This window comes from Lygodium microphyllum, chromosome 25, assembly GCF_053477565.2.
Source record: "Lygodium microphyllum isolate KBCC chromosome 25, Lygodium_microphyllum_v1.1.10, whole genome shotgun sequence".
Taxonomy (NCBI): domain Eukaryota; kingdom Viridiplantae; phylum Streptophyta; class Polypodiopsida; order Schizaeales; family Lygodiaceae; genus Lygodium; species Lygodium microphyllum.
In genome coordinates this window covers 131,679,683-131,823,861 of record NC_141159.1, presented here as the reverse complement: position 1 = coordinate 131,823,861, position 144,179 = coordinate 131,679,683, and positions in this window count along the sequence as shown.

The following is a 144,179-nucleotide window of genomic DNA, read 5'->3' as shown; positions in this document are numbered from 1 at the left end:
TTCATTGCTATAATTAGATGACACCAGACACATAGGACATGTATTCATGATGGAAAGGGTTTATTTTAGTTGTAAGTTAATACTTTTGAAGCATGTGGACATGTGTAATGAATGACATGTTCATTTTCAATTAAAAAAAGTAAGTGGATCATGTGTAAAGTGCCTCTCTAATAACGAGGTTCATTTTAGAATCCTTAAAAGTAAGGTGGTTTTACTTAAACATTATTAATGTGCATAGTATTGATTTTTTTGTGTAACAACAAGCCTAGTTAATTTTATTGAAAATTAGTAGTGTAACATGGTGGACATGGAGGAGGGAATAGGAAAAAAATGTGGATATATATGGGCATACTCATAAGGTTTGAAGATGCAAAAAGATATGTGGAAGCAAGTCACTAACCAAAGCGCAATATACCACAAATAAAAGGAACAATTGATCAACTACCACATAGATGCCCACCTCTGTATAAAAAGACAAAAACTGTGATAAGACATAAACAATGATGAAAGGAGACAAAGAAAAGGGAATTCATATGGGGTTGAGAGATTAAATATTGGGGTGTGTTTGGTTGGCTATTTGATAGCTAACTTGGTTTTTTGCATTTTTTCTATTCTAGAGGTAAGATAAATGAAATAACAAGAGATTGTGAATGGTATTTTATCTTATTTTGGTTTTTTTGTGTTTTTTTCTTTATTTTAAAAATGTTATAGAGTAAAATATGAAATGGAAAGAAAGTTGTGATTCTATTTGTGTGATGTTAATAAGCAGATGGATAAGTCTATTTGGGTTTTTTAGATTGTGCTTTTCATAAAAAAATAGAATCAATTTTCTTAGAGGAAGGAGTTTTTGAATTTTGCATTTAAGAATACATAACCTAAAATAAGATGAAACACATAAGAAATTTGAAAGGTTTCACATAGGAAGTATTTTTTGGAAAGTAAAACTAAGCTAGTTCATCCAAAAATCCCAAATGTTATATTGTTGAGTAATGGTCACAATATTTATTAAAAAGAAAAAAAAATTCACATACTCACAGCATTAAAAGGATCAAAGGAAAAATAGGAATTGTAGGGAAACAAATAATTTGTTGGAATTTTCTATAGTTTGGACCATGTTTGGAAGTTTTTGTTTTTAAAGATTATGTAAATTTGACTATAATGCAATATGAGAAGTTGACTCAAAAAATGAGCAACAAAGCCAACCAGGTCTTGGCATACTAGATTGAGTGCGGGTTGAGTTCCAAGGGTACTCGAGTTTAATTCTTCTGCATCCCTTAAGACACATTACAAAATCTATGTGCATCCAAAAAATGACAAGTAAAACATATGTTCAAATATATTTTTTCTTTAAAAGTTTTAAATATATTAAAGATTAGAAAAAATAGATAAAACATACAAAGGGTGCTCAACCAATTGTTTGAGGCTTATGCATATGCAAACACATTGAGCAAACAACTTATAGTATGAGTTTACATGGGCTTAGAGTAGGTTCACAAGGTCAGAAGTGGGGGGCATAGGATGCTTCTATTTTGGTTGTCACCCCCCTCCCCCAATAGCTACTTCCATATTTCCTCGTATTTCATCCAGTTGGAGTGCGCATTTGGAGGGTTTATGTGCCTTGGAGTGGTGTCAGCTATCCCTGGTTCAGGAGGGCACACATTTTTAGCTTGAAGGTGGTCCTACTAGGCAGCACCATATCTGACGAGACATGGATGGTATAGTTCCAATTGGTAACTGAAGCAATGATGGACTTGGATACTTCAACAATTTTTTTCTTGATCATCTCTTCTTTTTCTTCCTTGGAGACCCTATTCCTTCTCTTTTTGATCATGGAGCGTGCTTCCATTATGGTGAGAGTTCGGGATTTTCTTGCCACCTACAAGAGGCAATCAATTTTAAGATAGTGCAGAAGGTCAACATGTTTATTATTAAATACTTGTTCATTTTGAGTACACTAGATCATCCACAAGTATAGGCCTCAGAGCAGAGTTCAAAGAGATGAGGGGAGGCCATTGGCCTCTCCCAAGAAGAGTTCCTTCTAGGTTATCTTATAGATGTGACTCAAGAGAATGAAGTGTTGAAGCCAGTGGAGATATTTCTATTACAAGGGTGGTTGATGAATATACGTGTTAATGTTTCCTTGTCTTTGAAACATCTAGAGTAGAGCCCATTTCCTAGTCCTATTTTTTTTGGTCATTCATGTGTCCAGACAGCCTTTTGCAAGATTAGCCACAGTGGAATCAAGATTTTGGGGGGGGGATGTAGCAGGTCTGTGTCTATTGAAATCGATATTCCCATTGACACTAGTTTGAGTTAAGCAACCATCGTCGGTTTATATTAGCAATTAGATAGGTGTTATCTTTCGGAGAGAAGGAAATGAAATGATGGAGGGTTTGTTTTCCCACCCATAGTCTTTGTATTAGACCTACCCATCAAGTTGAATCATAAGAGGATTAGCATTAGACCATGCATTTTTCCTTTCTTGAATCAACCATAAATCAACTTAGTTGAGTCTAAAGATAGTTTTCAATTCATCAATGTTCCTCCATTCTTTCCTGGCCACCCTATCCGACAAGTTTGTCCATAGTTTGATTCCTTTTTGGTTGAAATTGTTTACATTTTTGGGTCTTATCAATGGGTAGAAGAGAGCTACTTAGCCAAATTGAGTCTTTGCTACTCCAATAGAAGGGTTCATTTGGGTTTTTGTAGGGAGACAAGGGGTTTGTACTTTTGCCAGGATTCCCATATTCACATTAGGATCGGGGAGGCTTGTTTTGGTTTAACTTGGTCTCCAAGAGAATTATGGTGTGGAAGGGGAGTTTCTCAAAGCCTGCATGACCTTCTACTGTGAAAGCCCTAATTTGTGTGAGAATGAGGATGGTCCAATCTTCTTCCTCATTCGACAAGAACCTAATGATCCATTTTGCAATAAGATTGTTCACCATAGCACTCAAATCAATAATTTCGAGCCTGCATTTATCTCTTGGGAGTGTGCAAGTATCCCAAGCTACCTTGGGGGTTTTAAATTTGTTAGAATCCACTCCCCATAGGAAGTTCCTATACATGGCTATACGTTCAAGTATTATAAATGAAAGACTTACATTTACAAGGGACATTAAGTTTTCTTTTCAAAGTAATTTTGTAAATAAAATATATATGAAAACTAGTGCATGTGTTGATGAGATGTGTCCCCACAATACAAAGTGCACTCTCAGCAAAGGTGAGTAAGTAGGACTATTCGCCTCTTGCTCAATAATTTCTTCCATTTTCCCATCCCAAAAAAAGTACCCCGTACTCCCAAGACATATTGATCTTGTAGCCTTTGAATGAACAAGGTTTTCAAAGGTATTTTAATTAGAGCTTTTCAAAAAAGGTTTGAAGATGATAGATAATTATCTTATCTCTTGGTCAAGACTCAACAAGTACAACAATGGCCATCATGTTGATGGGGGTGTGGAAGAAAATGATGGCACTGAGGCTAAGAAATAGAGGATAACAATCGGGATGATCAAGAAGAGTTGAATGGAGGTGATGATGATCATGATCATGATGTGGAACGAGTAATAAGAGGAAGACAATGATGATGATGATGTGGATAAGAAAGAAGAGATAGATGGTGATAATTTTGGCAATGACTAGTTTGATGATGGTGACAATACTCAAGTGCATGGCGATTGGGAAATCTCTCTTGGTCTCTCTCTTCCTTCCATGCATTGTTGACTAGCTACTCTTCCCTTCTCCATATAAGCATGAAGAGATGATTGTTATACAAATTCTTATTCCTTATTTTTTCATGGCACACAAATTCTTTTTTACGTAATGCTATTCTTTGAAATTCCACTAAGTCCATTTGTGTTGAGGTCTTAGCATCTCTTCTATTCTGTTTGATGAAACCCATTATGAGAGCTTATAATCTATTGCACATTTGCATGGTACCGCATTGAGACTTTATCCTCCTCAGAGGCAAGTAAAAGATCTGAGCTATCAGTAAAGAAAGAATTTCACCATTGTTGCTCCTACTAGTTTTATATAGTGATATGAGCTTACCTAATTTTATAAAAGGTCATACATGGGGTGGTATGCTATCAGATGTATAGAAATGAACTATTTGTATTTTACGTGATGTATTGTCACATGTAGTAATGCGGTGTCACATGTTTTTGCATAAACTGAAAACCCGTGGTAAAACATCTGGTAGGTAGGATTTTTTGTGTTTACTTCTTTACGTGATTCTTTTTCTTATTGTATTTTAGTTAGAACTTTGTGTTTGATTAGACTAGAAATTTTATTTTTCATTTTTTTGGATTTGTTATGCATGAAAACTTGATTGTCTTGATCAAGATTGGTGTTATTTTGGATAGCTTTGAGTTGGATTTTGATTGTAGCTACTTGAAATCTTGAATGGGGTATACTTTCTTGCCAATATGTTTACATATGACATGGATTATGGATGCATGAGCACTTCACATTGCACTTGTTCGATACACTACACTTAAGGGTCATCTCCTAAATTTTTCAATTTCTTCCATGACATGGGTTGGGTTAATGCACTCTTTGCACCATCATTGAGTACTAGCACAACATGATGTTCATTGTAGCTAGATGCACATGCACTTGAGAGAGAGCACCTTTTATTGTGCACGCATTATTTCTTGCATGTAGTAGAGTTTGGATGCTCATCATTGAATTAGGGTTAGAGGAAGAGGTGGTTGTGTAATATTTCCTGCTGAAAAATATTACGTACAACGAGTCTCACGCAATGACGATGCCGGCATTGAATATACGGACAGTGCAATTGTACAATCTCCATTGGCATAAACAGACCAAAGAAAAAGAAACTGAATATCCTCGTATGAACCTCCTCTTGGGAAGAGGTCATGAGGATAATATTGGAATTATGGCAAATTTTTTTAAAATTATTCCCTCTTTCCCCTAGCCAAAGGTCGTGCTGGAGGAGAGGGAGAAAGGCCCTTATGACTAAGCATCTTGCTGGAGGACACAAGGGAGGGAATGGCCATGCAATCAGGCCACGTGGAGGGGGGGAGGTACTTCTCCCTACCATATAAAAAACCCCTGTGGGGGGGGAGTAAGAAAAAAAGGAAGCCCGGGATGCTGCCAGGCCAAGGGAGTGGTGGAGAAGCTAAAGGAGAGAGTCGAGAGCTGAATTGTGACACTGCCGTGTGAGAGAGAGAGTAGAACCACCAGTCTGCGCTAGCTGCCGTCAAAGGAAGAGACGTGGGGAGGAGTCGTGAAGTCTATGCCGCTGAAGCAGGACGTCGCTAGCCTTCCTCTCGTCCACGTGGGTTTTTCCACGACCCCCCTAGAAGTTCCTAGAAGCTTCTTGGGAAGCTTCCAAAGGCCCTTAGGAAGCCCCCCTTCCTGTGGCTTTTATAAGCCCCTTCTAAAGTTGTTTTTATATACCCCCCTGCGGGATTTAAGAACCCCTTCCCGTGGGGATCCCCCAAGTCTATTTTACCCTTCCCATGGTCCATTCAAACCCCTTCCCGTGGGGTTCCACTAAAGCCCTATAAGCTCACCTTGCCTTGGGGTTTAAAGCAACCCTTCCCGTGGAAATCCTCACTCCTGGGTTTCAAAACCCCTTTTTCATCGGCCCTACAAAGCGGGTTTTTCAAAAACCGGAGTTTAAGCCCCTTGCATTCCACAAAATCCATTTAAAGCTCCCTTCCTTGGATTTTCATGAGCCTTCCCAATCGGTCCTTATAACCCCGGAATTTAAGCACTCTTTTCCCCCTTGCATCCCCCATAAAGCTCACAATAGCCAGGTTTTTCAGGCCCCTTTTCATAGCATCCCTACAAAGGTTTTTAAACCCCGTTTCCTTTCAAAGCGTTCCTTACAAGCCTTTTAAATCCATTGTATCCCTTTTCGTGAAGGCCCTATTATATCTCGAATTTCCAATTCCCTTTTCCCTTACATTCCCCAAAGTCATTTTTGATGATTGTACAGTCCTGATCGTGAAATCACTACTTCGAGGAGGAAGCCCAGAAAGCCTTCTAAAGCTCGATTCCGAAAGACGGTGCAATCGATCAAGGAAGCCGAATCACAAAGGGAGTTTCACGTGAGAAGGAGACGGGCCAAGAACATAAGTCTATGGCCAAGGCAAGAAGGTCAAAGTCTTGATGGCTCCTAAGAAGGCACAAGACGCAACTGCAGGAGGATCATCTCCTAACATCCATGTGGACATTTCACCACAAGTCCAGGTTTTCTTCTTATTTTTGATTCACGTTGTAATATTAAAATTGTGCATGGATCATTTATGGAATTAGGATGTGCTTTTTTAATTGAAATACTTTGGCTAAATTAAAGGAAATAGCTTACAATCAAAGAATCGGTCATTTGTATTTTTCAAATAAACGAATGAAAAAAGAGCATAAGATCTCTATGCATTCCTAGCAAGTGGTTTTTCATGCATTACAAAGTAACGAATTTAGATCAACTAAAGATCATCTTTATAAAGTCAAAATTATTATTGTACACTTCGATTATGCATGGAAAGAATAAATCGCATGTCGCATTATTAGGCATCTTTCCTTCAAATGATTCGTTAAAAGAAGGTTGCTAATAATCGTAGGAATTTGCAAGGCATGAAAATGGTTGTTGAGCTACATGAAGTAGATTAATCTCTAGGAAATTGACATAAATCTCAATCAATTACGTAAGTAGTTACGAAAGGTTGTTTCAATTTAGCATGCGAATAATTCATTCGGAAATGAAACTAGGAAAAGGCTGCATGGTTTGTTTTAAACATAAAACCCTAAAGCTTAGTAGCATGAAACTTGATTGCATGTTATAGAAGGATCAATAGGAATTATGCCATAAATCAACATACGCTTTGATCCTAACCATGAAAGTTAGGGATTGTAAATCTAAACATACATAGGCAATAAATTGTGTGCTTACGAGAATGGTATGGTAATGCAACTAGCTTTTCCCCTATTTGATCAAGACAATATCTTCATGAATAGACAAGTAAATTGGTTTACCCTAAACACCTAAAACCGTGAAGGAATCGCTTAGGAAGGGTTAAATTGATGCAACATATCCCAAAGTGCTAACTAGGGTTTAGCACGTTGAGGGCGTGACCTAGTCACACTTATTGCCAAGACGAAACTCTCGTATCCCTAAAGACCTGCCCACATTCATGAAATGTAGGGACAATAGGACATGCAAGAAACGATCTAGGGTTTCTACCCTAAGGATCACTCGATCGCTAAAAAGAGGAAACTCGATTTGAATTTGGAACCCTAGGACCGACAATGTCCGCCTAGTGCAATCAGGAACGCATTGTTATGAAGACACCCTAACCCTGCTTCCTATCTAATCATGATTCCGTGATTAGAAGACATCGTTTGATGGGTAAAATAGTCCCATGGATTAGATGTGACACTGGTGCAACATGTTGCAAAGTCGCATGATCTTGTGATTTGATCACAAGGGAATAGCCAAATCCTCGGAATGAGATTGGCATATTCTTGCGCAAGTTTATCTTGCAAGAAAATGAGTAGTCATTGTGACATAGCACCTTTCTTGGGAAAAGAACCAAGGTAGGGGATTAAATAATTGCTTGGAAGCAAACGACCAATCAGTAAATTGAAATAACATATTTACTGCTAACAGAGCTTAAGGTATTGGTTAAGTTGGGTTAATGGGTACGACCCTAACCCAAGGACATAAGGATTAACAAATAGACCCTTGGGAATCTTTCCAAGTCCCAATTGATGCCGGATCGAGTGCTGGATGCATTCGGAAAGAATGATTCACTCCTTAGCAGTTGGCCAAAATAATGACCACTAGAAATGATTGTGCTTGTCACAGTTTAGAGAGCACTTTTTTGCTTTGTTTGCTCAAAGAATTAAATGATGAAAAGATATCTAATGCTTCAGGTTGAAGGCCTGAAGGGAGAGGAAGCCTCAATTACCCCCGATTGTCTGCCTAACCCTAACCAAGGGGGTTGTTAACCGTGCCGAGAAGGTGGATCGAACCTGCCGCGTGAGGTCTCTCCGTTGAACGCTACTTGGAGCAGGAGGATGCTTGGGTGCCAGGGGGGCTCTGGCCGTAAATCCCTCGCCTTTTAGGCCCTGCACAAGAGGCCAACATGACTCGGGATTGGATCTCAAGGCCCGCATACTCGTCTACGGGAAGAATCTTGGATTAGTAATCCTTGTGGATTGCTGGATAGCCTTCAGGCGGATTATGGATAAGCCTATGGGCTGGACTTTATAAATGTATTTCAAAGATAAATATGATAACCTATTGAAAAGAAACTTGTTTGACATTACTTTTCTATATCAAGTGCTATGATTATGTGAAGGAACCGGTGCCTAATGGGCTAATTAAGGAAGCTGTTTGATGCATGTCCAACTAAATGTGGTAGGTAATTAGATAACTAAAACAACTTGAGGAAAGTGCGGTGGATGTGGCCATGGGTCCGTCCTACGGATGGGTGGTCCCGGTTGACCGAAAACTTTTCTCAATCATGATGGACAGCAAGAAGATCGTTTCAAAGGACACGAATAGCAAGGGCACTGACCTAGATTCTAAGTTATAATAATCCCGATTTACGCTGTTTTAGGGGAACAGAATGGGACTATGCCTTATGGCATAGAGGTCGAGCCTTGCATCCCTCTCGTTTCCCATTCTCCTTGAACCAAGTGTAGCGTGAATCCGCTTTGGCCCTGGTGTTTCTGCGTAAAGTAGTTCACTCGGGTTTGACGCTAATTGCCATTTAGGAAATGACTATTAGGGAAAACCCTGATTCAGGTCGGTCCTAAGTGTGAACGGCCATAATACTTCCGCTACATGACAGACGCGGAAAGTTCTAGATCGCAAACCCCATGACATTCCATGGGAAAGCCGAGCGGAGCTTTCTAGACCTCCTTTGCGATGGACTGCTAAAACGTGTCCTAAAGGGAATAGGTGGACATGTTACAGGTTGGGCGAGTTTAATGGTTGTGAATGATTCCTTCAGTTGTTGTAAGATGTGTTTTCTACTTGGTCAATATCATGAGGACCACTATTGTCCTTAGTGATTGAAAGATTTGCATGGGTGGAGTAGAGTGTAACAAATTTTCCTTCCACTAAGTGATGAGAGGTAAGGTTAAGGAACTAATGAATCAGCTTCCTTCAACTCATCTAACAGGTCATCCACCCTAGGAATAGGGTATCTATTTTTGATAGTGATCTTATTCAGATCTCTGTAATCAATGCACATCCTGAAAGTGCCATCTTTCTTTTTGACCAACAAGACAGGTGATGCAAAAGGGGATGAGCTAGGCTCAATGAATCCCATATCTACTAAATCTTTGACCTGCTTGGCCACTTCTTCTCTTTCACATTTGGATAGCCTGTAAGGGGGTTTATTGACCGGCTTGGAATGGGGCTCCGAATCAATGGGATGATCAACCGCTCTCTTGGGAGGTAATGCTGTAGGTAGCTGAAACAAGGCACCATACTCCGCAAGTAGAGCCTTAAGGGCTGAATTATCCTACATTTTTCGGGACTGATCTGTGTTTTCCTTGTTTAATTGCAACACAAAAATCTGGGAGCATTTCTTGAACTCTTTCTTGAGCTGCTTCGCTGTAATAAGCTAAAATTCACTGATGTTTTTAATTCCCTGCAGGTGAACAAGCTGTCCAGCCCTGAAAAACTGCATGTACAGCAATGAAAAATCTATGGAAATGGTGCCCAAAGTTTTCAACCAATCACAGCCTAACACAATGTCTATTGGTCCCATATTGAGTGCAATCAAATCCACTTTTTGCTTATAATTTTTAGCAAGCTTAATAGGTACAATTGGACATATATGAGTACTAATTTCCTCACTCCCATTGGCCACTTGCACCCTCATTAGTTGCTATAAATCAGAGACAAAACATTTCAGCGTGTCCATGACTGCTCTATTTATGAAATTGTGTGTGCTACCACTATCTACCAAGACAAATACATCTTTCTCATGAATCTTGCCTTGAAGACAAAGAGTGTTGGGGCTCTTAGATCTTGTCTAAGCATCCAGGGAGATAGTACAAATAGTGGCAGCAACATGTGAATCATTCTTATCACCCATATTCACATCCACATGACCGTTGGGGTCAAATGGGAAGGTGTCAACCGGGTAAAGAATTCTTATTGCCCACATTCCTCTTCAACCTCAAAGTTGGTGTCATACCTCAAGGTGCATGCATCCCTTATTTGTTGTTGAACATCTTCATTTGCTTTGTTTTTTCCCCTGTTACCCGCCATGTCTAGGTGCAGTCCCGTGAGACCACCTATCACTATTTTGGCTATAACTAGAGCTAGAAAACTATGATTGACTTACTTTTTTGTTCAAAAGGGAGGCAGCGATGCCCTCTTTGAGATGAGCATATGCATGCATTCCCACGTTTTATATAGAAATTTTTGTAATAAAAAATGTGGGACCGTTCTGTGCAGTCCAGCACCCTGTCCACACTTAGGAAAGGCATGTTGTGGGCTATAGGTACTTTGTATGCTCCAAGTGGGTATCCAAAATTGAACAAAGTTCTTGGAAAGGCCTGAAGGTACTCTCCAAGGTCAGCACCTCAATTCTTGGGAGTGGCAATACCTCTTCAAATGCAAGCCATTTCTCCAGCACTCTGAAACAGTCTCACAAGAGGCTTGAAATTGGGTTCTCCTTCTATTGCACTGTGGGATACACTATTTGCTTGGCATCATGCATCACTTGAGCACCCTTTAGCATGTTTGGCATCACTTTAGCATTACTGAGCACAAGAATAAGCATTTCCATGATCGTATCAACAAGGTAGGCTCTCATACATGCATAATCATTGCCATTAGTGCATACATGACTGCATAGGTGTATCCAATAATACATACATCCATCTTCAACCCAAGTAAGGCAATGCATTCCCATATATCACTGCATACATGGTTGCATGCATATCTAAGGGTACATTTGATGATGTACATCCGTACATCCCATGCACACAAGAGTGTGTCATGTCATAGTCATCAAAATTCCATCATGCCAAGTCCATTTCTCAATTTTCCCAAGAAGTACCTGCACCTGCAAACGAGTTTTGGGCTCTGGATCACCGGGAGGTGGGCAAAGTTCCCCTCGGTCCGGGTTTTGCACCCCTTCAAGGTCTTTGATGGCAAGGGGGGGTCACCGCTCTTTTGTCTTGCCACCTCGCCTGGCATCGGGCTTTTCCTCACCATGAATATACATGGCAAACATTTATTGATTAAACACCTAGCATAAGATGCATTTTAGGAATCAAAATTTTGGGCTTTTCAAGAAGTGCATGGAATTGGAATGTGGAATAGGGATAGAGAGCTTACCGGCAGTGACTCACTGCCTACTCACCCTTATACAATGGATTTCTTAATCAATTCTTGGCTCAGCCAATTCACAAGAAGCCAAAAGGGTTATGGGTAAGCAAAAATATGATCTCAATGAAGCTTCAGCATGAGTAAAATCCATTCCAATGCCATAAGATCAAAGGGAAATGACTGAGATTAATATTCAGCATGCATATAATGTCTAGGACTTACCTACTTGGACTCATACATTCTCTCAAACAAGTGGATAGGATTAAACAAGAGGTTTAAATGGAGAGAATGAGAGCCAAGAATCGGTTACCTTGAGTCTTTTGAAGAAGAAGACAGCCACTAATGCCACTTCAAGCCTTCATGAGAGCTCCAATTTGATCCTGCATGCTCCATAGCTCCAAAATGGTTGTGCTCCGTCAAGAATGGATGAAGTCAAGCTTGGGGAAGAAGGATTCTTCCATGGGGAAAGGGTATTGCTTGCATAGATTGATCAAGGGGGTGATTCCTTCCAAATGAGCACTCCATAATGCCTTCTTGCTTCCAAGAAGCCTTCAAATCTTGAGAATGAGCTCCAATGTGGCTGTAGCTTGGGGGTAGGATGGCTCAGGACCTTCCCATGAAGAGTTGTTGCTGAAATTGAAGCTCTACTTCCATAGCCATGGCTGCCCACAAGTGCATGTCTTCAAATCTTACTTCTAATCTTCTTCCCGTACTTCTTGATGGCTGAAATCTTGAGCTAGGCTTGAAGAGGGACTCACGGGACCAAGAAAAGACCAAAATCTTCAAGATTTTTGAGCTTGATGCCAAGCTTCCATGGCTGCCATGGACTGCACAAGATTAGGGTTTCTTAAAGTGGGAAGAGGAGTCCAAGAAGCTTAGAAGGAAACCTTCAATGTTGACCAAGGGACTTGCCAAGAGCCAGGACTGAGATCCAGGGAGGAGAGGAGGGCTAGGGTGCTGTCCAGCAGGCTAGGAAGTAGCCCGTTTTTTGCGTCGCAAATTACGGGGCTACTCTTGGAGGGTTGGGGATGACCACCCAGCTCAGCCCTACTTGATCTGTGGCTCTTGAGCTTCAGAGCTGGAAGGGGAAGGGCTGATGCTTCATGGAAGAAGAGGGAGAGCAAGATTTGGGGCTGGTTTCCTCCATGGGAGATTGTAGGAAGCTTGTGGAAGGAGGAGAGAGAAGAGACCCCAGCTAGACTTTCTTCTACTCCTGTGACCACGGTTATTAAGAGTTTACCTTCAAAATGGGCCAAAAATGACCCATGAGCTGCCAAAGTCGGTCTTCTCCCCTCCAAACTTGGTTCAAGCTGCCATTAATGCTCCTGCTATTGGAAACTGCGAGAAAGACGAGAGACGAAAGGAAGAGAGGAGAGGAGAGATATGAGACACCAGAAGTGGAACCCCAAAAGTGTGTCAACTGAGCACACATGATAGGAATATATAGAGGGGACCTGGGGCACTATATATAGACAGACTATATATAGCTAACACCCCCGCTCAAATAAAGGTCCCTTACTATGGATGAAAAAACCCTTGGGGGCTCAAGGGAAAAACCCACAGCTCTATATAGGCCTACTGTTATATTAATATTCAAAATATAAAATTACAAAATTGAACTTACAAGAGCCTATTCATAGGCGTCAAAGGAGCTACATTACTCGTGAATTACAACATCAACAGAGAAGGAGCTACATCACTCCTGAATTACAACAGCCTATTCAGAGGCATTATCACTCCTAAATATACAACATGTAAAATAAGGATAAACGACATAACTGTAAAAGATAAAATCTCCAAGAAATTCCTTCAACTGAACTTGGGATGTAAGCAATATATCTGTCACATCAAAACTTAAAGAAAAAACGTTACAGTGACATTAGAACAACACAAGGTCTATAGAGACGGTTCGCAACCCCGCTCTATAGACAACATAACACATGTGGGGCCCCATGAATAGAATATAAATAAAACAATTTGTCATCAACTAGAATATAGATGCTCATCAGCTGGAAAGAATATAAATGAAATAATGTGTCATCAGCTGGAATTTAGATGCTCATTAGGAAAGAATATAAATGAAACAATTTGTCATCAACTGGAATATAGAACCTCATCAGCTGGAAAGAATATAAACGAAACAATGTATCATCAGCTAGAATATAGATGCTCATCAATGGAATAACGAATGAGGACGATCATCATGAAGCATGGCAATATCAACATCTAAAAGTAGGGAATGAAGCATCAATAGGGCAAGCATCATGAAGCATTGAAATACCAACATACCAAAGCATTTAATGAAATAGTAATTGAATAACATTGATTGAATGAAAAATATAAAATATAAGCTATGAAACTTATGAAACAATGACATGACAAAGAATCCATAACATAAGACATGACATTGCTATTGTTGGTTCTTTTCGTAATGTCAATGCTATTGATACTGAAGCTTATTAACTATAGCCTGGATATAATAACATTATCGCCTGACAAGGAGTATCCTAACGAGTCTAGGTAATTTATACCTAGAAAGAAAAAACCATAATTATAATCACTTTGGTGATGCGCTGATGTAAAGCTTTGGATAAAACTTTTGAGAATAAAGATTTTGAATAATAAGAAGACGAAAAAGATGGATGATGGATGATCTGTTAGCGACACAAGCAGCACATATAGATCGAGGTGGAAATGCCCAAGACTCCCAGGGCTTCATACACATATATGGAAGCCAAGCAAAGTGATTTCGAGTTGGTGGGATGACGAAATTAGAGGAGTTAAAGGCAGAGGCCTGGATAGAAGTCTCCATCACCACAGTCAGCCGGTCGAACTGCCTGAAGAAAGGGCGGGCATGTGCGGCCATGGAAGAAGCACTGGGCCCTTCTCCTTCTCCCTCGCCTTCGCTTGCTGCTCCTCTTCCACACGTCACGATGGAACTAAGCCGAGCGGCTGACTCACTTAAGCTCGAGAATCGGCTGGAGGTTGAGGGCGCGCGTTTTGTAGGCACGCGCCTGAGGCATCGAGTCCCTGGCCATGACGTGATTCAAGGCGACGCTAGAGAAGCCAAGCTGTAGCGTGGTCATCAGAGTGGCCCTGCGATCCCCGAGCGATAAGGCATCCGTCTGAAGGTTAAGGTCGTAAAAGGAGTAGTAGCGCAGAGAAGCCGTAAGGGGGACTTTCCCAGGCCATGACGTGATTCAAGGCGACGCTAGAGAAGCCGAGCTGCAGCGCGGTCGTCAGAGTGGCCGTGCGATCCCCGAGCGATAAGGCGTTCGTCTAAAGGTTAAGGTCATAAAAGGAGCAGTAGCGCAGAGAATCTGTGAGGGGGACTTTGTTCCTTTCGCTGGCGAAATAGGAGCAGCAGCGCAAAGAAGCCGTGAGGGGGACTTTGTTCCTTTCGCTGGTGAAACTGTCCAGTTTGCTCATCGATTTAGCCATAGGAGCAGAAGTGAGCACATTAATAAGGCTCCACGCCTGATAAGCACGGATCAATCAAGGAAGCGAAGCTCTAGAAAGTTCAAAAAGTACATTGAAAGAGGAGAAGAGGCAAAAATAGGAGCAGGATTAAAGCTGTGCCTCGCAATAGGCTAAAATCGGCATAAGATGTGAAAATAGAGACACTTTTCAAACTATCGTGCCATGCAAGCAAATTAGTCATCATCCTGAAAAGTCCTCCAGAGTGAAGACAGGGCTCCAGCTCGAGAAACCAGGGCAGATACCAAGGTTTTCTTACAGAGCACCGATCATCCAGCCCAGCCGAGCAAAGTCATCCTGAAAAGTCCTCCGAGGCGAAACAAGACGAGCCTACCCAGAACTTGAATGCTAGTGATGAGCAGGACCGAGCCTATCGGTAGGGAAACTGGGTGCACACAGAAATCCTATTCCTCCTTGAAGCCAAATGCAAGGAGCAGGAAATGTTCTCCGATTCCAGGAGATCATTTCCTCGTCCTCTCTCTCTCTTCCATGAATGTCCTCTCTCTCACTTCTAGGAATCAAAGCATGAGGCATAAAACATCTTAACAATCTCTCGCTCTTCCACGATTCAAACCATGAGGCATAAAACATCTGAAGAATCAGATGATGTGGGTAGAGAAAGCCTTTTAATAGCTTGACAAGCAATATGCACCTCAGCTTGAAAAACAATTACCATGATAAGCTTGAAAACAATTACCATGATCGAAAGTGGCACGACCCATCAATGAAATTGACAAAATGTCATGAAACAGAGGTCTGCTAATGAGCAAAGAAATAAAACAATAAAGAAAACTTATTTTTGTGATGTTGTAGAACCTTGCTCTGATACCATGTTGGAAACTGCGAGAAAGACGAGAGACGAAAGGAAGAGAGGAGAGAAGAGAGATATGAGACACCAGAAGTGGAACCCCAAAAGTGTGTCAACTGAGCACACATGATAGGAATATATAGAGGGGACCTGGGGCACTATATATAGATAGACTATATATAGCTAACACTAAAGAGAGTACATTTGTACTGCAAACTAACTGGCCCTCTTGGCCTAAAGTAATCAATCAAACTAGCTCATATAGATCCCTTCTTGGAGGAAGGAAGATATATGAAAATACACTCTATTCCAAGGGGAAAAAGAGGGCTCTCAGCCCTAAACTAAATGCATGAAGTTGTGACCCATACCTCCTACATATATAGCAAGAGGCATATGCATAACATGTCGTCTGACCAACCTATGGGTCCAGGATAATAGTGGTAGATGGGTCTCGACTACTCATCGCATTACCCATATCAACCATCGCCTACCATATAACGCATGGTCTGATAACATTCTCCACAAACGAGTAGGTCCTGTCTCATTATCAAGAGCAACATCTGGACTAGGACCATAGTTAAAAAAGAGGTCCTCTTCATAGACAAAATTGGCCAGTGAGTCCACAAATTGATTCCAAGAATGTGAAATTAGCTAAAGAGATACACTCTCAAATTCATCAAGTAGGGTTATAGCAATGCGATGATACATACGAAGGATAGGATTCCGGATCGTATATGTCTCACTGAGTTGATTTAAGATCAGCTGGGAATCCCCTTTTACTAACAACTGCTAAATACCACCTTTCTTGGCAATATTCAATCCCATAATCAAGGCTTTATACTCCGCCATGTTGTTAGTGAATCCTACCCTAAGATAAGCAGCTAATTTCATTGTAACTATACGTCGGGGATCTCGAATAACTACTCTAACACTACCTTTTTTATTAGGGCCCATCGAAATATAATGTGTACGTCACAATGGGTTTACACAGCCACTCATCTGAAACTCCCCTATTCATAATTATGATAGTCAAAATTCAACATATTTAGAAGATGAACTGATGGCTCCATCCCACCTTCATCATTAAAGACTACAGGGACACTCGTCAAAATCTACAAATAGTGATGATAGAAGACCTTAATCTCCCAAAAGAATGTCCCGTCATCTTGCTCAGTCACTTTATAGCCTTTACTCCAACATATGAGCTTTCCTCGATAATATCGTTGCTCTAAGTATGGGTGCTCCAAATAAGGGATCAGTCAACCCATCAACCTCTATCGTTGTTTCGTTGCAGATATCTGATCAATCACGCATAGACTTGCAAGGCACTTATGTCATTAGTGTAATAAAAAATAATAAGGTTTAATCTTATTAAGATTAACCTTATTCTTAAACTCCACACCCTCGAGATCTGCCAATAATGCTGTGGATTTATTAATCCCGATCCTGACAATCCTATAAGGACCCTCCCATTTGGGCTCTATCTTTCCTTGAAATAATGCTCTACGCACATCATAGTATAACACTAGCTGTCCTTTCTTAAAAGTGTATTTCTTTGCTTTTAGGTCATGGAGCTGCTTCATCCAACGCTTTGTCACCGCCTGATGTAGCAAGCTCTGCAATTTAATCTCATCAAGGTGTGCCAAAGTCATAAAGTGCTCTAAGAGAGCATCCTCGTCCCCAAAGAATGATTGATTGCAAATCTTATGGTTGGCAACTCGATCTCTAGAGGTAGGATGCACTCCTCTCCATATATTAACTTGAATGGGGTGTGACCAGTGGCTCGTTTGAACGTCGTATTGTACACCCACACGGTCACCTACAACTTTTTGTCCCAACCTCTTTTCTTTTCTGATACTACCTTAGACAGAATGCATTGTTGGTACCCTCGACCTGCCCATTGGCTTGTGGGTTATAGGGGGTTGTTTTATTGTGCTTGATGTGCCAAGCCTCAATTAGGATTTTTATCACTTTGTTCCAAAAATGCGTCCCCCGGTCCGATACTATTTCTTTTGGTGAACCAAATCAACATACTATTTTCTCTAATTAAGAAACTCGCGGTTTCCTTTGCATCGTCTTTCCGTGTTGCACGTGCTTTCGACCACTTAGTAAAATAATCAATTGCTATGATAATATATCTTTTCTGTGCACTGGACGATGGAGCAATAGGGCCCACAAAGTCGATCCCCCACTTCTTGAACGGAAGGATCACCATAATAGGAGTGAGTGGTCGCTTCCTATTCTCTCAGCTATCATGTTGTTGACAGATGTCGCATCTTTTAACGTACTCAAATGCATCCTGGAAGATGGCTGGCCACCAATATCCCGCCTTCAAGGTTTTTTGCACAGTTAGCTGCCTAGCAAAATTATCTCCGCAAGCAGAGTCATGGCACTCTTCTAAGATGAAAGGGACCTCGTCAAGCATTATGCATCGGGGGTAGATATCATCTACCCCTTTCCGATACAATGTGCCTGCGATTATTATAAATTTTAAAGCATGTTGATTGATCTTTCACTTTTCTGACTTCAATAGACTAGCTCCCATCTCTCCAGTAGACAAATAATGTGTTATCACCGCATACTAGGAGGAAATAGACGTTGTGTCAATCTTGAACAATGAGTCGTAGTCACTACCTTCAGCCAGAGCTTCCTTTGGCTCCCCAAAGTCCACAAGGCACTCTACGATACCTTGCAACGTGGGTGGCTTGCTCTTAATCTCATAATCAAAATCTTGCAAAGTGATTAACCACTTTGCCAAATAGTCAGACAATTGTAACTTATTCATCAGTAGTCTTAGCCCTTTCGCATTCGTATAAAGAACAACCTTCTCATAAAGGATGTAGTGTGTGAACTTTTTAGTCACAAAGACCATCACAAGGCACAACTTTTCCATATAAATATAATTAATTTCGGATACACCCAGCTTTTGACTGGGCAAAAGCAATCAGGTGATACCACTTCTCTTCCCACATATGTGCTAAACAGCAGCTAATGCTATGCATGGTAGCTACTGAAAAGATATAAAAAATTTCACCCCTCTTCCATGCTTTCAACACAGGTGCTCTTACAAGTTCTTGCTTTACATCCTCAAAAGCCACCTTAAAAGGGTCACTCCACATAAATAAACAGTTGAAGGATAATAGATTTGTCAATGGCGATGTCCTTTCTACCAAAGCGTTTATAAACCATCGATAATATCCAACTAATGACAGAAAGATGTGGACTTCTTTGGGGGTACGTGGCGGACTCATGGCGACTATAGCTTTGATATTTTCAAGATCCGTTGCAATTCCTATCGAGCTAACTACATGGGCAAGCAAGAGTCCATAAGATACACCAAAAATGCACTTCCTGGGATTGAGAGCTATGCAAAATTTTCTGCGTCGCTCAAAACATTTTTGTAAAATAATCAACTGCTTTTCTCTCACAATGGTTGCCCCTAAATCCTCAATAAATACCTTTAGCTCCTCAGGGGAAATGTCACCAAAGGTTTTATTGGTAGTTCGTTTCCAAGAACCAAGCGCATTGCATAAACCAAATGCCATCACATGATACGCAAAGGTCCCAAATACTGTTATGAACATCGTCTTGAGCTTATCCTCTTCTGCGATCGCCATCTGATTATAGTTTGTAAAATAGTCCACAAATGAATATATCTCCCTACCCGCCAATTGATCCAGAATCTGGTTGATAAGGGGCAGCCAGTAGTAATCCTTAACTATTTGCTTGTTTAACTCTCAAAAGTCCACACATAGTCCGATTTGATTATTTTTCTTATTCCTGATCACAACTGGTGAACACCATTCAGTGTGCTACACAGGGAAGATCAAACCCGCTTTTTTGCAGTTTCTGTAACTCCTCGAACAGCCCATCCCGCAACTCAAATGGCATACGCTTGGCTTTCTATCGCACAAGATGGCTTCTTTCCTTCAACAAAATTGTATGGACAATGAGGCTGGAAGGAGTGCCCCTACATTCATGGTAACTCCAAGCAAAAATATCGCGAAACTCTTGGATCAGAGTGACATAATCCTCCCATTTCTCGGCACTAAGCATGGATCCTAGCTTTATGGGATGCTCATTGTCTGGCGTACCAAGATCTAGCTCGATAACATCTGTGTCCCTTATTCTATCTTGAGCTTTTAATGGCTCATTCAGTGTTACTTGATAGACGTATTCTATGGTTGATCCCTCTTTGGATTTGTTAGTTGACGACGTCTCAGTGAGAACCTTATCAAGCAGAGGGTTTTCTTGGCTTGGTTCAAGCAAGTCCTTGCCCCGAATGGCAGTCAACACTCGAAGGGAAGTTGGTGCCACATAGGTTGGGTCTCTTTGGGATCGCCATTTGGCCAATCTTTCCTCAGAGACTGTCATGATCTGAGCTTCTAGTTCGGCCATTGCAACGCGGTTTTCACACCAACGCTGTTCAAATCAACTCCGGCCTGCTGAGAGTCGCTTTAGCTGCTCTGTTTCTAAGAGATTCGGTTGGCAGAGCGCCTCATTGAATGTGACAATTAAGCACAGTTCATCGACTTCCTTGCCCAAGATGAGTGGCAAGCATTCATGCAGGAGCCTGCTATAGTGCTCGTCAAGGTGTTCCTACTCTTCCCAAGATAAAGGAAAGGGCAAGTAGTCTCCAAGCTGCTCTTTAGGGAATGTGCGCATGTCTGCCAGGACATAGACACGTCCGAACACCTTGAGCTTGGTGTCCAACTCAGCTAGGCATTTTGCGACACCTCTATGTTTGACGAGGGCTTGTTCGATTTCCATCTCATGCAAGGTTCTAGGAGTTTGCTTGGGCTTTAGCATAGTTGGGGGCTCAGGCCTAGAAGAGCAAGATTAATCAATGCTAGGAGTGCTCATGCGCTTGGGGTTTCCATGTTTCTCTTGCGGCTTCGTCATTGCGTCATGGTTCTCTTTGGACGTGACCGGTATGACTTTGTTGCCCTGTTGTGGCAGCGTTATCTCCACTCTTGATTGGTCGATGAGAGTTCTATTGTCGGTGGATTGAGTGTTGGAAGCAACTGTTGATGGCAACGGCTGCTTTAACTTTTCAGAGCACACAGATGTGTCTGAGGTTTCACCGCTATTAGGAGAGACATCAATGGGTTCATTGGTGGATGGACATGATGCTTTATTCCCCAGCTCTCTAGCGCTCTTAGTTTCAATGCTCTTGGGGTCCACGACCACTTGTAGCTACTGTTGTTTGCGCTATTTTCTCCTCTTTCTCTTGGTCAATGAAGGCATATCTCTCAATGGTTCAAGTCCTTGGACTAGGTCAACCATTGTTATGCTTGGTTGGGCCTTAGTGTTTCCTTTCTCTAGTGTGTCCTCATGGAACATAGCCACGGCCCGCTGAATAGCCTTGCTAAGTTGAGTGGTTTGGTGTGTCATCTCCTTGGCCACACCTTCGAGGGGTTTCTCCTCGAGCCTAGGCTTTAGGTGCTTGGGACGGATTGGAGTTGTCAAGGATACTGGTTGTTGCACCCCCTCCTCAGATGAAGTGTTAGGGACACGTTCTACAAGGGGTGTGGTCACAGCCGAGGGTTGTGACTGCTGCGATCCCTAATTGAGAGCAGTGGCGTTTAGTCCAGTGAGTTGGTTACTCTTAGTGGATCGCAGTGTGGAGTCCCTGGGGCGATCGGACATGGTCGTGTCTTTTGTTGTCCTCTGAACACTCAGCTGTGTAGATCAATCCTGAGTTGATCCATTCAAATTGGGTCGCACGGGAGTATCCTTGGGCCGAGAGCTATGGCCAGTGTCATGTTTCCCCTCTTGGGTCTTTGGAAGCTTTAATGGAGACAGAGATTGGGAGTGAGCCCCTGGCATTGACAGCTGACGTTGTGCCTCCTGGGTCCATTTGGGAAGAGAGGACGTAGGGGACCTAGGACACTTAGGCACACCTGGCACCGGCTAAATGATTTTCTTGTGATTGTTGGAGGATTCCGTCGTTAGCTTTCCTGAGAAATCAGCCCTATCATGAGTGACGTTGTGCGTGTGGTGCTCCTTGTCCCCTTGGGAAGTCAAAGGCTCCTTGGCCACTAGTGGACCTCGTGCACACTCGACGGATCCCTCTGATATCTACTTGCTAGGCATGCTAGGCTGAGGATCTAGTATTTGATGGGTCATGTTCGGTTTCTTGATTTCAATCGTGAGGGGTGCAATCACTCCAATATTTTTGGTCCGAGACTCGGATTTTCGTTTAGGGATCCTCCCATGTCTCGTATCCTTTTCCAAACATTGTAGGAATAGTTGCGATAACCTTCCATTGTGTATTTGCTCTCCCCCTTGGGATCTAAGTGATTCCAAGAAAAAATTACTTAACACTTCTTCCATTCGGTTAGGACATATATCGAAGTTTCAACATTGCTCAAGACATGACTTTTAATAATCCCTTACTTTAGTTGATATCCGAACCTTCTTCCTAATGAGTACAAAAGCATTGGTCTTTCCTTTAACTTAGGGTTTCCTAGCTCTGGAGCTCTTCATTTGCCTTTGAGTCCTAGAGTTGTTTGTATCTATTCCAGTCCCTAAATAGGATTGATAACATCCAAGCTATCGAACAGATCTCAAGGTGACTCACTTTTAGCCCTTATGATCGTCGTATGTGTTAACTACGCACAACATCAAGACTCCCAATCTATCAAACGTAAGCTATTAACAGGAGCTTGGACAACTGTCTAGAGCTTTAAGAACGATTCTTTTCTAGACTAAGATGTTTTCCATGCAATCCTTTAGGCATGTAGGTTGCAAGATATACCTTCAAAGCGAGGAAAATGCACCTACTATTGCAAGGACGAGAAGTTGACAATGCTTGAGTCTTTATATATTTATGAATTCATCATATATCATTCAAACACAATGGTCTTCTCTTGATACACGCATTCAGGGAATTCAGTCTTTTGAATACTTATGATGTAGTCTATCCTTTCTAATGTTCTATTCCCACATAGCATGATACAGGTCTAATACTCCTCATGCGGGAATTCAAAGTAGGCATCTATTAATTTTGGAAACACATTACTTACGACTAGTGTCGCATGCAGATTGGCTCTGATGTCCTTGTGCGAGCCTTCATTGCTCGTTGTGAGGTTTCCATCCATGCATGCCATGTTTTGCTTGGGGGCCATTCACAATTGTCGTGAGTCATGTAAGATTTTTGCACCTTGTGCTCGAGTAGTGAGGGTCGTTTCCGAGTGGTGGATATTCCTACGAGACAGGTATAGGTTTGTAGCCACAGGGAAAGGAGACGCGTGTGGCCACCCTCTTTGGAGGGGAAAGGAAAGAATCTCACTCCCTCTCTTACTCTCTCTTTTACCCTCTTCTTCTTTTCCTCTCTCTTCTCCCCACTCTCTCCCCCTCTCTCTTACCCTTCTCCTCCCTCTCTCTCCCTCTCTTCTTCCTCTTCTTCTCTTCTTCTTCTTCTCCTTCTTCTCCTTCTTCTCTTCTTCTCTCTCTCTCTCTCCCCCTCTCCTTCTTCTCCTCTCTCTCTCCCTCACTTCTTCCTCTTCTTCTCTCCTCTCTCTCTCCCTCTTCTTCTCCTTCTCTCCCCCTCTGTCTTACCCTCTCCCTCTCCCTTCAACATGCTATTCCACGAGTCAAGCCTCCCTCTTCCTCTCCCTTAGTGTATTTGGGTATCAAGGCTCTCTCTTTCTCTCCCATGGCAACAACAATGGAAAGAGGTGGTCTCTCGTTTTGATGGGGGGGGGGGGGGGTGGTTATAATGGGGGAAAGGGAGTATTAATGGGCTTCTCTTCACCTCCAGCTGGACGTCAGGAACGCCTTGCCGTCGTGCAGTTGGCAGTTTTGGGGGGGGGGGGGGGGAAGAAAAATATAATGGTGGGGGCATCAATGCCTCCATCTTCTTTGTCATTACCACCTCCTTTCTCCCCTCACGATCATCGCTAATGACTTCCTCCCCTCGCGATCATGTTGAGATGACTTCGTCCCCTAATGATCATCTTCCGCCGTCCTTCTCCTTTCTTTCCCCCCCTCGCTACCTGTCATCCAACGATAGGGGGGAGGAAGATTTAAAAATTTAAACTAAGGTTAATTATTAAGGGGGGAGGTCATTCTCATGCGGGTAGGACATTACACCCCCTAATTGCACCATATTGGGAAGTCCTATTTTATGTGATTTTTTATAGTTTTTAGAATTTTTTATCTTAAAATATTTTAGAAATAGGAAATGAGGTGAAAAATATTAAAAATATTTTCAATTTATTTTTCAAAGTATTTTAAGCATAATAAGACTTGAAAGTTTTTTGCCTATTCCTTTGTAATTTTTTCTATGTATCATTATATAATTTGGATCTAAAAGAGACTATCTTTTTGAATAGATATTGCATTAGAATATACTATAAATTATATATATTTTTAGGAGATTTAAAAATATATAAGAGATATTAAATAATTATATTCTTGAGATTATATATTCTTTTTATCATTTCTTTGCTAATCATTGATATATCAATTCACTAAATTAATTTTATTTTAGAGAGAGTATCTTTTTTAAGAGTTATGGAATATAGTTTATCTTTGTTAAATAATATATTCTATCCTTTTGAGCTATAGAAAAGGATTGAAGAGATACTGAATTATTATATCTATTATCAGGGGTTTCATATAAGACTTTGACTACTAATAACTTATTTATTCAACTTCATTGACTTATCAAAAGTTCATGTTATTTCATGTAGAGGACTTTGTATAACATCATATAATACTCTTTAAAAAAATTTTAAAAAATAAAAAATGGTGAATGGTATAGAGTCAAGGAGATCTATAATGACAAGGATTATTTCGATGGATATTTTTTGTGAAACATGAGATATATTACATTCGAAGATATACAAGGATAAGGCATCAATATTGTAGCGATGCTTTTAATCATAAAATCAATCTGCATTAGAATGAGCATTTTGAGAGGAAGAAAAAGAGTCAAGTCCTTTGTATTTCTTCCTACAAATCAAGGGGAGAGATCTTAAGAGATTGCTAAGGCTATGATAACATGAGTAGTATCATCCCATGACATCAAGCCACCATTTAGGAATTGAAATCTAATAGTGCTATTAAGAATCACAATCGAGGATATTGAAACTCAATAGTGCTATTACGAATCATAGTTGAGGGTATGATGAGAAAAAGACTCCCAAGAGCTAATATCAAGTATAAAGTTGCATCCTTCATATTCTTTGAAGTATCCAAATCCTATTAGTCCTAAATTAGTTGATATGATACACAATATCACTAATATTTTTGTATATTGCTAGGTTAATATTTTTATATTTTAATGGACTAAATATAATATTTTATAATTTTTAAAAATGAGAAGGTTTACCAGTAGTAGCAAGATTGTTTCAATTAATGCTTATGTCTCCTAGAAATCAAAGTACTTCATTTTTTCTAATTATAGTATATTACCCTTGTCTTATCCATTAGTGCTTGTTAAAAAGTTGATATTACTACACTGAGTCACGATCATAGCCTGTAAGAGAAATTTGGGCACTCCCTAAGGGGTGTGTCTGTCTCACGGTGTGGTGTAAGTGCATGTGTAGTGGAATTGGGGGCTAGGTCTAACCTTGGGTAAGCCCTTGGTAACGTCCCACACTTGAGGACCCAGTTCGTGTGTTGTTGGAGGTGCAATGCAAAACTTAGGGTGACAGGTCTGGAAGTCCTTCCCTTGATGTGCCCTAAGCGTGAAGTGGGGAGGGGCTAGGTGTAAACCCTAGGTGTAGTGAGTGAAGTGAGCCCTCATTCTTTTTTCTTTTCTTTTTTTATTTTTCTTCTCTTTTTTTTTGAAGAATTGCATACAAGGAAGTTGTCCTGGCTAATGCCTATCATCTTCAGGTAGATTAGGAGGCGGTCGTAAGTATTGGGATAGGAATGCACAACTTTGTAGATATTCCTTAATACCGGCCCGGGACTTTAGAGGTGTGTATGACAAGAAAGGATGATTGCACCTCGTGAAGCAGGTATCACTCATATCCTCTAAGATTTCTAGGCAAAAGAAGGGAAGCAGGGTTGCCCTCATCATTAGTCTAGTCATGGTTCTACTATGTATCCCTAGGTTGATGTCAAAAAAGAGTGGAGGGAGGTGGGCTTCCTCGGCTGTGGGTCTCTCCATTAGTAGGAACTTGATAAGCCTAAGATAATTACAGGTAGTTATGAAGGCTGGATCTAGGCAAGAAGAAAAATCTGCGAGGAAGCGGTTGATAGATGGGAGGAGATCCTCTAATCTAAAGACTAGGTATTCCTCGGGGCTTCGGGCATTAACATTATATATCTTAGGAAAGTCAAAATCCCCATGAATATTTCGATCATAGTCAAATCCATGCCTATGGGGATAGGGTATGTAGATGGGGTCGTTGCATTCTTCAGGGAGCGAGCTGCAGAAGGCGGTCCAGGCATCAAAATTGGTATCCCAAATCCTCCTTCACCACTTCGGCTATGCCTGGTAGCCTTGGACAGTTTTGGGAACCCTGTTTACCTTGTCTTGCCAGTAGTCTTTAGGCTCTTGCCTCCATCTGGTTATTATGAGGCTTCTTTTCTCTATCCACCTGTTTGCAAGATCATTAGCCAGATCCTTGATCTTGGCTAGAATACCTAGAGGCAAAGAACGGTCCAGAGAGCATGGATAAGCAAATGAAAGTTCAAATGGCCTCGTATGGAACTCCTGTTGACGCCATATGACCAATTCCTGAGGCCAATCGATAGGATGGGGATCCCCCCGTAGTGGCACATGCTCTTCAAGGAATTGTCTTGGCAGTGATCGTGCTCTGCATTGGGCTTCCTCTGCTAGTTCTTGTCTTCTTCTTCTGGCTACCACAATGCGCTCGGGCATATGGGCATCTTCGGGCTTTTCAGGCAGGAGGTCTAGTAGAGGCGGATTGGGCATTCTTTGTTGCACTTCTTTAGCATCCTGCTCAAAGTCCGAACCCTCTTCGACATTCTGCTCGACAACTGATGGAACCACTTATGGTGGTGGTGGTGGCTACTCATGCTCTTCAAACCCAAGTTCGTTAAGCTCAATAGTGGAGAGGCCGACACGGCGTAGGTAGTGAAATTGCTGCTCTTTTGTGATTCCTGTGCCTGTTGGAAGTTCCCATTCTTGAAGGCCATACTTTAGTGCTCGAGTGGTCAGTTCTAGCTTTCTTCTTACCTTCTCCACTGAATCATTGCCCTCTGCCTGGGTGACATATAGTACTGTGCTGAGGAAGGCTTGCCTTTGTGTGTTGGTACACACATCAGTAACTTCTGCCCAGGACACCGCAAGCACTCTCTCACACAGCCACCGCCAAACGTTCTGTTAAATACCTAACTCTTTCAAAATTGTTTCTTTCACTGGATCTCTTGTCCATCTTCTTTCTTCCCTCCTCTAGCTCATTTGTCAAGGTTGTCACAACTTACTGCTGCTCATTCGTTAAGAACCAAAGTTGGTTCCTTTCCCTAGATTTTCGAGCCAACTGTTCTTCACCAATTTCTTTTGCCTAATTTGCAATGCTGAATCTTTTTTCTGCCTTAGCAAATAGCTTTGAATATTCTTGCACAAGCTGCTCGTGACTTTGGATCTCTGCAAAGTGCAATCTTCTTTGGGTGAAGGCCATGGCCATGAGGGCCTCTATGTCACCCTTGGTAATCTCAAATGCATCTTGTAGTTGTTGTGCCTCATTCTGCAGCCTTTGTGCTTCTGCTACGGGAACTCCTGGCCTTTCTTGTTCTAGGAACTCTATTTCCCTCTCCAATCTATCTTGTTCTTCAAGTTCATACCATAGCCGAAAAGCTATGGCATCTGCTTGTTGCTCACTTGGTTCGCCCTCTTGAGCTTCTATCTGTCTCTACCTTTCCAGTTTGGTAATTCTCTGTTGCAAGTCAGCATATTGCTGCACTAGTAACTTCAAGCTTCGCTGTTATGCTATCAAGTTTTGCTCTTCATCTTCCAGCCTCTGTCTTAGGCAGCTCTCATTGTCTTGGGCTTCCTTGGTCTTTGCTTCCAATTGATCTTGTAGAGTTTTCACTTCCCTTCTTCGGTTGGCTCCTTGCTTTGAAACTTCTAGCCTTAAGGTTGCCGAAGTTTCCTTTTCTTTCTCTAACTCCACTAGGGCTATCTTCTTTTCTTCTTTTTCCTTGTCCAACTGTGCTAGAAGCTCAGCCACATAAGCATCATAGTCAGCACCAGATGGCATGGGAGTAGGGGCTGTAGTGGTTGATGCCTCTAGCTTCTGTCGTTTTGGATCTTGCCTAGACTCGGCATCTGCGGCGGCAGCGGGCCTTTTGCTCTGGCTTTTGGTACAATTTCAGCCACTTTACTGACAAGTATATGCATCATGTTCATCAATTGGGCCATGTCTAGAGAGAGCATGGGTTGTAGGGTGGTTGTGGTTGTGGTGTCAGTTGGTACTGGCACAAAGAAGGAAGGCAGGGGGTGCAGCAGGGACTTACACTTGCCTACAACTAGTGGGGCCGTTTCCACACTGCCACTTGCTTCAGCTTCATGGCAGGGACTCAAAGGATCGATCTCTCCTCCCCCATGGGTTTCTTGGATAGATCTATGAGTGGCCTCTGCCAACTCAACAAGTTCTTTCATTCTTAGTTCTTCGGCTTTCTCCTCTACCCTTCTTTACCTTTCTTCTTCTGCCCTCTTTGATTCTTCTCTAATTTTTTCGAGTTCTTTCTCTTCTTTTTTCCTTCGTTCCTCCTCTACCCTTCTTGACTCTCTTTGAGCCCTCTTCATCTCAGCTCACTCTTCTTTGCTCAGTCTTTCTTTCTTCTCCTTCTAGCTCTTGTCACTCTTCTTTTGCTCCCGTGGTTTAGCCGCTTGAGTAGGTGGTACCTTTGGCTCTCCTTTGTCGCTTATTGTCCTTTCACTGGAGCCTTCTTCCTCATGGTGAGGTGAGCTTTGATGCCCAACTTGCTCTTCATCTACACTAGCATCCTTGATAGCCGCATAGATGATTGCCGTTAGGACATCGCCATATCTGATTGTGGAGGCTTTTCAGGCAGGCTTTTTCCTTGCGGATCGTGCAGAGCCAGGAGCACAACTGAACTCTTGATAGTTTTCTATACAAAACCGTTCCAATCCACCTCCTCTAGAACTCCTATAGCGATGCTCTCTAGTAATGGCACCCCGATTTTGTTCATTAAAGCGTTGTATCTCTGTCCTGAGAAAAGGGTGTGGACCATTTTAGCTTGCATCTTTTTTTGTGGGTCTGGAATATCAACCAAACTGATTCCATCCAGTGTGTGCATGTCATCTTTTTTGACTCTCATCATGGTATATACATCTCTTCTTGGGCGCCTCTCCTTCTTGGACACAAGCTCCAGGGCTTTCTCTACGATAGCTACGTTAAGGGGGCACTTGCACCCTTCTTTCCTGGTCACCAATCCTTACTGTGACTGTGCCACAGCTCCTACCTTCATCAAAGCTCTTTAAAAAGTCAGTGCACATGCTGTAATCTATAGTTTGTCTGACCTTTTCCACATACTTTCAGAGGTTGCATTTATCCACCAACTCCTTCACTGCCAGCTCATCCAGGATAGCATTGTCTAAATTCAGGGTATGTTTGAACGTGAACTGGCTAAATCTACGTGTCTCAACACTGATCCCATACTTTGTTATCTCCTCTTCAGTGAATAGAAGTTTATGCCCCTTTTCTTGTCCTGCCATGGTAGGTGTCTATCATTACACCATGCCAATATTAGCGTTATGAATTGACTCATTACTAACAAAAACCCAAGAAAGAATGTGTATGACAATTTGTCGTGCTGCTTCAGAGGTATGAAACTTGGAAATAATTCAAAAGCAACATCTATTTCCTCCTTGCATTCTTTCCTATTTAAATCAGTTGATCATTTTCATCCATCACCACACCTTGCTACATCACTTGGCTCTCACTTTGCTCCCCCTCCCCCCTCCCCCTTCCTTGAGTTTTAAAGGAATCCTTCCTAGGATTAGCAAGGGAAGAAGGAGGACTCACATGGACTTTATGGGGCGAGTTACTTGGCCAACAGCCAAGTATAGAGGTTAGGGTTATATTCAAGCTGGGCATGACGATCAAGTTCACATGGTCGTATGGAAGCTTGGGTGATATAGGTCAAGACATCATGAAAGATATCCCCAGAGTTGAGGCAGCTAGCAACATGCAGTTCCTCTTCCGTAAGGAATTGGTCAATGCAAGGGTGGGCTAACACATGGTCGTCTAAGTGTATGTTGCGTGTAATGGCCAAAACCCTAAACAAAAGAGGTGCCACATAAGTAGGGTCGTGTTCAATTGTTTTGATTGCCCTTCTTTGCTTGGCATTGGTCATGATGCGGCAGCCTTTTTTCTCCCATTGGAGTCGCAAGGCATACCACACTTGTAAGAACAAAGAATCAGAGCTGGCAAGTTGTGTAAGCTCCTCCAGTTCTTATTCAAGTGCAGAGTGAGCAGGCTTGCGGTACGAGGTAGTTAGTCTTTTGAGAATGGCTTGCTCCTTTGAGATTTCTCCATTAGCGATTAATTCGGTGGCAATTATGGGGAATTTGATGGTCATAAATTTGTAGTCTTCCCAAGTGCATGGCAATGCAGGAACATCAGAAGCAAGGGGTTGATCGAGAAGTCCTAGGCCAAGCCTCTCATAGCTCCTAGCGAATGTGGTGAAGGTGTTATCTAACACCTTGATGCATGTCACTACGTCATCTCCTGAGGTCTCAGCAAGATCCTTGGCCACTGAGAGGAAATATCATCTTTCATACGAAGGCCTAAGACCTGCTGGTGGTGATGGTGCAATTGGGTTGGACAATAGTGACTCCATTGTGATGGTGTCACAGATGGGACTTTGCACTTAGAAGCACTTTGAGATGCTGCAGGGGGCTCTATGGCATAGGAGGTGTTCTGCATTCTATCTGAGCCGGCATGGGGGCGCTCAACTCCTCTAACTTGGATAATTTTGGGGAATCTAGATTTGGATGATAAATGAGTTGGGATTCATTAATCACAACCGGTGCTGGTCTAGCTTGCTTTGCAGCCTAGGCTCCGTATGTACAAGCCTCTCTAGCTGGAGTGAGGTTGCATAGAGTTGAGCCTCTTGAATGTCCACTCTTAGGCACCCATATCAAGGGGTTTCCCTCATAGCATCATAGTTCTTGCAAGAGATCTTTGGGGATCCATCGCGGCATGGTCGTGCGCCTACGTCGATAGCGTCTGAGCTGCCTCTTAGGCTGTGGCTGATAGTTTTTGCATTTAGAAGTACATTTCTGCGGTTTACAAGGAGGTGGCCCTTGTCGTTTTGGCACCCATATGAGTGTGGACTCCTTGGCCTTGTGAATGGCCTTGGTCGGCTTGGTTCTAGCAGTTTGAGCGTGGGGTGAGATATCACAGCCCTTCTCCCTAGGCTTGGTCATAGATGTGGTCGTATGGGTCTCTATTAGTGGCTTTGCAATTGTAGAAGGATCAAGATAACCTTTGTTGAAAGTAGTCACCATGCGCACATTGCCTATAGCAAGATTGATGCGATCTAGGTTATAGTCCATATTGCAGTTCGTCTGCTTTTTAAAAGTGTGACCTAGTAGTAACTTATTACCGGCCCCTTTAGTGATTGGCAACACATAAAAGAAGACTGGTATACTTTCAAACTCGATAGAGACAGCCACTTTGCATTTTCCTAAGAGTGAGTAAGTGTTGCCCCCAAATGGGCTGAGTTTAGCATTTGTGGGCTGTAATTTAGATTGACCAATGCATGTCCAATAGTTATGCGTCAAGATATTATAGTCGGCACCTTTGTTGATCAAGGCGTCAAAAGAATACGTTTGTTCTGCAATGACCGTGATTTGTAGGTAGACAGGTGCCATTGCTTCTTCATCTGGATCTGTCAGTTCGGTAATAGTGGCCACTTAGACGTTGACACGGGCTTCAAGCGTAGGTGCGCGAAACGGATGGGAAGGAGGATAGTACTTTTTCATGCGACTGCCATTGAAAAAGCCTATTCCTTCACCTTTGAGCGTCTCCATTTCAACATTGCCTGTTCTACTAATTGTACGTACTCGGAAAGCTCCTAGTCCTCGTAATTTCATTTTCGGTTTGTGACCCTTCACAGAGTATAGTAGAACGAGGTCCCCCTGATCAAAGTTTCATTGTTTGACATGCTTGTCAAACCACATCTTTCTTCGTGCCTTCTTGCGAATTAGAGCATGGGTGACTAAGAGTCACGTCTCCTGAGATGCTCTAACTCCACTAAGCGGTTGGTCCAAGCCTCTCTTCCCTCCCAATGCTCCTGGGCTGCTGTCCTTAAGCTAGGGACAAAGAACTCTAAGGGTAGAATGGCCTCCATTCCATAAGTCAGCCTAAAGTGCATCTATCCTACAGCCGTCTTATAAGTTGTACAATAGGCCCACAAGACCGTCATTAATTTGTTATCCCATTCACTTCGTGATGTGGATACCACCTTCATAAGCATGTTGACTAGGATTTTATTCTTGGATTTTGCTTGGCCATTTCCTTGAGGGTAGTAGGGTGAGGACCTTCTATGAATTATTAGGAAGGTCGAGAGCAGGTGGGATATCACTTCATTAATAAAAAGGACCTGCTCCCATAAGAACTTCACAGTGGTTCTAGCATCGTTCTTCCTAGTGGCTCTTGCCTCTGCCCACTTCGTAAAGTAATGAGTTGCCAAGGATGGAGCATGCCTGGGAGTACTGTGTTGCAGGACTGATAGGTCCAATGAAGTCAATGCCCCATTTTTCGAAGGGCTGTCATGCTATTACGGGGGTCAACTCCATCTTATCCTTGCACATAGGCACCTTAGTCCTCTAGCACTCATCGCAATGTTTTACAAATTTAACAACATCACGGAATAGGGTAGGCCACCATAGTTGGGATTATAGCACCTTACGGGTTGTTGTATCCCCTCTAAAGTGTCCTCCAGCTATTCCACCATGCGCTTCTCTCAATACATTGTGCATCTCATTCTCACACACACATCTATGCAACAAACTATCTTGTCCTAGCCTATACAGTTAGGGGCTGGATCTTTAAGATAAGTCTCCTTAGCCTGGCTTTCTCAATAGGTCTCTCAGGTAGACTATTCTCTAGCACCTGAACTACATCATCGGCCCAATATGGCGTCAGATCGGCTCTAAACAAGTCTCTTTTGCTAGATAGGCCAAAGAGATGAGCGTCCGATAGGTCCTCAGGTATTCCTTGTCCAATAGCTTCTCTTGTGGGTATGCGAGACATGTGATCAGCCATGTAGTGCTGATTTCCCTTACGTACAACCATAGAGAAATTGAATTATAACAAGTTAAGTAACCATCTAGCTATGCGACCTGTAGCGCACAGCTTTTTCATGAGATAAAGCAAGGCTTGATGGTCAATGAAAAAGACGAAGGGGGTGCCCAACAGATAATGCCTAAATTTCTTTACAGCAAAAACCATGGCTAACCCTTCCCTTTCTGTAGTGGAATAGTTCATCTACGTTTCAATGAGCTGCTTGTTGCTGGCAAAACTCACGGGGTAATCTATCAAACTTAGAGGCATCTATGTGTACATGAAATATTATGCTCCAGTTTGGGGCTCGTAAGATTGGTGTAGTGGTGAGAGCCTTCTTCAACTCTTCATATGCATGTTGGCATTCCTCAGTCCACTCGAATACCATTAGTAGCTTGTACAATGGTTTAGCAATCAGTGCATAATTCAGTACAAAGCGTTGATAGTATCTCGTATGGCCTAAGAAACACTGAACGCCCTTGTAGTTAATGAGTGGTGGTAGGTCGACAATGACCCTGACTTTTGAGAAGTCAGTGGCAATGCCGTTCCTTGACACTACGTGCCCTAGGATACATTCGTGCTTCACCCAGAGCTGGCACTTTAAGGGGTTCAACGAGAGGTTGTATAACTGAAACCGTTCAAAGATAGCTCTCAACTTTTCTAAGTGTTCGGCCAAACTAGAGTGTATGCATAAGTCGTCTACGAACACCTCTAGCTCGCGTCTAAGCATATCCTTGAAGATGGTGCACAGTAATCGTTGAAAGGTCGCAGGCGCCTTCATTAGCCTAAAGGGCATAAGGATGTAGGCAAATACACCTCACTCTGTGGCAAAGGCAGTATTGTACCTGTTGTCAGGGTGCACTTGCACTTGATTATAGCCAGAGAAGCCATCTAGGAAGTTGTAGGCTTCTTTGCCTGCTACCCTCTCTAGCATGTGCTCGGTATACGGTAAGGGGTAGTTGTCCCTCTTCGTAGCGGCATTAACTTTCTTGTGATTCACGCACACTCAAAATTTACCATTCTTTTTCATAACGATTACTATAGGTGATACCCAATCCGTGTGCTCAATCTCATATATAAATCCCACCTTCATGAGCTTATTGATTTCCTCCTTCTTTGCATAGGCATGTTTGGGATTCTTAGGTTAAGATCATTGCTTTGTTGGCACCGCATCTGGAACCATTGGGATATTATGGGTCACAACCCTAGGATCGACTCCTTTAAGTTCCTCCAAGGACCAGGCAAACATGTCGACAAACTCTTGTAGGAGAGCAATAAGTTTAGCCTCCTCATCCTTGGTCAAGTCGTCAGCAATGAACACAAGTTGAGGCTTCTCGCCTTCCCCTGCCAAGTTGACTTCCTTGACCTTGGCAGGTCCCTTAATTGGCTCATTGGTTTTCCCTTGTCTGCTCCTAGTAGAATCACCACTCTATCACCCTTCTTAAAATTTGTGAAGCATTGGGGGAGATCCTGCGACTTCTTTTGCCTCTCTGCTTCTGAGTCCTTAGTTCACTTCCTGGCCTCCTGCTTTAGCCATCTATGCCTTAGGTGGGCTCGCAAGTCCCCTTTGGTGCGTTTGACCTTAGAGGGTTGGGGTATTTCGAGATCACTCTCCGTATTGACTTCTAACTCCGAGTTAAACTCGCATCCCTCAGTTGAGAAAGGAGTTTTGCCAGGGGGTCGTAATTCAGTAGGTGTATCTGTCTTAAGCACTGGAACTACCAATGGTTGCACCACTCCTGCCTGCTCGTAATCCATGGCTCCTGTGTGCTCCAACGAGGATCTATCGCACTCCATCTGCATGACTGCTCTTTCATTCTAGTCTGCCCTTTCCCTTCTAGGCATAGAGTCTGCCTTGATCTGATCGATCGTTCTCCCTTCAGTGTCATATTCTATCATGTCTAACTCTTCTTCACTCTCATCTCTAATAGAGGGGCATCCCTCGTACTCCTCATCATCAGAGTCTTGCCCCTCTGACTGCTCATCATCCCCCAGGCTTTCCTCTCCAATCTCATTTTCGTTAGTGACTAAAGCCCAATTGTATAATAGGTTTACATCGTGAATTTTGGTCCATTTCCACTCAGGCTTAGCCAAAAGATCACTTAGGGGTTTCAAATTGGCAGCCATGTTGCCCTTCAGCTTATCAGTCAGGTACTCTATGATTTCCTGAAGCTTGAGCTTGTTGGTGGGGATATGGAACGAGACCGGTTTCCCTGGGTTACGTGAGCTTCCTGCCATCATGCAAAGTGGCACGATGGGCTCCCTTGCTAGCATGCTTGGGGATTTAGTAGCTTGCCTATATAGCTCTTCCTCATCTGAGAACGGTAGGTCAATGGTTGCCAAGACGTGCATCCAATCCCGCTCGTCCTTAGGGCAAGGAATGTACTTGATCAACGACCCATAGGGTTTGCTTTCCTCTGCATCACCTTTTAGCATGGTTGAGATAGCATCAAGGTTAGCTAGGGTAGTCTTCGAGGTATCCATCTCAACCCTTACCGCTTCTATTCTATTCCCCAAGAAGATGAGATTGTTACCCCAATCTTCAATAAGTTGAGCGTTCCTCATCCAGGGTCAGCCTAGCAGTATGTCATAGTCCACTCCCTTCATGACAATGAAGTTCACAGAAAATTGCACCCCTGCGACCTTCACTAGCCAGTTCTTTAGGACCCAAATGGTGTGACCTTCATTCCCTTGGCCAATGTGACATTGAACCTAGCCGTTTCTACGGGTGGGTTTTCGCAGGCCTATAGAACTGTGTGGCTTAAGACACTGACACCGGCGCTTGTGTCTATGATTCCTTTTCGTGTTACATCCCCCAAGGCTAAGATAGGTAAGAGTGCATGCATGTCAGTGCCTTCCCAGAAACCATTGACATGCAATGACCTTGGAACTGAGTGTAGCATTAGGCTTGGAATCTGCGTGATTGCGTCCTGCTCTTGCAAGTCAGCAGTAGTGTGCTCCTCTTTTCCCTCCACGGAGTGCTTTAATTCTTGCCATAAGGAAGGGTGCTACCGAAGCAGATCTCCTAGACTCAAGGTTACTGGCGTGGTTACTAAAGTGGTGAAGAGGTTGCTAGATGGTTGCCTTCCTCCTTGGTTAGCACTCTTTGGCCATATGTCTTAGTTAGCTTGCTGACATGCTTCTTCCTAGTCTTGCCTATGTGGCATCTCATGTGGTGTGGGTGCATTCCCCGATTGAGGTTCCGATGGTGAAACGGGTGTACTCACACTAGAGGGATCTTCAATTTGGTCTTCCAGTATGGATCTCTACTTCCTTAAGGTTTTCATGGGCATCCTTGACCCACTCCTTGATTTTGGCTATAGCCTCGAGTTGTTGTTTGACCTTTCTTATCACAATAAGAACAATGTTTGTTAGGATAAGCAAGACGAGAAGATTTACTACCTTGATTAGGGCGTCCACCCTGCTGAAAACGTGAATCGGGACGCTTGCGAGCAACAAAAGCAGCATCAAAATCCCTTTGTTCGCGAGTGACCAAAACAGCATCAGATTTTTCCAAAATGATGCTCATGATGTTGAGAATATTCAATAAGAGATATACATGCTTTGCCAAAGTGGATATCATCCTTGTTAGACAAAATAGTGATGATATTGTCATATAAAGGATCTTTGATGGTATGAAGAAGTTGAGTAACAATCTGATTTTTAGCAATAGGAGCGCCGGCAGCACCAAGCTAATTGATAATGCCTTTAAAAGCCTCGATATGAGAGTGCATAGAAGTACCAACCTTATATTGAAGATTCTTCAAACAAGTTTGGAGATATAAAATTTCGGTGACCGATTTCTTCTCAAACGTTGAGATAAGATACTCCCAAACAGCATGAGAGGTTTCCAGATGAAAGACATCCAACATAAGTGCGTCAGGAAGTGCAGAAAATATATAATGACGAGCCACTTTGTCACGACGAATCCAATCAGTATGATCAATTTTCCATCCTATGGGTAGGACAACCATGTGATGCCCCAAATCATGTGGACAGGGCAGAACACAGTTACGTGATGCCTCTCGGCTAGTCGATGGGTTACCACATCTGCATCAAGTTCTGGAAGGACCTCGGACGCTCCGTCGTGGCTTTCCTACGGCTCCGCGACCTCGGACGTATCTACAGCCGGGCTTGGCAGCATACTATGAGATTAGAAGATCTTGCCTGGAACCAATAGGGCTAGCATGCTCCTGGGCTTGGTCCCACCTTCCTCCCCTGTCGAGCCACCCTTCTTTGATTCTGACACCTCGGGCGAGGATCCTGATGAGTTGAAGGAGCAAGATATCTAAGCCCTGGAATCAAGATCCTGGAATAAGCCCGATGACATGCATCAATTGCCAGGCCTTGACAATTCGGCCCTCAGTAAAGGGGATTTGGTCTTTGGCAGGGAGGATGCAGCGTTTGGCTTCAGAGGAGGAGCATTGTTGAGGCTGCCTCGGTGGTACTGGGAAAATCAATTAAAAGTTGATTCGATTGGACCAATTGTGCCCCAGTACTGCACAAATCACATTCGTGTGCATCCTGAAATTCATTTTGAGGCTTCTACCTCCGTTAGCACTGTGCAAGCTGCTGTTGGTTGAGCTATCAACCTGATGCCATGGTTCTTGCTAATGAGATGGAGATTGCTGCTAAATCACGGTCAGAATCAGTACTCTAGAGATTGCAACGGCACAAGCATGTAGATGCCAAAGGGAAGAAAACACATCAGCTTGCCAAGTGCCTCTCTGTTTTGCAGCTCATCCCCATTGGTGTGGGATCAACGATTGGAGTTGGAGTGTATGTACTTATTGGTATCTGCAGGTCCTGTGGGTCTCTCAAGACTGTCAGAGATCTCACCTGGTCATAAAAAGATGACTTCGACAGCCTTGTGGGCATTCAGGGCCAACATATCGTACAATACAAGAAGGGACATAGGGCTATGGGCTGTGGCTGAGTCCAAGGATGTTGTTAGATTCGGGGCCAACATATCGTACGAACACAAGCTCTGTTATTACCCTACCTAATCCACTACAGAGGGATGCAGATCCATGCTTATTTTGACAGCATCCTCTGTCTTGCTTTTGGCCTTTTGCTAGGCCTCCGCAGAGAGATGTTACAGATGAAAGTGGACTGAGTAACTTGCTTTTGGCCATTTGCAGAGAGATGTTACAGATGAAAGTGGACTGAGCATCTTGTTTTTGGCCTTTTGATAGGCCTCCATAGAGAGATGTTACGGATGAAAGTGGATGGATTAGGGCTAGTTGTTTATCTATTGATTTCTTTGTCAATGCCTTCAACTTAACGGCCTTGGCATAGGACAGATTAGGGCTAGTTGTTTATCTACTGATTTCTTTTTCAATGCCTTCAACTTGACGGCCTTGGCATAGGACGGATTAGGGCTAGCTGTTTATCTACTGATTTCTTTGTCAATGCCTTGCATTCAGTCGTATTGGTCTTGCTAACTTGCAGTTGTTTTCACCATCTTGTATGATGTGCTTGGAGGATTGCATTAGTACTTCTTGACGCGACTGCCATTGAAGAAGCCTATCCCTTCACCGTTTAGGGTCTCAAGTTTGACATTGCCCATTTGGCTGATCACACGAACTTTGAAGGGTCCAAGACCTCTAAATTTCATTTTTTGCTTATACCCCTTAATTGAGTAGAGCATCACTAGGTCACCCTGCTCGAACTCGTGCTTCTTGACGTGTTGGTCAAACTAGCTCTTGCGTCGAGCTTTCTCACAGATCAGTGCATGGGTGGCGAGAAGACGAGTCTCCGAGAGGCGTTCGAGTTCAACTCGTCGTTGTGTCCATGCCTCCTTCCCTTCCCATCGCTCTTGAAGCGCTATTCTCAGGCTAGGAACAAAGAACTCTAATGGTAGAATCACTTCTGTTCCATATGTCAGTCTAAAGGGAGTTCGACCGACAGCCGTTTTATAAGTGGTTTGGTAAGCCCACAGAGCTGCCATCAACTTGTTGTCCTAGTCACTACATGAAGCAGAGACAACCTTGGTTAGGACATTGACAAGAATCTTATTCGTTGATTCAGCCTGCTATTTGCCTGAGGGTAGTATGGCGAGGATTTGCAATGGATGATGAGGAAGGTAGATAGGAGATGCGCCATCACTTCATTGATAAAGTGCATGCCTTGGTCACTGACCAGTTTGATGGGGCAGCCGAATCGTGAAATCACTTGCTCCCATAAGAACTTAGCCGTCGTTCTAGCGTCTTTTTTTCCTGTCACTCGCACTTCCACCCATTTAGTGAGGTAATCCGTGGCCACAATGATGTACTTGGCCTGCGAATACTGTGCCGCAGGACTAATGGGTCCAATGAAATAAATTCCCCATTTTTTGAAGGGTTGTCGAGCAATAACTGGGGTTAATTCCATTTGATCCTTGAGAATTGGGGCCTTCATCCACCACTGGTACTCATCACAGTGCTTGACTAATCGTGCTTCGTCATGGAAAAGTGTGGGCCACCACAGTTGAGACTGCAACACCTTCTGTGCCATCGTGTCTTTGCTAAAGTGCCCTCTAGCAATGTTGTCGTGTGCTTCTGAGAGCACATTGTGCATCTCATATTCGCATACTCATCTTCGCAACAATCAGTCTTGCCCCAGCCTATAGAGTTGACCTACAATCAGCTGATAGGGCTGGATCTTAAGGATTAATCGCCTAAGTCGGGCTTTTTCTATTGGTCAGTTAGGCAGTCCATGCTCAAGCACTTGGACTATGTCATCTATCTAATACGGCATTAGATCAACCTTAAATAAATCTCTGTCAGCTGGAAAGGTTCAATAGATGAGCGTCCGGCAGTTCATCAACAACACCTTATCCAGCGGCTTCTCCAGTGGGAATGCGTGACATGTGATCAGCCATGTAATGCTATTTTCCCTTTTGTACCGCTACGGAGAAGTCAAACTCTAGAAGCAGAAGGAGCCATCATGCTATGTGTCCTGTAGCGCAAGGTTCGTTTACAAGATAGAGCAAGGCTTGATGGTCCACAAAGAAGGTAAAGGGCGTGGCCAAAATATAATGCCAGAATTTCTTCACGGCGAACACCATGGCTAATCCCTCTCTTTCTGTCGTCGAGTAGTTCATTTCTGCCTCAGTGAGTTGTCTGCTAGCAAAGCTCATTGGATAGTCTAAATTGTGTTCGCCAGGTTGGCACAACACTGCCCCCACAGCAAACTTAGAAGCATCGATATGCACGTGGAAGGTGATAGTCTAATTTGGGGCTCGTAGGATTGGTGCTCTGGTTAGAGCCTTCTTCAACTCTTTGTATGCCCGTTGGCATGCTTCAGTCCATTCGAAGGCAATAAGCAGCTTGTACAATGGTTTGGCGATCGACGCATAATTTAGTACAAACCGTCGATAGTATCCCATATGGCCTAGGAAGCATTGGACTCCCTTGTAGTTGGTTGGGGGTGGAAGGTCAACAATGACCCTGACCGTCAAGAAGTCAGTGGCAATGCCATTCTTCGACACCACATGCCCTAGGATGCATCCATGCTTCACCCAAGTCTGGCACTTTAAGGGGTTCAAGGAGAGACGATATAAACAACACAATTTGAAGACTGATTGGAGTTTGTCTAGGTGTTCGATCTAGGTCGAGTGGACACAAAGGTCTTCGAAAAATACTTCTAACTCCTTGCGAAGCATGTCCTTAAAGATGGTGCACATGAGGTGTTGAAAAGTGGTAGGGGCATTAGTCAATCCGAAGGGCATGACTATGTAAGCAAAGATGCCCCACTCAGTGGTGAAGGAAGATGTCGGTCCGTAGGATGCACTTGCACCTGGTTGTACCCTGAGAAGCCGTCCAGAAAATTGTAGGCTTCCTTTCCTACCACTCTCTCAAGCATGTGCTCAATGTATGGCAATGGATAGTTGTCCCTCTTGATGGCAACATTTACCTTCTTGTAATTGATGCACACTCGAATTTTTCCATTCTTCTTCATCATGATGACTATGGGCGATACCCAGTCTGTGTGCTCAATTTCATAAATGAATCCTGCTCTCATCAGCTTATCAATATCTTACTTGACCACATGAGCATGTTTTGGATTAATAGGGTACAATTGCTGCTTGACTGGTGTTGCATCCGGCATCATGGGTATGTTGTGAGTCACGACACTCAGATCTACCCCCTTAAGTTATTCTAAGGACTAGGTGAACACATCTATATACTCTTGCAAGAGAGATACAAGACTCGTTTCTTCTTCATTAGTCAAGTCATCGGCAATGAAGACTGGTCAGGGTGTTTCCCCTTCCGGGGCTAGGTTCACCTCCTTGACCTTGGCTGGTCCCTCGATTGGTTAGCTTGTCTGTGCTTGACGTTTGGTACTTAACAGAACTACCACCCTATCCCCTTTCTTGAATTTCGTAAATCGTTTAGGGAGGTCCTACGGTTTTTGCTGTTCTTCCGTTCGAGTATCCCTAGTTTGTTTTGCCTTTTCCTGCCTTAAGCATCTGCGCCTGAGGTAGACAGGTAGGTCCCCCTTGGTGTGTCTGGTTGTGGGCGGCCTAGGGATCTCTAGATCACTATCCAAACTAACCTCCATTTCAGAGTTGAACCCTCTGTCTTCGCTAGAAGAGGTGGTCTCCCCTAGTGGGTGTAGTTCAGATGGTGATTCAGTCCTAAATACTGATGTCATTCTTGGTTGGGCTAGTCCTGCTTGCTCAAGGTCTATGGCCCCTACGTGTTCCAACTAGGTGCGATCACATTCCACCCGCATGACTCCTTGCTCCATCTTGAAGATACTCCTTTTCTGCGGCTTGGAGTCTGCTCGTATTTGCTTTATTTCTTGTCCTTTAGTTTTGTATTCCATGGTATCTACCTCACCCTCACTTTCATCACTGAAGGATTGGTAGTCTTCGTATTCATCATTGGAATTCTCATCATCAGAGTGCTCGTCGTCTCCTAGGGCTTGGTATCTCTCTAGTTGTTGGTCAAGAACTAGGGCCTAGTTACACATGAGGTTCAAGTCGTGCACTATGGTCCATTGCCATTTGGATTCATCCAAGAGATCCTGGAGTGGTTTGAAATTTGCAGCTGGATTGCCAGCTAGCTTGTCCGTAAGGTATTCCAGTATCTCCTGGAGTTCCCTTTTGTTGGTTGGGACTTGGGAGCTGACGGGCTTCGATTTCCCCCGAAGGCTTCCTGTCATCATGCAGACTGGTACGGAGGGTGTGTCGTTAGCCTTGCCGATTGTTTTAACGGCTTGCTCATGTGCCTTGTGATCAGAGAACGGCAGGTCAATTGTGGCAAGGACATGCATCCAATCCCGCTCGTCCTCTAGGCATGGGTATACTTGGTCAAGGGCCCATAGGATTTCTTGACCTGAGCATTACCTTAAGCATAGCAGAGATGGCATCTAAGTCGACCGGTGAGGTCTTCCAGGTGTCCATCTCTACTCTTATGGTGTCTGTCCTATTGCCAAGGAAGATCAAGCCGTTATCCCAATCTTTGATGACTCTAGCGTTGCGCATCCATGGGCGGCCTAATAAGATGTCGTAGTCCCCTCCCTACATGACTATAAAGTCAATGGAGAACTCGACACCTACGATCTTCATTAGCCAATTCTTAAGCATCCCAAATGGCTTGACTCTCATACCGTTTGCTATTGTGACATTAAACCTAGCAGTCTCAACAGGTGGGTTTCCCCAAGTCTGAAGCACTGCGTGGCTAAGCACACTAACCCCAGCCCCCATGTCCACGATTCCCTTCCTCGTTGTATTGCCTAGGGCTAAAATTGGTAAGACTGCATGCATCTCGGAGCTTCCTAGAAGGCATTGACGTGCAAGGATTTAGGCATAGAGTGCATCGTCAAACTCGGTATTTGAGTTTCTGTCTCATGGTCATGAGGGTCTATCGTGACCTACTCTTGTGACCCTTCAACCCACTGCTTAAGATCTTGCCATAGGGTGGGGTGCTGCCTAAGCAGATCTCCCAGGCTAAGTGTTACAAGGGTAGTCACCAACGTGGTTAGGAGATCATTGGGTGTTCGTCTCTCTCCTAACCTAGATTGTCTTGGCCAGTGGTCATGACTGAACCGCAGCCCTATAGCAGCGCCGAGGCTTGGCCTTAGTGGCACCACTTGTGGTGCAGTTGCTTCTCTTGACTTTGGTTGTGGAGGCGAGGTTGGCATACTTATGCTGGAGAGATCATCGATCCCGTCCTCTATGATGGGCTCAGCATCTTTTAGATGTTCTTGGGCTTCCTTCACCCATTCCTTCATCTTTTCTTTGGCCTCTAATTGTCGCTTCGGGTGCAGGTATTCCCCTATCTTAGTGCTTCCCTTTTCGGCCGTCTTAGGGACTGACATCTTTGTTTCTGCATCAGAGACCTTTTTCCAGTGGGCAGAGTTGTAGCACTCTCTGTTTTTAGTGCGATTTTAGCTCCCGACTTCCTCCTCTGCCATCTACGGCTCTTCTTCCCTATCGAGGCTGCATTGAGATTGCTAGGTCCTGGCAGAGAGATGCAGACCTGCTTTGTTTGGGCACCGGTCATGACCCGCACTAGGATAGGCATGGCCTCCCCGTTGTGGTTCTCAACACCAAATAGCCCCAATGGGAGAGATGGCTCATTGGCTGTCTTGGTTCGTTTTGATGGTTCTCCCCTTATCCAGGGATGATGGGGCTGATCGCTCACTCGAAGCTGACGCTCTCTTTGAGCTTTGCGAGTTGGTCTCTTCTAGGTTCACGCTTCTGGAGAATCGCTCCTTCAGCTAATCGTCAACTCGGATGGCCTCCTCAAAGACCCTAGCTAGCACGTCTTGCTATAGGGTCGAGTTGCCTGCCAAGACCTTGTATAGTTCCTCGTTCTAAATCGCGCTGATGAATACAGTTGATACTGCTCTTTCAGTAGGTCGCTCTCCAGTAGGGATTCTCTTGAAAAGACTCTGCACATGGGTCATGTAATCGCGAATGTCCTCCTTCTCTTTTTGCTTGACGTTCATCAAGCGTACTACTAGATTATTGGAGTATCCGGGCTCGGCAAATCTCTTAATGAAGAGATCCTTGAGTCCATCGATGTTGGCTCGCTTTTCATTATCTAAGCTCGTATACCACGTCCTACCCTTGTCGCCCAAGCAAAGCCCGAACGCTTGAGAGCATTGAGTCAGGTCGTTGAGGCTGTTGGCTTCGCAGACCTGCTCAAACTGCTCAAGAAAGCTGCATGGATCATCATGGGGTTGGTACTTATCGAGTTGCTTGGCAACAATAGGGATTTTAGCCTGGCTCTTTGAGCCTTGGTTTGCTGCTAATCCTGCGAGCAGCGATGTCACTAGAGTTGTGGCACTTTGCTCTGCAGCGGTGTTATCGAGCAGCCGCTTCATGAGAAGCTCACTCAGGGTTAAGTCTCCTTCTAGAGCTCTCTCATGGTCCGTTTGATTTCTGCCAGCCAAGTTTAGAACCCGCTGCAACTCCCGCAACTCCATGCTTTGCCTTTGACTCCTAGCCTGCTAATCCCTATTGTATTCAGCCATGCTTTTCAATGCCTTGTGGGCTAGCTTTCTCTACTCTTCTAGATCTGCGATGATAGCGTCTGTTGTTCTACCGCGGTGCTCATACCGAGCATGAGCGTCGTAACTACTGACCAACTGCTGGCTGAATAGTATCTGGAAAGGCTTCTAAGTCGAATGCCTCGTTAGATCTGCAGTCTAAACTTTCTTCTGCCATTGTCGAGTTGTCGTGCTCCACCAAGCTATCGATCAGGTTCAGTAGGCTGAATGTCAAATCCACTTCATCGGCGTCCTTTGCTTGGTCCTACTTTTGCGCGTTGATGGTTTGTCTATGTATTGGGTTCTCTCCTACCAGTGGGTTTCTTGAGTGGTTTTTTCTGGGTGAGTTCCTTCAGTTATTTAATACAGTCCTTAATTTATGGCCACTCAATGTGTCTTTCCCTGTGCACTTGTGCTCAATTAGGCTTTCAGTTTCCTTAAGTATACTTCAAGTGTGGAAATTCAAGGTGAGTGCAGCAACCAATTTCTAGACTTCTTACGCACTATCGCATTGTTTTGGGACGAATAAGCTTGTTGGTCAATTTTCTGGCCGTCTTTTCAGGGTTTGGGATTTCTCCAAGATGTTGCCGCATTCGTTTTTTTTCCAATCAGTGGTGTGGGTCTAAGCCTCTGGGTCTCGCAACTGCCCACTTCTAGCTACTAAGCGGTGGTGCCCAACGATTTTGCCTATTCCATGTGTGTGCCAGAATCAAGTTTTGAGTGCCCTAGGGCTTTCGACAGTTTGCGCTGCTGAGTTCTAGCCAGGTCAAGTCAAATTTCTGAAAATTTGGTAAAAATCTATACTCGGCCTAACTGGTCCAAATTGCAAGGTCGGAGTGGGTTACTCGAATGGGCCGAAGGCCGAATTTGGGACTTGGATAGGGTGGACTTGGATGAGGTCACTCGAATGGACTGGCTCAGACAAGTCGAGTGATAGACTCAGACGAGCCGAGTAGGTTTGGGCCGAGTGGGCCGATTAGGGTTTTGGCTAGATGGGCCGAATGGGAAGGGGCCGAGGGCCGATTCTGGGACTCGGCCCAGAACTGACCATTTGGACGGGCCGAGCGTGGCGCACGTAAACAACGCAAGTTTGAATTCGATCGTTTCTCGTGCTTCACTCAATCATACTAGGCACAAACCTCTAGATCCTACCTAAGGGGGTAAGAGAAGGGATTCATATACCTAGATAGAGTGGTGAGCTCCTCGTTGGTGCGATCAAATCGAATCGGGTGGTAGCTCTCTCTCTCTCTCTGTCTTTCACACTGAAATGGTTGCAAATGAGTCCTCCCTTGGCCTCTTGGCTTTTATACCCCTTCCCAGGTATGGCGTTGATACCCCCAATCACTCACTTGCCAATCTTAGGCATCACAAGCAAGCTTTTTGCCATTTTTGCGCGATTTTTATCCTGTTTTGCCCTGTTTTGCAACAGTAAACCCTACCCTTCTCCGGTGCGATTTCCTAATCTTATCCTACTCTAAATGAAACAAGAATCGAAAGCAAAATACTGAACAGATTTCTCCATGTTTTCTAATCATCAAACAAACAAAATAACCCAAAATACTTACTTGTTTTGAAGATCAAAAACACCCAAACTTCCTACCTATCTCAAGCTCCATTTCGGGGATGAATCCCTTACTTCGATGCTCGATATGAGGCACGCAAGTGCTCAAGGTTGAATCCGTTGGTCCCGGCAACAATAGAACCAAAATGTGGGAGCTTTCGCTCAACCGCCAAGACCCACGGACCGCTTATTGTTTCAAGTGTTCCAAGTGAGCTCTAATGGCTATCTCTCACATAGCTGACGCACCGTCGATCCTACGAGTGTAGTGAGCTTACCTTAGTGCCGATATGAGTTGCCTCCTGTCTCCCACACACCGGTAGCTCCACGATCCTAGATGCTAGCTCAAGCATCCTCAAGCTTCCCCCACCTCCAAGCTCCATCCTCCATAGCCATGCACGCAAGAAGAAAGAAGGGAAGAGAAGAAGAGAAGAGGAGATGGTGAAGATCTTCACCCTCTTGATCCCTCACTCTCACACACATTCACTCCCTCACACTCTCACACTCCCTCTCTCAAGAGCACGCACAAGCAAGAAGGTGAGAAGGAGAGAAGAAGAAGAAAACTCCTTTTGCTACACACCAAAGAATGATCTCTTATTCACTTTTTGAACTTTATATATACAAACCCTAAATTCCCATGGGCACCCACCCCCTTTTTTACATGACCGGCCATTGTGGCAAGGTCCTTTTTCTATTTCCCTCTTCTAGCCTTGTGCCGCTAGCCTACACCCATCTAATATTTTACAATTGGCATAGGAGGGAGCCTGGCACTCTTTTACAAGAGTTTTCCGCGTTTTTTGAGGCACCTTTTCATTTAAGGTTACACTTTTTGCCCCGGTTCATCTTTAGAGGCCGCCTACGAGTCTTTGCTCTTTCTCCATCTTCCTTTTGCTTTTTCCTCCATTTTTCCACCAACTCGATTTGGGGTTATCAATATGGATGAATGCTCTATCACTTTGACCACCAAAACAGGCGCTGATTTTCAGAGATGTTCATACTAAATTTTAGAGATGTTCACACTATTTGTTGCTTCTAATGCTGGTTATAATATACTCCATAACATGATCCAAATCAAGTTCTTCAACCCTTCCTTCAAACCTTGATGACCTCCTATCATTTGTATGCATACAGACATTGATACATATCTTCCATTTGTCTATGGCTTCATCTACAGGTCTATAGTTCCTTCTTCATTTCTAACTTCATTGCCTCTGCATTGCAAGTGGTTATGCCCATTCTCCCACAGCCTCATGGATGAGGCTGTGATACCAAGTTAAGATTGAGAGATAGACACAAGAGTGAAGAGTTGGATGCTCTCACTTGCTTCTTCCATTATCTCATAGACCACACACATAACATAAGTGTATACAATAGTACTAAGGTCCGTAGGACCATTCACAGTGGGATTAAGACCACCGACTTATTTAATGTCCCACACTTTGCTGATACAGCTGGACACAGCTAATGTCGGTCATGCATATTAATAGGAGAATAATGGGAGCTTGATATTCTAACATATCAAGTATGCTTCTATTGTTGTTAAAGCTATCATTTATGGTTTATAGCTCAAAAATGTTACAAAGAGGAATGCATCAAGAGAACACTTAACTAGCAAGAAGAATAAGATTTCATCTTATCCAATACATAAAACTAAAAAGTGAAAGTTTTTTTGGCATTAATTGAATCAGATAGGAAACTGCATTGGCAAAATAACTAACTGATCTTGTAGATTCTTTTTTCATGTATGCAAATATTCCTAAAGTGAAAATAGTAAAATTATTGTTGAACATATATGAAAATGAGATTATGGTAATAAGATAATATCAAAATGAGCACTCAAAGAAGGTGGAAATTCTGAATCTATTCCTCATGAAATATCTTTACCTAATGTGTCCATGGAACATGTATCAAAGGGAAAGAAGAAGGAATAAAGTAAAGCTAAAGACAAACATCCAACTTACCAATTGCAATCTAATATTGAAATAGCTACAGATTTGAATTTTTATTAGAAGAAATCATCTTAGTAGTAGAGTGAAATCTATTTTGGGTGAAATTCTTGGGATTTCTAAATAAGAATTTCATGAATAAATCATTAAAAATATTAAGAGGAAGCATCAAATTGTGGGTGAATCAATGCCACTTTGTAGGGGAAAGAATAACTATTTTCCCAAGGCATAAAAGGTATATAAGAATAAAAAATGCATAAGCTATAGAAGAAAGAAGAAGATGTTTAAAATGCAATAATTTGCACCAAACTTCTTGAGGGGTAAAACAACTTCACTTGATAGAGAAAGAAGTACCACGAGTTATTTTGAAAAGTCACTATACAAGGAACCATTTGGCTATCTCTCCTAAGGAGATTGGAATCAATGTGTGTAAACTTGAGGAGCCATTTATAGCATTGTTAGATCATGAATCTGAGATAAATGTTATGAGAAGAGTCTTTATAAAAGTGGAAAATGATGGATTGATATGAATCATGGTTTGAGAATGTAGGCTAGATACTCCAGGAAGTTACTATATGTATATCCTCTACATCACGTGCATTCAAGGCCTATTTATAAATATCCTTATTTGTGAATTTTTCTTGAGTAAAACATAACCCTTTTCTATTCAATCTGTAAATAACCCCTTTATATTACACCCTTCTATATGTAAAATTTTTATAAAAATGGTATTTTAAAAATACCTTATTTTGAACCCAGGTGATGCACACATATATTAATAAGTAACTTACTTAAGGCTACATATAATGCACTAGGAGACTTGTATGTTGCATGTCCAAATGTGCAAATCACCATTGGAGGTGTACAAGATGAGAAGCATTTCTTTGTATAGGATATATCTACTTACCATGTGATTCTTGGATGGCCATATATCACTTTAGTTTGTATGGAAGCTAAGATGTTGGATGATAGTACCATCTATAGTAGGATTAGAAGTTGTGATGGTAAGTATCCTATTCAATTTCTCATTGTATGTGTTAATCATGAAAAAAACTATGATACTCTTCATGAGTATCCTTTACCCCCAAATTTTAAAGAATTCAAAGAATCGCAACACAACATGGGCTTTCAGTATATGCCATTTTTAAAAGTGGGACTATGATGGTACTGAAATGAAAATGATATTGTTTTCTTTAGTAGGCGCAAATACTTTCTCTTTGGGATTTACAAACATTTTCTATAGACAGTTCAATTTCTATAGATGGTCTTGATCATTTCAACATTGGTGATAGGTGAATGTGGCCAAATAACTAGATATAAACCATTGTGAAGGTTGGCACATTGCAAGTGTTGCTACATGTGTAGTGTCATTGGTACATTAGGTCCTGGTTTGAAGACCTTATTGTAGTGAAAAATGGGTAGGTTGACACATTGTAAGTGTGGCTACACGTGTAGTGTCATTTCTACAATAGATCCTTGTTTAAAGACCTTATCCTAGTGTAGCTTTTCTCACCAACCATCTCAAGGGGAGCTAGGGAGAGGGATAGAGCCCCTCTTTGCAGATATTTTGGCTAAGTTATCCCTCTTAACCCTAGGTCCATTACACTAAATTTTGGTCTAATGCTCAAAAAAGCATGCATGCAATGCTCTATCTATCATATTTGTGTGTGGCATGTTTTTGTTGCTACATCCATGGTTGTTTGTATAAACAACATTTTCCCTCATCTATTTTTTGTATCCTATCAAAGCTTGTTAATAGAGGCATATAGTAAGGAATTATTAGCCATCTATTATTCTTGTTTATAATAACCAAGTAATAATCAAACTTCTTTATTCTCCGTAGTCGTGTCAAAGTTTTAGAGGGGGAGAGAAAGACATATACATTGAGAGAAACCCACACACAGAGAGGATTAATTCCCTAAGAATGAAGTTGAGGCAACTCCAAGTTCTAGCACAACAAAGTGAAGTGCTGATAATGCACTGCAATATGTTTAGACTTGTTATGTTGAACATAGTCTTTAGCAAGAATAATAGTACTTTGGTTATCACATCAAAGTGGTGTGCTCAAGAGAGGAGAATCGCAAATATTTGATAGAACTTGGTGAAGCCATACTAACTCTCAAGCCGCTAAAGATGCATCAACATATTCATCCTCTATAGTGGAAACAATAACATAACATTGTTTCTTGCTAGTCCAAGAAATAAGACAACCATTGATAAAGAAACAATTTCCACTTGTAGAATGCATAGATAAGTGAGAGCTTTCCCAATCTACATTTGTATAAGCCAAAAGTTGAAGTGAATGTAGAGAACCAGAGTTTTGTTGGCATTGATAAGAGTTTTGTTGGCATTGATAACTCAACCCAAAATCTTTAGTGTCTTTTAAATACTTCAAAACTTATTTAGCTACAGTCCAATGTTTAAGGCATGGAGAACTAGGATGTTTTCCAGGAAAATTTGCAACAAAAAGAATGTCAGGGTGAGAATTTAAGCCAAAATATTGAAGATATCCAACAAGACTAGCATAAGGTTGATGTAATGCTAATTATCCATCATTCTACAGAAAGTGAGAGCCTCTGTAGAGCTCACAAGACAAGAAGTACTAGTAGGATGTGTAGAACCCAAACCAAACTTCTGAATAATATCTTCAATGAACTTTGTTTGACACAATAATAAAACACCCTTTTGTTAATAGCATTGAATTTGAATACCAAGACAGTATGTCTCTAAGATCTACCATGTCAAAGGTAGAAGATAAAACCTTCTTTACTTGTTGAAGGAAGTTGAGATGTTAGAAACAAGTATGGTATCATCCACATATAGACCAAGAAAAACAAAACTATCATTGGAGCACTTGACATATACGCTCAAGTAAGTTGCTCATGAATATATGTGTCTATCACGTGGGTTCAAAATAAGGTATTTTTAAAATACCATTTTTATACATTTTTTACACATAGAAGGGTGTAATATAAGGGGGTTGTTTACAGATTGAATAGAAAAGGGTCATTTTTTATTCATGATAAATTCACAGATAAGGATAATTATAAAAAGGCCTTGAACACACGTGATGTAGAGGATATACATATAGTAACTTCCCTGAGCATATACATTAGGATCTGAAGAACAAGAGATAAAACCTTGTTTTGGAAGAAAGAGATTAATCTTTTAACACCAAGCTCGTGAAGATTGTTTGAGACCATAGAGTACCTGATGAAGTCTACAAGCAAGATTTTGACTACAAATCCCTCTGGTTCCTCCATGTAGATATTTTCCTTTAAATCACCATTAAGAAAAGTAGTTCTCACATCCATTTGGTGAATCTCCAAATCAAACTTAATAGCAAAAACTAACAAGACCCGAACATTGGTAATATGAACAATAGGTGAGAAAGTTTCTTGATAATCAACTCCTACAATTTGTGAGAAACCTTTAGAGACTAACCTTGCTTTGAATTTGTCAAATGTTCCATCAACTTTTTTTTTAGTCTTTTAAATCCACTTGCATTTAATAGCAGTACGTCTATGTGGTAACTCAGCTAGCACCCATGTACCTTTAGAGAGAAGAGATTCATACTCAGCTTCCTTGGCCTCCTGCCATTGTTCCTTTTGTGGGGATGACATGGCATCACTATAAGAGATAGGGCCTTCAAAAATATTGAAAGAATTCTCAAGAATATTAGCATCATAAACATGACAAGTACCATGTGTTACAACTATATATATCATCTCTCACTTGACTTGGGTCTCACCTATATATACTAACTCTACATCAATATGAATTATTCTTTGGGAGCATGTCTTGTGTATCTCTCTTGTACTCTCTCTCTCTCTCTCAACATGGTATCAGAGCTATGGATGCGTAGCAACAACAAGGAAGATAAGTTGTTTCCTTGTTTATACTTGATTGAATTCTTTGCACAAGTGATGATTTGATACATGAACTTGTTCAAATTAGAAGTATTAGTTAATTTTGTCTTTAAAAACCACTTGTCAATCGGAGTTCTGGATCAAAAGTTATGACAGTTCAGGATTCAAGACAACAATTTTGCTCGAAACTGTATTTCTAATTACCGTTCGTTAATCCCCGATTACAGTTTATTAATCTCTCATCTTCGTTAATGATGTTGATTATGACAAGAAAACATCTTGCTATTTTTAGCAATGTTTTATTATCGTTCACGTTCTTTGCTCGACCAAAATAGCACTTTTCTTATATGCGTCATCTCGTCTTGCACATTACGCCTCTCTATTTCGGGCTTTCTTTTTAGTCACTCAATACTTTTCGTCGTTCTTACGTGCATATCCCTATTTTGATTGTCATGCGTCTCAACTACGCTCATCTTGATCATGGTTTGCAGATTCTGCGATCTTCTACTTCATCACATTCCTTTGCTCTCTTGGATTTGGTTCATACCGATATTTGCGGTCCTTTTCCTGCCTCAAAGTCTCAATATCGATATTTTATAACTTTCATTGATGATTTCTCACGGTACACACATGTCTATCTTCTTCGACATAAGTCTGAGGCTTTACCTATATTTAAACAATACAAGATAAGTGTGGAGCTTCAAACTGGATTCTCAATAAAGACGCTTCGCAGTGACAATGGCGGTCAATATGTATCCAATCTATTTGATGACTTCTGTAAGGATCAAGGTATTCATCATGAGCTTACAGTTCCTTATTCTCCTCAGCAAAATGGTGTTGCTGAGTGCAAAAATCGCACGATTCTTAATGCTATACGTTGCATGCTTATACACTCTGGTTTGTCTCAAAAGTTTTGGACTGAAGCACTTCTAACAGCTGTTTTTATTCAAAATCATCTTCCAACTACTGCACCTGCTGGTAAAATTCCTATAACAATTTGGACAGGGAAGACACCTTCAGTCTCTCACTTTCGCACATTTGGCTGCATTGCTTATATTCATGTGCCCAAGGACACTCGACATAAGTTGGATCCTCCAGGTTTGAAGGTTATTTTTCTTAGTTATTCAGATCATTCCAAAGGTTACAAATTTTATGATCCTTCTTCTCAAAAGGTTATCATTAGTCGCGATGCTATATTTGATGAGAAGACTATGGGTGGCACATGGTTGTCAGATGTTTCAGATGATACACAATCTTTGCTTAGTGCATTTCCTTACTTGCTTTGTGATTCTACTAATTCTGATGATCATAAACCTCCTTCACCTCCAAAGAAGATTGATGAAAATTTGGAGATCTATGTCAATCTTCCTATTGAGATAGAGCATGGATTCTATTCTATTGAATATGATGTCTTTGATGATGCTATGTCTGTCCAAGAGGATCCAATATCGTATATGGAAGCTATCAATTCGTCTCAAAGGGATCAATGGCAAGAAGCTATGCAAGCTGAATACGATTCTTTAATCTCCAAAGGTACATGGATTCTTACTGAACTCCCCCCAAATCGTGTTCCTATCAAATGTAAATGGGTTTATAAAACCAAGACCAAAGCTGATGGCTCGTTTGATAAGTTCAAAGCACGACTTGTTGCAAAAGGTTACTCACAGGTTGCAGGAGTAGATTATCAAGAAACGTTTTCTCCCGTTGTGCGCTCCACAACTGTTCGTATGATTTTGGCTTTTGCAACACTATTTAATCTAGAAATTCACCAAATGGATGTTAAAATGGCTTTTCTCAATGGAGATCTTGAAGAAGAAATCTATATGGAGCAACCTGAAGGTTTTATGATTGCAGGAAAGGAGCATCTTGTATGCGAGCTTCATCGTACATTATATGGATTGAAGCAAGCCTCTCGTGCTTGGTATATTAAGATTGATCAATTCCTCACATCTAAAGGTTTTGTTACATGTTTTGCTGACCCAAATCTTTACATCAAAAGGGAGGACAAATATTTTATTATTCTTGCTCTATATGTTGATGATACTATTCTTGTGTCAAATAATATTGCTTTTTTGGATGCTATGAAGAAGCTTTTATCGACTGCATTTGAAATGGTGGATCTTGGTGAGATACATTCTTATTTGGGTATTCAAGTTCAACGACACCGACAACAAGACATTCTTCTTCTTCGCCAGACAAAGTTTATTAATGATATTGTTAAGAAGTTTGGGTTGACAAATGCGCACTCTGCCAACACTCCCATTCTTTCAAGCTCTACCAAGGGTACATCTACAACACGCAATGAAGAATCAGCCATTCATCAAACTTTTGCTAATCTTGTTGGTTGTCTTCAATTTATTGGTTTAAACACAAGACCAGATATTTTATTTGCAGCTAATTTTTTGGGACAGTATCTTTCTTCCCCTTGCACTATTCATTGGAGTGCTGCAAAACGTATTCTTAAGTACCTCAAGGGTACTAAGGAATTTGGTCTTATTTATCGTCATCGAGAGGATTCTTCTTTATCTTCTTCAACTTCTCTTGACCTTATTGGATTGATCCGAGAAAATCACAAAAAATATTTGTCTAACATTTTGTTGATTTTTTGTACATTTGGAGCTTTGAAATAAAGAAGAGGGTGGGAACAACCTCTTGGGAAATCCAAGAAATCACTGGATGAAAATATTTCATGGACCGGTTTACCAAGGGGGGGTGAAGAGTAAAGATCAATGGAGGAAGGTGAAGGGAAAATGTATAATGTGAAAAGGAAAGATATGAAATGGATTTGGATCCATCCAAAGGGCATGTGAGGCTCATAATGTCATGACTTTGGAGCCTTATGACAATTCAACCAAATGGGACCCTTCTTGGAAGCATTAGTGGAAGAAAAATCAGGCACATGATTTTGTAAGATTTTTTAAAAATACTTCCACTCCGATCCAAAAAAACTTTTCAACATGAAAGTTGTAGCGCGTGAGCTAACGTTTTGGCTGGTATTTTTTTATAATTTTTTGGAGCTACGAGTCGGGAGATATGGCCAAAATGGTGGATGCCAACTTTTTCCAACTGCAGTGGAGACCACCTCCCAATTTAATACACATCCATACTTTCTTCCCCACACTTAACACTTCCATAAAACATCATTCATTAGACCCCCAACCCTTTCCCCTCTCTTATCCTCTCTCTCAAGCTAATAAACCATTAGAATTCCCCTCCTAAATCACCCTCAAATCATCCTTAGTTGTAGTAGTAATGTATGAACTCTCATTACTCTCTCTCTATTATTGCTAGATATGATCTTATTTTATGAAGATTCTCTATATTTTTTTATAGGAGAGCTCTTGGACTCAAGCTATGGGGGGGAGAATGGAGACAACTCACCTATGATGGAGCTTAATTAAGTACAAATTGGTCAACAAAACATCTAGATGGAGCTTCCATATTGGTGGAACCGCCTTAATGCAGCTTTGGTGGTGTTAATTCCTATTACATCTTAACCTCCTCCCTAAACACCCTCAAGGCCTATATAAAGAGGCCTTCTCCTTTGTAATTTGTAAGAAGAAGAGGAGAGAGAGCAAAGAGGCCTCCTTCAGCCCTATTGAGCCTTCCCCATTCTCCTTCATGAGCTTATGGAATTCCTTCTCTTACTATAGCTTATGTATGCTCTACAATGTAATAAGCCCAGGATATTGGTGTCCATATTGTGTATATTGGTTATGTCCCGAGGGTTCTCCATCTCTTAAGTTTATTGATTCATCTATTTTTTCGTAGTTCTCTCATTCTCACTCACTCACTCTCTCTCTTCCTCTCTTAGTTTTCATCTCTTCTCCCTTACAATCTCCTCTCCCTCTTGCATAGCGTCCTAGTCTGCTCTTCCATGACTAGGTGGTGCCCTTATCCCATTCACTTTGTGGCAGAAGGGAGTTTGGCATAGTATAGAGGCTGCCATACCGAATTTCCTTCGTCATAAATTGGTGCCCCCGCTGAGGACATTCTCATCCATGCGGGACGATACAACACATGGTGGTGCATCCTCTAAAACAAGTACTCCAAGTGGCTCTTCTCCAACGCCTTCACCAACTCTTTTTGAAGCTGATCGAAGTCCACGACTCCCACAATGGTCTCCCAAGGAAGCCCAAGAAAGGAAGTATGCCTATCGGATGACGGCACATATGCGGGTAAAAGGTGTTCACCTCAGAAATTCCATTCTCTCACAATTGAAAAAATCATGTTGCCATCAATTGCTAGGTTGTCATAATTGTGGTGAGTGTTTTGCAAACAAAGTAAAGGCTCTTCCGGAAGGTCCTCGTCTCCAAATCATCAAATCCCTCTCTCTCTCTGGCCTAATCCACATCAAAGGAGGACAATTATGCATGAACGGTGTGGAGTTTTGTAGAAGTGCAAAGTATGAAGACTACCTTCAACTGTTGTTAGCTCGAAGGTTGGGTGTGGTTGAAAAGGTGGCCATCACACCTTATGAAATATATGTCGCCGAGGATGGACACACTAAGGCAAGAACAATCACTGGTGAGCAAATTCTCCGTATAGCAAAGTTGGTGGGATCCAAAAAGAAACACTCTGGGAAAAATCCTTCATAATTCAAGAAAGTGCATTCCCTCTACTCCCTTAAGTAGTTTCTACTCATGAATAATAATAATGGCCCGAATTTCTACACCTTCCACTCTGTACAAAACATCCAAGTTAATGTATGCATCAGTAGGAAGATTTTCTTCCAACAGCGTCTTGTCATGTACTTTGGAGCTGAAAGATTAAGGGAGATTCTTGTATCACCAGAACCTATAATCTTCCCAATGCTAGACTACAATGCATCCTTCAATGTACATGTCTTTATCCTATTATAATAGTTTCTCATGAATCACAACGAGTTGTATGGACCTATCCGTCCACTTGCTATGCAAACTGTGCATATTGTAGCTAGCACAAAGCTTAGATTCCAAGGCATTATTAGAAGCATATTGGGGCCTAGACGTCTTGCTGAAATCAATGCATCTGTAAACCCATTCATCCTTCCTCTCATAAAATACAACTTAAGTCTAGACCTGTTCATCTTTGTACTCTACTAAGGCAACATGGCATTTCCAAGCTTCTTTGGGCGCAATGGAGAAAATGCATTGGATTTTTTGGACAACCTTGAGATGGCCTTCCTTGTCTCTGGGAGGGATGATGAAGCATTAAAGTTGAGGGCTTTTCCTTTGGTGCTCAAGGAAGAAGCTAGAATGTGGTTCCAAACTCTAAATCCGGCCCAAAGAGCTGAATGGGAAGGATTGAAGGCAGCTTTCTTGCAGAGATTTTAACAAACTAACTCAGCTGAAGAGTTATGGCAACGGATTTTGGCCCTCCATCAAAGTGATCCTTATGGTTATGCAACTTATGAGGAAGGGTTTTTGAAGCTTTGGGGGCAGTGGTCAGACTCACTAAACCCTAGAGAGAGAGCTCCAAACTGCCTTCAAAAGGATCGATTTATTTCAGGTTTGTATCCCTTGCTTAGGGAGAAGGTAAAGGTGAAATTTCCAAACACTTTTGAAGATGCTTTGAGAATCACTAGGGAAAAGAATCGAAAGATTCTGTACCAAGCCCAAGCTAGCCAAACAGGTTTGGGAAACAACATCACACCTATGGAGGCCTCTCAAGTTTCCCCAAATGTATCTAATGCACCAGGCCTTGTTAGAGGTCAAGAAGACATGATCCAACAAATAAACAATCTTACTAATCAACTAGAGGGTTTGAGAGTGAATCTTGTGCAAGGTGCAAGAAGACCTATCGAGGGGAATGGTGGGAATCGACCACAAATGCGGCGACAAGCAAGGGAGATGTTGTGTTACAACTGTGGAAAAAATGGACATGGCATGTACAATTGTCCTCACCCTAGAAGATATGATCACCCTGCCAGAGGTCCTCGACAACAAGTAAGCCCTCCTCGTGCTAGGACTCAAGAGCAAGAGCAGTCACGACCTGCAATTTTACAACCACCTTATGTTCAAGCTGAAACCCCTGTTGTTCAACCAAATGTTAATGTCATAAAAATAGAGGAGGTGGTCAGGGATAGAAGGCTCCAAGAAGAAATAGCAAGAGGTAAGATGAAGGTAGATGTAGTAGAGACCATGCCTATCAAGCGGGTACGTGTCCAGACTGAGGCAAGTAAGGAAGCAACCAATGAGGCAAGTACATCACGGGCACCTGGAGATGAAGGGAAGAAGAGAAAGACTCGAACTAGGTCTAAAACTGATATCTCTGACTTCCCTTTGGGTTCTCGGACACAACCTTATGATCTGGTAGCAGACGTGAGCTCTCAAGGGCCAAAAATTACTTGGCCACAACTACTTCATGCCTCTCCAAAGCTACAACGACAATGGTCAAAAATGGTAAGCACAAGGGCAAGGCAAGGTAAAATGGTTAGTGCAATCAAGGCATATGGACTCAAAGATATAGTGCCTATAGTGGAGGCTCAAATTAAAGGTCAACGGATTCGAAAAACATACATTGATAGTGGAGCAGAGGTTTGTGTCATGACAGAAAAACTTATGCATCAATTAGGTTTAGAAGTAATGGAATCCTCAACCTTCAGGGCAAAGATGGCCAACAATGATGCGGTCACATGTGTGGGTGTAGTGAAAGCTTTGAGAGTATCTGTTTTTGGAATCACTGCAGCAGCGGATGTTTATGTGATGCCAGTAAAGGGGGAAGGATATCCCCTCATCCTAGGGAGACCTTGGCTTGAGGCCACGTAAGGTGGGTGGCCACGATCAAAAGGTGGTTTACAACTTGAAGAGTGGGCGTCAAGAGAACCTTGAACTAGAAACGTCTGCCGATGAGTGGAGCTCAAGTGGATGTTCCTCATCAGTAGAAGAGGAAGAGAGTTCAAGTGGAGAGAGTGATAGCACTCTCGAAGTTATGGGCGTCACCTTAAAGGAACCTACCTTATCAGAAGACAACCCAAGAATCCAAGGAGAAGATGTGTGGGATGCTAGCCTAGAGAAGATGATATCCAAGGATATAAAGGATGAAGAAAGGGAGGGTTATGTGAATGTTCTCAAGAAGCATGCATCATTGTTTATTTCTGATTATACTCACAATACAGGTGTCACTGCAGTGAAGCATCACATCCAACTCAAAGAAGGAAGCAAACCTATAGTACAAAGATTGAGAAGACTGGGAGTTGTGCAACAGGATGCACTGTTGATGGAGGTGAAGAGACTCTTGAATGCAGGATTCATATACCCAGTGGAAGATTCAGAATGGGTCTCCCCAGTAGTAGTGAGGCCAAAGAAAAATGGTAAGTGGCGAGTATGCATAGATTACAAGCCACTAAATGCTGCAACAAAGAGGGACCACTTCCCTCTCCCATTTCAGGATGAAATCTTGAATGAAGTAGCGGGACATGAGCGGTATACGGTGTGTGATGGCTACTCTGGCTACTTCCAGATTCGCATTGCAGAGGAGGATCAAAAGAAGACCATTTTCATCACACCATGGGGCTGTTTTGCCTTTCGGGTCATGCCCTTTGGTCTCACAAATGCCCCAGCAACCTTTCAACGATTCATGAATATGGTTTTCCAACCTTACTTTGGTAAGTCCATAAGGGTTTTCATAGATGACTTTTGTATTTACAGCTCAAGGAACATACATCTACGCAAGGTTGATGAAGGATTTACTCGCTTAGCTAGGTTGGGTGGACAACTAAATAAGGATAAATGTCACATTGGGGAAAGCAAGGTTACACTACTAGGGCATGAAGTGTCAATTGAAGGAATTGAGGTAGATCCAAATAAGGTAGAAACATTGCTAGCTCTACCTTCCCCAACCTCCATCAAACAATTGGTCTCCTTCTTACAAAAGCTAAGATATTTGGGTAGATTTATACACTTACTCTCTCAGGCCATATACCCCCTGTAGCAACTGACACGCCAAGAAACACTTGTATGGAGTGAACAAAGTGAAGGACATTTTAAGGAGATAAAGAAAATGTTGGGGTCACTTCCTATAATCCTCCAGCCTTGTTGGGAAGAAACATTCTTTGTAAACCCTAGTGTGGGAGAAGAGGCCATTGGTGCTGCTCTCCTACAAAAAGATCCAAAAACATCCTTCATGAGGCCTGTGTATTTTGCCAGCCGCCTCATGAAAGCCTCAGAGAAGGCTTACACCTCCATGGAACAACTAGTGTTGGCCCTCATGTTTGCAGTAACCAAATTTCGGCCATATTTACTTCCAAAGAGGTTTGTGATCATCACTATGGAGGATATGTTTCCCTATGCACTACAATATTGGAAATCTCTGACAAAATAGCAAAGTGGGTGGTCCGACTTCAAGAGTTTGACTATACAGTGCAGGTTGAAAAAACAACTCGGGCATGCTTGGCTGATATTTTGACAAATAGGTGCTATGAGAAAAATCTCGTGGTGAAAAGAAAGAACCTTCCACCACCCCCATCCATAAAAACTCTTGTAGATGCTTATAGCCTCTACTTTGATGGTGCATACAAGAGAACTAAGGATAAGGCAGCCGCAGGCATCGTTGTTTTCTCTCCTTTAGGAGAGAAAATCTATTGTGAAGGAATCATCTTGGAAGGTGTCCACTCTAACAATGAGGCAGAATATCAAGCTTTAATTCATGGTCTTTGTTGGTGTCTTAGTAATTCAATCGAGAGATTGAATGCTTTTGGAGACTCCATGCTATTGGTAAGGCAGATGCAAGGTACATGGGCATGCAAAAATACAAACCTCTCTAGTAAAATGAGAGAGGCCAAATCTCTTATGAGAAGATTTAGGGAGGCACAAGTACATCATGTGCCAAGAGACCAGAACAAAGATGCCGACCATCTAGCATCATCAAAGCTGAATGAGTCAATGGTGGGAGCAGTGGCTATCAAACCCCCACTTCGACAAGGCAAGGAAGACTTAGAAGATATTCTACATCTCTTAGAACAAGGAGAAGCTCCCAAACACCTGACTAAGGGAGAAAGACAGTGGCTAGCTCGGAAGGCTACAAGATATCGCATAGTAAATGACAGTTTGTATTGTCTTGGTAAGGATGGTGTGCTTAGGAAAGTGCCGTCAAAATGGAAAATTGAAGAAATCTTAAAAGCTTGCCATGATGATGTGTGTGGAGGCCACTTTGCACACGACATCACAAGTAGAAAGGTTCTACAAGCCGGCTTTACTTGGCCCAGTCTACACCGAGATGTCAAATATTGGTGTCAAACATGTGAAGAATGTCAGAAATTAGGACCACGACGGCTCATAGCAGAACCCCAAACCCCAATCAAGGTCTATGGACCCTTTGAGAAGTGGGGAATTGATGCCATAGGGCCTCTACCACGCACTCCATCAGGAAAAGAGTATATTATCATGGGGGTAGATTACATGACTAGATGGGCCGAGGCTATGCCAACTAGAAGAATCACTGCTAAGGAAGTGAGTAAATTCATATTTGATCACATTTGTTGTAGGTTTGGTACCCCTCTTGAAATACTATCAGATAGAGGACCAGGGTTTAGAGCTAATGTGGTGGGTGAACTCATGCAAAAGCTAAATATTCAACGACGACACTCTACCCCTTACTACCCTCAATGCAATGGATTGGTCGAAAAGGTAAATGGAATGATTTGTAAAATCATCAGCAAACAGGTACATTCAAGGCCCCGGGATTGGGACAAGCACCTTAGTGGAGCTCTATGGGCTTACAGAACCTCCTTCAAAACCATGTTAGGGTTCACACCTTTTCATCTAGTTTATGGACAAGAGGCTCTTTTGCCTATTGAGGTAAAATTAGCTAGCCTTCGAGTATTAGGTGGCACAGTAGGCTCTCAAAAGGAGAAGTTACATCAAAGATTACTGGACCTAGAGAGGCTACAATTGGATCGTGAAGAAGCCATCAACCACTACTCCCAGGAAGCTGAGAAGCGTAGAGAAAATTTCAACAAGAAGCTAACAGATAAAAACATCAAGGAGGGATCTTTAGTGCTTCGATATGACAATCGCTTTGATAAAAGAAAGGATGGCAAGTTTCTCTACCGGTGGGAGGGACCGTTTTGGGTCACAAAAAAATTCAACAATGGCTCCTACAAACTTCAAGACATTGAGGGAAAAGTTCACAAGACCAGTGTAAATGGATGGCGCTTAAAACCCTATCACATCAGGGTGGGGTTAGCTCAAGATACCAAAGAGTGTCTAGAGGCATAAATACCTCTAGCCAGGTTGGGGGGGGCTATATGATCCGAGAAAATCACAAAAAATATTTGTCTAACATTTTGTTGATTTTTTGTACATTTGGAGCTTTGAAATAAAGAAGAGGGTGGGAACAACCTCTTGGGAAATCCAAGAAATCACTGGATGAAAATATTTCATGGACCGGTTTACCAAGGGGGGGTGAAGAGTAAAGATCAATGGAGGAAGGTGAAGGGAAAATGTATAATGTGAAAAGGAAAGATATGAAATGGATTTGGATCCATCCAAAGGGCATGTGAGGCTCATAATGTCATGACTTTGGAGCCTTATGACAATTCAACCAAATGGGACCCTTCTTGGAAGCATTAGTGGAAGAAAAATCAGGCACATGATTTTGTAAGATTTTTTAAAAATACTTCCACTCCGATCCAAAAAAACTTTTCAACATGAAAGTTGTAGCGCGTGAGCTGAAGTTTTGGCTGGTATTTTTTTATAATTTTTTGGAGCTACGAGTCGGGAGATATGGCCAAAATGGTGGATGCCAACTTTTTCCAACTGCAGTGGAGACCACCTTCCAATTTAATACACATCCATACTTTCTTCCCCACACTTAACACTTCCATAAAACATCATTCATTAGACCCCCAACCCTTTCCCCTCTCTTATCCTCTCTCTCAAGCTAATAAACCATTAGAATTCCCCTCCTAAATCACCCTCAAATCATCCTTAGTTGTAGTAGTAATGTATGAACTCTCATTACTCTCTCTCTATTATTGCTAGATATGATCTTATTTTATGAAGATTCTCTATATTTTTTTATAGGAGAGCTCTTGGACTCAAGCTATGGGGGGGAGAATGGAGACAACTCACCTATGATGGAGCTTGATTAAGTACAAATTGGTCAACAAAACATCTAGATGGAGCTTCCATATTGGTGGAACCGCCTTAATGCAGCTTTGGTGGTGTTAATTCCTATTACATCTTAACCTCCTCCCTAAACACCCTCAAGGCCTATATAAAGAGGCCTTCTCCTTTGTAATTTGTAAGAAGAAGAGGAGAGAGAGCAAAGAGGCCTCCTTCAGCCCTATTGAGCCTTCCCCATTCTCCTTCATGAGCTTATGGAATTCCTTCTCTTACTATAGCTTATGTATGCTCTACAATGTAATAAGCCCAGGATATTGGTGTCCATATTGTGTATATTGGTTATGTCCCGAGGGTTCTCCATCTCTTAAGTTTATTGATTCATCTATTTTTTCGTAGTTCTCTCATTCTCACTCACTCACTCTCTCTCTTCCTCTCTTAGTTTTCATCTCTTCTCCCTTACAATCTCCTCTCCCTCTTGCATAGCGTCCTAGTCCGCTCTTCCATGACTAGGTGGTGCCCTTATCTCATTCACTTTGTGGCAGAAGGGAGTTTGGCATAGTATAGAGGCTGCCATACCGAATTTCCTTCGTCAGGATATACAGATGCTGATTGGGCAAGTTCACACTTATCCATGCGATCTACAAGTGGGAATTGTTTCTTTGTAAATGGATGTTTGGTTTCTTGGTCCAGTAAGAAACAACGATGTGTTGCGGTTTCTACAACTGAAGCCGAATATGTTGCTGCATCATTAGCAACTCGCGAGCTAGTTTGGCTTCGACAACTACTTGCAGATTTGGGACATCCTTCATCATCTAGTACGCCTCTTCGATGCGATAACCAAAGTGCTATTAGTCTTACCAAAGACTATATACAATATAGTAAATCAAAGCATATTGCTATTCATTATCATTATGTTCGACATGAAGTCAAGAAAGGTTCCATTATGGTGGATCATTGTCCCAGTGATCAAATGGTTGCAGACATCTTCACAAAAGCTCTTAGTGAAGCTCGCTTTAGCTCATTAAGACATGCACTTGGAATTGTTCCAAGTTTTTGTCTCACTGATTGAGGCATGTATCATTGTATTCAAGAAAACTTTATAGTAAATCATTTTTGTATCATAGGTATGTGTAGGGGCTCGGGTTTTTCCCTTATTCTCCCCAAGGGTTTTTTCACTCGCAGCCAGAGACCTTTGTTTGAGTGGGGATGTTACAACTATATATATCATCTCTCACTTGACTTGGGTCTCACCTTTATATACTAACTCTACATCAATATGAATTATTCTTTGGGAGCATGTCTTGTGTATCTCTCTCGTACTCTCTCTCTCTCTCAACATCCTTAACTTGTTAGAAGAGTAAGAGAGGAGATTTCTACTCAAACAAGTCAAGCTACCTAAGTTTAATAGAAATGGAACAAGAGTAGAAATAAGTGCAAACACTTTGATTGAGTAGATGAAGGATTATTTCTTTGTTGTGAGAACCAGTCAAGCAAATCGAGTAATGATTGCTCAACTAAGACTTACAAGAGATGCACATCTATGGTGGAAATAATGGAGTTGTGACAAGGTTGTCTCTAATCCAATGTGACATGGAGAAAAATCTAGGCAGGAGTTCAAAGCTAATATCTATCTCTTGCTTATTAGTCACTAAAATGAATGAGTTCTTTAGCTACAAGCATCAAGCATTGATGTTCGTCAAAGACTATTATTCTTAATTTTTGACTCTACAAAAGTTTGCACCTGAGATCTTCATGAGCCAATAGGTTGTGTGTTTCTATCAAGGCCTTAACCAACCTCTCAACAATAGGTAGTTGGAAGCTATGAGGCCCATGGACCTAGAAGATACTTTGATGAGAGCACACCCACTGGCAACTACTCTTCTAAGGTAGTATAATAGATTGAAAAGGTTTCCCTATGCCAAAACAACTAAAGTAAACTAGTAGGGAAAACTTAATCAAGGACACATAAAATTTTCTAACATTCCCTAGAACTATGGCAACAATAACAACAATAAAAAAATTTGGAATAATGTTCCACGTGCTTCAAATGCAACCAACCTAGCCAGTTACATGCTCAATTTCCCAACATGAGAATAAATGCCTATGCTAACACTCTTTGAAATCCTCACATAGAAGGAAACTATAACAATCAAGGACACAAGCATGGGGTCATGGAGCTTGGGTTGGACATGGCAAGGAATAGGACATGGAGCTAGAGTCCATATATGTGCAATCACAAGCTTAGAGGTTGTGGGCATTAAATTCAATCTTTCACACATTTAAAGAAAATAAATGTAGTGTAGCTCCACAATCCACCATCCAGATGATTCAAAAGCAAATACCTTGATATTTAGCTAGAATTTGGGTGATAGAACAGTACTTGTTTACTGCAACATAGAGGAGCAAGAAAATGGAAAAAGGAGATAACCGAAAGGGCACAGGACAAAGGAAGGAAAAGGGGCCAGGGATGGAAGTCAGACCATAAAAATTTTTAATGACAACCTCTCCATAAGGCCTCAATGTCGCCTCGAGAAAAGAAAAGAGTAAAAGTGCACCATTAATTGTGAAAGCGCTCCCGAATCCTTGTAAAAGAGTTCCAGGCTCACTCCTGTGCAAATTGTATGCACTAGTTGGGAATGGGATAAGTTAGAATGGTGGGAAATAGGAAAAGAGGGCCTAGGCTAATGGCCGGCCATGTAAAAAGTGGGGATGACCACCCAAAAAGTAGGGCATGTATATAAAGTTCAAAAGTGAATGAGAGGATCATTCTTGTTTGTGGCCAAAGCTTCTTCTTCTTCTTCTCTTGTTTCTTGCCTTCTTGCTTGTGCTTGAATGAGGGATTGAGGGAGTGTGAGGGATTGAGGGAGTGAGTGTGTGAGAGTGAGGGATTGTGGAGAAGAAGCTCCCCATCTTCTCTCTTCATCTTCTCTTCTTCTCTTCTCTTCTCTTTTCTCGCATGGCTATGGAGGATGAAGCTTGACGGAGAGGGCTTGAGGTTTCTTGAGCTTACCGTAAGGATCGTGGAGCTATCGGAGTGCAAGAGAGAGGAGGAAAATCGATCGAGCATCAAGGTAAGCTCACTACACCCGTAAGGTAGGCATTGCACGTCGACTATGTGAGAGGTAGACATGGCTGCTCGGCTTGAAACACTTGATCAATAAGCGGTCCGTAGGTCTCGGGTAGAGCTCTGTAGCTCCCCTTCATTTTGGTTCCATTGTGGGGATCGACAGAATCAAGCCTTGAGCGCCACGCGCATTGAATCGAGCATAGAAGTAGGGTTTGCAGCCTGAATCGGTGCTCAAGATAGTTAGGAGATTTAGGAGGTTTTAATCCTTGGAGCAAGTAAGTATTTTGATTTGTTGTTGAATATTAGAGTAGGACCATCCATCTCCATCTCTGTTTTCTATTTTTGTTGCATTAGGTTAAGATTAGGATAGGAAAAAGAAGGAAAATAGAAACGGTTCTGCTGCTGCTGGAAACAAGGAAATAGGGGCACAAATTCTAAAGTGCTGTTCGATTCGAGCACCACAGTGATTCCAGGTATGCCTGGCATTTCCGTGTAGTATTTTGCACCTATATGGAAGGCATTGGATGATTCCATGGAGTAGGCGCTGAGCTTGAGTCATCGTGTGCAACCCGCGGTCTGTCGTCTGCACAGTCGGACCAAGTTGTCTGGGTCCGATTCCCAGAATCGGACCATCCGATTTCTAGAGTCGGACCATGCGACTGCGAGAATGGGACCACCTTGACTGCGAGAATCGGACCACCTCGTCTGATCCAATTCCAAGAATCGGACCCAGTGCCAAAATTGAACCACGTGTCCTAGTCTCAAAATCGGACCAACTGCAAGGATCGGACCACTTTTCGTAGTGTGAGAATCAGACCATTGGTCCTAGTGCCACAATCGGACCACTCCTCCTATCGCACGAGTCAGACCCCCCTGTCCAACTAGGGAAATTAGACCAAAGTAGAAATCAGAGTGTTTGATTTTCACAATTGGACCACCCTATCCGAGTCTCAAAATCGGACCACCCTGTCCGATTCTCAGAATTGGACCACCCTGTCCGAGTCTCAAAATCGGACCAGCCCATCGTCCGATTCCCAGAATCAGACCACTTTACCAGAACTTAAAATAGAGAGTTTTTGAACCTGCTGACAATCCTAGCCATCCTGTTCACATCTCTGACACCCCCTGGTAACCCAATTTAGCCCTTAGAAGCCAGATACTAGACAAGATAACTGAGGATTCACCTCAAACAGCTAGACACTGAGCGGACCAAATTTAGAACTTGACTTTCGATAACCAACCCTGAAGCAGAATAGAGAACACAGCATGGACTTTTAGTAAGACCTTAGATCAGCCAGAACCTGTGCTTAGAGCCATATCAGGCTACAAATGTGAGGGGAAGATTGGAGTTTGCATTGAGCATTTCCTGCATATGCACCTCACTTTTGATTTTATCACCAAAGGTGCACTACAAGAAAAGAAAAAGCCTGTTTTCGCACTGAGCACTAGAAAGCACGAAGCACAACTTGTGAATAAGATTGACAACTGCTTTCAATAACAAGAAACTCATCAGGAGATATAATAACGTCAAGGAACCCACTATTAAGAGAAGATTCCAAAACATAGTTGGATGCCTGAGAGCCCGATCAGTAAGACCTTAAGAGGACACGAAGATCCAGAAGGCGACAACATAGAGGATCGGACGTTGCCGGAGCTACTCAAATTGATCGAGGACCTTGTGGAGCTGGAAGTGGGAGCAATGTCGGGATCACGAGGCGATTGGACTTGGGAGAATTCCCAGTCTTAGTGCAGGAGTTAGCCAATTAGTATGACTTGTTGACTAGGACGGTAGTTCAGGGCAGACCAGTAGAGGAAGTGGTAGCCAGCCTAGAAGAGGAAAGAAAGGCAATTAGAAAGGCGCTAGAGAGTATAATTGCCTATAATCATGAGCAGAAGGCTAGGAAACTCCAACAAGATGTAGACATGTACGAGGCTTGGCATGTGCTAGCCTTGGTTGATGCAGCCAAAGCAAGGCCAAATGCAGAGAGAGAACGAGTAGCAGAGGCTGACTTATCATTGAGTGAACTCGTAGCCAAGCGGCTCATGGACAATACATGCCCTAAGTAGAGTGCAATAGCCTTAGCCGCCACATTACTCTCGGGATTAGGGGTCACGCAAGGGGCAAAGGGGCAATCTAGAATCCCTATTGTAGCAAAGCAACTAGACAAGTATGAATCTAGCAATGACCCATATAGCTTTGTGGAGAAATTTGAACAAGTTTGCAAAGCAAACGGTCTCACGGACCTTGCACAACGCTCTCAAGCTTTCGATCTGTGCTTGGGTGATAAGGGGAGAATTTGGTACACTAGTCTAGATACAGTTGAGCACACAAACTTTGTCCGTCTTAAGGACCTCTTTATCAAGAGATTCTCTGAGACAGGATACTCTGACAATCTCATCGTCCGGTTGATGAATGTCAGTCAGAGGGAAAAGGAAGACATAAGGGACTATGTCACTCATGTGCGTATCCTCTTCAAGAGGATCCCTGCAAATGACTGACCTAACGAGAAGGCTCTGTCTACCATATTTATAAATGGAATTCAAAGCGAGGAGCTCTACAAAGCTTTGGCTAGTAACTCCACTCTACACCAAGACATGTTAGCTAGAGTCTTTGAAGAGGCAATAAGGGTGGACAATCAGCTTAGGGAGCAAAGCATGAGGAACACCAGTCGGGACAGTACAAGTCAGAGAGCTCCAGAGCGGTCAAGAGTTTCAGGAGAGAGAAAGAACTCTAGCATACAAGATAAGGGAAAGAGTGTTGACCAAGGCTAGGAGCTAGCTGAGGTGAGAATGGAGCTTGCACGATTGCAAGACCAAATGAGAAAACCTGTGCAGTCGCATGTGCAATGTAAACACTTTGGCGGTAACTACCTCCTAGTCGAGTTCCAAGATCCTAATTCTAGGCCGTGCTCGAACTGCGGTAGGTTTGGTCATGATACATTACATTGCAGACTGCCAAGGAGATTCCCATATTTTCAGCAATACAACTCTCTATACTTAGGCAACAGGACACCTAACCTCTTTGGCAGGGGAGTCCAGGTGGCATTTCCAGCGCCAAATGATGCAAGACCAGCCATTCCTAGACTAGAGATGAACCCAACAGGCATACCTAGACCACTAGGGCCCTATGTAACCCATCCACCAAGTGATGCTCCTGTTCACTATGTGGAAGAACCTAGTGAAGAGGAGATCTACATGAACCCATACATATCCTATGATGAGGAAGGCAATCCAGTCCTGATGGACTACTAACCAGTGCTGGTGATGGTGCTAGGTAGAGGAAGAGGTAGAGGCTTTGGAGGACCAAGCCAAGATCCAATCTCATGCTGGACTTGCGGTCATCCCGGCCATATTTCATCATGCTGCCCAGAAAGGGAACAGGCAAACAAGGACAAAGCTGACCTTCGATGCACCGAGTGTGGAATCACACACATATTTCTTGACTGTCCTAGAAGAAAGCCATCGACTAGTTTTGCCAATGTGCCCTCATTACCCTTGGGACTGTTCAGTGTGGAGACCTTTGATAGTGAGGATATGCCCATCCCACTACATGTCATGATGTGAGCACAGACAAAACAGGCAGGCATCTCATTGCCTTGGCCAAGTAACCTAGATGCAGCCTCATTGGGAAAGAAAAGTCAGAGGAGAAGGAGAAAGAGAATAGATGCAAAGATTACTCTTAAGTTTGAGGAAGCTACAATGCTAGTGACAGGAAAGAGGGTCACTAATGTAGAGGTAGAGACCTCAGCTCCTAAGACAGCAGAACTAGGGAGTGCCAAGGTAGGGGAATACCCCCACCCCAAACGGCAACTCGAGGCTATAGCCAAAGTGAAAGAGTGGGTCAAGGATGCCCATGAACACCTTAAGGACAGAGAGACCCATACTGGAAGACCAAATTGAAGATCTCTCTAGTGTGAGTGCACCCGTTTCACCATCATGACCTCAATCAGGGAACGTACCAACACCACATGAGATGCCACAGAGGCAAGACTAGGAAGAAGCATGTCAACAAGCTAACTAAGACATATGGCCAAAGAGTGCTAACCAAGGAGGAAGGCAACCACCCAGCAACCTCCTCACCACTTTAGTAACCATGCTAGTAACCTTGAGCCTAGGAGGTCTGCTTTGGCAGCACCCTTTCTTATGGCAAGAATTAAAGCACTGGGTGGAGGGAAAAGAGGAGCACACTGCTACTGACTTGCAAAAGCAGGACGCAGTCACGCAGATTCCAAGCCTAACGCTACACTCAGTTCTAAGGTCACTGCACGTCAATGGTTTCTGGGAAGGCACTGAGATACATGCACTCTTACCTATCTTAGCCTTGGGTGATGTAACACGAAAAGGAATCGTAGACACAAGCGCCAGTGTCAGTGTCTTGAGCCAGGCAGTTCTACACGCTTGCGGAAACCCACCCATAGAAACGGCTAGGTTCAATGTCACATTGGCCACCGGAATGAAGGTCACACCATTCGGGGTCCTAAAGAACTGGCTAGTGAAGGTCGCAGGGGTGCAATTTTCTGTGAACTTCATTTTCATGAAGGGAGTGTACTATGACATACTACTAGGCTGACCCTGGATGAGGAACGCTCGACTTATTGAAGATTGGGGTAACAATCTCATCTTCTTGGGGAATAGAATAGAAATGGTAAGGGTTGAGATGGATACCTGGAAGACTACCCCAACTGACCTTGATGCTATCTCAACCATGCTAAAAGGTGATACATAGGCAAGCAAGCCCTATGGGTCATTGACCAAGTACATTCCTTGCCCTGAGGACGAGCGAGATTGGATGCACGTCTTGGCAACCATTGACCTACCGTTCTCAGATGAGGAAGAGCTATATAGGCAAGCTGCTAAATCCCCAAGCATGCCAGCAAGGGAGCCCATTGTGCCACTTTGCATGATGGCAGGAAGCTCACGTAACCCACGGAAACTGGTCTCGTTCCATATCCCCAACAACAAGCTCGAGCTTCAGGAAATCATAAACATGACTGATAAACTTAAGGGCAACATGGCTACCAATCTGAGACCCCTAAGTGATCTTTTAGCTAAGCCTGAGTGGAAATGGACCAAAATTTACGATCTTGACCTATTATACAATTGGACTTTAGTCACTGACGAAAAGGAGATTGGAGAGGAAAGCCTAGGGGATGACGAGAAGTCAGAGGGGCAAGACTATGATGATGAGGAGTATGAGGGCTGCCGCTCTATTGGAGACGAGAGTGAAGACGAGTTAGACATGATAGAATATGACACTGAAGGGAGAATGATCGAGCAGATCAAGGCAGACTCTAGGCCTATAAGGGAAAGGGCAGGCTGGAATGAAAGAGGAGTCATGCAGATGGAGTGCGATAGATAGTGGTTGGAGCACATAGGAGCCATGGATTACGAGGAGGCAGGAGTGGTGCAACCATTGGTAGTTCCAATGCTTAAGACAGATACACCTACTGAATTACGACCCCCTGGTGAAACTCCTTCCTCAACCGAGGGATGCAAGTTTAACTCGAAGTCAGAAGTCAGTACGGAGAGTGATCCCGAGATACCCCAGCCCTCTAGGGTCAAATGCACCAAAGGGGACTTGCCAGCCCACCTAAGGCATAGATGGCTAAAGGAGAAGGCCAGGAAGTGAACTAAGGACTCAGAAGCACAGAGGCAAAAGAAGCCACAGGATCTCCCCCAATGCTTCACAAAGTTTAAGAAGGGTGATAGAGTGGTGATTCTACTAGGAGCAGACAAGGGCAAACCAATGAGCCAATTGAGGGACCCGCCAAGGTCAAGGAAGTCAACTTGGCAGGGGAAGGCGAGAAGCCTCGACCTATGTTCATTGCTGAAAACTTGACTACGCATGAGGAGGCTAAACTTGTTGCTCTCCTACGAGAGTATGTCGACGTGACCCATAATATCCCAATGGTTCTAGATGTGGTGCCAACAAAGCAATGACCTTGCCCTATGAATCCCAAACACGCCTATGCAATGAAGGAGGAAATCGGTAAGCTCATGAAGGTGGGATTTATATATGAGATTGAGTACACGGATTGGGTATCACCTATAGTAATCCTTATGAAAAAGAATGGTAAAATTTGAGTGTGCGTGAAAGAAAGTTAATGCCGCTACGAAGAGGGACAACTACCCCTTACCGTATACCAAGCACATGCTAGAGAGGGTAGCAGGCAAAGAAGCTATAGCTTCCTAGATGGCTTCTCTGGCTATAATCAAGTGCAAGTGCACCCTGACAATAGGCACAATATTGCCTTTGCCACAGAGTGGGGTGTATTTGCCCACATCCTTATGCCCTTTGGGCTAATGAATGCGCCTGCGACCTTTCAACGATTATTGTGCACCATCTTCAAGGATATGCTTAGATGCGAGCTAGAGGTGTTCGTAGATGACTTATGTGTACACTCTAGTTGGGTCGAACACTTAGAAAAGTTGAGAGTTGTCTTTGAACGGTGTCAGTTATACAACCTCTCGTTGAACCCCTTAAAGTGCCAGTTCTGGGTGAAGCATGGATGTATCCTAGGGCACGTAGTGTCAAAGAACGACATTGCCACTGACTTCTCAAAAGTTAGGGTCATTGTCGACCTACCACCACCCATTAACTACAAGGGCGTTCAGTGTTTCTTAGGCCATATGAGATACTATCAACACTTTGTACTGAATTACGCACTGATTGCTAAACCATTGTACAAGCTACTAATCATATTCGAGTGGACTGAGGAATGCCAGCATGCATATGAAGAGTTGAAGAAGGCTCTCACCACTACACCAATCTTACGAGCCCCAGACTGGAGCATAACATTTCATGTACACATAGATGCCTCTAAGTTTGCTAGATTACCCCGTGAGTTTTGCCAGTAGGCAACTCACTGAAATGTAGATGAACTATTCCACTACAGAAAGGGAAGGGTTAGCCATGGTGTTTGCTGTAAAGAAATTTAGGCATTATCTGTTGGCCACCCCCTTCGTCTTTTTCGTTGACCATCAAGCCTTGCTTTATCTCATGAACAAGCAGTGCACTACAGGTTACATAGCTAGATGGTTACTTCTCTTGTTATAATTCAATTTCTCTGTGGTTGTACGTAAGGGAAAGCAGCACTACATGGCTGATCACATGTCTTGCATACCCACAGGAGAAGCTATTGGACAAGGCATACCTGATGACCTACCGGACGCTCATCTCTTTGGCCTATCTAGCAAAAGAGACTTGTTTAGAGCCGATCTGATGCCATATTGGGCCGATAATGTAGTTCAAGTGCTAGAGAATGGTCTACCTAAGAGACCTATTGAGAAAGCCAGGCTGAGGAGGCTTATCTTAAAGATCCAGCCATACCAACTGATCGCCTGTATAGGCTAGGACAAGATAGTTTGTTGCGTAGATGTGTATGTGAGCATGAGATGCACAATGTATTGAGAGACGCACGTGGTGGAATAGCTGGAGAACACTTTAGTGGGGATACAATAGCCCGTAAGGTGCTACAATCCCAACTATGGTGGCCTACCCTATTCTGTGATGCTATTAAATTTGTAAAACACTGCAATGAGTGCCAGAGGACTAAGGTGCCTATGCGCAAGGATGAGATGGAATTGACCCCCGTAATAGCACGATAACCCTTCGAAAAATGGGGCATTGACTTCATTGGACCTATCAGTCTTGCAACACAGTACTCCTTGGCACGCTACATCATTGTGGCAACTCATTACCTGACAAAGTGGGCAGAGGCAAGAGCCATTAGGAAGAACGATGCTAGAACCACTGCAAAGTTCTTGTGGGAGCAGGTCCTTTCACATTTTGGTTGTCCAATTGAACTAGTAAGTGATCAGGGCACGCACTTCATTAATGAAGTGATATCCCACCTGCTCTCGACCTTCCTAATCATTCATAGAAGGTCCTCACCCTACTACCCTCAAGAAAATGGCCAAGAAGAATCCAAGAATAAATTGCTTATGAAGGTGGTAACCACATCACGAAGTGAATGGGATAACAAATTAATGGCAACCTTGTGGGCCTATCGTACAGCTTATAAGACGGTTGTAGGAAAGATGTCCTTTAGGGTGACTTATGGAACAGAGGCCATTCTACCCTTAGAGTTCTTTGTCTCTAGCTTAAGGATAGCAGCCCAGGAGTGTTGGGAGGGAAGAAAGGCTTGGACCAACTACTTAGTGGAGTTAGAGCGTCTCATGGAGACGCGACTCTTAGTCACTCATGCTCTGATTCGTAAGAAGGCACGAAGAAAGATGTGATTTGACAAGCATGTCAAACAACGCAACTTTGATCAGGGGGACATCGTTCTACTATACTCTGTGAAGGGTCACAAACAGAAAATGAAATTTCGAGGACTAGGACCTTTCCGAGTACGTACAATTAGTAGAATAGGCAATGTTGAATTAGAGATGCTCGAAGGTGAAGGAATAGGCTTTTTCAATGGCAGTCGCATGAAAAAGTACTATCCTCCTTTCCATCCGTTTCGCGCACCTATGCTTGAAGCCCCTGTCAACGTCTACGTGGCCACTATTACCGAACTGACAGATCCAAATGAAGAAGCAATGGCACCTGCCTACCTACAAATCACGGTCATTGCAGAATGAACGTATTCTTTTGATGCCTTGATCGACGAAGGTGCCGACTATAATATCCACGCATTGGTCAATCTAAATTACATCCCACAAATGCTAAACTCAGCCCATTTGGGGGCAACACTTACTCACTCTTAGGAAAATGCAAAGTGGTTGTCTCTATCGAGTCTGACAGTATACCAGTCTTCTTTTATGTGTTGCCAAACACTAAAGGGGCTGGTAATAAGTTAGTACTAGGTCACACTTTTAAAAAGCAGACGAACTGCAATGTGGACTATAACCTAGATCGCATCAATCTTGCTATAGGCAATGTGCACATAGTGACTACTTTCAACAAGGGTTATCTTGATCCTTCTACAATTGCAAAGCCACCAATAGAGACCCCTACGACCACGCCTATGACCAAGCCTAGGGAGAAGGGCTGTGATATCTCACCCCATGCTCAAACTGCTAGAACCAAGCCCACCAAGGCCATTCACAAGGCCAAAGAGTCCACGCTCATATGGGTGCCAAAACGATAAGGGCCACCTCCTTGTAAACCGCAAAAACATGCTTCTAAATGTAAAAACTATCAGTCACAGCCTAAGAGGTAGCTCAGATGCTATCGATGTAGCCGCATGACCATGCTGCGATGGATCCCCAAAGATCTCTTGCAAGCACAAGGATGATATGAGGGAAACCCCTAGATATGGGTGCCTAAGAGTGGACATTCAAGAGGCTCAACTCTAAGAAACCTCACTCCAACTAGAGAGGCTTGCACATACAGAGCCCAGGCTGCAAAGCAAGCTGGACCAGCACCAGTTGTGACTCATTTATCGTCCAAAGCTAGATGCCCCAGAATTATCCAAGTCAGAGGAGTTGAGCACGTCCATGCCGGCTCAGATAGAATGCAGCACACCTCCTATGCCACTGGAGCCCCCGGCACCATCTCAAAGTGCTTCTGAGTGCAAAGTCCCATTTGTGACACCATCACAATGGAGTCACCACTCTCCAACCCAATTGCACCATCACCACCAGCAGGTCTTAAGCCTTCATATGAAAGACGATATTTCCTTTCAGTGGCCAAGGATCTTGCTGAGACCTCGAGAGATGACATAGTGACATGCATCAAGGTGTTAGATAACACCTTCACCACATTCACTAGGAGCTATGAGAAAGGGTTCTACTGCTACTGGAAACAGGGAAATAAGGACACAAATTCTAGAGTGTTGTTTGATAATTCGAGCACCATAGTGATTCCAGGTATGTCTGGCATTTCCTTGTAGTATTTTGAACCTATATGGAAGGCACTAGATGATTCCATGGAGTAGGCGCTCAGCTTGAGTCATCACGCGCAACCCGCGGGCTGTCCTCTGCGTAGTCGGACCAAGTTGTCTGGGTCCGATTCCCAGAATCAGACCATCCGATTTCTAGAGTCGGACCATCGGACTGCGAGAATCGGACCGTCTGACTGCGAGAATTCGACCACCTCGACTGCAAGAATCGGACCACCCCGTCCGATCCGATTCCAGGAATCGGACCCAGTGCCAAAATTGGACCACGTGTCCTAGTCTCAAAATCAGACCAATTGCAAGGATCGAACCACTTTTCCTAGTATGAGAATCGGACCATTGGTCCTAGCGCCACAATTGGACCACTCCTCCTATCGCTGGAGTCAGACCCCTGTCCGACTAGGGAAATCAAACCAAAGTAGAAATCAGACTGTTCAATTTTCACAATCGGACCACCCTGTCCGAGTCTCAAAATTGAACCACCCTGTCCGATTCCTAGAATCAGACCACCCTGTCCGAGTCTCAAAATCGGACCAGCCCGTCTGATTCCCAGAATCAGATCACTTTACCAGAACTTAAAATAGAGGGTTTTTGAACCTGCATGATAGTCCTAGCCAACCTGTTCACATCTCTGACACCCCCTGGAAACCCAATTTAGCCCTTAGAAGCCAGAGACCAGACAGGATAACCGAGGATTCACCTCAAACAGCGAGCAGACCGACTTTAGAACTTGAATTGACTTTCGGTAACCAACCAACCAACCCTGAAGTAGAATAGAGAACGTAGCATGGACTTTTAGTAAGACCTTAGATCAGCCAGAACCTGCGCTTAGAGCCATATCAGGCTACGAATGTGAGGGGAAGATTGGATTTTGCATTGAGCATTTTTTGCATCTGCACCTCACTTTTGATTTTATCACCAAAGGTGCACTACAAGAAAAGAAAAAGCATGTTTTCGCACTGAGCACTAGAAAGCACGAAGCACAACTTGTGAATAAGATTGACAACTGCTTTCAATAACAAGGAACTCATCAGGAGATATAATAACATCAAGGAATCCACTATTAGGAAAAGATCCCAAAACATAGTTGGATGCCTGAGAGCCCCATTAGTAAGACCTTAAGAGGACACGAAGATCCAGAAGGCAACAACATAGAGGATCAGATGCTGCTAGATCTACTCAAATTGATCGACGACCTTGTGGAGCTGGAAGTGGGAGCAATGTCAAGATCACGAGGTGGACAAGGAGAGGACCAACTAGACTTGGGAGAATTCCCAGTCTTAGTGCAGGAGTTAGTCAATGAGTACGACTTGTTGACTAGGACGGTAGTTCAGGGCATACCAGTAGAGGAAGTGGTAGCAAGCCTAGAAGAGGAAAAAAAGGCAATTAGAAAGGAGCTAGAGAGTGTCATTGCCTATAATCACAAGCAGAAGGCTAGGAAACTCCAACAAGATGTAGACATGTACGAGGCTTGGCATGTGCTAGCCTTGGTTGGTGCAGCCAAAGCAAGGCCAAATGCAGAGAGAGAACGAGCAGCAGAGGCTGACTTATCGTTGAGTGAACTCGTAGCCAAGCGGCTCATGGACAATACGTCCCCTGAGTAGAGTGCAACAGCCTTGGCCACGGCATTACTCTCAGGATTAGGGGTCACGTAAGGGGCAAAGAAGCAATCTAGAATCCCTATTGTAGTAAAGCAACTAGACAAGTATGAACCTAGCAATGAGCCATATAGCTTTGTGGAGCAATTTGAACAAGTTTGCGAACCAAACGGTCTCACGAACCTTGCACAACGCTCTAAAGCTTTCAGTCTGTGCTTAGGTAATAAGGGGAGAATTCGGTACACTAGTCTAGATGTAGCTGAGTGCATGAACTTTGTCCCTCTTAGGGACCTCTTTATCAAGAGATTCTCTGAGGCAGGATACTCTAACAATCTCATTGTCCGGTTGATGAATGTCAGTCAGAGAGAAAAGGAAGACATAATGGACTATGTCACTCATGTGCGTATCCTCTTCAAGAGGATCCCTGCAAATGACCGACCTAACAAGAAGGCTCTGTCTACCGTATTTATAAATGGAATTCGAAGCGAGGAGCTCTACAAGTCTTTGGCTAGTAACTCCACTCTACACGAAGACATGTTAGCTAGAGTCTTTGAAGAGGAAATAAGGCTGGACACCAGTCGGGATAGTACAAGTCAGAGAGCTCCAGAGCAGTCAACAGTTTCAGGAGAGAGAAATAACTCTAGCATACAAGATAAGGGAAAGAGTGTTGACCAAGACCAGGAGCTGGCTGAGGTGAGAATGGAGCTTGCATGATTGCAAGACCAAATGAGAAAACCTGTGCGATCGTATGTGTAGTGTATACACTATGGTGGTAACCATCTCCCAGCCGAGTGCCAAGATCCTAGATCTAGGCCGTGCTCGAACTGTGGTAGGTTTGGTCATGACGCATTACATTGCAGACTGCCAAGGAGATTGCCATATGCCCAGCAATACAACTCTCCATACTTAGGCAACAGGCCACCTAACCTATTTGGCAAGGGAGTCTAGGTGGCACTTCTAGCACCAAATGATGCAAGACCAGCCATTCCTAGGCTAGAGATGAACCCAACAGGCATACCCAGACCACTAGGGCCCTATGTAACCCATCCACCAAGTGATGCTCCTGTTCACTATGTGGAAGAACCTAGTGAAGAGGAGACCTACATGAACCCATACATATCCTATGATGAGGAAGGCAATCCAGTCCTGATGGACTACCGACCAGTGTCGGTGATGGTGCTAGGTAGAGGAAGAGGCACAGGCTTTAGAGGACCAAGCCAAGATCCGACTTGCGGTCATCCCAGCCATATTTCATCACGTTGACCAAAAAGGGAACAGGAAAACAAGGACAAAGATAACCTTCGATGCACCGAGTGTGGAATCACACACCTATTTCCTGAGTGTCCTAGACGAAAGCCATCAACTAGTTCTGCCAATGTGCCCTCAGTACCCTTGGGACTGTTCAGTGTGGAGACCTTTGATAGTGAGGATACGCCCATCCCACTACATGTCATGATGCGAGCATAGACAAACCAGGCAGACATCCTCATTGTCTGGGCCAAGTAACCTAGATGCAGCCTTGTTGGGAAAGAAAAGTCGGAGGAGAAGGAGAAAGAGAACACACACAAATATTACTTTTAATACTGAGGAAGCTACAATGCTAGTGACATGAAAGAGGGTCACTAATGCAGAGGTAGAGACCTTAGCTCCTAAGATAGTAGAACTAGGGAGAGAAAAGGTAGGGGAATCCTCCTTGTGATTATTGTGCACATACAGATCATCCATCTCGTCGTTGTTATAAACCCAGATATGATGAAGAACATTCTCGAGCTTATATTGTTCAACAAACTACAACTGATGATGATCATACTCATCAGGAGCTCAATTTCGTCCATTATGATATCTCTCTAGAAAAGGTACTTCATGTTCATGATGGTTCTCTATTCATCGTTGATTCAGGTGCCACTGGAAACATGACATACCAATCGCAGTGGCTTCACAATTATCATTCTCTTCTTGTCAAGAAGTTTGTTTACCTTGCGGATGAAACAACTTGTCAAGTCAAAGGAGTGGGTGATTTATATCTGGGGACTGTTTCATCCACTAGAATATTAAGAGGAGTTCTTCATGTTCCAGATTTGCAAAGAAATCTTCTTTAGGTTGCTCGTCTAGTTGATCTTGGTTTTTTTGTTGGCTTTGATCATAATCAATGTCGTATAGAGAAAGACGGGCATACTATAGCAGTGGCTCCTCGACATGGTAATCTATTTGAGCTATCATTGAACGATACAGTTGCAAATGTTGTTACTGCCTCTGGAGATGCAGATTGCAAATTATGGCATCAACGATTTGCATACTCTGATTTTTTCAAAATTCTTGATCTTCATCGTCATGGTCTTGTGCAAGGTATGGATCTTAAATCTCATCCACGTATGGGAATATGTGAGTACTGTGCACTTGGAAAACACCATCGTTCTCCTTTCCACACTTCTACTTCATCACATTCCTGTGCTCTCTTGGATTTGGTTCATACCGATATTTGCGGTCCTTTTCCTGCCTCAAAGTCTCAATATCGATATTTTATAACTTTCATTGATGATTTCTCATGGTACACACATGTCTATCTTCTTCGACATAAGTTTGAGGCTTTATCTATATTTAAACAATACAAGATAAGTGTGGAGCTTCAAACTGGATTCTCTATAAAGACGCTTCACAATGACAATGGCGGTCAATATGTATCCAATCTATTTGATGACTTCTGTAAGGATCAAGGTATTCATCATGAGTTTACAGTTCCTTATTCTCCTCAGCAAAATGCTGTTGCTGAGCGCAAAAATCGCACGATTCTTAATGCTACACGTTGCATGCTTATACACTCTGGTTTGTCTCGAAAGTTTTGGACTGAAGCACTTCTAACAGCTGTTTTTATTCAAAATCATCTTCCAACTATTGCACCTGCAAGTAAAATTCCTATAACAATTTGGACAAGGAAGACACCTTCAGTCTCTCACTTTCGCACATTTGGCTGCATTGCTTATATTCATGTGCCCAAGAACACTCGACATAAGTTGGATCCTCCAGGTTTGAAGGTTATTTTTCTTAGTTATTCAGATCATTTCAAAGGTTATAAATTTTATGATCCTTCTTCTCAAAAGGTTATCATTAGTCGTGATGCTATATTTAATGAGAAGACTATGGGTGGCACATGGTCTTCAGATGTTTCAGATGATACACAGTCTTTGCTTAGTGCATTTCCTTACTTGCTTTGTGATTCTACTAATTCTGATGATCATAAACCTCCTTCACCTCCAAAGAAGATTGATGAAAATTTGGAGATCTATGTCGATCTTCCTATTGAGATAGAGCATGGTTTTCTATTCTATTGAATATGATGTTTTTATTGATGCTATGTCTGTCTAAGAGGATCCAATATTGTATATGGAAGCTATCAATTCGTCTCAAAGGGATCAATGGCAAGAAGCTATGCAAGCTGAGTAGGATTCTTTAATCTCCAAAGGTACATGGATTCTTACTGAACTCCCCCCAAATCGTGTTCCTATCAAATGTAAATGGGTTTATAAAACCAAGACCAAAGCTGATGGCTTGTTTGATAAGTTCAAAGCACGACTTGTTGCAAAAGGTTACTCATAGATTGTAGGAGTAGATTATCAAGAAACATTTTCTCCCGTTGTGCGCTCCACAACTGTTCGTATGATTTTGGCTTTTGCAACACTATTTGATCTAGAAATTCACCAAATGGATGTTGAAACGGCTTTTCTCAATGGAGATCTTGAAGAAGAAATCTATATGGAGCAACCTGAAGGTTTTATGATTGCAGGAAAGGAGCATCTTGTATGCCAGCTTCATCGTGCATTATATGGATTGAAGCAAGCCTCTCGTGCTTGGTATATTAAGATTGATCAGTTCCTCACATCTAAAGGTTTTGTTGCATGTTTTGCTGACCCAAATCTTTACATCAAAAGGGAGGACAAATATTTTATTATTCTTGCTCTATATGTTGATGATACTATTCTTGTGTCTAATAATATTGCATTCTTGGATGCTATGAAGAAGCTTTTATCGACTGCATTTGAAATGGTGGATCTTGGTGAGATACATTCTTGTTTGGGTATTCAAGTTCAACGACACCGACAACAAGGCATTCTTCTTCTTCGCTAGACAAAGTTTATTAATGATATTGTTAAGAAGTTTGGGTTGACAAATGCGCACTCTGCCAACACTCCCATTATTTCAAGCTCTACCAAGGGTACATCTACAACACGCAATGAAGAATCAGCCATTCATCAACCTTTTGCTAATCTTGTTGGTTGTCTTCAATTTATTGGTTTACACACAAGACCAGATATTTTATTTGCAGCTAACTTTTCGGGACAGTATCTTTCTTCCCCTTCCACTATTCATTGGAGTGCTACAAAACGTATTCTTAAGTACCTCAAGGGTACTAAGGAATTTGGTCTTATTTATCATCGTCGAGAGGATTCTTCTTTATCTTCTTCAACTTCTCTTGACCTTATTGGATATACAGAAGCTGATTGGGCAAGTTCACACTTATCCATGCGATCTACAAGTGAAAATTGTTTCTTTGTAAATGGATGTTTGGTTTCTTGGTCCAGCAAGAAACAACAATGTGTTGCGGTTTCTACAACTGAAGCCGAATATGTTGCTGCATCATTAGCAGCTCACGAGCTAGTTTGGCTTCGACAACTACTTGCAGATTTGGGACATCCTTCATCATCTAGTACACCTCTTCGATGCGATAACCAAAGTGCTATTAGTCTTACCAAAGACTATATACAACATAGTAAATCAAAGCATATTGCTATTCATTATCATTATGTTTGACATGAAGTCAAGAAAGGTTCCATTATGGTGGAGCATTGTCCTAGTGATCAAATGGTTGCAGACATCTTCACAAAAGCTCTTAGTGAAGCTCGCTTTAGCTTATTAAGACATGCACTTGGTATTGTTCCAAGTTCTTGTCTCACTTATTGAGGCATGTATCATTGTATTCAAGAAAACTTTATAGTAAATCATTTTTGTATCGTAGGTATGTGTAGGGGCTCGGGTTTTTCCCTTGTTCTCCCCAAGGGTTTTTTCACTCGCAGCCAGAGACCTTTGTTTGAGTGGGGATGTTACAACTATATATATCATCTCTCACTTGACTTGGGTCTCACCTATATATACTAACTCTACATCAATATGAATCATTCTTTGGGAGCATGTCTTGTGTATCTCTCTTGTACTCTCTCTCTCTCTCAACAATCCCAACCACCCGCAAGCCTTAGGCCCTCTTACAAGAGGAAATCCTTTCTCTCACTAGCAGCTGATTTAGCTGAGGAAAGAGGGGATGACCTGGTGGATTGCATTAAGCGACTGGACGCTACTTTTGTGTTGCTAGCTCTGAGCTACGATTGCCTCGACTTAGGCCTATTGGATGAATCCTTCGTAGCTGAAGTTCAAAAGATGCCTTGTTCTTGGGAAACGTTTGAATTCGCATTTGCAAAAGCCACTACCTCCGCTGCTAAGTTGCTCAATAGTGAGATCTCAAAAGAGCAAGCAATCAAACAACGCCTCATCACATCGTATGATCAGCGAACCACTTCTGCCATCACTGACCAAGAAGTGGCAGAGCTGTCAAAACTTACTAAGATGAAATCCCAGTTCTCAAGGCCTTGGTACGCTCTTAGGGTGCAATGGGAAGTTGAAGGATGCCGAATAATGACCAACGCTGAGCAGCGACACACTATCAAAACAATAGATTACGACCCCACATACGTCGCGCCAACCTCATGTCGAGTGTTAACCACACTATGGGGCCGTCCTATAGAAGAACACATCAAGGGACACCCCTACCTTGACTGCTTATTGACCGAGGAGGAGTTACACATTGCTAGCCGAGTCAACTCGGGCAACTTCCTAACTGATGTTCTCACATACATCACCCAAGTGGGAATTAAATCCTCCGACCTGGACCACGAAGCCCATTTGAAATACAACCCCAATTCCTATACTTCGCTCCTTCACAAGTAGCCCCTACACCTCCATGCAGAAAGCCCTTAACCTTCTAACCCTCAATCCTAGGAAGGATTCTTCTCAAACAGGAAGGGGAGGGGGTAAGGTGAATCAAATCAGAATCAATAAATTAATTCAAAGTCAGTGAAGCACGTAGACATACATTGTGAAAAATGGATGGGGTAGGAAAAGGGCATGGAAACTTTGAATTAAAGGGCAAAAAGTCAAAGTCTGAAAAAGGGAATTTGCATTAGACCTTAATGAATTCATTCAAAAGCATAGAATTTTCTCTTAATCAATAATTATTATGTCGTAAGCACTAATGAAAATTACGGTTTATGACAGGAACAAAAAATGTCGCAGCAAGACCAAGCCCACCGACTCCCCTTCATGGAGGAGGAGAGAATGCGGTACAGCATCAACCTAGAGAGCTGCGCCTACAATCAATTGAAATTCCAAACTATTCACAATTTGGAAGAATTAGTGGCCAAGGAAGAGGCGGCTAGGAGTATCATGGAAAGCTGCAACCTCAAGAAGTACCTGGAAAGTTTCGCACAAGAACCCGACCACACGAGCTGTGTGGATTTTCTCAGGTCCTACATGTTGAGATTCAACAATCACACTCATTGACAGCCTCTTTGTATGGAGCTTCAGGGCCAAGGACATGCAGGCTAACCTATCCCATATGCACAGTGGTGCCTACTGCAGTTTTCTACTTTCCTATAAAGCATTGTTCTTGCTTCCTTTTCTTAATGCAATGATAGTACTCTTTTCTTTTCAGTGAAGTGTCAATGTCATTGTCCACATACACAAGATTGTGTTTATGAGTCCAAGTCTCAATCTTGGAACCTAATTCACTTGTGTAACAAACAATGTCTTTTTCTTCTCCATCATGAGTCCACACTTCTCCTTCCAAAACACCATTAACTCACTGCCATTTCCTAGATCCCGCATCTTTCACATGGTATCAGAGCACAGATGCTCGTGGCACTGCTCCTCCAACTTCAGTTCACTCTCATCTAGCTCAGTTTGAGCTCAGTCCAGCTCAGGCCAAGTCTAGGACCTCATCTCCTACTCTTTCTTCTCACTGCCCTGCTTGGCAGCCATAGCTACACACACATGCCCTACTTTGAACACTTATATCTCCTCATAGAGACCATATCTCTTCATGATTCCTTCTGGGGGAATCTTCCCCAACACAAGATCCTCCTCCATGGAACCTCACACCTAAGCATTATACACCCTGGAGTTCAGCATTGTCAATCTTCTCTGCTTCTACTTTGGGTGTCCTCCATAGCCAATAGGACCCAGCTCACTTGGAGCTTCTTGATCTCCCTCCACATGCAAAATTTCAACACGATTTCTTTTGGAGAAATGTTCATTGGCTCAGGCATTTCCTCTTGTCACTTTAAACACCAACATTGGTGATCTACAGCTCCAGCATTGCAAAAATTCGCTGTCGCTGTCTAGATCTGTGCCATGTTTGTTCGAGCTCCCTGCGTGCGCCGTGCTATCCGCGATCTGGACGATTTCCATGGGGCTTTGATAGCCCTTGACATAAGCTTCCTAGACATATAATTTTTTTTGAAAATGATCAACTACAAGTCCTACAATATGAAAAAAACCAGGCCCCTATCCCAGAAACCCTAATTCCACCATAGCCAAAATCTCTCAAGCTCTATTTTTCTCTCATTTTCTCACTCCTGACACTTTACCAAGCTAAATCTCACTCTAATCCATTGTCCCAGCATCAAATCAAGGAGGGGAAGGACCTGAGAAGATTGAAGAACGACTGAACGATCCCGAACAAGAAGAATCAAGCTCAACATCAACACAGACATAGTGTGTTTTCACACTGTCATTACCTGTGTCTCTCGACACATTGTAATCTGCTCTTCTATTGATAAAATCTTAGAATTCTGGAGTTGATTTGCTATTGATCTTGCAACCTCAGCATGGGAAAAGACTCTCCAAATGCTCGATTCAAAGGAGTCGGGTTTCACACTTGGCAAACCCGCATCAAGCTCATCCTGATGAAGAAGGGTCTTTGGGCCATCACAAATGGCAAAGAGAAGAAACCTCGAGATGCGGACCTTGCAGTTACTTAGTAGAAGAATGATGACAAGGCACAAGCCATCATCAAACTGGAATTGGACGACAACTACATCCATCATGTGGATGTCTGTGACACGTCCCATGACACTTGGGATAAATTGGATACCTTATTTGGTGCACAGTCAAAGTCATCTAAGTATGGTCTATTAATTGAATTTTTCCGACTTGATATGAAGCCTCATACATCCCTGGCATCCCATCTGAACTACATGGAAAGCCTGCTTACTCAACTTGCAGGAATAAAGCTAAAAATGGATGAAGATGTTTGTATTGGTGTCTTGTTAAAAAGTTTGCCTCCTGCTTATGATAATGTATCAACCACTCTAACCAACATGCCTGATCCTCAACTTGTTGATATTAAAGCTTCTCTGCTAGAGGAAGAAAAGAAACTTAAAAGCAAAGAAGAGCCTAGCACTTCAAAGGATGAACAAATATTATATGTAAACAACAGATACAAAGGTAAAAAGGAACCGCTCTTTTGTGACTTCTGCAAAAGGACCGGACACACTGAGAAGTTCTGTCATGCTAGAAAGAGGTCCCAAAAGGCCTATCTTGCAACTGTGAAAGAAGAAGAAGACCATGGACCAAAAGATGAAGAAGAAGATGAAGATGAAGACCATCAGGATCGGAAGGACAAGACTCATCAGTCCTTCTACTCTCATTACAGCCTCTGGATGTCCATCATGTTTTGTGCCCACACTTAGCCTTTTCTGCGACAGCCTCTGGTGTCTACCATGTTTGTGGTGTGCCCACACTTTGCAGGTGGTTCTTATTACAGCCTCTACACACTTTGTGCCTTTCTAGTTGTGATTGAGGAGGGGTGTTGAGATTCAGCAATCACACTCATTGACAGCCTCTTTGTATGGAGCTTTAGGGCCAAGGACATGCAGGCTAACCTATCCCATATGCACAGTGGTGCCTACTGCAGTTTCCTACTTTCCTATAAAGCATTGTACTTGCTTCCTTTTCTTAATGCAATGATAGTACTCTTTTCTTTTCAGTGAAGTGTCAATGTCATTGTCCACATACACAACATTGTGTTTATGAGTCCAAGTCTCAATCTTGGAACCTAATTCACTTGTGTAACAAATAGTGTCTTTGTCTTCTCCATCATGAGTCCACACTTCTCCTTCCATCCACCATAATTCACTGCCATGTCCTAGATCCCGCATCTTTCACATGGTACCCCGACAACGAATGCGGCACTGTCACAGTGGCAAGAGGATAGAATGCTAAGCAAGTATTGGTTTGTCTAACCTCGTCTTGGTGGAGAAGGCACTAGGACTGGAACCAAAGGTGCAAAAGAAGCAGAACAGGGACGTATACACCATGCCGGGGATGAGAAAGGAGGATTTGCTGACAAACAACAACATTTGGAGGACCTGAGCGCCAAAGAAGAGGAGAGAAGACAAAAGAGGGAGAAACAATGAAGGGACATCGCAAGTCCATGACCGATCAGTTATGTCTCGGGAAGAAAGAGCAAGACAATATGAGCAAAGAGCTAAGGGCCCAGGAGCAGAAGCTCATAACCCTAGACAAAAGCAGGAGGAGAGCATGGAAGGAATGAGCAAAAGGGCCGAGGAATGGGCCACGCAGAACAAGAGACGGGTGAAGGCACTGGCGCAGCGCCTCGCCTTGGTGGAGAAAGAAAAAATCTTGGCAAAAAGCAAAGCAGACGCCGCCCAGACAGCCTTCACTACCCAGCAACAAGCCTTCCTCAATAAGCTACTCGACACAACTCAACCAGAGGGAAAGGAGCCATTGGAGGTGGTGAAGAAGAAACTAAGCATCGCACGCAGAGCCCTGCATGCGGGGCTACAGATGCCACCCCATCCTGCAGAGGTTAGGCTGGGCTTAGAAGAGCAGTTAAAGTATCTACTACTGGCCGGCCTAAAACCCCAGGAGGCAGATGCCCTTGGCTTTGAAGAAAGAGCACCACAAGAAAATCGGCAGGGGGAGAAAGTCGAACTCGAAGTTGACATAAACAGATTCAGAGAAGATGTTATCCTGCAGCCCTCCTCGCCACACAATCAGGATCAGCAACAACTCGACCCGCTCTTGCACAGACAAGCCACAATCAAGGAGCGACGGAAAAAACTGGTGGAAGAAGCCAGAAAAAGGCTACAGACCAAGCTAGTCGTGCGGCCATCCGCATCCCTCCCACCATGCCCCGAAGACCTCCTAACGTAATTCCACGCAGAACTAGTGGTTTAGGAACAGCATGAAATCGAAAAGGATCCTTTATCTTTCAGCTTCCTTATGCCTGACAGTCTGAGAAGGGTCCTGCCAATCAAAATGATGGAGGAGGTGATCGTGGCTCGCAGCCGACTAGGTCAAAGATGGCTGGATGACAGGGCAAGGACCCCCACTTTGTGGGGCATGGAGGAGGCTGAATTTTGGCAAGACAAAGTATACAAAGTGCCACACACAGTAAGGGGCTACGACTACCAACCCCTCTGGAGAAGGTGAATATGCAATACCAACATGCTCGCCTGGATGGTATTTTGTAACACCCTCCCCTACAAGCCAAACGACCCCACATTCATGGTGTATCCTCATAGGGTAGGCGTGGATTTTGTCGCCACCCTCCATGGGAGGCATGACTTCCCCATCATCTACAATTCCAATGCCACCTCCTTTGAGAACACTCTACTTTTTGATCTAGGAATTCTACCCGCCTCCATGACGCACTTCCTCACTAAGTTCTCCTCCTGTCCAGATCTTGCTTTCATAACCGCCTGTAATTACCTTAGGCTCCTTAAGCTCCTACTTAAGCACGTGTAATTACCTTAGGCTCCTTAAGCTCCTACTTAAGCAAGATCCGACACCGTAAGAAAATGGCTTACCTCCCCTCTTTTTTGATCCTAATGCTATTGATAGCTGTGCTATGACCCGCTTAATGATGAGAGCTAGCCTACTACCTTCCTTTTGCCTAGCTCTCCTAAGGGATATGAGCGACAGCCAATTCACTAGGTGTAATCACCCCTTCCTATCCACCACCTCTCTCCATGTCTGCATGAACCTGAAAGGGTACATGCAAAGCCACCAATTTTTATGCAAATCCATCTGCCCTCCCCCCCTCTCATTCTGACGATGAGAATTAGACTTGCCTGTCATACTCCTGAGGTAATACTATCCCTAAATGTATCCAAAAAAAAAAGCACGATCACTGCACCTAGGGGTCCTTAAGTTAGGCGTGTCCAGTGGCTTCGACCGGTTGGCTCCGCTCCTAAACCCTAGCCCTTTTTGACCCCCCACATCACGCTTAGAGCATATCAAGGGTAGGACACACCTACGGAGGTAACACTCACCTATGGTTAGACCTGTCACCCTAAGCCACTGGCACCACATCCCCTTGGCACAAATGGGGTCCTCAAGTGTGGGACATCATCCGGGCTCGCCTGCGGTTAGACCCACCTCCCCATTCCACTAGCACGAGCACACTGCACCAACACACTGAGGACAACACTTCCCTTAGGTAGAGCACTGCATCTTCTTCTTCAAGTACACCAAAAGTGCCCAACCACCAACTTTGGAGGCCCTCGTCCACCCATGCAATCCATTGAGCTGCTCCGACGAACATTGTTCTTGAGCTTCCACATGCACGTGAGTCTACATGTGGCCCTCACCCTTACACCAACGCTGGGGTGCCATGGAACTGGCACCCATCTAGGAGGGGAGTAATGTTAACCCCAAATCGAGTTGGCGGAAAAATGGAGGAAAAAGCAAAAGGAAGATGGAGAAAGAGCAAAGACTCGTAAGCGTCCTCTAAAGATGAATCGGGGCAAAAAGTGCAACCTTAAATGAAAAGGTGCCTCAAAAAACTTGGAAGACTCTTGTAAAAGAGTGCCAAGCTCCCTCATGTGCCAATTGTAAAATATTAGATGGGTGTAGGCTAGAAGCACAAGGCTAGAAGAGGGAAATGGAAAAAGGACCTTGCCACAATGGCCGGTCATGTAAACAAGGGGGTGGGTGCCCATGGGAATTTAGGGTTTGTATATATAAAGTTCAAAAAGTGAATAAGAGATCATTCTTTGGTGTGTGGAAAAAGGAGTCTTCTTCTTCTTCTCTCCTTCTCACCTTCTTGCTTGTGTGTGCTCTTGAGAGAGGGAGTGTGAGAGTGTGAGGGAGTGAATGTGTGTGAGAGTGAGGGATCAAGAGGGTGAAGCTCTTCACCATCTCCTCTTCTCTTCTTCTCTTCCCTTCTCTCTTCTTACGCGCACGGCTATGGAGGATGGAGCTTGGAGGTGGGGGAAGCTTGAGGATGCTTGAGCTAGCATCTAGGATCGTGGAGCTACCGGTGTGTGGGAGACAGGAGGCAACTCATATCAGCACTAAGGTAAGCTCACTACACTCGTAGGATCGACGGCGCGTCGGCTAGGTGAGAGATAGCCATTAGAGCTCACTTGGAACGCTTGAAACAATAAGCGGTCCATGGGTCTTGGCGGTTGATCAAAAGCTCCCACATTTTAGTTCCATTTTCGGACCAACAAATTCAAGCTTGAGCACTTGTGTGCCTCATATCGAGCATCGAAGTAAGGGATTCATCCCCGAAATGGAGCTTGAGATAGGTAGGAAGTTTGGGTGTTTTTTATCTTCAAAACAAGTAAGTATTTTGGGTTATTTTGTTTGTTTGATGATTAGAAAACATGGAGAAATCAGTTCAATATTTTGCTTTCGATTCTTATTACCTAGACCAATTTATTGGCCAATAATGTCAGTGGTGACATTAGAGACTAGACATTAATTAATTAATTAATGCTAGTCTAAGGGCTAATAACTGCTTAGGGATACTTGGAAGATAAATTGGTCCAACCAATTTCATTATTGGCTAGTAAAATTAATTTTTTGAGCACTAGAATATTTATTAAATTAAATTTAGAATTAATATTCTAAAAATTAATTTGATACGCTGAAAATGCTGGAAAATGAAATTAGAAGGTTGCCACTTAGCAAAACTTGCCCATGCAAGTGGGAAAAAGGTTTTTAGGGATTGGTGAAAGTCTATTCTAGCCATTGTGAGAGAGGAGAAGGTTGCTAGAGAGCAAGGAGAAGCTGGTGATGTGATTTGTGCCCCTATGGCGGAGCAATGTTTGTAGATAATTCATAGATTCTTTGAGTTGAATTAAGATGATTTTTTTCTCTTATTTCTTGGCTATGGTAACTTATCCTTATCAGGAACTCAATTTGAAGCTCTCTTGAAGAAAGTCTCTTTGCCCTACAAGCTTTGTAATTGACTCATAAGCTTTTGTCCCTAATAGTCTACATTGAATGTAATCATGCAAAGTTGACTCATGCTATGGCATCATGTATGAATGATGGGATGCAGAGTTGTTTATGATACATGACAACATATTGTACTTGATTTTATAATTTGTGATTTCTCTTACAATCAAGAAAACAAGCTTGATTTGAGTTAGAACTTATGAGATAATACTCTTGTGATATTTGCTAAAAACGTGCAATTGGAAGCTCTATTAACATCTTCACGAACTTGTCTTGAAACCTTTAACTCTTCTCTTATCTCTACCATCTTCGGAGTCTAAGCTCTTGAACCCCCATACATTCTTCTCTCTCAAACCCCTGTGAGAGAGATGCTCTACAGGTTGTCCGTTGATCGGTACTATATAGGAAGCACCAAGATAATCTGTATGCTGAAGACTAGACTCTTGCTATTTCAGAGAGGAACACTCTACAGGTTATTTGTGTTGATTAGTACTGTATGATGAAGATTGTCTAAAACGTGTGCTTACAACCTCGGATAGTAGAGTAATAGAATAAACTCTGTGCACACTTTCATCTCTGCAACCACGATATCAAATGTTTCATAATCTGAGCTATTATCTGAACTGTCGTCTGAATCTGAGCTTTTTCCCTCCAGTCTGAATCAGAGTAGTCTCCTCTTTTCTTTCTCTTCAATAGCTCCCCTCAACTCTGCACCCCTTAGCATCAGCTTCAGCTCCTCCTCTGTTTTGCTATTTTTTTCTTTTTCTTCCCCAGGCCTACAACACACCTCCTTTTTCCCCAGAAAAGCGGCCTCCTCCCACAATAGCTAATCTTGCAGTAATATTTCTTGATGCATATTCATGAGCTGTCGTTTTTGTGATCCCAACGACACCGGCTTTTGCAGCACTATAGTTCGCTTGACCTACATTGCCCGTCAAACCAACAACTGATGATATATTTATGATTCTTCCCTTTCTCTTCTCCATCACTGTCTTCGCAATTGCCTGAGAGAACATAAAAACACCAGTCAAATTCAAGTCAATAACTTCCTGCCATTGCGATTTCTTCATTCTCATCATTAAAGTATCCCTTGTGATGCTTGCATTGTTTACCAGAACATCAATAGTGCCCCATTTCTCAACTGCAGCTTTCATGATGGCATCAACATCCTCCTCCTTTGAAACATCTTCACCACAAATGAGGGCTAAGCCACCCATCTCTTCAATTTGACTACCGACATCCTCAGCCTCTTTTGATGACCGCGCATAATTGACAAGAACCTTGCAGCCCACACCTCCCAAAGCAAGAGCAATTGGCTTCCCAATGTCTCTAGAAGCACCTGTTACAATTGTAACAAGAGCCTCAACTACCTTTGTAGCTTCCACAGTGGCCTCTTATATCGTAGTAACCATAGATCTAACAGTTGTTATAGCGACTGGCCGTATGGTGAGGGGAAACAAGTCCTTTGATACATAGAGATTGGGCACAGATGCGCGCATACATGTCAACCAGAGCATTACAGATAAGTTCCTCTTGCTCCAAACCCCTCTCCACTATACTGCCCACGCAGAACAAAAATGCAAACACAACGACTAGTATGTACAAAATAACAAATGTCACACACACAACTTTTTGGTGGATTCCACACCTCGGATGTGCAACAGTACGACAACGTCCATACAATCGGTCCATCAATGTAGTGAGACCGTGTCTCTCTGCATATCGAGTCTTAAGGCCGGTGGGATCGCGATTTCTAATGGAGTGCTACAAACAAAACAAAATATAACTGTTAGAAACACGATTGTCAGTACAAAGGATATTGTAGAAAATAAGCAAGAAAAACAAAAGAAAAACTTACAAAGTCCTCCAGATATGTTATGTGGCCACCACTCCCAAGATGATGGACCACTCCGGCCTCTAGTCATGCCCTCGTTGCCTTGCGCTGCTGTCTCCAATGTCCTGGAGAATTTGTAGCCTCCTCCCTGAGTCGACGCCAGTCGTCCTCCGCATCTAGCCACTCGGGCTTTGAAGCCCCACTCTTGAGTGCCTTGCGTGTGTCCGATCGTCTGTGTGACATGTATGCACGCATGCACTCCATCATCCAGCCCGTAGAAAACGTATCTACTGTGGTTGCTACTAGAAACTCCTCATGAAAGGATGCTACTATGTAGTCATTTCTCCCCTTCGGTATGTTCTTCCAATGATCCAAGACGTTGTGCTGAATTTTTTTTGGCATAACTCTCTCATGCGAGCTATCACCCTCCTCTCCTCATCATTCATGATGATGACTCCTGATCTATCATCAACAAGGCATATCCAAGAACCCCTATATATCTTGTGTGCCTACCGGGGTAGTATCTCTCGAAGTAGCACCCATAGGGGTGCCACCTGCGGATGGCTGAGCAAAAGCTAGAGTGACCGGAGTAGACGTCCCCATAGGTGTGATAAATCCCGGAGGTGACGCAACTCTAGTAGAAAAATGAGACGGAGACACTGCGTCGGTACCTCCACAACAACCACCTGAGCCACTGGTGCGCAGATCGGATGTCGTATGCTTGCGTAGTGAATGCCGGAAGGTCCCCAAGAACAAAAGAACTCTACTTTTTGCACAAAACTCAAGGTAAAAAGCATGCACGACATGAACAAGAGACCAATTGGGTGCAATCTCCCCCCATGCCTTGTGTGAGCGCTCCACAAAGCATGTATTTTATGTATTAATCATCTTCAAGCTCAAATAATAGCCCAAATTACAAAATAGCAAGCTTTTAGCTTTTGAGTTTGCTTTAGCACAAAATAGAAATAAAGCTAATGGGCGGTGCCCAAAGAGTCTGGTATACCCAATACAATGTCCAAGTACAAATAACATAATCGTGTGCCCATGCGCATACAAAATAATAAATAAATATCCAACGCCTCAATAAATAAGCGCAACAAAATATAGGCGTCATGCCTAAGGTATGCGCCCATCAAAATATAAATGATAAATCGAATACTCGATATCCTCCAATGCTTTCCTCTGCCACTGCTGCTATCTCTACACATCAACTGAAGCATTCACAATCGTTAGTAAAATAATATAATTAAACCGACAAAAGTGAATACCTAGCAGACTTCAGCTACATAAATAAATTAAATGGTTAGAAATCAATCCTAACCTTAATTTATTACGAGTGCGCACTCTAAACTCATAAACGTTTATTAATTTAATATGCATTTTGCGGAATCACCCACTATGGAATCACCTATGTATACACTAAATTAATAAAACGCTCGAAAAGGACAGGCATCCCCGTCATCTTCCATTGCTCCAAGGTAGTTGATATGGATAGGTGGCTTCTTCGAATGGCAATTGGCTCTGCTAGATGTCCAGGCTAGTGGCATTTATAACATACTATAGGCTTGGCTTTGGTTACATTGTTTGCAATGGCAGGAAGTCTAGGAATATTAGGATTTGGCTGTGAAATAGGCTTAGGGTTTTGATTGATATTGGATGGTAAAGCAGGTGGTTTTGCCCAAGTTTTACGGAAAGATGATGAAGGAAAACGACCTTGATTAAATGTTTTAAAATTTGAGTTGAATTGCTTAGTTCCATAGTTACCATTGGCTTGGAATTGCTGTGGACGCTTGTCTCTTCCTCGAAGCTTTTCTTCAGTGTCATGAGCTAATGAAATTGCGTCTTCAAGAGTTGCAGGCTTGAACATATTAACTTCAGCGTAGTAATGCCCAAGTAGTCCAGACATATACTTGCGCTTGTGTGTCGTTTCAGGTACGTCTTCAAGCATGCGTAACTGGAGTAATGCATTCCAAAAGCATTCGGTGTACTGAGGAATAGGCTCATGATCTCGTTGCTGAAGAAGGTCCCATTGCTTTATGTCTTTTTCATGGAATTGTGGAGGAAGGAAATTCTGCATAAACTTCTTCTTGAAATTCTCCTAGGTAGTGGGACAATCTATACTCTTACGAACCACGGTCCACCAAAGAGATGCTCCATCCACTAAATGATTAGTGACACACTTGATTTTATCTTTTTCTGCATATGCTTCCTCATGAAAGTAGTCATCAAACTGACTGATGAATGCAAGAACAGTTTTTCCCTCTCGAGTGCCATTGAAAGTACGGAATTTGAAATTTCTTTTACTTATCTTTGTTTCCTTGCGGATGGATTGAGCTTCGAGAGTCGCGTTGATGGTACGCCGGATAAGATCTTCAGATTGAGGTTCGTCTTTGTCGGTAGTCGATCTTTGTAAATTAGCCAATTGAACTTGCAATGCTTGCCTAGCTCGTCGTTCTTCATCCAACTGCATCATAATTAAGTCCAGCTTTTGCTCCATCGTAGGTTCAGGTAGGTCGCCTTCAGCCATTAAATCATCCGTATGTAGTTCCTTCATCCTGCAAAACTCAAAAGACCTCACACTCTCAAAATCAAATTAGCGGGATGAGTGTAGCTCAAGATCGGGTATACAAGGCTTATATATTTTTGTGTGTGGCTTTCACAATCTTCGTCTTTGGCTATTGCGAGATTTGTAATCTTTGAAAAATCTGTGTTTTATCCTTCTGCGTGTGCTGAAAATGCTTCACCAAACCTGCGTATGCGAAGAGTACCTTCCAATGAACAACTTTGCAGTTTGGAGTTTCTGCGCAGGAATAGCCCTTCTATGAGTTTTGAACAGAAGTCAGTTTTAACTTCAGGTGACTTATCTAACGTGCAGAGTTGTAGACTTATGTGACTTGCAGAGTAGCAGGACTTGCAGAACTTGGTTGATTTATCTGACTTGCAGGATTTAGACTTGGAATACTTGCAGAACTTGCAGAGTTTAGCAAACTTGTAAGACTTATATGATTAAGCTTCTTTTGAGCTTAATGGACTTAAGCTTTAGAAGGCTTAGATCTGCCAACAAATTCAAATCGATTTAGGAGGGGAGGGGCTGTTTTTCGCCGCCGACTCTCACCAGAAGATGTCGCTGCCGTCAATTTCGAAATTCGTGATTTAAGCTTTCTTATCAAGCTTAATAATAAGCTTTTTATCCTTTGAATTAAAGCTTTTAAGCTTTTAAGCTATGGAGTCTTATCTCTGTTTGAAGACGACTTGATGTAGGAGATATCCACGTGGTCCTCCGCCTCTGCAAGCTGGTCCTTCGCGATTTGATGATGGAAACAGAGGTTCTTGATCACCAGGAATCCACCCGTATCGACCGTTCGCGACGAGATTGACCGTAGAGCTCCATCGTTCCAGGAGCTCCACCTTCGCACAAGATGGGTAGCGATTGGAAGCTCTTGATCTCAGCTTTGCTCTGATACCACTGATGCGCAGATCGGATGTCGTATGCTTGCATAGTGAATGCTGGAAGGTCCCCAAGAACAAAAGAACTCTACTTTTTGCACAAAACTCAAGGTAAAAAGCATGCAGGACATGAACAAGAGACCAATTGGGTGCAATCTCCCCCCATGCCTTGTGTGAGTGCTCCATAAAGCATGCATTTTATATATTAATCATCTTCAAGCTCAAATAATAGCCCAAATTACAAAATAGCAAGCTTTTAGCTTTTGAATTTGCTTTAGCACAAAATAGAAATAAAGCTAATGGGCGATGCCCAAAGAGTCTGGCATACCCAATACAATGTCCAAGTACAAATAACATAATCGTGCGCCCATGCGCATACAAAATAATAAATAAATATCCAACGCCTCAATAAATAGGCGCGACAAAATATAGGCGCCATGCTTAAGGTATGCGCCCATCAAAATATAAATGATAAATCGAATACTCGCTATCCTCCAATGCTTTCCTCCGCCACTGCTGCTATCTCTACACATCAACTGAAGCATTCAGAATCGTTAGTAAAATAATACAATTAAACTGACAAAAGTGAATATCTAGCAGTCTTCAGCTACATAAATAAATCAATTGGTTAGAAAACAATCCTAACCTTAATTTATTACGAGTGCGCACTCTAAACTCATAAACGTTTATTAATTTAATATGCATTTTGCGGAATCACCCGCTATGGAATCACCCATGTACACACTAAATTAATAAAACGCCCGAAAAGGACATGCGTCCCCATCAACTTCTCGCACAAAGAATCCACTTTGTGTATGAGCCCCGGTCAACAAAGTTTACGGAATCCACCGTAAAACCTCACGGAATCCACCGTGGCATGGAATCCACCGTGAAGTATGCCTCCTGGCATTAGCCACGCTCTCTCAAACCGCTACGAGAGCAAGGAGTAGCACCTGTATCTTGAGCCGACCATGGGCTGACTACATCTGGAACTTTGCAACATCCCCCTGAATCGCTCCCTTCATCTAGCCCAAGTCTAGAGCGTCGACCTCATCTGCTAGAAACTGAAGCATCAGAGCGCACCGAAGTAGATCTAATAGAGCGGCCTGATGGTGTCCGATATAGCTCTTGGTCCGCCATATCTTTGAATCTCGCCATCTGATCTGGAGACATACGCATGAAGATCTCCTGTAGCTCCTCGTCCCTCATCCCTCGACTCATCATGATGATCTAAATATCCACAAAGGTCACTTGCATAGACAAAAAATGATGTTAGCATAATTAATATAAATCATACAAAGCACGGCAATGTAAATCTTTAAAAAATGATCTTACTTAACTTTCATATATTATGTAGCCTTATAATGATTCATCAACAAATTGAGTAGGTGGATGCTTCGAGTATGAAGTACCCTATGGTCCCATGTCAATCTCTTGACACAACTCCACATACACTAGAAGGTCAATAGACATGTCACCACAAAAGGATGAGTCCACCTTGTTCTCAAAGAATTCTTGGACTTGTGTATTTCCATCATTTTTACCCGATGTTGGCTCCTCTATATGCTCCAAGCTTTCAGTGGCCTCCACCCCTTGCAATATTGACCCCTCTATTTGTATACTACCCTCATCTATTCTCGGAACATCGCTTTGATCATATACTCTCGCACTTCGGGAAACTAAAGGTATAACGTACCACCATCAAGGTTGTCGAGGGTTTGGATAGAAAAATACATGTTCACAATCATGTACAAGAGATATTTAACTATTGTGACATGTACCTTGTCGTAATACAATTAAAAAACACATGAGTTCATGCACCTATTACATGATAATACTACACAGGAAGTAAATTGTGTGAGTTATTCTCTCTCTGAAAAGGATCTTCATGTTTGTGATATATCTCTTTTTATTGTTGATTTTAGTGCCACAGGAAACATGACATATCAGTCCCAATGGTTGCATAATCATCATTCTATTCCTATCAAGAAATTCGTTTATCTTGCTAATGACATAATCTATCAAGTCAAAGGTATAGGTGATTTATATCTCAATACTCTTTCTTCAACAAGAATTTTGCATGGAGTTGTACATGTCCTAGATCTACAAAGGAATATTCTTTCAGTTGCATGACTTGTGGATTTTGGTCTCTTTGTTGATTTTGAACATACCAAGTGTTGCATTGAGAAAGATGGCAAAACCATAGGTATTTCTCGTTGAACTAGTAATCTTTTTAAGTTATCTTTAAATGAAGATGTTGCAAATGTTATTACAGCTCTTAGAGATCTTAATAGCAAATTATGGCATCATCGCTTTGTTCGTTCTAATTTTTCTAAGCTTCTTGATCTTTATTGATGTGACCTTGGACTACCACAATAACAATAACAACAACAACAACAACAAAAACAACAACAAACAAGAAAACCACCACCACCACCACCACCACCACTACCACTACCACTACCACTACCACTACCACTACCACTACCACTACCACTACCACTACCACTACCACTACTACCACTACCACTACCACTACGACTACGACTACGACTACCACTACCACTACCACAACAACAAACCACTACCACTATCACTACCACTACAATAAACAAGAAAAGAAGAAAAAACAACAACAACTACTATTACTACAATAAAAAAACAAGAAAAAAAAAAAAACTACTACTACAACAACAATAACAAACAAGAAAACTACTATTACTACTACTAGTACCACTACTATAATCATGACTACTATAACGACTACGACCACGACTATGACTACGACTACCACAAAAACTCTCTCTCTCTACTACTGCCACTACCACTACAACTACAATAAACAAGAAAAGAAGAAAAAACAACAGCAGCAACAACAACAACAACAACAACAACAACAACTACTACTACTACTACTACTATTACTACTACTACTACTACTACTACAAACAAGAAAAGAAGGAAAACTACTACTACTACTACCATTACTATAACAACAACAACAACAAACAAGAAAACTAAACAACAGTAAACAAGAAAAGAAAAAAAATACTACTACTACTACTACGACTGCGATTGCGATTGCGATTGCGGCTGCGGCTGCGGCTGCGACTGCGACTTCGACTTCGACTTCGACTTCGACTACGACTACGACTACGACTACGACTACGACTACGAAGACGACGACGATGATGACAACAAACCACTACCACTACCACTACAATAAACAAGAAAAGAAGAGAAAAAAACAACAACAACAACAACTACTATTACTATTACTACAATAACAACAAACAAGAAAAGAAGAAAAAACTACTACTACTACTACTACTACTACTACTACTACAAACAAGAAAACTAAACAACAATAAATAAGAAAAGAAAAAAAACTACTACTACTACAACAATAACAAACAAGAAAACTACTATTACTACTACTAGTACTACCACTACAATCATGACTATGACGACTACGACTACCACAACAACAAGAAACAAGAAGAGAAGAAATTAAAAAACAACTACTACTACTATCACTATCACTATCACTACCACTAGTACCACTACCACTATTACTACTATAACTACCACAATAACAACAAACAAGAAAATAAGAAATTAAACAACAACTACCACTACCGCTACGGCTACAACATTAAACAAGAAAAAAAGAAAAGAAAAAATAAAACAACAACAACAATAGCAACAACCTCTCCCTCCCTCTCTCTCTCCCTCCCTTCCTCCCTCCCTCTCCCTCTCTTTCTCTCTTCCCCTATTATGTTTAATGTTTTCTCCCTCTCTCTCGTTCCTTATTTCTTTTTCTCTCTTCCTCTCCCTCTCTCATTTTCTCTCCCTCTCTCAATACACATGATTTTTAACAAAAACAAGTAAAAGAAAATGAGAAAAAATAAAAACAAATCAAGAAGGAACAATGTACTCACCGCAAAGGCCCGAGGATCAATTCAGCGGCTCCTCTTCGCGATGGCGGCTCCTCTTCACCCTTCGTACACTTCCTCCTCTTCTTCGCAAACGGCGGCGGCAGCAGTGAGAATCTTTCCTTCTCTCTCTTTCTCTCTTTCTCTCCCTCTACCTCTGAAATGCAAGATGGAGTTCACTCTCCCTTTCGCTCTCGCTTTCACTCTCTCTTTCGTTCGTTCGTGCAAAATAACACGCTCGCACTACAACAAAAAGACTCCATAGACGCGCTTGTAGATGCAATATTTGAATTGTGAAAAAAATTATCGGGCGTGTTTATTAACGCGTCTATTTCCGCGTCTACAAAATCGCGTCTAAAAGCGTGCTTATGATCAAAGTTACACGGACACTTAGACACACCTATAGACGCGCGTATAAACGCGCTACGTAAATATATAATCATATTTATAAAAAAGTGGATATATTCATATTGTGCGTCTATACACGCGTGTATCTACGCGTCTAAAACCGCGTTTACTTTGAAAGTTTTTGACGAGAGTAGACGCGCAATTATCTTGCAATTTAGACGCGCTGATAAATGCGCAAAACAAAGGTATGAAAAAAAAACCAGAGAGCATGTGGCTTTGCAAGCCACATGCTCTCTGGTTTTTTTCCCCCCATCAACATCAAATTGTATACTTAGGAAAAACAGAGGTAGATTATTTCGAAGATTGGATACTGAAAACAAAACAATGTATGTAGTACACGAAATTTCATATATATAGATGAAACATTTTTACATTATGAGTTCTAGTGCTTGTGACGTCATGGTCGCAAGCACTAGCTGAAAGTAATACATATCAAAAATGAAAATTACAAGCCAAGGGGAGGCATGCATGCATGGGGCTCCTTTATATCTCCTCAGAAGAGGCATCATCATTGCTATCACCACCGTTTCCTGTGCCGCTGCTGTTGCCGCCACCGCTACTGCTAGTCCCCCCTTCGCTATGCTCAACTGCATCAGGGTTCGCCTACGCAAAGGATTAAAGTATATAAATACCATTACAAACAATAAATTAGAGTTATCTATACTTTTCATGTAAAAAATAAAACATACCTCTTATGGTGGTGGAATCCTCATGGCGCGATTATATTGCTCCTCCATGATGAGTCCCTCCTCGTAGAAATGCTGCCAAGTAGACGCCCCGTTATGACCTCGATGGTAGCTTACCTCTCTAGGAGTAGGCATCCTACCAACGATATGGAACTACAAAACAATTTGAACATACAACGTATTAAAACACACTACATAATGAAGTGAAACAAAGTACAAAATTTAATTTAAAAAAAGAAATCAAATAATACTTACAAACTCAGCCTCCCATGACTCCCTACCACCCGATCCATAATGCGACGATCCCATGGTTTCCATTTGGATACGTCGCGCCTCTGCATGCTGGTAACTTGTCATTTTCTCTGTTGCTCTCTTCGAGGACCTGACTTTTCTATGAACCAATGAAGATTAGAACTTTGAAAGAAGTCTAGGATGTGCTCTTATCGGAGACACGTGGAATGAATCATCAACAAGCCATGAATTAATCTTATGTGGAGAGCCTTTAGATATGAAATACGATTAGAATCCCATCTAAGGTTCATCACATCAATCAACAGGTAACTAATATGATCACCTTAGCCTTGTATTCCTTATTAAAGTCCTTGATCATGTAAACCCTGTTCTCAAATCCAAAGCATGGGAATCCTTAGAAGAATCCAATGCTCATTATGCAAACTTATTGATTATGCTTGTGAAAAGAATTTTGATGTCTATGAGTTTATCTTGAGTTGAGCACTCTTCTTCATCTTTCCTCCCATCTCAAAGCGTCCATGTGACAAGCGACATTCACGAACCCTCGCGCGAATCTCGTGCGACAATGCGGACACAATGTGAAAATCTTTGGAGTGCATCACCATCTAGCTTTCTTATTGATCTAGAGAGTAAATATCATATTAGTCATTAGTGCTAGTGTCCGTGGCATTGATGGTTCAAAAATACTAGATTTTTGGACAAATTTAGTCTATTTTATATATTATTTATTATAAATATCCTAAAAAGCTAGGGAAACTTCTAGAATAGGGTGGCATGCAAAAAGCAAGGGGCTTTTTCAACCAGTTTTGAATTTTTCATGAAAGGGAAAGATTGGAGAAATCGTGTGGGTCACAATCGTAGTTAACAAGCAGCAAATAGCACTTTGAACAGGGAAAAGAAGGAGGGATCTCCGAGATTTTGGACTAGGTGTCTTGGGGTTTTACCCCCATTTTAGATCCAACTGAGCCATCAGATTTGGGTTCCGAGCAACAGAGAATAAGTTAATGTTTGATGCAGGTTTTTGGTCTACGAAGGAGCTCCAGGAGATCTAATGTTTGGAGATTGTTTCTAAGTAGTGCCAAACAAGGAACTTCAGGTTCTATCAATACATAGAGATTTGATTCATAGAGCTTTTTCTTTACCGTGTTTACCTCTGGTCTATTCTTTTTCTTCTCTTCCATCTCCTATCCTCTACTTCCTTTTATCTCTGATTCTCGGTAGATATGACCTTTTGGCTAAAACCCCTCTAATAGTGGTAAGAAAGAGTTATTATTGGCTAGGAATAAAGGTTGAATATTAAGATATGTAACTCAAAGAGGTATCAATGAGTAAAGGTTGAAAGGATCAAACTCCCCAAAGAGTTGCATCCTCTTGACATTCCTCAAATGAAATGGGAGTTCATGATTATGGATTTTGTGGTTGGACTTCTAACTGTGCAAGGAGGTTATTCCTCAAATTGATAGAAATATTGAAAGGGTCAATCAAGTATTGGAAGAAAGTTCTAGAGCCTACTACAATAGAAAACTCCTTGGACCTTCAAGGATGGAGACATGGTATTCCTAGGAGTTTGGTCAAAGAAGAAATCCCTATCCCTTGGGAAATTCAAAAACTTAGTCTTGGATATTGTGGCCCTACTATATTGTCAAAAGCCTTGGGAGGAATGGTTTCGAGAGCCAGGATGCATACTAGTTACATATGACTAGGTGGAGTGGCACAAGTTTTACCTTTGGGCGTGGGTGAAGTACAGATTGGAACTTTTGTCTCATCTCAAAGTTCATCATGTTTTTTTTAATGTAACCCTTCTTAAGCCTTATGGCTTAAACCTCATCATGTCCTAGATGATGGAAACATTGTAATACTAAAGGATTTTTGAAATTTTAGCTTGATAGAATTCTTGAGATTAGGGAAAATACTTTTAGGAATCATACTCTTCAGGAGTACCTTATTAAATGGAAGGACTTCCTTGAAGAGGATGCCACATGGATTGATGAGTCCTCATGAGGGATCACCTCAAGTTTCTCTCAAGATGAGGACATCTTATTTTTTCTAAGGGGAAGAGAATGTAATATTTCCAAAGCAATATACATCAACGTGATTTTTCCAATCCTGCATAATATCTTAGGTAATCAAATTTACTAGAAAAGAATATCACCTGGCAAATTCCCCTGTGGATGAGGAGCATGTAAGTTGCACCACACCAAATTTTTGTCACATTACACGCATAGGAAAATTTCCATAGAACTAAATGGGAATCACACCCAAAAGGATTTTCTTAAAGAAACCTTACAAGTAACCTTATTTTAAAAAATGTTATAAAGAAGAATGAAGTTAATAAGGGGGGAGCAGCCTATTAACTGCATTCAATTAGGCTTGCATCTGATCTCCGGTCAACCACATTGCATTCTCCCCCTCCACCACCTCCTCACAACCTCTTCCCCCCTTGCCCCCGAGAAAAGCATCATCATCATCAATGTCTTCTCCCCCATATTGTAGTAGCCTATGCGCCCTCTTGTTGGAAAATACAAGTATTCCCCCATCCCCACCTCCATCATCATTTTGATATAAGGAGAGAGAGAGAGAGAGAGAGAGAGAGAGAGAGAGAGAGAGAGAGTCTCTCCTCCCAATAAATTCTCAATTATCATCATAAGATATCCTTTCTCCCGTAATGAGGGCATTGATGATGGTATCTCCCTATATTTATGATGATATTTTCTCATATCTCCCTCTTAAGCGACTCGAGGGAGTAAAACATTTTGAGCAATTGTCCTATATCCCTCTCTTTCTTTGTCTCTCTTTTCCCCTCTCTATCTCCCTTCTCTCTCTTTACTTTCTAATATTATTTTTTATTTTCTCTTTCTCTTTGCCCCATTCTCTCTCTCTCTCTCCCTCTTTCCCTATCTTCATTTGTTCCATCTTTTTCCTCCTTATCTTTACTCTCCCACTCTCTTTTTTCCACAAGACTAGGATCCACACAGCCAATCTCATGTGGCTAAAAAGCAAATATCTTAAATGCTTTGATAGCATTTCCACAAAACATTGATTCTCCTCATGAGTAAGAAAAAACCCATAACCAATTTTAAACTCTCTCAAAGTTTTTGTAGTGAAATTTTGCCTGATTTTCTTAGGATCCTTGAGATTTGGTTGTTAAGAAGCTTGCTCTAAGTAATTTTTCTTATCCAATAGTAATGGCAAATCAACAAGTTTTAACTTCTTAGCCACATTTTTTTACTTTGGTTCAACTCATACCTTTGATGTGTTATCTTTGCATTCTTGCATTTCTAAATCTTCAATCACTTTGCACATGTTAATAGAGCATACTTGAACCATTCACTTCAAGCATCTAATCTACACTAGATGATAGCTATAAGTTTTTCTTAGGATCCTTGAGATTTGGCTATCAAGAAGATTGCTCTAAGTTTTTTGTCTTGTCTGTTATGCCTCCGTAGAAATATAATAGAAACACAAGGCACACCGGTTTGCCAAAATAGTCTTCTTGCTGCACGAAACTTCTTGAACAAATTCATAGCCATTAAACACACACAATATTCAAGAGAAATACATAAAAATGAGATATATATCATATTAATCAGCGCAGAATTGCTGTCTTGAAAGATATCATAGAGATTTACACATCATAACCATTCCCAATCAAATAACTTGAAGTAGATCGCACCAATATTCACAAAATAGGTAGACAATAATAGAATCAAACATGAACGACCAAGAATCTGGCACTGTCCTCAGTCGTATTCCATTCATGATCAAAAAGCAACTGCTCGAATACAACTTCCTTATGTTTTTGACCTACACCTTGACTTTTAGGTGAAACATCATATGAAAGATAAAGGCTTCTTTACATATGCTGAACCTTCAAGCCTACATGCACACAAATACTAAGGTATAAAATAGCAAATATATGGTGGAATCTGATCCCTAACACCTGGCATAGCCTGATGGATGACTCCGATAGTCATGACTTGAACCCACAAGCATGCAACTAATGACAAAAAAGATAAACAAATGACTATGATGAAGACTAACTCAAAGAACACAATTATACCCTTCCAGAGGCCTTGCACCTCTTAACAAGCCACATTGAGCTACCATGCGTAGAGCCCCTCTAGGATACTCATAGCTCTCTTGTGCAGTTGCATAATTTGTTCTAAGTGTCAGTTAAATTAAAATAGTAGCTAAGTAAACATGCCAAGGCTGAGAACTCATTAAGTACAATGACATCCATTCTACATCATAGAGAATAAATATATAGAACCATGACTTAATAAATAAATCACTACTCCAATGGCAAAGAGTAGAAACAATAATCAAGAAACATGTCGCTGACACTCTAGCATCTGCATCATAAATAATGTATGGCAATGTACCACACAACTTAAATTTCAAACAAGAAACTGCATCTCCAAAGAAATATGCAAGATAATCCAAGAAAACCTGTAAAAGAAAACAAAACAAAACTGCATTTGCATCTGCATCATACTCATTCAAAGCTTCAATTTGCACCACATCATCTAAACAATATTTCTTTGCATCAATCCAAACGGATAAATCATATATCTCCTGACTATCAAGTTGATTTTCAAGTTTCTGAAAAACTTGATCTTCAGGTTGCTACTGTATTTGCTGTTTTCTAGCTTGCTGGAACACTTCTTGCTACATTTCCTCCTTTTTAGGCTGCTACCATACCATTTCTTGTTGTAGGAAATTAGGTTGTTGGTGTAGCAACTCAAGTTGCAAACATCCAGGTTGCAGGGATTCAGGTTGCTGCAATCCATATTGATATTCTGCCATTACCAGCAAATCTGAACAATCCTAAGCTGCTGAAATCTGCTGCAAACTTGAAAAACAATCTTGTAGGTAAAGGATTTGAACAATTCCTGATGGAGAAAACCACAATATACTTTGGAAAATGTCATCTAACGCATCCAATATCCTTGTATCCATGCTCAAAAATCGATTAATATGACCCATATCAACCATTCCTTTTGTAGCATCAACTACATAGATATCAACTACTGTATGTACTTGCATGATTTTACTCACTTCAACCTCATCTCCAAACTAATTAGAATACTCAAAAACTTTAGAAATATCATACTAAATTGAGATATCAATAAGCTGATCATTTTCTTGATCATTCACATCTACATTGTTCACTACAGATTGAGATGCTTCCATATCCTGATCTGGAGATTTTGCGTACTACTTAGGACAAAGTTGTATGGATCCAAAATTCTGAAATAATTTATCCAATTCAATCTCTAAACTTCCTTGAAATTCAAACAACTCGTTCTCAACCAAAAAGTCTTCAGGATGTTGTCTTGAATCATCATAAATTGTAGAAAGAGCAATTTGTTGTGTAGGAACTTCTTTTTCAGCCATGTTGGGCTGCTCGTGATACCTCTGAATCGTGATATCCACATGCATTCCAAACATTGGCACTATGGATAAGTTTCCCTGAAGAAAAAAATCACTCATAAATAATCATTGTAATAGGCTTTTCTTCTTCTTGCTCATTTAGATTAACCTTCCGAACTCCATCTTCAACTACTCTTTTAGATCCTCTCATAGTGTGATCATACCTCTGCTCAACTTAAAGAATAACCTTATGTCCTTCCTCTTCTTGCATATTAGAGTTATCCATCTGCTTAGAATCTATAGAATGGTGATTTTTAGGTTTTCTATTGAGTTTATTTTCAAGATAACATGTTCTTGAGTCCTGAATTAATTTATCGTGCTCATTCCCTAACCTGTCCTAAAATTCAGGCTGCTCTTGATCTTGAGGACAACTGCCTGCCTACTATCCTAACAGGTTTTGGGCTGTAGAATGAACAGTTTGTTGTTCCAAAACTGTAGTTTCTTCAATTATGGGAAAAGCCTAATTCTCTTGAATAATGCCATCAACATCTATCTCCAAGATAGGGAGTACAAAAAGATTTACTTGCATGAGTAATTATTCCTCATCTTCTTCCACTTCATCAATTATATGAACTGTTTGTGCATATAGATCCTCAAGAATAACAGCTTGACTCAGAATACGAGAATAAGACAATTGATTATGCAATTTAGCAATTTCATTATCTTTCAGCAAAACCACTTTCTCAAGAGCATCAATAACCTTTGAACAATGAGAAACTTGCAAATCCATTGCATTCTTAACATGAGAAACCTCTTGTTGAAGCAATTCTTTCTCTACTTGAAGTCGATTAATGGTAGATAAAGCTTCAACTACTACAATTTCAGTTGCATTCCTCTCCTTTTCTAGCTTAGAAGAAAGACATTGAATCATCTCACTTGAAGATTGAGTCATAGGACATAACTCATGCAAATCTTTACAAAAACCACATGAATGGACTGATTTCTACAATTCCCGGCTTTCAACCTTCTGTTGTAAACCTGGACATTGTTGAAACCTATTCATTTGCTGCTTGCAAACTTACTGAAAACTAATCATTTGATGTCCTGAAAACTGCTCATACATGCAATTAACTTGAGAGTTTACAGTAGTAGTAACTTGCTGAATTTCTTCAGGCTGAATGGTGATATAACCTGGAATAGTATTCAACATGCTATAAATATATATATCCTACAAAAATACATCCTAAAAGGATGGATTCTCTACTACATGTAGTGGCATTTCAAAGACTTGTAAAGCCTCTTCAGTGAAATCTAACTCCTTGGCTGCCTAATCTTCCTCAAAACCAATAAGAGAACCAAGAAAATCATCCACAATAGCATCCTCATTGAGAAAAACATTAGGCTCATGCTTGACATCCATGACAACATCTTCTTGAATATGTAACTGATCTTCTTGATCAGCAAACTGATCAACTTCCTTGATGATAACTTCATTAGTTCTTTCTTCTTCAGGAAAGCTAATTCGAGTTTAATTATAATAGTTGGTAAGGCTCCAAAGAATGGAAAATGCCTTCAAATTTCTGATGTAAGGTGTGTGATGCTCCACTCTCCCATTGGTAAGCTCTTGTGTTGGGTTTGGGGTATTGGAGGATCCGTGGCTACTTTGGCTCTTGTCCTCTCTGACTCCCTCAACCTCAATCTCTGGCAAAACCATAGGTAAAGGATAGCAATCATCATCATCACTTGAACTTGAATCCTAATCCAAATCCGAAACATCATAATACTTCTCCTTGAGATTCTCAACTGCTCTAAGAAATCTCTGAACTTGCTTCAAACTTGAGCAAGACTTAACCTTCCGGCCTTCATGGTCATAATGCCATTCATAAGCATCATCAAGGACATTCTCAAAAGAAGTTAGCTTTTCCTATGCTCTATCCAGACTTGAACTGGAACCCCTATTTGTTGTTGCTGAAGAGAACTTCTTACGGATACCATTGAACTATTGACATAGATCAAACATGCAAAAATATTTGTAAGACTTCCAACTTTCACAGGACTCATGGACATATGGACACCATTTGGAACTATGCCCATGCTCAAAGCATACTTTGTATCTCTTTTCCTTCTTCTTGGATTTACCCATAATGAAGCATTTCTATAGTTTGAAAAAGAATCCACTTTGCTTTGATCCAACCTCCTTCTACAATGATGGAGTAATAGGTCTTTAGCCTATAATACTCAGGGTACTTCTGCAATTCTAGCAGTTCAAACTGCCTGAAATACTCCTTTATAAATACTTCTTGAAAATTCTTGAAAACTCCTTTATTGACCAGACTTCTCAAGTTATCTCCAATATTTGCTGCAATTCAAGTTATGCCTATCATTTTTACAGCCCTTTGACACTGTTGCACTTCAGGTTATACCTCAAACTCATGCAATTCAAGTAATTAGAATGAAAATTCTTGCAATTCAGGTGACTGCCTACAATTCCTATAGTTTAGGTAATTGCTTGAAACTCTTGTAGTTTAGGTAACTACTTGAAACTCCTGCAATTCTAGTTATACCCAAAAATTCAAGACATCTTGAGATTTCTCCATTCTTTCACTAGCAAGTCTGATTCTAAGGACTCTTGAAATATCCATAATGCAGCATATCACTTTTTGAATAAAAGAACAATCATAAATTGCATATAATTTTGAGGAATGCCATTTATACTTACAACAGACATCATAATTGGTTGTAGGCATGCATTGTCATGAATATTATAGCCCATTTAGGTACAAATCATAATTGTCCATAACAATATGCTATCCTAAAAATTGCAAATCAGTATTTCCCATCTTTAAACTTCATAGCCTTCTTTCTCTATGAATATATCATCATGACATCTTGATATGATGACTCCAGCTTGAAACTTCCAAAATAATCATAGATCTAAAATTTTTGCCTGAATTGAAAACAAGATCTTCAAGGAAGAGAGATAAAACCTAAATAATGTGCCTCGAATCCATAGCATTGAGAACTTTTGAAGAGATTGAATTCTTCAAGAATAAGAACTTCAAGATATCCTCCTTAAAATAATTTGACTGTAGGGTATTTCTTGTACAGGGATATCCTAATACCTGCAACTTGTAGAAGTGCAGAAAAATGGTTGAAAATGCAAAAACGCCTTGAATTTGTGAAAGATCTTGAAGCTTTCGTTATGAAAAAATTGGTTCTAGGTCAGATGCCTAAATTATGAGAATTTTGCTCATGAAACTAGCAGGATCGCTAAAGTGTTATGCCTCCACAGAGACATAACAGAAACATAAGACACACCGGTCTGCTAAAACAGTCCTATTGCTGCATGAAACTTCTTGAACGAATTCACAACCATTAAACACACATAATATTTAGGAGAGATACATAAACATAAGATATATATAATATTCATTAGCGCAGAATTGTTGTCTTGAAAGATATCACATAGATTTACACCATCACAGCCATTCCCAATCAAATAACTTGAAGTAGACTGCATCAATATTCATGAAATAGGTAGACAGAGTAATAGAACCAGACATGAATGACAAGGAATCTAGCATTGTCCTCAGTCGTATTCCATTCATGATCAACAAGTAACTGCTCGAATACAACTTCCTGATGTTTTTGACCTACGCCCTAACTTTCAAGTGAAACATCATATGAAAGATAAAGGCTGCTTTACATATGTTGAACCTTCAAGCCTACATGCACACAAATACTAAGGTATAAAAATATATGGTGTAATTTGAGCCCTAACATTGTCCAATAGTAATGGCAAAGAAACAAGTTTTAACTTCTTAGCCACATTTTTATACTTTGTTTCAATTCATACGTTTGATGTGTTATCTATGCATTCTTGCCTTTCAAAGTCTTCAATCACTCTACACATGTCAATAGAGCATACTTGAACAATTCACTTCAAGCCTCCAATCTACACTAGATGATAGCTATAAGTTTTACTGTAGTAGACACATAAGATACTTCATCATATACTCCTGAGATGCATTCATCGAATTCAAGTAAACCATGCTTCTCCAAATCCTCTTAAGCCTTGTGATTATGAAACATTTCATTTGTATGCTTATTTTAAGGCTTTTGAAAAAAATTGCACCATCTCTAGAAAAATGTTGTAAATCCCAAAGAAAAAGTATTTGCACCTACTAAAATAGAAAATATCATTTTCATTTTAGTACCATCACAGTCCCACTTTAAAATGGCATATACCGAAACCCATGTCATGTCATGATTCTTTGAATTCTTTAGAATTGGGGGGTAAATGATACTCATGAAGAATATCATGTTTTTTTCATGATTAACACATACGATGAGAAATGGAATAGGATACTTACCATCATAACTTCTAATACTAGTATAGATAGAACTATCATCCAACGCCTTAGCTTCCATACAAACTAAAGTGATATATGGCTATCCAAGAATCACATGGTAAGTAGATATATCCTATACAAAGAAATTCTTCTCATCTTGTACACCTTCAATGGGGATTTGTACATTTGGACATGCAACATACAAGTCTCCTTGTGCATTATATGTAGCCCGCATTCTCAAACCATGATTTGTATCAATCCACCATTTTCCACTTTGGTAAAGACTCCTTCTCAAAAAATTTATCTAAAATTCATGATCTATTAATGCTATAAATGGCTCATCAAGATTACACACTTTGATTGGATTCTGAGGAGATCTATCCAAATGGTTCCTTATATAGTGACTTTTTGAAATAACTCTTGGTACTTCTTCTTCTATGAAGTGAAGTTGTTTTACCCCTCGAGAAGTTTGGTGAAAATTATTGCATTTTCAACATCTTCCTCTTTCTTCTATAGCTTATGCATCTTTGATTCTTATATACCTTTTATGCCTTGGAAAAATAGTTCTTCTTTCCCCTACAAAGTGGCAGTGATTCACCCACAATTTGATGCTTCCTCTTAGTAATGTCAATGTTTTCTTCATGAAATTCTTGTTTAGAAATCCCAAGAATTTCACCCAAATTAGATTTCACTCTACTATAAAGATCATTTCTTCCAAGAAAACTTTCAAATCTATAGTTATTTCAATATCAAATTGCAATTTGTAAGTTGGATGTTTGTCTTTAGCTTTGCTTTGTTCCCTCTTCTTTCCCTTTGATACATGTTCCATGGATACATGAGGTGGAGATATTTCATGAGGCATAGAATCAAAATTTCCACCTCCTTTGAGTGCTCATTTTGATGTTACCTTATTACCATCATCTCATTTTCATTTCTCTTCAACAATAACTTTACTATTTTCACTTCAAGAATATTTGCATACATGAAATAAGAACCTACAAGATCAGCTAGTCATTTTGCCAATGCAATTTCCTATCTGATTCAATTAATGCCTAAAAGTTTTCCATTTTTAGTTGTATGTATTGCATAAGAACAAAGCTCATTCTTCTTGCTAGTTAAGCCTTCTCTTGTTGCATTCCTCTTTGTAACATTTCTGAGTTGTAAACCATGAATGATAGCTTCAACAACAATAGAAGCATACTTGATAGGCATATCTTCCACTAGCTATCTTATATAAAATACATCATAGTGTTTTCTACCATGCTCTATGGTATCACACCAAAAATATATGTATACAAACCCTTCACAATTTGGATGTTTAGATCGGGAAGATCTTGAAGAACAACCTTTTTCTTCTAATTTGCAAACTTTAGCTAGATGCACCACATCTCTTTCACTAATTCTTCCATCATATCATCTTTGTTTGGAGCTAGAGTTGTAGTTACAAGTGTATGCTTACCTGTTGTGTACTTTGTGGAATCAGAGGGATTCTTGCAATAGCTGAAGAAACAATTCTATTTATCCATATTGAGAGTCAACTGCTCTATTCTATCTAGCTATGCATACCTACACTTAAATTATTATAGCAATTCTGTTGGTGCTAGGGCCTAGCAACCCACTCCAAGAAAATCCATTTTGTCACCTATTATGAATCTTGCGTAAAATATTCATCCTTGAGTGCCTTTGAAAAATCATCCCAATTTAAGTCATGATTTGCAAGAATGTCGCATACATGTGATCAAAGTTCTAGGACCACAGTCACAACAAAATATCAACTCGTCTAATTTACAATAAGCCCATATAGAACCTTAAATACTTATATACATCTCACCCTTCAAACTCCTTTATTTCAAGCATCATAACTAACACGACTACATTTCTAATAGCTTTCGCATGCTTATACATCACATATGTTTGTATAATCTATTGTAGATAATCCCATCATACAAATCTTGCATCCAAAGAATCACCCATGATTCTGATTTCCTTACCCTACTTCTTTCACATCAGATTCACCAAACAAGCGTCATGTAATTTAATGTGTATGGTGAGTAGATACCAAGTTTGAATATGAAAGAGTTCAACATAGGAAGAGACGGGTTTCAAGGTTTGAAGAGTAGGGAAAAAGAGATAAAAAGCAAGTTAGAAATAGGGTAGATAGATAGCCTTAGAGCATATCTTGAGCACCTTCTATTCCATAAAACCAAGCGTCTAATATATATACGATATATATATTAGTTTTGAAGGCCCTTTATTTAGTATAAACTTTTCTATGATTAGATGTGAATAATTATACGTAACCATACAAGTTTTGGATAACGAACAATGCTTTTATGGAACAAGAACAATCATGTTCATGTATGAGAAGATCTTGGTACATATTCAACTCATATTTTTATAAGAAACCATGTTCTACACCAAGAATAATCCTCTTGATTAGGACAATACATCAGTGTTTCATTCCAAGGCAGTAGTGAACCAAGTTTGCATCCAAACAATCCACAAACTCTCTTTATTCAATGGAGTAGTGCATACATAATAGTATATAAGTGAGATTTACGATAGATGTGGCCCATAAAAGGCCTCTATATTTTAGTTTTGATTCGTAAATCTAACATTTTAGAGTTGCTCTTCCTCTCATAGTGATGGATAGTAGTGAATAGAATGCCCTTTGATAGTCCTTCTTCTTTCTCGATGATGGACACTATTGAATATGCATCGCTTTAGGCATGTTCTAATTCCATCCCTAGTTTTCCCTTATTAAAGTTTTGTTCCTCCTAATTCGTTTTAGGCACATGAAGCTAGCATGTATGCAACCCAAAGTCTACACTTTTTTCTTCTCATGTTTGCCATGAGTGCTGCAACCTCCAAATATTCACAAAATTATGCATTTGTATCACTAATATTAACTCTTTGCTAAGCTTATATGCATCAAGATGCATATATTAGCTTTGAACCAATTAAAGTTCTATCTTAGATATAAGAGCTTCTTGAACATGGGTACACTCTAGTTTTTATGACATGTCTTCTCCCAACCACATGGCAATGTAGTAAAGAACCAAGGGTTTGGTATAGCTCAAGTGAGTATCGCCATTTAAACTAGGATAATTTGATGAAATTGATTTCCTAGCATTTATTCTCTCTTAGTCCTAAGCCATAAGTAAAGATATCTTAATGAAGGCTTCTATTCCATCTTGTCTTAGAGTTTCGTTTGCAACTTCTTCAATCAAATCTCACAATAGTGCCTTTATGTTTGAAACTAGGCTTCTCTTACATATGAAACAAACTAGCAATACCAAAAAGTGACATTGAGAAACAAAATGAGTCTACAGCTCGCCTCGGTTCTTGGTGTAGGTGGATGATGATATCCCTTTGTAGAGTGCACATCCACTAGTGGAGGACGTTATTCATGGTCCTTAGGGGCAAGGGAATATCTTTAATACCGTGCATGGTTTGGAATTGGGTATTTGAATAATCTATGTACCTCCTTTACTTTTTAATGAACTAACCTTTGGAAATTGTAGTAATGGTAATCATGCTACATTTAGGGTAGCTAGGATAATAATTTAGCCATTGGATAGAAGGTCAAACCATTGGACATAAAATGAAGAGTTTGGCAAGACTGTGTTTCTTATACGAACAATTAAGCCATTGAATGCATAGATAAGTTGTTGGCAAGTGTTTCTTGTATGCTTAGAGTGTTAAACTTTAACTCTTCTTCTTTGTTGGTTAAGATGAAACCCTACTTTTCTAGCTAGAGAGCTCTCTCTCTCTCTCTCTCTCTCTCTCTCTCTCAAACTCTCAAAATATATGTGCATGCATGTAGGTATAGCCGTAGCATTATATGGAGCGTGTGTAGACCAAGGATTACAACATACGCGTATAAACCCATGAACACCAAGAAGACGTTTCACATAGTACTAACAAGTGTACTTATATTGCGAGATGGATGCACGACAGATACAAGGCTAAACGAGACTGCGTGTCATAAATAGCACGCGTGGGTTTTATTCTATGTCGTAGTTACGACGGTTAGATGGAACTCTGACGAGGTGCACGTCGTATAACGCTAGCTTTATTACTTGTTTTTATTATATAGGTAGTCTGCCTTCATTTTGGTCCGATGAAGCCTCCGGAGCCTTGGAATGATTCCTTGAGGTGGGGCGTGAAGCAGCCCATCCACCAGCCCGTCATCCTGATGAGCTTGTTGTTCTTCATCTCATAGAAGGTGACTTTGCCGTTGCAATGGGGGTTGCAGCGAACGGGGTGGAATTTGTAGAAATTTGTACAAGGTACGAGGTCCCGTGTGGCAAAGAAGCGGGTGAAGCTGCCGACGCTAGGTTCGCATGGTGCACCACAACCTTCAAAGGTGGCGCCGTCAACTGTCGGGCCATTGATCCGGCCGCCCCCCACGCGTATTGTCATCTGGTTCCAGAGAATGTTGCTGCCCTTCTCCGCCGCGGCCAGCGTCGCCAACGCCTGCTTCACCAGCTCCTCATCCACTTCAGCACTGCCTCCTAATTCCAGCAAGGATGCGCGCAGCTCCTTCTCTATCGCTCCCTCATCATACTCCTCCTTGTTCAGGCACACGAATGCCTGATCACGTCGCAGCTGCTCCACTGCCATCTCTGTCTCTGTCTCTGTCTCTGTCTCTGTCTCTCTCTCGCGACACTAGTGCAATTGCTGCAAATCACCCTACCACTAGGCCTCGCTTTTATACACCTCCTCCTGCACGCGAGTATCGGCCAGACGGGAACATATTCGGTTCTGCACGCGGGTATCAGCCAGACGGGAACATATTCTATTCTGTTGCCTTTTTCCTTGGTGTGCACGCGGAAGAGGATCGGTTCCATTCAACGCATTGACAGCGAAATAACCATTTCAAACTTACCCGAGGTTTCATATCCTCTCATCCAATCTATCCATGCCTCGCTACTGTTCGTATATCTCTTTGCCGAATCAAGGCGGAATGGGCTTAGCAAGAGACACACTGCTCGCAGGTTCCCTTTATTCTCCATTATATAATTATTTGCCAATGCATTGACATCGTACAGACGATGGATGCTCCTGCCACTACACGGAACATATTCTACCCCTCCTTTTCTTCATTACCAATAACTTGTGCGTCACATCTTGCATGGCAATGGATGCGCCGACTAATCCGCACGCGAGTATCAGCCAGACGGTAACATATTCTATTCTGTTGCCTTCTTCCTTGGTGTGCATGCGGAAAAGAAGGATCGGTTCCATTCAAGGCGTAATTGAGAGCGAAATAAGCATTTCAAACTTACCCGAGGTTTTGTTTGTTCAATTTTTCATTTGTCTATTTTGTTATATGATTTGAATTTAAACCCTTTACATTTTCATGCTGTAACTATAAATCTTTTACTATTTATGGTACTCTCTTCCCATCTGATTTTCATCCCATTTTCTTAGATCATTTGGGGCACACTTGATTTGTCTTTTTCACAAGTAGTGTATGTGGTCTCCTACCATTTGGTCATACCAGCATATTGGAAAGACAATCTAGTCCATCTTCAAAAGCTTGTAAATAGTAATGGTGAATACACACTTTCTTAGGGTTCAAAACGTGTAATTTGCGATCCAACCCAAGATTTTGTGGATTAGAGTTTTCGTAGCCAAGAGCTTCCAAGTCTCCCCACTCAACCTTCAATACCACCGTGCACTACTTGATGATATTATGCCAGAAGAATAACTCCATATTACATGTCATTTGGTACACCGAACTTGCTCTCCAATATCATCACATATGTTTATGCCATAGCAGACCAACCTTTTGATATCCATCCCCTAGCAAAACTATTGTATAGCAATGAGGAGATCACCAAAAAATATCGAAGTGTACCATGAGAGTTCAATAGGAGAAGCTTATCAAACTAGAAATTTTAGAAAACGTTAACAAAACATACTTCTATAAGCTAGGGAAACTTTGAGAAACTTTAAGAAAGAACTTATAAGTTTCTAAGGAAAAACAGGTTAGTTTATTAAGTGTGATTTATAGAAAGGGATATCTTCTATAATCTTTTGAATGTACATAGTATACAGGTTTTCTTTCTAAGTGAACTCCTTCAGAATATAACCACAACTTCTCTCATTGGTGGAAAATAAGGGCCTAAACAGTGTGCTGATATTGCACTACATGTTGTTGAGGAGATAGAATAGATTCCACAAGCTCAAAGGATCTACATGGTCTAGATGACCATGCCACTACATAGCATCCTTTCTGCAATTGGATGATAAGGCCTAGATGCATGGTTTTATATTGATCTAGAAGCTCACGACCATGGAAATTTGTGGAAAGTTAAAATTGTAGCAATATATATTGTTGTTACCATTATCATGAATATCTCCACCATGGGCAATATGAATTATTAGAGCACTGATCTCATCCAAACTTACAACATAGCTAAGAGAGGTTGATCAGCAACATTAAAATATTTTACCATTGCTATCTCGAACATATTAAAGCCTTTCAAAACACTAATATGGCATTTCTATCTGTCTCTTTGAATACATGCATGCATGTATGTATACATATTTCTATGTGCACACACACACACACACACACACATACGACAATAGAAAACAACTGTAGGCATATGCTTTAGACATGCTTCTATTTGCATGTTGATATATGTGTCTATGTGTGTGTCTAATAGCATGCCAATCTAAAACCTAGCCAAAGTGCTAGAGGTACACATAGATCCATATTTGGTGATATGATGTTCCAAATTTCTCTACTTTCAACATAGTTGCAAAGTTTTAGGTAAGTTCCATGTTTCTCCAAATGAGATTTTCCACTGGCTGATAGTCTATAAGGAATGCATTGCCCTCGTCGTCATGTGAGGGGTATGGGTATATGTAAGTCTCTTCCTCATTTATCTCCTCCACATAGTGGACTGGCACGTAGTTGGTGGATGAGTCACGTAGGGACGAAGCGGTCATGGTATACCTATAGGATTTATGTCCATTCTAGGAATAACTAGTTTAATGTCGTTAGGCGCAGGAAGGGCCAATGGGGCCGCCCTTCTGAAGAATTGTTGGGGTCTGCTCGCTAGGTATGGCTGGCTGTAGGGTTGTGAGTAAGGGAGTCTTCTTGGCAATTTGCAATGTGTAATGTCGTGACCAAATCTACCGCAATTAGCGCAACGTTGTGACCTAGGGTCTTGACACTCGGCTGGAAAGTGGCTTCCGCCACAATACACGCATTGTACGTGCGGGCGCGTTGGTCGTCTCAACATATCCTGCAGTTTGGCTATCTCCGCTTTCACCTTAGTCAAGTCTTGGTTTGTCTCAGAGGCCTTCCCCTTGTCCTGGGCTGTTGGACCTAATCGTTCAATAGAGACTGACACTCTCTCCAAAATTTGTGAGTTGGTTTCTTCTGAATTTGAGCTCTTGGAGCTCCGCTCTTTCAGCTGGTCATCCACTCGAATGGCCTCTTCAAACACCCTAGCTATCAAGTCTCACTGCAAGCTTGAATTACCTGCCAAGGCCTTATATAGCTCCTCGCTCCGTATTCCACTGATAAATACGGTGGACACCGCTCTCTCAATAGGCCGTTCGCCCACGGGGATTCTCTTGAAGAGGCTCCTTACATGGGTGTCATCTTGAAGAGGCTCCTTACATGGATGACATCTCTTGAAGTATCCAGGCTTAGAGAACCTCTTGATGAAGAGGTCTTTGAGGCCGTTGAATCTAGACTCATGTACCAAGTCCTACCATTGTCGCCTAAGCAAAGCCCTAATGCTTGAGAGCATTGAGTCAAGTTGGTGAGGTTGTTGGCCTCGCAGACTTGCTCGAGTTGCTCCACAAAGCTGTATAGGTCATCATGGGGTTGGTACTTGTCGAGTTGCTTTGCAACGATTGGGATTCTAGACTGGCCATTAGAGCCTTGGTTTGTTCCTAATCCTATTAGTAATGATGTCGCTAGTGCTGCAGCACTCTACTCTATTGCGGTGTTATCAAGCAATTGCTTCATGAGAAGCTTACTCAATGTCAAGTCTCCTTCCAGGGCTCTCTCATGATCGGTCCGATTCCCACCTACCAGGTTCAGCACCCACTACACCTTGCACAATTCTGTGTTCTGCCTTGCGCTCCTAGCACGCTGGTCTTGGTTGTATTTCACTATGTCTTACAGTGCCTTGTGGGCTAGCTTCCGTTCCTCCTCCAAGTCTGTTATGATGGCTTCTGTTGTTCTGTCGCGGTGATCATATTGAGCATGTGCATCATAGCTGCTTACCAGCTATTGGATCGCCTTTGAAAAAACTCCTAAGTCGAGTTCCTCATTTGGCTTGTGGTGTGAGCTTTCGTCTGACATGATCACATTCTCATGCTACACCAAGCTATCGATGAGGTTGCACAAGCTGGTGAGATCCACTTCTCTAGTGCTGCTTGCTTGGTCCTACTCTGTACCTTGGTTGTCCATCTATGTCTTGGGATCTTCTCCTACTGGTGGGTTCCTTGAGGTGTTTATTTGAGTGAGTTCCTTGACTTATTGCATCCAATCCTCAATTTTCCCCTCCTCAATGTGTGCGTTCTTTCCCGTGCACTTGTGCTCAATTAGACTTTTCATTATCCTTAAGTGTACTTTAGGTGTGGAAATTCAGGGTGAGTGCAGAAAACAAGTGTCTAAACGGCTTATGTACCCTCTCACTTCGTTTTAGGCCTAGTAGGCTTGTTGACCTGCGTCTGGCCGTCTTGTTTGTCTTTGGGTTTTTCTTCCAAGTTGTAGGGGCCGAGTGTGTCACTCGGACGGGGGCCGAGGGCGGCCGAGGGCAGAATGGGGTTGTAGGCCGAGTGAATTCACTCGGGCGGGCTGAGAGCCGAATGGTAAGCAGCCCAAATGGGCCGAGGGCCGAGGGTCGAGTCAAGAGGGCCGAGGGTCGAGGCTAATGGGCCGTCAAATGAATGGTATTGTAGGTCGAGTGGCTGAATCAGGTGGGTCAAGTCAAGTGGGCCGAGTGGTGAATTCGGTCGGGCCGAATGTCTACTTGTGCGAGTGGGGTTGGGCCAAGTCGCCAAGGCTGAGGGCCAAATTTCAAAGTTGGTCCGAATGCTTCGCTCGGACAGGCTAAGTAAAAGGCGTCTGAGTGTAGTGGGCCAAATGGTAGAGTGGTCTGAGGGCCAAATCGCCGAGTGGTCTGAGGGCCGAATGGCCGAGTGGTCTGAAGGCCGATTCTCGAACTCGGCCCAAAATCGCCGACACTCGAACGGGCCAAGCCATCCACGAGGACGGCCGCGTCAGGAATGATTTCATCGAATCCAACAATCCTCACAATCACCGAGCATGATGCCTTTCAGATCATAACAAATACATAGTAGAGAGGTCATAACGTACCTGAATTGCATGGAGAGCTTCTCAATGGCAAGATCAAATTGAATCAACACTGGGAACACACTCTCACTCTCTCTCACTGTCTCTCAATGTCAGGGCATGAAATGAGCTCTTCCTAGTCCCCTTGGCTCTTAAATCCCTTGCTAGGTAAGGTTTCGGTGTCCCCAATCACTCACTTGCGGACATTAACACCCCAAGTGCTCTTTTTTTCCCATTTTTGCATGACTTGTGCCCTGTTTTACCTTGTTTTTCAGTAGCAAACCCTACGCTTTTCCTATGCAGTTTCCTAATCCTATCCTACTCTAAATGCAACAATGGTCGAAGGCAAAAAACTGAAATGATTTCTCCATCTTTTACAATCATCAAACAAGAAAAATAACCCAAAATACTTACTTGTTTCGAAGATAAAAAAATCCAAACTTTCTACCTACCTCAAGCTCCGGTTTGGGGATGAATCCCTTACTTCAATGCTCGATATGTGACACGGAAGGGCTCAAGCTTGAATACGTGGACTTGGCAATGGAACAAAATGTGGGAGCTTTCGATCAACCGCCAAGATGACCCACGGACCTCTTATTGCTTCAAGCATTCCAAGTGAGCTCTCATGGCTATCTCTCACCTAGCCGACGCGTCATCCATCCTCTCGGGGTATAGTGAGCTTACCTAGCCGACGCATCGTCCATTCAAATGCGAACGTAAGAGGGAGTATCATGCCAAATTTGCTTATGTTACTAGCTCCTCCCATTACGACTATGCCTATGGCTAGTCAGATGGGCCCACTAAATGGTGGATGGTAAACAATGAGCTTGAATGTTATCCCAGTAGGTGAGCGGCCAATTCCTAATCAAGTGGTTAGGCCAATGGGATGACTGACAGATGATCGCCGCTATGAGTCGAGTGCCTCTAATGTCATTGAAGAAGTTAAGGATATGTTGAAGCACTACACCGATATGATTTCTGAGCAATATAGAGAAATAGTTGTGGATTTTAATTTCCTTAAGAAGCAGTAGAATTTGATAGGGAGTCGACGCCCTGAAGAGGATGCCCCCTCAAGATTTAGCTATAAGTGGTGTGGTGGCCAACATTTCCCTAGGAATTGTCTGAATGTCAAATGTGATATTTGCGAAAAGTCTAGGCACTTAGCTACTACTTGTTGGAGTAAGATCAGTTCTCCTCCAATAAGGAAGTAAATTGCCAAGTCCAGTTAATCATCGCACACAAGGGAATAATCTCTAGCAAGATGATGGACCAAGACAAATACTGCAACAAGGAAAGGCTATTGTAGAGGAGTTGCATCATGGCAATGGAGTCAGTCTTATTGAGGCCGTATGTGTCAATGACGCTAAAACTTCTAACCTACAAGCTGTAACATGAGGTCAAAAGACTAAGGAGGGTGACAAAGGAACTATAAAACTTGTCGAGGGAAACCCTAAGAAAGATGCTAGGGGAAAGCAAGTTTTGAGTCTTGATATGGAAGGTGGACCTCTAAGGTCCAGTGATAGTAAAGTCGATCCGGAGAAGAATAAAGGATTGCCAAGAAAGAAGAAAAAAGTTAAAAAAGAGACATCAAAGCTGGTCCAAAGACCAAAGGATAGAATGGTTTTGCGAGAGAAGACAACTTTGGCTGACTACCATGACTTTGATCTAGCAAATTCTCTTTGCAAAGTGAAACCAGATGTGAATCTCGTGCAATTGATTAAACTATCTCTAGGAGTACGAAAAGAATTTAAGAAATCTTGTGTATTGGGTATATTGTAGAACCTTTGGACATAGCACAAGTGGAAGAAGGTTGATTCAATCATGCTGAAAAGCATTGCCCTAAGGTTCCAACATGTGGATGAAATATTAGTGGAGCACACTATCGTGGACACTAGATCCTCCATCAATATCATGAGTTCAGACTCAATGGAGAGGCTAGGTCTAGAAAATCAAAAAGACGGCTCCACACTTCTTAGGATGGCTGTTAATAGTCTAAGGCAACCAGAAGGTTGCATAACTAAAGTCCACGTTACCATTGTAAGCGTGGAATGCTATCTGGACTTTAGGGTGATAAGATTTGCACGACGTCCTAGCTATCGAGTTTTGCTGGGCAGGCCATGGATTTTACGAATAGACTATCAAGTCGATATAGCCGCTGGTCGAGTGATTCTAGGTAGAGGCGCCAATCATGTAATAATGGATGCTTACCGTGAGTCTCCTCAGAGTGAGAGAGATCCCTTATCCTCTACTGAACTAGAAACAATAGATGATCCATCTGGTAGTGAGACGTCATCAAGCAATAGATCTAAAGAAGGGTCCCCTACAGAGGACATTTATTAGATCACTTTGAATGAGTCGATAGAGCCTCAAGATTGAATAAGAGACATGGATGTTATTGAGTTGGACCTTGGTATGCCTAACGATTCACAGTCAATCAAATTAGGTTCCATGCTCAGTTCGGAAGAGAGAGAGGACTATGTGTTCGTGATTCATGAATTTCGTTACATATTCACTTCGAGCTATGACAAACTTACAGGCATTCCTCCTAGCCTGGCTATGCATACCATTCCTCTAAAGGAAGGATGTATGCCCATACGATAGAAAGTAAGGTGTATGGACTTTGAACTAAGGGACAGGCTATTTGAGAAGCTTCAAAAGTTGCAAAAGGCGCGTTTGATCTTGCATGTTCAGCATACTGAATGGTGTTCACCAATTGTGATCTGGCTTTGTGTAGACTTTAGAGAGCTGAATAAGCAGACCGTTAAAGACTACTACCCATTGTTATTTATTGACCAAATTTTGGATCAACTAGCGGATAGGGAAATATATTTGTTCATGGATTGCTTTGCAAGGTCTAACCAAATGGCGATTGCTGAGCAAGTCAAACTAAAAACAACATTTATTACTGTCTTCGATACCTTTGCATACCATGTGATTACATTTGGTTTATGTAATGCACCTGGTTCGTGGCAAAGAACAGCCGATAAGACCTTTTTGTAGATTCCTTGAGCTCTTTGCTCTCTTCTTCTTCTTCTCTTTGATTCTTCTCTTCGAGCTATCGTATAAAACTGATCATACCCTGAGTAAAGATCACCCAAAGAATAGATCACTGTACCTGCAAAAGCCTCTGCAAATTCATCAACCACAGGACTTGCACCCACATTTCTTATCATCACTTTATTGACCGATTGCATGTCTTATATAAAACACACAAAGTTCCATTCTTTTTTGGCACAATAAACCAATGATTTGAGTACGGGGCGGATGAAGAGGGCTCCAAGATCTTCATGTGAATCTTTTCATTTAGCAAATCCATTAGCTTTGGCAAGTAAGATTTAGGCACTGGAGTAGGCCTCAAGTTCTAGGGTACATGTGGCATAGTAAATATTACCATAGGAGAGACAACATTTGGATCCACACAACCTATTTCAATTGTCTGAATTGCAAATGCCTTTCCATACCTAGCCAATATCTGCATAAAATAGTTTCTTTCAGCATGCAAAAGAAACCCTTCTACACCAACTTTCAATTCCTGTAATGTTTCAGATGTGAATTGATAACATATATTTTTAGGATCACCTAAGCTTGGTTACCTTGACACTTTTTCATACAAAGCCTCACTTTCTAGTGGAAGTGACAAAGCAATAGGTTTTACCTTTTTGTTCAACTATCTTATACTTTGTCTCCACAAGTGCTTCAGCCCATTATAATCCTTCTTGTTGAGCAAACAATGCTATAACATCATACATGTCCAAAGAACATACTGATGACACTTTATTTTCAGCCTCATTTTTTGCATGTATAGTTGCTGAAATTTCAGCCATAGTGTCATTAATATTCAGCCCATAAAAGATGCCTTAAATGCCTTCATTTTCAACTAATAGTCCTAATGCTTTCAGTCCCTTAGTAGCCTATTTCATAGATATGCATTCAACCTTGCACATAGCTTCCATAGGCATAAACCAACATTGATTGTTTGTTGTAAACTGAGAATAACCAATAGTAAATACATGCTTCATTCCATCAAGAGGCGAGTACATCCTCTAAACGGCACTACTGTAGCCCCGCATTGCAGCAGTGCTTAGTGAAAATCTCGGTCTTTGAATTCCCTTGCATTCGGAGCCAAAGAAGACTCTCAAAGCATATCACGATTTCTAGGATGATTAACACAAATAGTAAGAAATTGGACTGCTTTCCTCCCATTCTTGCTTCTGACTCTTGTATAAGCAGAATCATCATCAAGTACCTTTGTTTCCATATGCACTCTTGTAATATAGGGCTGTCCCAAAATCACTGCATATGAGGAATTATTTTGCACAAAGAAGTGTTACTCTTCTTATACATGAACATGCAGCATAAAGCTCTCCCCAAGAATTATTTGTAGCCCTCATATGCCAACCATGATCAGTGTCTACAGGCCATGCGCCATTTTCATACAATCAATGCTCAATGACATTTATCTCAAACCCATGGTCAAGTAAAGAAACACAAGGAGTTTCACGGTCCCCTATTTTCACTACCATTTCAGTGGTAGCCCTATCCCAATGATTTCTTGTGTAATGACTGCAGGGGAGCTACGAAGCTCTACCCCGAGACCTATGGACCACTTATTGATCAAGTGTTTCAAGCCGAGCGGCCATGGCTACCTCTCACAATATAGCTGACGCGCAATGCCTACCTTGTGGGTGTAGTGAGCTTACCTTGATGCTCGATCGAGTTTCCTCCTCTTTCTCACACTCCGGTAGCTCCATGATCCTTGTGGCAAGCTCAAGCAACCTCAATCCCTCTCCGTCAAGCTCCATCCTCCATAGCTGCACGAGACGAGAGAAGAGAATAAGGGAAGGAAAGATGAAGAGAGAAGATGGGGAGCTTCTTATCCACGATCCCTCACTCACACACACTCACTCCCTCACTCCCTCAATCCCTCGCTCAAGCACAAGAAAGAAGGTAAAAAGCAAGAGAAGAAGAAGAAGAAGCTTTAGCCACACCCAAGAATGAACTTCTCATTCACTTTTGAACTTTATATATATGCCCTACTTTTTGGGCAGTCATCCCCACTTTTTACATGGTCGGCCATTAGCCGAGGCCCTCTTTTCCTATTTTCCACCATTCTAACTTAACCCATTCCCACTAATGCATACAATTGGCATGGGAGTGAGCCGGGCGCTCTTTTTACAAGGATTCGGAAGCGCCTTCATATTTAATGGCATGCTTTTACTCTTTTCTTTTCTCGAGGCGACACCGTCATTCAGATTTTTAGAGTCTGACCTCCATCCAGGATGCCTTTTCCTTTCTTTGTCCTATGCCTTCTTGGTTGTATCCTTCTTCCATTTCTCCCGCACTTCTACTCCATTTTTCGTTCCTCTGTGCTGCAGTAAACATTACCCCCCTCCTAGCGGAGTGCAAGTCCCATGGCACTGGGGTGGGGAGCAGAAGGGTAGTTGGGATTGGTGCTAAGTGGAAATGGCAGGTAGATGACCACTATCGAAAAGGCGGCGCTACGATGAGAGATGGTGGGGTGTGGGTTCCTGGTGATTTGGAGAGGTTCTAGCTTGCTTTGATCTGCATGAAGATGCCCGGCCTTGTTTACACAGTTGGAATTTGTCGTCGACGATGACTGCCAAAATTGGGGCTCCATTATCAGTTGAAGAACACATGGTACCAAGATGTAGCCAATGGCGGATCGACTGAGTTACGAACATCCTGCAAGAGAAAGTTGTGCACTCCCTAAGGGGGTATCTTTCTCACGGTGAGGTGTAAGTGCATGTGCAGTGGAACTGGGAGGTGGATCTAACCTTGGGCAAGCCCTTCGTAATGTCTCACACTTGAGGACCCAGTTCGTGCATTGTTGGAGGTGTAGTGCAGTGCAGAGCTTAGGGTGAAAGGTCTGAAAGTCTTGCCCTTGATGTGCCCTAAGCATGGAGTGGGGAGAGGGGCTAGGGGTGATCCCTAGGTGCCGTGAGCAAAGTGTGTGCTTCTCTCTTTCTTTTTTTGTTTTTTTTGGAAGGCATTCGGCTAGTGCCGATCACCGTCAGTTGAAGCGCGGGGAGGTCGTAGTCATTGGGATAGAAAGGCACGGCTTTGGAGATATTCTTTAATTGCAACTCGGGCCTTCAAAGGTATGGATGACAAAAAGGGGTGGTTACACCTTGTGAAGCGGGTATCATTCATGTTTTCTAAGAGCTCGAAGCAAAACGAGGGGAGGAGGGATGCCCTCATCATTAATCGAGTCATGGCTCTACTATCGATGCCTAGATTGATGTCAAAAAAGAGGGGGGGGAGGTGAGCTTCTTCAGCGGTAGGATTTTGTAGTAATAGGAATTTGAGCAACCTAAGATAGTTGCAGGTGGTTAGGAAGCCAGGATTCGGGCAGGAGGAGAAGTCCACGAGGAAGTGGGTGATGGATGGAAGAATATTCTGTTGTCTAAAGACTAAGCATTCCTCGAAAGTTTGGGCATTTACATTATATATTTTAGGAGAGTCAAAATCCTCATGAATGTCATGGTCATAGTCCACTCCATGCTGGCGGGGGTAGGGCATGTAGGAGGGGTCATTTCGCTCCTCGAGGAGTGAGCTGCAGAAGGCGGTCCAAACGTCAAAATTGGCATCCCAAATCCTTCGCCGCCACTTTGGTTGTGCCTCGTAGCCTTGGATGGATTTGGGAATCTAGTTCACCTTGTCCTGCCAGTAGTTTGCAGGCTCCTATCTCCACCGGGTCATAATTAGGCTCCTTTCTTCCACCCAATGGTTTGCTAGGTCATTGGCTAGCTCCTTGATTTTGAATAGGATATTGAGCGGCAATGCCCTGTCCAGCGAGAGTGGGTAGGAGAAGGACATCTCAAAAGGCATCATCTGAAACTCCCGGTCACGCGAGATGACCAATTCCTGCGGCCAATCAATGATGTTGGGGTCCCTTCATAGTGGTACTGGCTCATCAGAGAATTGTCTTGGTAATGACCGGGATCTGCGTTGTGCATCCTCTACCAGCTTCTATCTCCTTCTTGTGGCTGCCACAATGCGCTCCGGCATGTGGGTGTCTTCAGTCTCATCTGGTGGGAGGTCTGGTAGAGGGGGACTGGGCGCTTTGCGTAGTTCTTCGTCGGCCTCTTTGTCTGAATTCGAGCCTTCCTCGGTATCTTGTTCGGCCATGGCTAGGATTGTTTGCGATGGTTCTTCGTCGGCCTCTTGGTCTGAATTCGGGCCTTCCTCGGTATCTTGTTCGGCCATGGCTGGGATTGTTTGCGATGGTGGTGCGGCGGCTCCTACTCTTCGAATCCCAGGTCCTTGAGCTCAACAATGGAGAGGACGGCAGTGCTGGATAGGTAGCTAAATTGTTGTTCCTTGGTGAGTCTCGTGCTAGCGGGGAGCTCTCATTCCTGAAGACTGTACCTTAGCGCCCAGTGTTGGGGGTAAAGGCACCTCCGCCGTGCCGCCCCGTGTATTACTACACTGACAGTACCCGCCACTGCACACTGCAGGTGGCGGGCGCCCGTCACGTCACTTTATTTTTTATTCTTTTAGTGACAGTTTGAATAAAGGAAGGCCCGGTCACACATTGTGACTGTTGGAGTTCCCATTTCTTGTCTCTCTCTTTCTTGCTCTTGCTCTCCCGCCATAGCTCGCGTGCAAGCTTCGATCCTTCTCACCTTTCAACTGGTATCAGAGCTTGGCATTCTCTTGCTCGAGCTCGACTCGGTGCTTCCCGACCTTCGCATCGACTCACTTCACGCATTGGGTCTCCATCCCGGCAGCCATATCCGATCTCCCCGAGCTCCCGTCACTCCCCGACTTCCCGAGCACCTTCCCAGCCTATTGAGGCACCTTCAAGGCATTGATACTGAGGTATTTGATCATTCTTTTAGGGTTTTATTTCAGTCTACAGGTTGCAAATAGCAAGGGAAGCCATGGCTTCAAACCCTTGAAGCTTATTCCCCTCATATTGTGCCTTACACCTATCAAGGCTCAAAGAGGCTTGTCATAGGCCTTTGATAGGCCCTTCTTGAGCCCCCCATTACCCCCTTTTCAGCCCATGTGGAGCAGCAGCAAGTTCAGCACCAACAGGGCAGATTGCATCATTTTTTTCCAGGCTGTGAGCACTCATCTACTTCAGCTCCACACTTGGCCATTGCTTCTTGCTCTCTACCTTGATCAAGAGGGCTATAGACTTCATGTTTGATGTCATTCAAGCTTTGGGCATTGGTCTTGATCATTCGGGGCTGATCTCTTCAGATTTGGGACTGTTATAAACTGTCATAATAGGCTGAAAACAGGGCAGCACCATTGGCATTAGCATTTGTTGCTTATACTCCATTCCGGTTGTGCTATTTGATGCCCGTATGCGGTCTACATGATGCCTAGTGCCTTGGGAATGTATGCACATGATTATGCCATGATTTTGGCCTGAAATATTGGCTGATTTGGGACTGTTATTTACTGTTATACAGTGCTGGAAACAGGGCAGCCACACTTGGCATTGGCATTTGATGCTTATACTCTACTCCGGTTACCTTATTTGATGCCCGTATGCGGTCTACTTCCTACCCGGATGTATTGGGATGTATGCATTTGGTTTGACCATGATTTTGGCTTGAATTCGGGGCTGAAATCTACTGTTTAGAACAGTAAATACATGCTGGAATAACAGTAAGCTGAAGGTACTTTACATGCTTTGGCACTTACCTACCGATACCGGATGTATGCTTTGAGCTTTGGCATGATGTCTTTGACATTTGGGGACGGCTTGGAGCATATGTATGAGATTATGGGATGCTTTTGAGCTTCGCATTAGCTCCGTCTTCACTGGCATTTGGACCGACTTGGCATGCTCGTGGACCGCCTATGCCTCATGTCTCTGCTTGACAGTTAGGCTTTTGCATTACATGCTTTGGTTCGTGACATATGCTATTTGGTTCGTGTATGCCATACCGACATTTGGAGCTTGGATTTGGATGTATTTGAGCATTCCCGACTTACTTGATCACTGATCTTGGTTGCTATTTGGATGTCATTGAGTTGACCGAGAGCTTATTTGGGCTTATGTATTGCTTCATGGTTAATACGACCGGTGCTTCATGTATGTCATGCTCTCTTGGATGCGCTTGATGCATTGACAGGGTCACTTATCACTGGTGCTTTCTCTTGGGTTGTTTGAGCTTCTGAGCTCGCTTTGTACGCATTTTGTGCCAGTGGGAGCATTTTACATGCTTACTTGACCTTTGACAGTTGCATGCTATTGGAGCACTTACATGTATTTGGAGCAGTTTATGTCTTGAGCAGCTACATACGCATTGAGACTTTGGGATCATACTCCGATATTTATGGATATGCATTGATGTACTCTTGGTTCACAGGATGCTTATGAGCTGAGTCTCATATTTGGATCTTTCTCTTTGAGCAGACACCTATTTGTGTCAGGTTTTGGCAGTTACAGGAACACTTTGTCTAGAGTGTCTGGGAGTGTGCCTTTCACTGGCAGATGTTATTTTGATATGCTTCGGTGTTGAGCTCATGTTCTTTTCACTGTCATTGGCCTTGCTTATGTCCGTTTCATGCCGGCTTTGGACTTAGCATTGTTTGCTTGACATTGGATCCTATTTTGGGACAGTTTGCTCTCTAGACTGCATACCTGCAATTTATTACAGCAAGCAGTTATTGGTGGACTGAGGTGTACTTTTCATGCTGAAATATCCTGATTTGGTGTACCGCACCTAGTACTAAGTGGGCAGCAACTTTTGGCACACTTTGCTCGCCCTTTGGACCCCGTTTTGGTCATTTTTGGGCAGTTTCTGCAGTAAAACAGCAAGCAGTTTTGGGCTGTTTGGGCATTTCCAGCCTGCATAATGGTGTCATCTTCGCATGATAGTGCCATCTTTAACATTACAAAGTTAGATGGTACCAACTACTCTTATTGGAAGAGTCAAATTTGGCAGGTCTTGGTGCAGAAATCTCAGATTAAGCCACTTCGGTTGAGTGGGGAGCAGCCTGAAACTATGGACAATGACGACTGGCTTGAACTTGATGAGCTATGCAAGTCCACGATTGTATTGTCTCTCACTGAACATGTACATTATAATGTATTTGAGGAAGCACAGAGTGCATGGGATCTATGGAATAAGATCAAGAATCTTTATGATAAGAAAAGTCCGACGAGTCAGATGTACTGGTTGAAGCAGCTTATGGATCTGCGCATGAAGGATAATGTGACTATGTCTGCTCACTTGAGCCAGTTCCATGCTATACTGAAGAACCTGACTTTGCAGGATATCACCTTTGGAGAGGAAGTAACTCCTCTTTTCTTGCTTGGGACTCTGAATGAGTCATGGGATGTTTTCCGTACTGCTCTTTGTGCCTCTAGTGCTACTCTAAAATTGGCAGATGTTGAGAGTGCTCTTCTTCAGGAAGAGGTGAATCGCAAAAACTTGGATGCCTCTCGTGGTAGTCATGCTTTGACAATTAGAGGCAGGAATGACAGGTATGACCATGGTAATGGCCGAGGCCATGACTCGCAGAAGGGTCGGTCTAAATCTCGTGGCAAGTCACGTAGTAAGTCGCGTGGGCGCAATGCAAATGTCACTTGTCATCATTGTGGGAAAAAGGGCCATATTAGACCACAGTGTCATGAGTTGCGCAATGAGAAGCGCAAGGATAAGGGCAAAGAGAAAGTGCAGGAGAAGTCCTCTGATCGCAGCATAGTACCTGCGAAGTCCAACGTCAAGATTGAGGAAATTAATGTCACGCAGACTGAGGAGTCCGATGGTGGTGATGAGTTTATACTTGCAGCTAGTTCTTCTGATGCTTCACACTTGACTGAGACACCTAGTATGTATGCACAGTGCTGGTTATTGGATTCAGGAGCATCCTTCCATGTGACGCCTTACCGTGAGTGGTTCCACTCTTACCGCACTATATCTGGTTCAGTCAGACTTGGAGATGACAGGTCTCTTGATATTGTGGGCTGTGGAGATATTCAGTTGCAGTTTTCCACTGGCAGTTCCTTTTTGCTCAGGGATGTACGTCATGTACCTGCGCTTACGCGCAATCTTATGTTTGCAGGACAGTTGGATGATGCAGGGTTTCATGTCTGTTTTGGGGATTCTGCCTGGAAGATCACCAAAGGCAGACTTGTGCTTGCTAGAGGTGCCAAGGTTGGCAGCCTCTATCCTCTTGTTGTATCTGGGTCTTCTATAGACCATGTTTTGGCAGTGGGCTCTATCCCACATGTATCACTTTGGCATGCCCATTTGGGGCATATGTCTTTAAAGGGAATGAAAATGTTATCTGGTTTGCAGTATCTTCCGCCTTTGGATTATACATGTTTTGACTCGTGTGATCATTGTCTTTATGGTAAGCAGAATAGGTCTACGCATAAGAAATCGGGTAGGCCACGCATGAGTGAGCCCTTGGCATTGGTGCATTCTGATGTTTGTGGGCCTATGCCTTGCATGTCTATGGGTGGCGCGAAGTACTTTGTTACCTTCATTGATGATTTTTCTAGGAAAGTGTGGGCTTATCCCATAAAGCAAAAGTCCGATGTCTTGGCAGTCTTTCAGCGTTGGCTTGCTCTTGTTGAGAACCAGACTGGGTATAGGCTGAAATGCCTTAGGACTGACAATGGGGGAGAATATGTCTCACGTGCTTTTGAGCAGTTTTGTGATGACAGGAGTATTAAGCGTCAGTTGACCGCCCCTTACACCCCCGCCCAGAATGGTTTGGCTGAGCGCATGAACAGGACTATTCAGGAGCGTGTCCACTCTATGCTTAGCCATGCAGGCCTACCCCAGAGTTTTTGGGCTGAGGCAGTTAGTACGGCAGTGCATGTCATAAACCGATCGCCTTCCAGTGGATTGGATTTCCAGGTTGCAGAGGAAGTTTGGGCTGGTAAGCCACCCTCTTATGCGCATCTCCGTGTCTTTGGATGTGAGGCATTCTGCCATGTGCCCAAGGACAAGAGGAGTAAATTGGATCCAAAGAGCATTAAATGCATACTCCTTGGCTATGGTGAGTCAGGAGAGATGGGCTATCGCCTATGGGATCCGCAGGCGCGGAAAATAGTACGCAGCCATGATGTCGTCTTCCATGAAGACAAGATGCACAGGCAGCCTGAGAAGGTGGTTGAGATCCGCAGAGTGATCTTTCAGGAGGAGCCTAGAGCTCCAGCACAGCCAGTAGTACAGCCTGCAGCAGTTTCTCCACAGGGCGAGGGTGTTGGACAGGCAGTTAGACAGGCAGCAGAGCCTGCGGTGAGACAGTCTGCTAGAGACAGACGTCCACCTGACAGATTTCAGCCCTCTATGCATTATGTTTTGGTTACAGATGCAGGAGAGCCTTTCACTTATGATGAGGCTATGCGCAGGGGTGATAGTCACTCCTGGGAGAGGGCTATGCAGTCTGAGATAGACTCCCTGTATAAGAATGAGACTTGGGATTTGGTTGCCTTGCCTAAGGGCAAGAAGGCTTTGCCATGCAAGTGGGTGTACAAGCTGAAAAGTACCCCTGGACACCCCAAGCCGGCATACAAGGCTAGATTGGTAGCAAAGGGTTTTAAGCAGGAACATGGTGTGGACTTTGATGAGGTCTTCTCTCCTGTGGTTAAGATGACCACCCTGCGCTTAGTCTTGGCTTTGGTTGCACAGCTTGACTTAGATCTATATCAGATGGATGTCAAGACGGCTTTTCTACATGGGGACTTGCATGATGAGATCTATATGGATCAGCCTAAGGGCTTTGCAGAACCTGGCAGGGAGCACCTAGTGTGCAAGTTGAAGAAGAGCTTGTATGGCTTGAAGCAGGCACCTAGGGAATGGTATCATAAGTTTGATGCCTTTATGCAGTCACAGGGCTACAACAGGAGTGCTATGGATCCGTGTCTTTATACGAAGAAAGCCCGTGATGGCAGTTTGCTTATCTTGGTACTCTATGTTGATGATATGCTGATAGCAGGGAAAGCTCATGATGAGCTAGATGCTCTTAAATCTTCGCTGAAGAAGAGCTTTGAGATGAAGGATTTGGGACAGGTCTCACATATACTTGGGATGCGCATTAAGCGCGATAGGCATCAGGGGCTTTTGTATCCCTCACAGCGGGAGTACATTCATAAAGTCCTTGAGCGCTTCCGCATGCAGGACGTAAAGCCTATTGGCTGTCCATTACCTTCTTATGTGAAGGTATCACAGGCCGATTGTCCGCAGACAGATGAGCAGAGGGCCGAGATGGCCAAGATCCCTTATGCTTCAGCCGTGGGCAGTTTGATGTATGCCATGATAGCCACTCGTCCAGATATTGCGCATGCAGTTGGTGTTGTGGCACGCTATATGGCTACACCTGGCAGCAGACATTGGGATGCCGTGAAGGGTATCATGAGGTACCTGAAGGGCACAGCAGATATGTGTATTTGCTATGGCAGCCAGGATACAGGGGTCGTGGGGTACACTGACTCCGATTATGCAGGACATGCAGATAGTAGGAAGTCCACTTCTGGCTATGTATTCACCTATGCTGGAGGGGCTGTCTCTTGGATGTCCAGGGTTCAGAAGTATACGGCTTTGTCTACCACTGAGGCCGAGTATGTTGCAGCCACTGAGGCTTGCAAGGAGGCCATATGGTTAGGCCGTCTAGTTGCTGACCTTGGGATTGATGCTACACCTACACTGCATTCAGATTCTATGAGTGCCATTCAGTTGGCTAAGAATCCGGTCTTCCATGCAAAGACGAAACACATTGAGGTGAGGTATCACTTCATACGTGGTGTCGTGGAGGACAAGTCTGTTGACCTTGTCAAGATCTCCACTGACGAGAATCCTGTAGATCTACTCACGAAGAGCCTCACTACTGAGCGCTTTGCCTTCCTCAGGAGGTTGATGGGCGTTGGATGAGATGTCATCTTTCCTCATCCCTTGTACCTATGTACATTTGTACTGTCTTTTCTTTTTTCTTTTCTCTCTCACTAGGGCAGATTCGCCTTTAAGTGGGAGGTTGTTGGGGGTAAAGGCGCCTCCGCCGTGCCGCCCCGTGTATTACTACACTGACAGTACCCGCCACTGCACACTGCAGGTGGCGGGCGCCCGTCACGTCACTTTATTCTTTATTCTTTTAGTGACAGTTTGAATAAAGAAAGGCCCGGTCACACATTGTGACTGTTGGAGTTCCCATTTCTTGTCTCTCTCTTTCTTGCTCTTGCTCTCCCGCCATAGCTCGCGTGCAAGCTTCGATCCTTCTCACCTTAGTCAATTCTAGTTTTCTTCTCACCCTTTCATCTGAATCATTGCCCTGTGCTTAGATAACATGTAGCATGGTGCTAAGGAAGGCTTGCCTTTGTGCGTAGGTGCATACATTGGCTGCTTCAGCTCTAGATTGGGCAAGCACTCTCTCGCACTCTGCTATCGCCAAGCGCTCCATTAATTACCTAATTCTGTCAAAGTTATTTGCTTCCAAAGCATTGGCCCTTTCATCCATCTTTTTTCTTTCCTCTTTCATCGCACTCGCCAATGTGGTCATTATCTGTTGTTGTTCGTTCGTTAAAGCCCAGAGTGGATGCCACTCCCTGGACTTCCGAGCTAGCTACGCTTCGACGATTTCCTTCGCTTGAGTTGCGATACTGAATTTATGCTCTGCCTAATTAATTCATTCAGATCTCTCATGTGCCAGCTACTCATGGCTTTGGATTTCTGCAAGGTGGAGTATCCGTTGCATGAAGGCCATGGCCATGAGGGCCTCAGTATCTTCATTGGCAACTTCCAATGCCCCTTGCAGCTGTTGTACCTCCTATCTCTCTTTCTAGTCTATTTTGCTCCTGGAGCTCATACTGAAGCTTTGCCATGGCGTCCCCCTGCCCCTCGCTCAGTTCACCTTCGTGAGTTGCCAATAGGCCGTACCCCTCTAGTCTAGTCGTTCTTTGCTCTAGGTCGGTATACTGCTGCACCAGCAACTTTAAACTCTGTTGCTCGGCCACCAGTTTCTATTCTTCATCCTCCAGCCGCCGCTGTCGTAGGCGGTTCTCATTGTCCTAGGCCTCCTTCTTTTTTGCCTCCAACTGGTCTTGTGACCTTCCTTCACCAGTTAGCCTCTTGCTTTGAAACTTCGAGCTTCAGGGCTGCCGAGGTTTCCCTTTCTTTCTCCAGCTCCAGTAGGGCCACCTTCTTTTCCTCCTTTGCCGCCTCCAGCTGCGCTAAGAGCTTGGCCATGTAGGCATCGTAGTCTGCTCCAGTGACTGGGGGATGGGAGTTCTGGTGGTCGATGCTTCGAGTTTTTGCCGTTTAGGGTCTTTCTTGGATTCAGCATCAGCGGTGGCAAGTCTTTTCATGCTAGGTTCTAGGACAATCTCTACCACCATACTGACGAGCATCTGCATCATGCTCATCAGTTGGGCCATGTCCAGAGAAGGCGCGGGCTATAGGGCATTTGGGGTGTCCGTTGGCATCAGCACGAAGGAGGGAGGCAGGGGGTGTAATAGTGACTTTCCCTTGCCTGCGGTCATCGGGGCTACCCTTGCGCTGCCACTCGCTTCGGCTTCATGGTGAGGACCATAGGGGTTGATTTCTTTTGGTCTGTGGGCTTCTTCAACAGACCTGCGAGTGGCCTCAGCCAACTCGGCCAGTTTCTTCATTCTCAGTTCGTAAGCTTCCTCTTCCACCCTTCTGTGCCATTCCTCTTCTGCCCTTTTTGACTCCTCTTTAACTCTTGCGAGTTCTTCCTCCTCCTCCTTCTGCGATTGTTCTTCCAACTCACATGACTCTTTTCGAGCCCTCTTCACCTCGGCTCGCTCCCTTTTTCTCAATGTCTTCACCTTCTTTTTGCCCTTGCCGTCCTTTGTTTGAGTTTGAGGCTCGGCCATTGGCGGGGGTGGTACTTCAAGGTTCCCTGCATTGCTAGCCATCCTTTGACTTGAGACATCCTCCTCTTGACATGGTGAGTCTTGGTGCTCAATTTGCTCTCCCTCCATGCCAGCACCCTTGATGGCCTTGTCAATGATTGCTCTCAGTATACCTCTGTACGTGATCATGGAGGCCTTGATTGCAGGTGTTTTCCTCGTGGATCGCGCGATGGAGGCTGGGGATTCCCCACCGACTGGCGTTGCAACTAGAGCTAGAAGGACGGTAGAACTCTTTATAGTCTTCTGGATGAAACTGTTCTAGTCCACCTCCTCTGGGACTCATGCCGCAATGCTCTCCAACAGTGGTACGCTGATCCTGTTCATGAGGGCGTTGTACCTGTGGCTAGAGAAGAGAGAATGGATCATTTTAGCCTGCATCCTTGTTGCCGGGTCTGGAATGTCAGCCAGACTAATTCCATCGACTGTGTGTACATCTCCTTTTTGACTCCCAGCATGGCATATATGTCCCTTTTTAGGTGTCTTTCCTTTTTGGGCACGAGTCCCAGGGCTTTTTTGACAGTGGCGGCTTCAAGGGGCACCTGTACCCTTCTTTCTTGATTACCTTCCCTTACCGTGATCGTGCTGCAGCTTTGTCCTTCATTGAAGTTTCTCAAGAACTCTGCACACATGCTGTAGTTGACAGCTTGCCCGACTTTCTCTACGTACTTTTGGAGGCTGCATTTGTTCACGAGCTCTCTTATGGCTGGCTCCTCCGAGATAACCTCATCCAGGTTCATGGTATGCTTGAAAGTAAATTGGATGAATCCCCGTGTTTCGATGCTGATTCCATATTTCGTCATCTCTACTTCCGTAAATGGAAGTCTGCCCTGTCCTGCCATGGTATGTGCCTGTCATTACCCCAGCCAATGTTAGAGTTGCAATTTGATTCATTCCTAGCATATCCCAACATGAAAGATGTCTCCCGAGTTGAGGCGACTAGCAATGTGCAACTCCTCCTCTGTGAGGAATTGGTCAATGTATGGATGGGCTAGTACCGGGTCATCTAAGTGTAGGTTGCGTGTAATGGCTAGAACTCTAAATGAAAGAGGTGCCACATACGTAGGATCGTGTTCAATTATTTTGATTGCCCTCCTTTGCTCAGCATTAGTCATGATCCGGTGGCCCTTTTTTTCCCATTGGAGTCGTAAGGCATACCACAGTTGCAGGAATGGAGAAGCAAAGCTCGCAAGCTGCACAAGCTCCTCCAGTTCACGTTCCGGCGGAGAGCGAGCGGGCTTGCGGTATGAGGTGACTAGTCGTCTGAGAACAGCTTGTTCCTTCGAGATCTCTCCATTAGCTATTAGCTCGGCCACAATTTTGGGAAACTTGATGGTCATGAGCTTGTAGTCCTCCCAAGTGCATGGTAGCGAACGAACATCGGAAGCAAGGGGTTCATCGAGAAGTCCTAGGTCAAGTCTCTCGTAGCTTCTGGTGAATGTAGTGAAGGTGTCATCCAACTCCTTGATGCATGTCACTAAGTCATTCCCGGAGGTCTCAACGAGATCCTTGGTTGTTGATAGGAAGGATCGATTTTCATACGAAGGTTTCTGACCCGCTCATGGTGATGGAGTAGTTGGGCTGGATAGTAGTGACTCCCTTGCGGGAGTCGTTAATGGAATTGTGCACTTTGGATCATTTGGAAACGCTGTGGCGAACTCCAATGCCCTAGGGAGCGTGCTGCAATTCATTTGAGCGGGCATGGGGGTATGCACCTCCTCTGACCTGGATGGTGCTGGATCATCTGGTTTGGGACACTAAAGGTGTTGGGTGGCCTTAACCGTCACCGTTGTTGGTTTGACGTTCCGTGCGACTTGTGCTTTGCCTGTGCCGGTCTGTCTAGCTGGAGTGGGGCTGCCCAAAGTTGACTCTTTCAAGTGTCTGACCTTAGGCACCCATATCCAGGGGTTGCCCTCATAGTATCCCTGCGCTCCAGGAGATCTTTTGGCATCCATCATGGCGTGGTAGTGCACCCATGTCGATGGCGCCTAGGTTTCCTCTTAGGCCATGATTGATAAGTTTTGCGTTTAGGAGCGTGTTTCTATGGTCTACCAGGAGGCGACGCTCGCCGTTTCGGCACCCATATGCGCATGGGCTCCCTGGCCATGTGGACGGCTTGGGTGGGTTTGCTTCTGGTGGTTGGAGTACGGGGCAAGACATCCCTACCCTTCTCCTTAGTCTTGGTTGCGAGGGTCTCCATCGGTGGCTTCGCAGTTGTAGAAGGTGCACGGTGGCCCTTGCTGAAAGTAGTTAGCATACGCACACTGCCCATGGTCAGGTGAATGCGGTCTAGGTTGTAGTCTACATTACAGCTTATCTGCTTTTTGAAAGTGCGCCCTAGTAGTGATTTATCACTGGCCCCTTTAGTGTTTGGTAACACATAAAAGATGATTGGGATACTCCCAGACTCGACAGAGACAGCCACTTGGCATTTCCTTAAGAGAGGGTAAGTTTTGCCCCCAAATGGGCTAAGTTTCGCTTTCATGGGCTATAATTTGGACTGACCAATGCGTGTCCAATGGTCGTGTTACCGGTCAGCCCCTTCGTTGATCAGATCATCAAAAGAATATGTCTGTTCTACAGTGACCGTGATTCGAAGGTAGGCGAGTGCCACTACTTCTTCATCGTGATTGGTTAGTTCGGTGATTGTGGCCACGCAGACAGCAACGAGAGGTTCGCACATCGGTGGTTCGTGCAGCGGATGGGAAGGGGGATAGTACTTTTTCATGCGACTGCCATTGAAGAAGCCTATTCCTTCCCCTTCAAGCGTCTCCAACTCGACATTGCCCGTTCTGCTAATTGCACGTACCCGAAAAGGCCCTAACCCTCAAAATTTCATTTTCTGTTTGTGCCCTTTCACTGAGTAGAGTAATATGAGGTCCCCGTGATCAAAGTTGCACTGGTTGACGTGCTTGTCATACCACAACTTTCATCGTGCCTTTTCACAAATTAGAGCATGGGTGGCTAAAAGCCGAGTTTTTGTGAGATACTCTAGTTCCTCTAAGCGGTTAGGCCAAGCCTCTCTCCCCTCCCAACACTCCTGCGTTGCTATTCTCAAGCTAGGGACAAAGAATTCTAGAGGTAGAATGGCCTCCGTCCCGTAGGTCAGCCTCAAGGGTGTTTGCCCGATAGCCGTCCGATAAGCCCACAAGGCAGCCATCAGCTTATTATCCCAATCGCTTCGTGATGTGGATACTACCTTAGTAAGCACGTTGACCAGGATTTTATTTGTGGACGCCGCTTGGCCATTTGCCTGAGGGTTGTAGGGGGAAGACTTTCTATGAATGATTAAAAAGGTTGAGAGCAAGTGGGATATTACTTCATTAGCGAAGTGTGCACCTTGATCACTCACTAGTTCGATTGGACAACCAAACCGTGAAAAAACATGTTTCCACAGGAACTTCGCAGTGGTCCTAGCGTCGTTCCTTCTGGTGGCTCGTGCCTCCGCCCACTTCGTCAGGTAGTCCGTTGCCACAATGATGTAGCGCGCCTGGAAGTATTGAGCCACTGGACTAATAGGTCTGATGAAGTCAATGCCCCATTTCTCGAAGGGCTGTCGAGCTATTATGGGGGTTAACTCCATCTTATCTTTGCACATGGGCATCTTAGTCCTCTGGCACTCATCGCAATGTTTGACGAACTTAGTGGCGTCGTGGAATAGGGTGGCCACTAGAGTTGGGATTGTAATACCTTGCGGGCGGTCGTGTCTCCACTAAAGTGCCCACCAGCTATCCCTCCATGCACCTCTCCCAATACATCATGCATCTCGTGCTCACACACACATCTACGTAGCAGCCCATCCTGTCCCAACCTATAGAGTTGGTCGGTAATTAGTTGGTATGGCTGGATTTTTAAGATAAGTCTCCATAGCCTAGCTTTCTCAATAGGTCTCTTTGGCAAGCCGTTTTCGAACACTTGGACAACATCTCTGCCCAATAAGATGTCAGATCAGCTCTAAACAAGCCCCCTTCGCTAGACAGGCCAAAGAGGTGCGCGTCCGATAAATCATCAGGGATGCCTTGGCCAGCAGCTTCCCTCGTATGTATGCGGGACATGTGATCCACCATGTAGTGCTACTTCCCTTTACGCACAATCACTGAGAAATCAAAATCCAACAGGAGAAGTAACCACCTTGCTATGCAGCCTGTGGCACATGGCTTGTTTACAAGATACAGCAGGGCTTGATGGTCCACGTAAAAGAGAAAGGGTGTGGCCAACAGGTAATGCCTAAATTTCTTCACGGCGAACACCATGGCTAGGCCTTCCCTTTCTGTGGTCGAGTAGTTCATTTCTATTTTGGTGAGCTGCATGCTAGCAAAGCTCACAGGTAATGAAGACTATGTTCACTAGGCTGGCATAGAATGGCTTCGATGGCAAATTTGGAGGCATCTATGTGTACATGGAATACTACACTCCAGTCTGGGCCTCGCAAGATGGGTGTAGTGGTGAGAGCCTTCTTTAACTATTCATACGCGCATTGGAATTCCTCAATCCACTCGAATACAATCAGTAGCTTGTACAATGGTCTAGCAATCTATAACGTGTCCACTAGAGTCATCTAGGACACATCTTAGCAGTCCATCGGGAAGAATGTTTAGAAAACTCCGCCCGGCACTCCCATGGAATGTTACGGGTTTTGCAATCTAGGTCTTTCCGCGTCTGCCACGTAGCGGAAGTATCCTGGCCGTTTCCCACTTAGGATCGACCGGAATTAGGGTTTTCCTGTTTGGTCATTAGCTAACAGCAACTAGCGTCAGACCCGAGCGAACTACTTTACGCAGAAGCGCCAGGTCCGAAGCGGATTCACGCTGCACTTGGTTCAAGGAGAATGTGAAACGAGAGGGATGCAAGGCTCAACCTCTCTGCCATAAGGCCTAGTCCCATTCCGTTCCCCTAAAACAGCGCAAACCGGGTAAGATGTACCTCTAGGTCATCGTTCTCGTTAGTCGTTTTGATGATGATGATCATCCTGTTGTTTTTCAAGATTTTTGAGAAAAGTTCCCGGCTAACCGGGACCACCCATCCATAGGACGGACCCATGGTCCATCCTCCGCACTTTCCTCGGTTGTTTTAGTTATGTAATTACCTAACACATTAATTTGACATATAACAAACAGCTTCTTTAATTAATCCTGTTAAGCACGGGTTCCTTCACGTAATCTTACCACGTGACATAGAAAAACAATATCAAAAAACTTCTTTATTATTATATCATCATTTATCTTTGAAATACAAGGAGTTCCGCCCGTAGGCTTGTCCATAATCCGCTCGAAGGCTTATCCAGTAATCCGCTAGGGATCACTATTCCAAGCTTCTGCCCGTAGACTAGTATGCGGGCCTCGAGATCCAATCCCGAGTCACGTTAGTCTCTTGTGCAGGACCCGGAAGGCGAGGGATTTACGGCCAGAGCCCCCCCTGGCACCCAAGCGTCCTCCTGCTCCAAGTAGAGCTCAACGGAAAGACCTCTCGCGGCGGGTTCGGTCCACGTTCCCGGCGCGGTCAACAACCCCCTTGGTTAGGGTCAGGCAGGCAGTCGGGGGTAACTGAAGCTGCCCCTCCCTTCAGGCCTTCAACCTGAAGCATTTATATATCTTTTCATCCTTTAGTTCCTTGAACAACAATGCAAACAGTGCTTTCTAAACTGTTACAAGCACAATCAATTCCAGTGGTCGTTTATTTGGCAAACTCTTAAGGAGTGACTCCTTCTCTCCGAATGCATCCAGCATTCGATCCGGAATCAATTGCAACTTGGCAAGATTCCTATTGTCCTTGGGTTAGGGTCATTCCCTGTTAACCCAACTTAACCAATACCTTAGGTTTTATTAATAGTAAATCCCAGTGGGCATGTCGCTTTAATTTATTGATTAATCATTTGCGTCCAAGCAAATACCTAACTTCCCTTAACTTGGCAAATTTTCCCTAATGAGGGCGATGTAACAGGATGACTAACCATCCCCTTGCAAGTTAAACTTGCGCAAGAACCTGCCAACCTCATTCCAAGGATTGGCAAAACTTCCTTGTGATCGAACCACAAGGCTATGCGACGTTGCAACTGGTTGCACAAGTGTCGCCTCCATTCCAAGAGATCATTTCACTTTTGAATGGTGTTTTATGGTCAAGAATTATGATTAGACTCGAAGTAGGGTTTAGGGCGTCTTCTCACTCACCCCAATCCTAATTGCACTAGACCGACAATGTTCGGTCCTAGGGATTCCAACTCAAACCAAGTTCTAGCACTAGGTCGAATGATCCTTAGGGTAGAAACCCTAGGTCATTAATTGCGTGCGTGTCCCATTGGCTCAATTTCTCCGGGAAGGTGGGTAGGACCTTTGGGTTTGAGGACTTCGACTTGGTGTCCAATTACGTTACTTGGCCACATCTCTAACGTGCCAAGCCCTAGCTAGTACTTGAGGTTTTTATTAAATCGGCTAGCTATGCCTATACGAAACCCTAGCAGTCGTGATACTACAAATGACTTGAGTAAATTGACCTACTTGTCTTTTGACAAGGACAATTCTTTCCTAGAGATGATATACTTTATCTAAAGTAGGAAAATAGTTGCAAAATGCTACCATACATGTAAACCTGTAATACATTACTTTCACATGCCATAAGATCCGCAGTAGTCCTATCCCTTCCTTTTAGTTAAAGTCAAAAGACAAGATAATTTGAAGGGTAATCTCCATAGGGCTTACTAGGATTTAGGTCAAGGGATAACACCTACAACCATGTGTCTAAGTATTTGTATTTCCTGCTTTTATAAGCCATGCAATCATTCCTAAATGTTACATGATGAAATGAAGTTTGCGAAAGTAAAAGTGCGACCCTTAGATACAACAACATCGTAAGTGAAGTTCATGCAATACTAAGGCAAGAGTCGATTTAATCTATTTGCAAGCATCATCCTCCATGCCATTTATAAGATCGGGGTTCTTTATCATGCCGTGAAACAGAAGTTAATAAATCCCTCACGCGAATCATAACGAAGGGAGTTATTGACTAAATGCAAAATACTCTTTTCCTACATGACCAATGCACTTTAACAATTTCCCCTTTTACCCTAGGCCATATGTGGCTTTCACTTTGAAAATGCACGACAAGACAGTTTGCAACTAAGTTCATAGGGAGAATAAGTGCTTTTCATTCATAACTTTGTAGATGCATGATATGCACGGATCCTTTATCTATAATTATCGAATGTACTATTATCACTACCCATGAATTAATGATAATGTAGTATGAATTTCCCTATGGAGTTAAGCGTATTTAAAACATCTCTTCATGTGGAAATATATTTACGGAACCTGGATTTGTGGATCCGCGGTGATATCCACGTGTAAGTCCGGGGAAGATCCTTGGCAAAACAACCTCCACGTCTATCCGCTTCTCCCTTACGCCGGAATACCCGTCACAAGGTGTGGGATTTTAAGCTCACTGGGCAAAGACCGCGTGCACAGGGCTTAGGGCCTTCCCTTTAGAAGCTTCTAGGAAGCTTCTATCCTTTACAGAAAACGTGGGTGGGAGAAGTAATGATTGGGGGGGAAATTTTACGACGGCAGGGAGGAAAAGAAATTGTGAAGAAGACCCCTGTGATCGTGGCGGCAGCCTGGCGGACTGTGGTGGCGATCTGGCGGACTGTGGAGGCGATCTGGCGGACTGTGATGGCGATCTCCTTGGCTGCAACGGTGGTCACGCTACCTTCTCTACTTTCGGTCGTCCTTTCTCTCACGCCACCAGCAGACCCTGGCTCCCTGGGGAGGGGGTTTTTATAGGCCTAGGGGGGGGAGAGGTGAGCTCCACCACGTGGCCACTGCATGGGTTCCCCCCCTCCCATGCAGCCCACGACTCTTCCTGGACCCATTCCCCCACACTCCCTCTTCTCCAGCCGTGCATTGGCTGGGGAAAAGGGATAAAAATAAAAAAAAATTGCTTTAATAATAACTATTTTGCCCCTCCCAAGAGGGTGTTTACGCGGGAATTTCGGTTTTGAACCCTCGGCTTGCTTTGCCAATGCGAATGGTCTCGATTTCTCACGTGCAGGTTACACATTATACTGCCGGTAAATCCAGTATGTGGGATAACCTTTGTACAAGGTTTACGCAGTGTG